The sequence below is a fragment of the Zosterops lateralis genome, assembly GCF_965231275.1.
Source record: "Zosterops lateralis genome assembly, chromosome: 16".
Classification (NCBI taxonomy): domain Eukaryota; kingdom Metazoa; phylum Chordata; class Aves; order Passeriformes; family Zosteropidae; genus Zosterops; species Zosterops lateralis.
In genome coordinates, this window is record NC_139776.1 from 542,257 (window position 1) to 684,293 (window position 142,037).

At 53.0% G+C, this 142,037-nt stretch overlaps 2 protein-coding genes across 2 annotated transcripts; both read right to left on the reverse strand.

Moving 5' to 3' along the window:
* Nucleotides 1-214: 214 nt before the first annotated feature.
* KCNB1 (potassium voltage-gated channel subfamily B member 1) lies at nucleotides 215-103,033 on the reverse strand (the record flags this gene model as incomplete). The annotated part of the gene is made up of 2 exons (XM_083873204.1): nucleotides 215-2,971; nucleotides 102,467-103,033. The coding sequence occupies 2 exons, from the start codon at nucleotides 103,031-103,033 to the stop codon at nucleotides 950-952; spliced, it is 2,589 nt and encodes an 862-aa protein (XP_083729330.1). The 3' UTR covers nucleotides 215-949.
* Nucleotides 103,034-120,493: 17,460 nt separating this feature from the next.
* Nucleotides 120,494-132,183, reverse strand: B4GALT5 (beta-1,4-galactosyltransferase 5). The gene is made up of 8 exons (XM_083873022.1): nucleotides 132,055-132,183; nucleotides 128,983-129,096; nucleotides 128,093-128,217; nucleotides 127,249-127,365; nucleotides 126,339-126,526; nucleotides 125,986-126,108; nucleotides 125,450-125,551; nucleotides 120,494-123,619 (listed from the first exon to the last, which is right to left on the reverse strand). Exons 1-8 carry the CDS (start codon nucleotides 132,170-132,172, stop codon nucleotides 123,472-123,474), a joined length of 1,035 nt encoding a protein of 344 aa, XP_083729148.1. The 5' UTR covers nucleotides 132,173-132,183; the 3' UTR covers nucleotides 120,494-123,471.
* Between the last annotated feature and the right edge of the window lie 9,854 nt (nucleotides 132,184-142,037).

The following is a 142,037-nucleotide window of genomic DNA, read 5'->3' on the forward strand; positions in this document are numbered from 1 at the left end:
CGGACATGGGCACCCACGGCCATCCCCGTGCGGACACGGGCACGGACAGCCCGGCAGTGCCGCACACGGGCACTCACTGCCATCCCCCGTGCGGGCACACCCGAGCCCCGCTCCCCGGCCAGCCCCGCTCCCCGGCCAGCCCCGCTCCCCGGCCCCGGGCAGCGCTCCGCCCGCGGCGCCTGGAGCTCCCCCCGCTCCTGCACGGCTCCTCCGGCCTTCCCCGCGGGGCTCCGGGCACAGGGTCAGTGCCAGCCTCGCTACGGCTTAGGGCATGTTTGGGATTGGGTACAAGTGGTGCAACTCACCCTGCTGATATTTCCAAAGAAAACATCAGGTCCTACAGGATTTCGGATTGTTAAACACACAAAGAGCATTTTAAGGATTGGTTTCTCTAGACCGTTATTTGTTTCGCTTGGATTTTCCAATAATGCAAGTGTTCCCTGTTACCTTTAAACACAATATCCATCAGAGAAAGCTGCAGATGGGGAACAGCTGCCCTGAAGCAGCGAGCACTGTGTTGTTTTTTTTTTTTTTTTTTGAAAGCTTTATACCAACCCCAGCAATTTATTCCAGAGTTCAAATCTGGCTGCCTCGGCATCCTTTATGGAACTAATGCAAATCGGATGTTAATGTTCCCAAAAGGAGCTCTAGCGTTCAGGGGCAATGGATGGATATTTGGTCACATTGGCTTCACTGGACAACATGAAAGGAGATCAATGTGTGATCATGATTTGCAATATTTTTTTTTTTTTTTTGGACTGATGTGGGCAATGTCTTTAGAGTTGTTTCAGAGAAGGACATTTTCACAAACCCACACTGGACCTCCCCCAGACTTTTAGAAACAGGTGGCTTGTTTCAGCCAAGTTCATGCCATGCAGAAGCTCTTTTGTTTGTGTTGACTGTGAGGATATTTCCTTTAAACTCTCAGTAAGTTCTCTCAGACCCCACCTCAGATGCTTTGATCGTGTGTGTTAGCATGTCCTCCGCTGCCTGGTAATACATGGACTTCTGGGGAAATGTGATTTTCTAGTCTGACAGTCTCCTGATTGCCCTGGCTTCTTCCAGTGATACCTTCCATAGAGTAAATGCAGTTCTGCCCTATCAGCTTAGGGGAGGTGGGTAAAGCAGCAGCTTCTAGATGGTTCTTCTCTGTTCTATAAACATGGTCCTTTTGCTTTAGATAGCCACTGTTTGCAACACTGTACTTGGGACTGACATTGCCAGGAGGGCTGGAGTCATACATGAGCTGACCCTCGTCGTCGGTGTCAGCATCGATGTATTTGTGTATACCAGCATCGTGGAAGTTGAAAGCTATGGCTGCCTGGGCCTCGGGTGACTTTGGGGGGGTTCTTGCACTCGCAGTGGTGTAGATGGAGGTTTCTGGGCTCATGAGAGACCTGTCAGAGAGCAAGGAAGTGTCTGTGGCAGCAGCAGCGGCTCCCCGGCTCTTGAGAGGGTCGGGGTATGTTCTCAGTACGTTTGATGCTGGTACTAACGTGCTGGTGTCCTCCTCCATGAAGTTGACTTTCAGAGACCTCAGCTTTAAAGGGTTACTGGCCTTGATGGAGCTTTTGGGGCTGTCAATGAAGAAAGCAGAGCGGTGGCCGCTTTCGGAGCCGGGGTTCACCTCCACGTACCTGGGGGTGCTGCTCTCGGGCCTGCCCTGCTCCTGGAGGAGGCTGATGCCCCCCTTGCAGGGCAGGGCAGTGAGGGGGCTGTGTGAGAACCTGCCCGTGTCGGGGAACTCGGCGGCGCAGCTGATGAAGCTGTCGATGCTGGACATGCTCCTCATGTCGACGATGCCGTCGGTGCGGGTGGCCAGCAGCGGCACCATGGGGCCGGGGAGGGTTTCCATCTCCAGCTCCTCCTTTTGCTTCCCAGCCTGGCTCGACTCCTTCGTGTTGAGGTTTGGCTGGGACTGAGTCTTTGCCATTTTGTTGTACATGTCCTCAAGCTGCTGGACGTTCAGGTGTTGGGGGCTTGAGGATGACCTGGCTTTCTCTGGGGACCCTTGCTCCTTCGTCTCAAAAGATTTACTAGAACTAGTTTCAGAGAGTGTCCTCTTGGTCCATTTCCATTTGCTTGGCGATAAATGATTGTCCTGAACTTTATCCTTTTTGGCTATGCTTTCTCCATTCTTTTCAACCACAATGTCCATGAGTTCTATGCTACGGGCAAAGGCATCCTTCATGTTCATGGAGACAATGCTGCCATTTCTTTTTGCTCTCTCAAGAGCTTCCCTGCGCTTAATGGCTTTCTCCTGCCTCTTCTGCTCTTTGTAAAACTCGGAGAAGTTATTGACAATAATTGGGATGGGAAGAGCTATCACCAGCACGCCGGCAATGCAGCACAGTCCTCCTACTATTTTACCCAAAAGAGTTTTGGGGTAAATGTCTCCGTAGCCTACCGTTGTCATGGTGATTGTTGCCCACCAGAAAGATGCCGGGATGCTCTTGAATTTTGTATCATCCTCATCCTTTTCTGCAAAAAACACCAAACTGGAGAAGATCATAATGCCCATAGCCAGAAACAGGATGAGTAACCCAAGCTCATTGTAACTCCTCCTCAGTGTAAACCCCAAGGACTGCAAACCCGTCGAGTGCCGGGCCAGTTTGAGAATCCGCAGTATCCTCATAATCCGAAATATCTGGACCACCCTTCGTACATTTTGGAACTGAAGTACACTTTTATTGGATTCTGTGAGGAAGATGGTGACATAGTAGGGTAAGATAGCCAGCAAATCGATGGCGTTGAGCGGGCCCTTGAAGAACTTCCATTTCTTGGGGGAGGAGAGGAAGCGCAGGAGGTATTCCATGGTGAACCAGGCGATGCACACCGCCTCCACGTGCGCCAGCTGAGGGTTGTCTGTGGTCTGCCCAAACTCATCCACGCCTTGGAGCTCAGGAAGCGTGTTAAGGGACAAGGCTATTGTAGATAGTACAATAAACATGATGGAAATGATTGCCAAAATCTGGAAAGGAAAGAGAGAACAGGGAGTTAATCTCAGGGTAACACACGGCGCTGTCTCTCGCTGCCGTTAACTCGGGGCTGGGTTTTCACCCACACGTGGCAAGACCCGTTTTGCTCAGCTCACACAAGTTGGATAACCAAACTCATCCTGAGCTGAGTTTGTTTTGGAAGCTGTTTCAGTTATGGCAGGTGCATAAAGGAGATAAAGCATCTACTTCAACTCCTGTGCTTTCATCTCATGCAGTGGAGGAACAGGTGAGAACAGCCAGGATGAGAACACAGGAGGGCTGTGCAGCACCTCACAGCAGGAGCTTTTGATTAACTACTAATTAGGTGCCCAACAAGGCTCATCTGGACAACAAGCTCTGAAATTTAAGCAAGAAGGAATGCAGTTGTGAATACACGATTGGATCAGAGCCATGTCCTCCATTTAATGAACACTTACTGCCGTAATTTGGGGTGCTGATGGCTAATTACAGAGACGTGTGTACAATTCCACTACACAAGCACACAAATAATACACTCCTGTTTAATGACTCATCTCTAATTCGATCCTTGATGGATGTGAAAAACATGAAAACTTCACCAAGCCTTCTAAGCCATTTTGAGATTCGAGTTTTCCAGAGGAGAGGGCAAACATCTGAGCAAACCAAACTGGACAACACTGAGAGAGCCAGGGCAGGGCAGGTCTGGTCGCTGGAGGCCTCACAGGTTTCAAACTCAAGAGAATAAAATGTAAGTCAAGTGTCTCATGGTGAAGTGTGGGGAAATTCATACATTAATTACTGCTCCTGGTGGCCTGTTCCAAAAGACCATCTCCTGGACACCAGGGGCTGCCCCTGAGAATTAGAAACCCTGATTTGGTTTCCTAGAAGGCTCTTTTGGTGGTTTTGCTGCCATTTCTTTGTTTACAACCCACCATTTCTGAAGGTGTTTGGGATGTTTGCAAGGGTAATTTCAATCAGTTTTGCCTGGCTTTATCTCTGCCCACTGCACACAGAAGGGCTGATTTGTAGGCTTAGATGTATGTACCTGCTGGGTTTTATCTCCTTCACTTTCAGTGTAAATATTAACACTCCATCTTTATTCAGTCAATGCCATCCAGCAGCAGTAATTGGTGTCAAACCTTCTGTTTCCTTTGATATACCTTCCTGCTTTGAAGATCAAGGCAATGCCAGATGAATATAAATAAATAAACTGGGAGATCTAAGGGTAAATTTTGATTTTGGTTAAGGAGATTTAGCCACAAAGCTAAGCAACAAACAGAGACAGACGTAATTTCTCCCACAAGTTGCAGAGAGATGTCACTTGTGCTCCCAAGATACAGATTTCCCCCCTTTACTCTTTGGGAATCTTCTTAGGCTAAGAAAAAAAACTTCTAAATGTGAGTTGATTGTCCTCAGTTATTCCAGGCACTTTTCAACTGGGAAGCACAAAAAGCTGAGATGGAGCATCTCCAGCAGGGTTTAGAAAATCCTTCTCCTTCTGTAAGAGCCACCTTGTCCTGGTAGCACCTCCCATCCCCTAAAAGCCACCCACGGAGCAGTTGTGCACAGAGAACTGGATCCAGCTGCTGCTGTCAGGCTTTAGCACTGCTCAGCTGCACAGGGCTCTGTCCCAAAGTATTTACAGTCTGGGATTTCAGATTATAGAAATCACCATCTGTCTCTCTAATAAGGTTTCCCATCTTGGCTGTGCTGAACCCCTTAGCTTGGCAGCTCTTGTATTTTCCACTGTCGGTAATGAGAGACAGAAAGCTGAAGGGAAGAGGTTTGCACTCCCAGGGAGGCCTCCAGGGATGCTCTGCAGCACAGGCAGCCTTTTCATCCCAGCCCTGGCCTTTCCTCCTCCCTTTACTCTTCCAGCTTTGCTTCTCTTTAACGAGAAAAGCCAAGGGGACCAGTCTGGGCTTGAGCAGAAACAATCCCTCTGCAGTGCAGGGGGCTCCAGCTCTCGGGAAACTGGAAATCTTCTTTCCAGTCCCTGTGTAAAAGCACCTGTGGTCCCTGCTCCAGAGCACTGACCCCAAACCTTCTGCAGCTGCTCAGGGCTGCATGAGATGGAAGGAGGAAATGGGAGAGGGGCTCTCCTGTGCACTGATCTCCATGGCTCCTTAGAGAGCATTAAACAGGGCCTTGTGCTCCTGAGAACTTTGGGGGGACAATCCCAGAGCTGAGGCTGAACAGGCTCAGGCTCAGGAAGGTCCCTGGAGCTCAGGCCTGGGCTGGCAGGAGGAACAGGGATGGGAAGGTTCAGCACCAGAGGCCTGTCAGGTTTTGTGAGTGCTGCTGGAGTGTCTGTGTTCCCACTAATGGGGCGAGCTGAACCCCTCCAGGTCTGGCTGCTGGCCCTGTCTGACATATCTGGGCTGGTTTGGGACCTCCAGCACCCCTGCAGGAGCACCCAGAGCTGCTGGCTTGGACGCCCACGTTTGGTCCCACAAAATGCATAACCACAACTGGAAAAGCTTGCAGCCTAAAATTGGGCAGCACAGGAAAAAGTCAGGAGTCACAAACAGCTAAAATGAGTGGCCTGAGGACACACTTGTGACACAGGCAGGTGCAGGAGTCCCTGCTCTGTGGAGCCACAGCTGTGATCAGTGTTCACTGTCCTCACCTTGGCTCCAGGTGAGCTGGGGACAGGAGGGAGGCAGAGCAGGCTGGGCTGGGCTGGGCAGCACCTCAGCACAGACACTCCTGCAGCTGCCCCTGGACTGACAGCTCTGGCTGGTTTGTCCCCACACAACTCCCAGACCATTTCCACTATCGGTTTGCATGAGAGCAGCTCTGCAGCCCCTTCCTCTTTGCTTCTCCATTTACTCTTGCATTTCACCTGTAGCCATACACAGATTGGGAAAATCCCCTCAGGTACTTGCAGAAGTTTCTGGAAGGACTCCTAATGCTGGCCCTGGCTCATGGTGCAAGTCTCAGTACGGGCAGGATTTCAGGAGAAAACATCTCCACTAAATCAGCTGCTTCCCAAAGGTTTTTGTGGAGAGAATCTCTGGATTGCTGCTGTGGCTCCTTTGTGGGAGCTCAATAACCCGAGGACAGGCAGGGCAGGGTTTTGGATGAATCCAAAGCAGTAGAACTGATCAGCATGACTGTACATACGTGCTGCTTGTTACACATGCAAATGAGGCCAGCGAGCTGATTTGGGGAGCAAGAGTAACCAGTTTGTGAAACTGCTGTTTCCTGAGGCAGGATGGATGTGCTGTGCTGGCAAATCTTTCATCCCCCCAAAATCCCCCCCAAGAACCAGGCAGCACCTCTCCCTGGCACCTTTCAGATAACCGCCTGCCCTGGGCCTGAGTCTGCTGGGGGAGAGTGGCTCCAGAGATTGTTTCCTCCTCTGTGATTCCTCCTCTGTCCTCACCCCAGGGGAAAGGGGCTCCTCCCTGCCCAGGGCTTTCCCATCTCTCTCTCTGCAGCAGCAGTTTTGTGCTCACCCCACAGGTGAGTTTTGAGGCAGCAGGGACTAACCCAGCAGTGGAGTTTGGTGACATTTATTGGTTGTTTTCTTTGCACGGCTAAAACCCCTGACAGAGATGAAGGCATAAGACAGGAGACTTCCAAGGCCATTAAAATTTATGAGAACTGGCTGTCCCAATCCCATAGATGACTCTAAAATCCCAGGGTAAGCATCCCAGATCTCTCTGCTGGTGGCAGCATGCCCTACACTTTTTCTGCCTTCATGCTGGGTAATGAGGCTGATATAGCAGGGAGAAGGGGTGGTGTGTGGGAGAGAGGAGGAGGGTGTTTGAATATAGATTCGATATTCTTGGAAATACGATGAGGAAATTGTTATGTAATCAAGAAGTTCAATAATGGTTTTGTCTAATGTGCTTTTTTAGCTCCATCAAGGCCTGCAGAATAAATCCGGCGTCAGGACCAGGTTTCATTCATATGCTCCATTTACTCAGGGATTTTTTTTGTCCTGCAGCCCCTCTGCTTTCCCAAGCTGCAGCACACTTTGAGTCAGACTGTCCAGCTCCATCCTGCCACGCCTGTGCCAGCCTCTGTCTGCCCAGGCTCTGGGAAACAGAGAGCAGAGTGTATTTTGAGAGATATCCCACGTGCTGCACAGTGCAGAAACAGATGGAGAGTTCCTTAATCTCCTCCCCACTTGGTTCTGCACAGGAATAACATCTCCTGCTCACAGCAGATATACAAGTCTGTGGTATTTATTGACAGGGGCTTGTTTTAGGAAACATCTCCTCACTAGAAAATGCCTGTTTGTGCACAAACTGGACGAGTTTGCAGAACAGTCACTCCTGATGTCAAGATTCTGACCACTGGGCTTGCAGGAGGTTTTTTCCAGGAAATGCTGAAGCCACAATGAAAGGCAACACTTGTTTCTGCAACCATGGAAGCTGAGGCTGAAGTGGGGATATGGCTGCAAGGGAAGGACAGAGAACCTTTAATCTGCTTTTTTCACGTGGAAGGATGTTAAGATGTAATGTAAGACCTTGAATCTCCAAACCCCTCAAGTCCTGCTGGTCCCTGTGGGTGTTAACCTCTGCTTAGGAGTTTCCCCTGACCTGGAATTTTACGTGTCACTTCTAGGCACTGTCCCCATGGGGTCCTTGGGACTCCTCTGCCCCAGAGCCCTGTGCTCTGGAGGGATCCTTGTACACAGAATTGTCCCCAAGGGATCCCTGGACCCCTCTGCCCCCGAGCTCTGTGCTCTGGAGGATCCTTGTACACGGAACTGTCCCCATGGGGTCTTTGAGATCCCTCTGCCCCTGAGCTCTGTGCTCTGGAGGATCCTTGCACACAGAATTGTCCCCACAGGGTCTTTGGGACTCCTCTGCCCCCGAGCTCTGTGCTCTGGAGGGATCCTTGTACACAGAATTGTCCCCATGGGGTCCTTGAGACCTCTCTGCCCCTGTGCTCTGCAGGGATCCTTGCACACAGAATTATCCCCATGGGGTCCCTGGACCCCTCTGCCCCAGAGCTCTGTAGGGGCCCTGCAGACACAGCTCACTCCCTGCATTCCCTGGGCACTGTGCACACACTCTGCAGGAAGCCAAACCCCTCCGCTGCTCTGCAAGCTCTGCTGCACACCACAACATCCATAAAAACAAAATCAAGATAAAGCTGCTCACATTTTGCTTTGGAAACATACGAGATCTTAATTTTGACATTTCCCTGGAAAAGCCAAGATTGAATAATGCTGAATTATTTGATTTCAATTACAGCTGTAATAAGTTTATCTGTTGAGAGGGTAAGTCTATTTGGTTTAAAAGAGGATACAATAGTTGTGCTGATCCTGTGTCAATGCTTTGTTTGCCCACAGGCACCCGGGGAGACACAACTGCTGCTGACTAAGGTAGAGTGGGCAGAAAGTCGCCTTCGGGCACAGCTGTAAACTCTTTAATACTCTTAAGAACATGTTTAGTTGTCAGAGAGCTATCAAACCCCATTAAATGATAAATGGTGTCAGCCTTCTTTCAGAGCAAAGCCCCGATGCAAATGGTGTGCTGGAGAAGGGAGTGATAGATGAATGAAAACACTGAAAAGGCAAACTTGAAAGGCACACGCTGCCTTTAGACATCAGTGCAGTGACAGTTCTCAGGAGAGGATGAGAGGGAAGCATGTCCTATTTCTGCCTCTGCTGGCATGGGGGAAACCAAAAGAGAAAACAAATGAATGGCACATGGAAACTGAAATTCCCCATTTCTCTGCCAGTCTTGCCTTGAGCCTGGGATGATGCAACCCCAGCAAGCAGCACATGGGGACATCCAGCCCCATGATGGGGACATCCAGCCCCATGGTGGAGACATCCAGCCCCCTGATGGGGACATCCAGCCCCTATGACTGGGGACATCCAGCCCCCCATGATGGGACATCCAGCCCCCCCTGATGGGACATCCAGCCCCCTGATGGGGACATCCAGCCCCCGCGATGGGGACATCCAGCCCCATGGTGGGGACATCCAGCCCCCTGATGGGGACATCCAGCCCCCTGATGGGACATCCAGCCCCATGGTGGGGACATCCAGCCCCATGATGGGACATCCAGCCCCATGATGGGACATCCAGCCCCCATGGTGGGGACATCCAGCCCCCTGTGCCTGGAGAGGCTGCCTGGGGTTGCTTTGATTTTTCAGCCTTTTGATTGTTTCTCATTTTACCGGAGCTTTCTCAGGCACTGTAAAATAAACAGACTGATGTTTGGTAAATGATGCACTCCTTTCCAGGGGAAGGACAAATCGATGCACTTCTGAGTTGACTACTGGGGTCAGAGAGGTGTTCCTCTGGTCCTCCAATCTTTGACCAATATTCAAAGACTATATAAGTCAAAATCCCCAAATAAACTTCCCTTCTTTTTCATCTCGCATCCTGACGGGTCAGTGTGGTTCTTTTTGTGTCCTGTTGCCACAGCCTGGAGCAGAGGCTGAACAGCCCCAGGGCCCTGGAGAGCCCCAGAGCCCTCCCTGCATGTCCCTGCAGACACAACTCGCTGCCACCCCCAGCCTGAGCCCTCCCTGCCCCTCCTGCCTGTCCTGCTCACACATCCCCACCCCGGGTGCTGTGCAGGGTGCTGCCCTCAGGGCACTGCAGAGTGGCACTGCACAGCCTGGCCTTTCCCTGGAGGGCAAACACAGCCAAAAAAAAATCTGCCTTCCACCTCAGCAGTGCTGAGAGCCCGGGAACAGCTCTGAGAGATGCCTGTGGGATTTTACCCTGCACCAGGGAGAGACAGGCTCGTGATCCACTCCCACCATGCAGGCAAGTCTGCTCAGCCTCAGACACTATTTACAGGGGATGCTGAGCTCCCAGTGTTGCTGTTTGCAGGAGTAGTTGTGGGAGGTGGGTTTTTTTTTTAATGGTTAAATTCAATCAGGAATGTGCCAAGATAGCATGAAATCAACTAAATGTAATTAAGCAAAAACTATTAGCTTGATTGCTAAACCAGTCTTCCTCTCATGAATATGCATGAGAATAATTGATATTAATTCTTCTCAAATCTGAGGCACATTAGTCCTGCATATTATAGTTTGAATTTTTTTTTTTTTTTAAGACTAAACCAGTTCCAGTGCTGCTTTCTCACCAAAAGGCACAACGAGTCCTGCTGCAGGGAAATTTACTGAGCCATTGATACCACCCTGAGCTGCTGCACGGAGAGGAAATTAGAACAGAGCTCAAGTGATGTGTGTCTGCAAAAAACAATGACCTGTTTAACATTTCTTCCAGAAATGTGTTAGGAAAAGTGGCAAATCCATTTACCAGCGTCAGCCACACTAATGGAGTTCTGAGGGGACAGGGAGGGCTGCAGGAGCAGGAAATCCCTGTGGAAAGGCAGGGACAAGATCCTCTCCTGTCTGGTGTCTCGATATCAGCATGGGCCTGTCAGCTGGGTGTGCGGTGTCCAGGTGTGCAGTGTCCAGGTGTGCAGCGTGCAGTGTCCAGGTGTGCAATGTCCAGGTGTGCAGCGTGCAGGTGCGCAGTGTGCAGGTGTGCAGTGTCCAAGTGTGTGCAGTGTCCAGGTGTGCAGATGTGCAATGTCCAGGTGTGCAGGTGTGCAGTGTCCAGGTGTGCAGGTGTGCAGTGTCCAAGTGTGCAGTGTCCAGGTGTGTGGTGTCCAGGTGTGCAATGTCCAGGTGTGCGGTGTCCAGGTGTGCAGTGTCCAGGTGTGCAGGTGTACAGGTGTGCAGTGTCCAGGTGTCCAGGTGTGCAGGTGTACAGGTGTGCAGTGTCCAGGTGTGCAGGTGTACAGGTGTGCAGTGTCCAGGTGTGCAGGTGTGCAGGTGTACAGGTGTGCAGTGTCCAGGTGTCCAGGTGTGCAGGTGTACAGGTGTGCAGTGTCCAGGTGTGCAGGTGTACAGGTGTGCAGTGTCCAGGTGTGCAGGTGTGCAGGTGTACAGGTGTGCAGTGTCCAGGTGTGCAGGTGTACAGGTGTGCAGTGTCCAGGTGTGCAGGTGTGCAGGTGTACAGGTGTGCAGTGTCCAGGTGTGCAATGTCCAGGTATGCGGTGTCCAGGTGTGCAGGTGTGCAGGTGTGCAGGTGTGCAGTGTCCAGGTGTGCAATGCCAGGTGTACAGGTGTCCCCAGTACCCTTTTAGCACCTTCCCAGCTTTTAATTCTGTCTTCTGCTAAAACCTTTTCCTTTCTTCTCACCCTCTGTGCCCTCCGCCGTGCCCCCAGCCCTGCCCCTGTCTGGCAGGCAGACCCTGTGTCAGACACAGCTCTGATGCAGGGACACCTCCACACAGGGTCCACCTGCCCGAGCCAGCCTTCCCAAGGCTTTTCCAGAGTCCACCTGCCCGAGCCAGGCTTTATCCAGAGCAGAGCACAGAACCCTCACTGACAGCTCTGGCACAAAGTGAATGAAGTGTTTTAATCTCAAGCACAGATGGTTCTTCCCTTTATGAGCACCAAACACTGGATTAGATGTCACACACTTAATAAATAGCAACAACTGTATACAAACTGTTTACAAAAGCAGCTGAAAACTAATCCTTGGCACCAAATCATTCACATGAGCCTGGGGCCACAGCAAGTGGCAAGCAGAGCCAGTGGACAGCAAATCTGTGTGAACATAAAGGAAAAGGCAGCTCTACATCAGCACTTCAATAGGAGAGTTTGATCTTGCCTCACTATGAGAGTTTTGATGCATCCCAGCTATAAATATAGAGGATGAAACAGAGCTGTGAAGATGTGAAGATGTGTACTTGGTTCTTTGTTGGACGCTTTTTCTTTTTTTTTTTTTCTTTTTTCTTTTTTTTCCTTTTTTTTTTTTTTTTTTTTTTTTTTTTTTTTTTTTTTTTTTTTTTCCTGTGCTTGTTTGTTTGTTGTTGTGTTGCTTTTGAGGTTTTTTTAACCTCAATTTGAGCTCAGTGGATGCTCCAACCCTTTGAAGTGTTGGCTGGCAGTCTGAGAACAATCAGTGCATGCTCGCTGACTTCTGGACATTGACAGGAGAACAAACCTGCCCAAAGCACCTGCCTGGACAGCCCTGGGCTCTCCCACAGCCTGGCCAGCCTGTCCTGCATCCCATCCCAGGCACCAGCCTCACCCAGAGCTGCCCCTCCTGTTCTCATATTGTAGAGGGAATTTACAGAAGGAAAAGGAGCAAATCCCCACTGGCCGTTTCCACAGGGAGCAGAGCTGGGGTTTGTTCTGTTTCCTGGAGGGGTTGGACTGTTTGATTTTTAGTGGTTGGCTTCCTGATGTTTTGGACTTTCCCCTAAGAAAAGTCACCTGAAACTGTTTGGAAAATGCAAAATGGAAAATGTTTGGTGTGCTGCCTTCTAGTGAAGGTTTATTGAAGAGAGGGGAGGGGAAGAGAAGGGTTTTCTGTAAGTGGCAGCTGGACAGTGCAGGTGGTGCATCCTATTTTAATCCAAATGGAGAATAGCAAAGAGCAGCATTGAAGATTAAGGGAAATTATACGCCTCACTGGGTTTTAGTGCATTTTTCAGTTACCTTTATTATTATTATTATTATTATTATTATTATTATTATTATTAAAGTTTGGGGTTTCTGTGTTAATACAGGATGGTGCCACCACTATGCACTGGATGGGAGAAATTAATCTTGTCATGAATGTACTTCTCTGAAGGGCTGAGCCTTCCTGAGCCCTTGATTTGAGCTGATTGGACTGGCTCATTGTCATAGCAGCAGATTTTGGAATAGCAAAGCTGAACCTTACTTGAACTTTTTTGGCTACATTAGCACTGCTTTTCTTTTTCACCCCCACCTCCATCCATGAATAATAATAATCCCCAGTACCCCTTTTTGAAAAACCCTACCAGCTATCCTAGTGACTATCTGCCAAACAAACACACACTGACATTAAGAGGAGCTCATTAACCAGCCTGAGTTTTGTTTGGCAAAGACAGAACTTGTCATTCCAGGGAGAAGTGCAGTTTTGATGTCGTGGGAAACTGGGGATGTTCTGTCAGGCTCAGGGTCCTGTTATCTCCCACATGGAGCACACTGTGAGTGCCACAGCTTTGGGGTTTGCAAAGCACACACAGCCTGTGGCCTGGGGCCAGGTCACTTGTGTCTGCTCTGAGATGTCACTGCAGTTCACCCCTGGCCTGGCCTGGCTGTTCCCCTCTCAGAGCAGGCTCTGCCTGGCCCATCCTGTGCTCCAGCTCACTGCAGGGGAGCAGAGGATGAGTGTGCTCTGGATGTGTCACTGCAGGCTCTGCTTGGCCGGCAGAAAAACCCATCTCACCCTGTTCCCCTGCACAGCCCCAGGGGGGACATGTCCAGGTGCTTGAGTGTGCAGGGCTGTGAGCACATCATCCCCTGGGGGCTGTGCCTGTGTGTGCAGGGCAGGGTGTGCAGGGCTGTGTGTGCAGGGCTGTGTCAGTGTGTGCAGGGCTGTGTCAGTGTGCTCAGGGCTCTGTCAATGTGTGCAGGGCAGTGTCAGTGTGTGCAGGGCTGTGCCACCATCCCCTGGGGGCTGTGCCTGTGTGTGCAGGGCAGTGTTGGTGTGTGCAGGGCAGTGTCAGTGTGCTCAGGGCTCTGCCATCATCCCCTATGGCCTGTGCCCGTGTGTGTGGGGCAGGGTGTGCAGGGCAGTGTGGGTGTGCTCAAGGCAGTGTCAGTGTGTGCCGGGCTGTGCCACCATCCCCTGCAGGCTGTGCCCGTGTGTGCAGGGCTGTGTGTGCAGGGCACTGTCGGTGTGCCCAGGGCTGGACCACCCTCCCCTTGGCTGCGGGCAGAGCAGGGCTGTGTGTGCAGGGCAGTGTTGGTGTGCTCAGGGCAGTGTGTGCTGGGCAGTGTGTGCAGGACAGTGTCAGTGTGTGCAGGGCTGTGCTCAGGGCTGTGTGTGCAGGGCTGTGCTCAGGGCAGTGTTGCTGTGCCCAGGGCTGTGCCCAGGGCTGTGCTCAGGGCAGTGTGTGCAGGGCTGTGCTCAGGGCAGTGTCGCTGTGCCCAGGGCTGTGCTCAGGGCTGTGTGTGCAGGGCTGTGTGCTCAGGACAGTGTCGGTGTGCTCAGGGCTGTGCTCAGGGCAGTGTTGCTGTGCCCAGGGCTGTGCCCAGGGCTGTGCTCAGGGCAGTGTGTGCAGGGCTGTGCTCAGGGCTGTGCCCAGGGCTGTGCCCAGGGCTGTGCTCAGGGCAGTGTCGCTGTGCCCAGGGCTGTGCTCAGGGCTGTGCTCAGGGCTGTGCCCAGGGCTGTGCTCAGGGCTGTGCCCAGGGCTGTGCTCAGGACAGTGTCGCTGTGCCCAGGGCTGTGCTCAGGGCAGTGTCGCTGTGCCCAGGGCTGTGCCCAGGGCTGTGCTCAGGGCTGTGCTCAGGGCTGTGCCCAGGGCAGAGCCGGGCAGAGCCGCCCGGGGAGCTCCTGCCCTGCGGGGCCAGGTCAGGCAGCCCCCGCCTCCTCCAGGCGCGGATCGAGCCCTGTCCCCCGTCAGGCCGCGTTATCCCCAAGAGCCCTGGCAGAGGCTCCAGCCCCGCTCTGCCATGGGACACGGTGGGGCCGCTGCAATGCCGATTGCACAGGGGAAACACCGCCAGCGGCTCCTGGTGCTCCACACACACAACGGGCACCGATTTCTGTGTTTGTGCTCGGCCCCAGCCCCAGTGCAGCCAGCCTGCAAAACCCCCACGGGAGCAGGATTTGCCCCGCTGTGGGCATCCAAACACGGCTTTTCCAGGCAGGCAGAGCCCGGCCCCGCTCACTGCCAGCCCCTGGGACAGTCACCTCCTGCCCCGGGCCACCTGCAGGGCCCGGCCAGGGGAAACTGCTCAGAGGGTTTGGAAATGAGACACAGGGTGAGGCTGGAACAGGGAGAAACCCACTGCTGAGGGGGGAAACAAACCCAGTCCCAACTGGGAGTCCTTTAAAGAAGGCAAAATAATAAGGGAAAAACGTGCAGCATGCCAGGGAAATGAGTTTATCAGAATTCCCAGGGGATGTGGGGATAAGGCTCCAAGGGCTGCAGCCTGCACAGATTGAATGAGCGTCCCCGGCAGCCCAGGGCTCTCTCCGGGTGTTCCATGGGATGAGCTGCCATTCCCAGGGCGGCCCAGAGCCGCTCATTTCGGATAATTGTTTCCCTTCGCTTCTTGGAAGGAAAAAAGGCTCCCGAGGGCCCCGGAGCCGTCCCTGTGTCCCGGTTAACCCCGGGCTGTGTCCTGTGTCCTGTGTCCATCCCTCCCCTGCAGCCCCTCCCGGGCACAGAGCGTGGCTGTTCCCATGGCCACTGTCCCCGGGGGGAGAGAGGAAGGGAAAAATGTGCTGTTTCTATTTCTGAACGTCCTGCCTTTCCCGCAGCCAGGCTGAAGGCTCTGACTTCTTTTCTCCCTCTCTCTTTCTCTTCCCCATTTCTCTGTCAATTGATTGCTCACTGCCAGAGGGCATTATTGGCTTCAAAAGCCTCATTTTCTACTTCCTGAGCTGCTCATCCTCCCCCGGCTCATTGCTGTTACTGCGGGTCAGACCCAAGCCCCAGAGTCTTTGGGCTGTTTGGGATTTGACCTTCAGAGCTTTTTTTTTGCTCACCCCATCCCATGAAACAACCCTTTGATCATTGTAGGCGCATACTTTAAAAAATAAAATAAATCCAGTGGGCAGAGATTATTTAATTCTATCAGTGGTGAGTGGGAATAAGCCTGGACCAAAACATTCCCAGGCAGGTTTGAAGAGCAGCCCTGCCTGGGGCACCCCCTGCTCTCTTGGCTCACACCAAAACTGCCTTCAGTCCTGTAACCAGCACCGACTGTGCTGGTCCAGCTTCTCCTGTGCTTAAATACAAACATTGCAAGATACAGTTGTGTGATTTACATGACAATTACAGCCTGTTCCTGCAGTGTTTCCACCTGGGAGGGAAATTCCTGAACTGTGACTTTCAGCAGTGGCCACTGAAAGAACAAGGAAAAAAGAAAAAAAAAAAAAAAAAAAAAAAAGAAAAAAAGAAAGAAAAAAAAAAAGGAATAATGAATAATCCTGGACTCCTGTGTTGTGCTGGCCAATCTCACCTGGGGTCTCCTCTTAGTGCCACCTGCTGCAAAACCTCCTCTGTCTGCACCAAAAAGTAATTCCCAAAGAAATGAGCTTGAAATTAGTGTGGGACCACACTCAATGGGTTTGGAGTGCATCTCACAGGGCTCTCCCTTTCTGCTCCAACACTTCTCCCTCCAGGTTTGGATGCTCAGCAGAATCCCCTTTGGGTCCTGTATCCCCATTCCAAACTTGCTGATTGCAGAAAACAACGGCAGCCAATTCCCTTTTATGTGAATTTGGTGGAAGATGTAAAAGAAATGGGAAATTTGGAGGGAGTTGGGCAGTTTCTCAAAGAAAAATCATTGTTATTGTTAAAAAAAAAAAATTCTTTTTGAAGAAAAAAGTAACAATCACCAAGTCTCTGTGTTTGTGCACCTGAAAGCTTCCACTAAAGAATTGCTTTTTATTTTATCACTTTTAATACCGTTTGGAAAGTTTGTGTGTTTTTATTCTGGGCAAAACCAGCTGCTCTGGCTGGTTGAAAGCAGGCTCTGGCAGAGGTTATTTTGGGGTGTTTAAGCCAGGCTCTTGCTTGTCACCATCTCAGCGTTCTTGGCTTTGTTACCGTTTCTCTGGTTTATTATTCTGAAGAAAATAACTCTGCCAGTGCTCTTTTCCTGGCGAGGAAGGGCTGAGCCAGGAGTGGCCAGACCCGGGGTGGGGATGGCTCAGTGCTGGGGTCTGTCCCTCCTTCCCTCCCTTCTGCGGGCAGGTGCAGATTTCCCTGTCCTGTCCCGGGATTTCCCTGTCCTGTCTCGGGATTTCCCTGTCCTGTCCCGGGATTTCCTTGCCCTGTCCTATCCCGGGATTTCCCTGTCCAGTCCTGTCCCGGGATTTCCCTGCCCTGTCCCGGGATTTCCCTGCCCTGTCCCGGGATTTCCCTGCCCTGTCCTGTCCTGGGATTTCCCTGTCCTGTCCCGGGATTTCCCTGTCCTGTCCCGGGATTTCCCTGCCCTGTCCCGGGATTTCCCTGCCCTGTCCTGGGCAGTCACCACAGTCACCAAACTCTGGGGCTGTCGGGGCACAGGAGCCCCCTTGGCCTCACCAAACTCCGGGGCTGTGCTGGGCACAGGAGCCTCCCTGGTTCACCAAACTCTGGGGCTGTCGGGGCACAGGAGCTGCTCTGGCCTCACCAGACTCTGGGGCTGTCCTGGGCACAGGAGCTGCTCTGGCCTCACCAAACTCTGGGGCTGTCCTGGGCACAGGAGGGAACAGCTCCAGAGCAGCCCGGTGTGTGTGTCTGCCTTGCCGGGGGAGGTTTCTGAGCTGCTTCTCTTCTCCCAGTTCAGGCTGCTCAGAAAAAATAAACACAGAAAGTGCTCTGCACAATGTTTCTTGACACGGAGCCACTGCTCTGCTGTGTTGCTCGTGACAGTGCCACCATAAAATATCTGTTCCTTGTGCTCTCTATTCCGATATTCCCAGCTTGAGGCTTAGAAGTCGACTTATTCCCCCCTCCCAGCCCTCTCCCACATCACCTCCTGTGGAGCCAGGAGGACAAAAACACTGAGCCTCGTTGCTAATGGCCTAAGCAAATGATTTGATCAGTGATGTAAAAGGAGTGACGAGCCTGTAGGATGGAAAAAATGCCAGCCAGACAGCAAGACTAATGGGGTAATGCGTAAATCCAGGCATTTTCTAGCAGATGGGACATGGCAGAGTTGACATGTATATTATTAAAAGGGACATTAAAGCACAGACAAAACAATAGCCTGGATTGGCCACAGCCCGATTTACGCAGTGGAAACATTTTTTCTTCTGAAGGCAAAGAAACATAGAAGGCTCTGCTTGGTAGTAAAGTCACAGGGTGCAATGGCTGGACCCAAACACAGCTGGGGCTGCAGCCCTGGGCTCAGGCTGCCCCATGAAACACTTCCCCGGGCTCTGCAAGGTAAACCAGCATCACTGTCCCTGCAAGGAGAGGGGGGACAGAGCCTGGGACAGATCAGGGACAGATGGGGGACAGATGGGGGGACAAATGGGGGGACAGCCCATGGGACAGCTCAGGGGGGCAACTGGGGGGACAGCTAAAAGGGACAGGTCAGAGGGACAGCTTAGGGGGACAGCCGAGAGGGACAGCTCAGTGGGATATCTTGGGGGGACAGCCCAGGGGTGAGCTCAGGGGACAACCCAGGGGGACAGCTGAGGGGTCAGCACAGGGCACAGCTCAGGATATCTTGGGGGGACAGCCCAGGGGACAGCCCATGGGACAGCCCAGGGGGACATTTTGGGGGGACAGCTAAGAGGGACAGCCCAGGGCACAGCTCAGGGGACAGCTCAGGGGGATATCTTGGGGGGACAGTTCAGAGGACAGCCCAGGGCACAGCTCGGTGTGGCCCAGGCACTGTGGCCCAGGCACTGTGGGCAGCAGCAGCCCCGGTTTGCAGGGCTGGGGAGCAGAGCTCAGGCACAGGAGCACAGCTCACTGCAGGGTGGCCAATGAGACAAGCCTGTATTTTTGCCTGCCTGCTTCCACTGGAGAACCCCTCGGAAATTCCTGGTGGTAAAACGCAGAAAACCGTAAAGCAAAAACCCTGAGTCATCTGTCTCAAACTGTCACAGCAGCTTCCCCTGTCAATCCACATGACCCACTCAATTCTCAGCCATTTCTCTCCATTTTGGGGGAGTTGTGAAAAATAACTACAACCATTCCAACTGATTGGTTATAACATATGCTCAAACTACAGCGATTTGGCCAAATTCTCCCAAGGCTGTGCCACATCTCAGGCTTTATATAATCCAGACAGGAGCAGCAGACACAACCAGGGCCCTTGGTCTGCCCCCAGTGCTGCTGTGCCCAGGGCAGCCAGGCCACAGCCCAGAGCTCTGCAGCAGCTCAGGCAGGGGAAAAAAAAATAATATAAAAAAAGAATGTAGCTACTAATGTCATTTTCCATTGAGATAGTGCATGAAATCAATCTATCATGCTAAATCTACCAGTCCCAAACTGTATACATAAGGTATATTAAGGGATTTGGGAAGATTAAGAGCAGCTCCTGCGTGTCTGTGTGTGCATGAGCAGCGATTGTTTTATCTGTGAATTACCTGCCTGGGCAGAAAAGGCAGAGATAAGGACAGCAGCCTCGTGGGGAGCAGCTCCAGTGGGGATGTTCGCTCAGAGCTGAGCTCTGCCTCTGCTGCTGGGGTGACGTGGGACCACCCGGAGCCAGGGGAGGCTGAGAGGAGCCTGTGGTCCCTGTGCCAGCCCTGCCTGGCTCCCTGCCCGGCCTGCCCTGATGTCCCAGCTAACCAAGGTGTCCCCACCTAACCAAGGTGTCCCCACTAACCAAGGTGTCCCCACCTAACCAAAGTGTCCCCACATCTCTGCCGACTGCCTCCTCCTCCAAAAAACCACTGATCACCTCCGTGTTAAAAAAAAAAAAAAACAGAGTTGGTAAAATACAGCGTTAAAAGGCCGTAGTGACCGGGGCCAGTGGGAAAAGCTCCTTGCTCAGAGCAGGAGGAGATCCCAATGTGTCCTTCCCAGGCAGAAACTCCTTATGGAGCCCTTGGGACAGAGCTCAGGGCTCGGTGCTGTTTAAACTCCCCCTGGTTTTTAAACTCCCGGGGGGTGCCCGGGGCTCAGTGGGCTCCAGCCACTGTCCGTGCTCTGGCCGGACCCGTTGCTGGGCTGTCCGGGGAGGGGACAGAGCCCTGCTGTCCCTGGCCCTGCTGTCCCCAGGACCTGCTGTCCCCGGACCTGCTGTTCCCCCAGGACCTGCTGTCCCCAGACCTGCTGTCCCCGGACCTGCTGTCCCTGGACCTGCTGTCCCCCCTGGCCCTGCTGTCCCCAGGACCTGCTGTCCCCAGACCTGCTGTCCCCCTGGCCCTGCTGTCCCCTGGCCCTGCTGTCCCCGGGATTGAGCAGGGCTGGAGCAGCAGAGCATCACCCCAGTTTTATTCCCGGATTATCCCAGGGAAATGCCCCAAGGAAAGCTGTTCCCGGGGCAGCAGGTCCTGCAGTGGCTGTGGGGCAGGGCTCACGGTGGGGCTGAGCTGTTCCCACCCGGGCTGGCCCCGCTAAGGGCAGGATCCCCTTCCCCAGCACCCCCAGCCTGCGTAACCGGGGCTGTAAAACAGATTTTCCTACGGGGTAAAGGCCCATTACGAGCCCTTCCTGGCTTAGGCGGCCGTATATAGCAGCAGTAATCCTATTATGCTTATCCTAAAGTGTCCTCCACCGAGCGGTGGAGTGAACTCTACAGAACAGCAGAAGGCTAATTGAGCCCCCGAGCCCGCTGTGAGCAGCTCAGCTCTGCCTCTGCCACTGCAGGGAATACAAACACCTGAGCCACACACGCCCCAAAGGCTGTTCCCTGTCTGCAGCAGCTGCTGCCAGTGAACGCAGCCGAGTTCTCTGCGGGAAGAGCTGTCCCAGTAATTCTGTGTGACAGAGAGCCCAAACCCAGCTCACACACCCACAGCATCCCTGTCCTCACACAGGGCTGTGCCGGGGCTGAGCCTGCTCACACACTCCTGTATTTCTGTATTTTTGTATTTTTGTATTTTTGCTGCACACACAGGGCTGTGCCAGGGCTGAGGCTGCTCACACACTCCTGTATCTTTGTATTTTTGTATTTTTGGGTTTTTTTAGTATTTTTGTATTTTTGCTGCACAGCTGTGAGATTAAACAAACCCAGGAGTGATGAGCGAGGCCCTGAGCCTGGCCTGTCTGGGGAGGCTGTGCAGAGAAGCAACATCACCCCTCTGTACAGGACACTGGGGTGACACCCTGGGGCCTGGACAGCTGCCTCAGGCTGGGCCACACAGTCAGGGCAGGTTGGAACGGCCTGGCTGCTTCATTCCAGCTGCACCAGGCTGGGTGACAACATCCACATCCCCCAAACAGCTTTGCACTCCTGACAGGCTTTGAATGCCTGCAGGAAAAGCAGAATATCAAGGAGCTTTCCTGGGCAGAAACCAAAGGGATGAGCAAGGGGAGAGCAGCTGCAGCTGGGAAGGGCTAAGTGGACAATTATCCTAAAATCTTATAATTGCTAACTAATGTCCTAAACCTTGCTTTAAACCCCCATCAGCCCTGCACAGGGCACAGTCCCCTGCTGTGGCACTCTGTGTGAGCCATGCCCAGGCCTGGACAGGACCAGCCCTGGCCCCAGGGTGTCACTGCACGTTTGCAGCACAGCAAGAGCTGCTGCCATCCCGCCCCCTGTGCCTGCCCAGCATGGCTTAACTGCTGACCACCCCTAAATATGGATTTCTGGGACTTTCTCAGAGCTTCCTTGAGCCTTTCCTAATGGAGGGCACGTCTGACGTTCAGCTCTAGAAATTAACATCTTCAAATGGTTGCTTTTTTGGTCTAACAGACTGAGACAGGCTAAATATTTGTGCTCTTGTCTTGCCTGGCTGGTAACCCAGATACTATTAGTGAAACACAACTGGGTCATGAGAATTAATATTAGCATCTGCGTTAGCTGCTTTATTTACAGCACTGTAGCTGTCAGGAGCTGTGGTGGCTTAGCGGGAACATGGTTTATTCATGCTGACACCAGCACTGGGAGAGCTGGATGGAGGCTGGCTGCCTCCCCAGGACCAGGCTGGGCCCGTGGCAAGCACAGACCCAGGCTGGGCGAGTGCCCTGGGAGGAGTCTGGGCAGTCCCAGCTCACATTTTGGGCCAGCAAAATCCCTGGGTGGCAGCACAGCCTGACCCCATCCACTGCTTTCCTGCACTGCCCAAAGCAGGGTGAGAGCTCCTGGGGGAGCACAGGGTGGAAGGACCCTTAGGTTAGTTATGGGTAAGTTATAAAAACTCTGATCAGCGTTTCAATATAATGAAGGAATTAATTAACTTCTCAGCTCGGTAATTATGGAAGATTCAGCCCCATGAAGGAGAAGCAGCAGCACATCCCACAGGTCCCTGTGGGGCTGGCAGTGGTCAGCAGGGTCAGCCAAGGCAGGGTCACTGAAATAACCAAGGCAGGGTCACTGAACTAATTAAAGCATCATCACTGAACTAACCATGGCAGGATCACTGAAATAACCAAGGCAGAATCACTAAAATAACCAAGGCTGGGTCACTGAAATAACCAAGGCAGAATCTCTGAAATAACCAAGGCAGGATCACTGAAATAACCAAAACAGGATCCCTGAACTAACCAAGGCAGAGTCACTGAACTAACCAAGGCAGGGTCACTGAACTAACCAAGGCAGGGTCACTGAACTAACCAAAGCATCCTCCCACACGGGCCACAGAAATCCTCACATTGCTCCTGTATTCCTGTCTCAGTAGTTGGATGGATAAATTCTCAAGCCATTCTATCCCGACAAAGGCAACATCTATTTTTTGGAGTGAGGAATCCGGTGGTCCCGGAGCCAGAGGTATTGTTCTCTTCTGGATTTGGATGCATCAGCTGCTGAGTTTCTTTTTTTCCTTCAGGACACACAATTAGCCATCTGGAAGCTCCATCAACACACCAAAACAGCAGCTATAATTGTGCTTATTGAATAAGTCTAAATCTGTCCCAGAGAAGGCAAAACTCTCTCTTAGCACGTGAACCCCTGGCAAGCCTGACCTGCTGCAGGCAGCAGTAACTGTGAGAAGAGAAACTGTGCCTGAAGCAGAACTTTGGGGTGAGAGTTGATCCCTCTGCTCCCAGCTTTGCTCAGTGGACCAGCCTGAGGACAAATATTCCCAAACTGCAAATTCCAGCAAAACAAACCCAGTGACTTTCTCAGAGTGTATTTTACATGGCAAGGTAATGCCAGCCCCTGGAATTCTGGTGGTCTGCTCAGGCTGAGGGTGAGCAGAGGAGAGTGGAGCAATAGGACCTTCCCCCAGCGCAGGACTTTGTCCCCACAGGGGCAGCACAGCAGGGTCTGCACTTGGCCTGGCAAACCCCAGTCCTGAGCACACCCTGCCTGTCCCAGCAGCTCCTCCTGCAAGCCCAGAGCCCAGAGATCCCGCTGTGCACACCCAGTGACAGACATCTGTCCTGGAGGTTCTGATCCCCTGTGGGAGTGGGAAACAAACAGCAATTTGCACACAATAAATGTGATTAACCTGGAGAATTCATTTCTGCCACCTCAACTCCCCAGAAACCCCAGACTTCCCCCAGTCCTGCTTACAGCAAACTGAATTTCCTTGAACCAGAAGGGCTCCCAGAGACCAAGGTGATGCCTCCCTGCATCCTCACCTCCTCCCACAAGCACTTGCAAATCCCACCTGAGGATGACACTGAATTCCTGCCAGCAGCAAAAGCTCCAGGAGCACAAAGTAAAAGTATTTGGAATGCCTGAAAATACTAACAAATGCAGCTCCTGGACCTGAGGAATGAGTTGGAGCTGTCTTGTGCTCTCTGCATTGCTGTTGTGGGGCCAAGAGGTCGGTCCAGGGGCTGCTCTCCTCATCCAGAGGTTCATGGGAAGGAAATGCAGAGAGAACAGACAATATATGGAGAACTGCTGGGAAAAAAAAAAAAAAAAAAAGTTGCTCTGACTGGTTATTTCTGACAGAGAGCTCTGAGCTTCTGCTGGCTTTAGTTTTGCTAACTCTTCTTTTTAATTTTGGCAAGGACGCCTGGAGCCCAGGAAAGGAATGCACTGTATATATAATTATAAATCAAAATATAATATAATACAATAAGTAAAATGAACACTGAAAAATACCACTCGCTAGCTGCGTATGACATCTACCTAATTGCTCCAGGCTGTGAGTCACCAGTGGAATTAAAGAGGTGCAGGGAGGCTCTGCAGGGCCAGCTCTGCACACGGGCTCTGCCTCCCCTGGTACCCAATTTGTGTTGGAGAGAAACCCAAACCCCCCTGGGCTCCCCCAGGGCCCTGAGCTCAGCCCTGTCCCACCTCAGAGCCCTGCAGAGCCCTCAGCACCAGCCTGCCCCTCCTGGGTTTACAGACAAAGAGTTAAATGCCTGAGAAATGGGATCACAGACCTGGGACCGGCCCGAGGCAGCAGAAGAGATCCCGGGCTGGGCAGAGCTGAACATCACCGTAAAAGGCAGGAGAGGGACACCTACACAGGGCAGCCCTTTCCCACAGGAAAACGGGGAGAAGGGGAGGTTATTGCCCTGCCCCGAGGGCTGGAGCAGGTTTGTGACTCAGGAGCCGGTCTGAGCTCTGATCCCTGATCTGCGGGGCTGGGGCAAAGCCTGGGGTGAGGGGAAGGGTCTGGGAGGGCTGGGTCAGGAAAGGGTCTGGCAGGGCTGCTGCAGGAAAGAGTCTGACAGGGCTCCAGGAAAGGGTCTGACAGTGCTGGTTTGGGAAAGGATCTCACAGTGCTGCTGCAGGAAAGGGTCTGACAGTGTTGGTTCGGGAAAGGGTCTGGCAGTGCTGTCCTAGTGCTGGGGATGGGGGCTGTGAGAAGCACAAAAAGCTGCTGCAATCGGTGTTTTTAAGTGTCCACTTTATCACAGAATATCCTGAGTTGGAAGATGCCCCACGAGGATCATTGAAGTGCAACAATCCCACCGCGTGTGGTCAGGGATTTGGAGAGTGGAAATGCAGGGTGAGAGGGACAGGGATGTAAATTCAACAGGTTCCTGCTGCTGACCTTAACGCCCTGAAGGAAAGATCAAACCTGCGTGAGGACAATGAGCAGGAGGATGGGTGTGAGGAGAAAACCTCACCCTGTGAGCACTAACACACCCCCCAAACACCTCTGCACACACAGACCTGCACCCTGACACCCAGGCCAAGCCACCAGCCACAGCAGGGCCTGTCCTGAGCCCCCTGTTCCTGTTCCTGCTGCTTCTGGACTCCCCCAAAACCAGCAGAAAATAACTTAGTGCTGCTCTCTGCAAAATATCAAGATCCCGTAACAATAAATCCTGATGATTTCACAGCAGCTTTAAGCCAGTTTCCATCCTGCTGTCAAAGCCACGAGCCCTTGGCTTCAAAGTGCTTTCTCCCCACTGGAATCCAGCCACCTCTGCACTGGGACACGCTGGGGTTTGAATCCTGTAACTGACAGCATCAATCCTGGTCCCGGGGGCTTCCCTGGGAGTGAGGAACTCACTGCAGCATCCCTCAGGTCTGTTCTCAGACAGTCAAACATCCCCAGCAAGATGTTAATCCCCGAGAAGTGAGCTGGGCTCTGGTCATCATTACCTAAATGGAGTGGATGGCAGAAGGCAGGTACCTGAAACCTCAATAAAAACCCCCAGCCAAAAGGTGTGAATATTTCATTCCTCTGCTGGAGCAGCAGCTACAGGCTGTGACAATGCTGATGGTTTGTTGGCCTGCAGCTCTGGCTGGCCAAAATCAGGTCAAAAAAAAAAAAAAAAAAAGTGCCTTTATTACACATTTTTCTTTACAGGATTCCAGAAAAGCTCTTGGTCTTTTTGAAACATCATCAACGACCTGAGAAGACCGGGAATATTTCCTTTGCAGGGTTGTAGCTCCTAATGCTTCTGCGTTTGTGATGTTTGGGATGGGGATGACAAGGACTGAAGGCCACAAATGGAGGCTCCCAACACCTTGTGTGTGGTTTCAGTGGAGCAGATTTGTTTACGGCAGATTTAGGGCACCGGGAGGTTTGAGCATTTTTTACCAGCTGTTCCTTGTGAGATTTTGGCAGCTCTCGGGATGTCATTGTCACTCCCAGCATATCAGGAATAAAGGAAAATCCCCCATCAGCTGTGCCTGGACAGGGCTGAGGGTCAGGGGCTCCGCTCGCTGAATGCACAATGCAAACCAGAAAGAAAAAACGCTTTTAAAATATTATTTTAGTCCTTTCAGAGCTTCTCACTAGAAGCTTTTGAGTTGCTGGGAGAAACAAGAAGGTATTAACTCAATACTGGAAATAGAGCCCCCCACCCTCAGGCTGAGCCCAGGCAGGGGCTGCCCAGGAGATCTCACAGCACACCTGGTCCGTGTGATGGCCCCTCACTGTGACTCTTTCTGAGCTTTTCATCCACATCTGGTTATTCCTCTGCAGGAAACGACCTGCTGTGCTTGGTGGCTGCCCCTTCACCTGGTGAGGGATGGATCTTTATGGATTTCACAAGACCTTCAAGATATACAGGCTGTAATTTGGGGCTGTAATTTGGGTGTGTCCCTTTCTTGCACATCAAATTAATTTCTGGAGGGGTTTTTTTTTTTTTTTTTTTTTTTTTTTTTTTTTTTTTTTTTTTTTTTTTTTTTTTTTTTGTGGTTTGTTAATCCATTTCCTTTCTTCACTGACAATGCTTCAAGTGACTGTGATACCTTTACCTGTGAGCTCCAACAACACAAAGCACATTTTGTCCTGGGACAAATGCAAGGAAACACTGCATGGAATGAACTCAGACTCTGCTGATGCCCGTGTTGATGCAGCACCTGCTCCTGACACTTTCAAACACGATTACAGGGCAAAGGGCCCCTTGCAGGGCCATCAGGGTAACCAGAGATTGAAGGGCTTTGCTGCTCACAGACCCAGCTTATCTCAGCCACACTTTGGGCTGATGAAACAATCAGTCCCACCACTTCACAGAACAAGCTTTTAAAACCCTGTCATGATTAAAGGTTAAAAAAAGCTGTCAACTCTCAGTTCTTCCCAAGGCAAAACAGAGCACAAATGAGAATAAATCACTGCCCCAACACAACCGTGTGATTTGCATTTAGACTGCTGAAGGGCTGGGCACAAACCCACACGGAGAGTGAGGATATCAGTGTGCAGGGACACTGCTGAGCCAGGAAAATGTGGGGCAGGAACCAAGAGACAAGGGCTGGGCACCACAGGGTGGGAATGATGGCAGGACCAGCCCCAGAGAGGAGGAGCTGCACTGCCTGTGAAAGCACAGACTGGAGTTAGGTAGTCTGGGTCCTTTTCCTAATTATGGCATTTTGGATTTGTTCTCTGACCTTGGGTAAATAATTTATTCTCCCTGTGCACAGTTTTTCTCATCTGTAAGAGAAGGTTAATAGCTACTGCTCAGAAAGGTTGGCTTTTCCTGGCTTAGGTGAATGTATGAGTCAGGGCAGACTTTGGCAGATGTGCTCAGAGATGCCACAGAGGCAAAAAGTGCAGATAATTACCGTTTCTTTTACCTGAGGCAGGTGTTCATCACAGATGTGGGCAGCACTGACCAGACCAGTTTCCTGCCATGGGAGCAGCATGAGTTGCCAGGCCAATACAATTACAGAATATTGTATTTTCTCTAGGTTTTCTCTGACCCAACTGCAAGGCACACTAGATGCACTTGGGATCCTGCAGGCTGGCTGGGGGTGATACAAAAACCCCTCACACAGACCAGTTTGGATGTGACCACGTTTCCAATCCCTTCCTACAGAAGTTGTTGTTCCTAGTGCACAGCACTCCTCCCTGCAGAGCCCTCCTGTCTGCTTTTGGTACCTAAAATGGGTTTTTGGGGTCCACAATCAAAACTTTTACTGCACTCCAGAGTAACATCAACAACAACTGTGAACATCACACTGTGGGATGTGGATTAATCACTCAACATTCAGTGACTTGATCAGCACAGCAGCTGATGGAGCTGAGAGCAGGTTCTGACCAGAGTATTGAATTTCTGTGAGTATCTGCACCAACACACCTGAATAGAGAATTTATCTACCAATAATTAGAGACCCTTTAAAGTCGAGCTAAAATGCTGATGGTCTGTGTAACTTTATTTTCACTTCTTGTTTCCAGTAATATTGGTAATGTACAGAGTCTCCCTCACGGTGAGTGCCCAGAGAACAAATTCACTGTGCTGCTCTCCCTGCTGTGTCTCAGTGGTGTGAAAATGCAGAGCCCAGCTCGTCCCCTGTGTCAGTGCTGGCCTGGACCCCTGGGAAGTCACTCCCTTCCATCTCACTGCACAGCAAAGAGAAAACCCAAGAGCAGCAAAGGGAAAACCCAAAAGCAGGAAAGAGAAAACCCAAAAGCATCAAAGAGAAAACCTGAGAGTAGAAAAGAGAAAATCCAAGAGCAGCAAAGAGAAAATCTGAGAGCAGCAAAGAGAAAACCTGAGAGCAGTAAAGGGAAAATCCAAGAGCAGCAAAGGGAAAATATGAGAGCAGCAAAGAGAAAATCCATGGGCAGTGATGCTGCACCAGCCCCTGTGTCACCCGAGGGACTTGTGGGGACACTGCACAGGGGCAGAGGGGGCACAGCTGGGTCTGGTCACCCTCCACGGTGTCACAGCCAGAGCTGCTCCTGTGGGTGTGGAACAACCCCCCTGTGCCCTCCAGGGAGCAGCCCCTGCACTGCTGAGGTGAATAATGAACCTGGGCTGCAGATGGTTTCCCCTGGTCACACAGCAGCAAAAAGCACCCATATAATTTCATGGAATTGCTTAGATTTCTGTATCTGCCATAAAAAAGAAGCTGTGTGAGCACATAAGGGAGTTCACATTTTAGGAGTTTCCTATTATAGATGTCACTCCCAATGGTTCACTCATCCAAGTGTGACTCGAGTAGCCCACATCATCAATATTAAATGTGACATTTACTATCAGGAGCAAAGTTTTGGGGCCGCTGCCAGCCCCACTCAGGGAGCTGTAAATATTTTGATCACGGAGCAGGAGCAGCTCAGCCCTCACCAGGAGCTGCTGGGGGTGTCCACAGAGCCCCAGCTCCTTTCCACACAAAAAGGAATATTTGGGCAACAATGTGATTTGCCAAAAATTTTATCTCTCAGCTGTGGCAGTAAGGAAACACCAAAGAAATATTGGCAAACAGCTGGGGGTTGTTTTCAGGGGTTGGTATTTTAAGGGGAAAACTTTTTGGAAGACTTTCAGCTTTTTGTGTTTTTATGAATGTGACCCTACAAACTACACATGATGAAGAAGTCTGCAAACTCTCATTACTAAGGAATGGAAAAGCACAATAAAAAAATGCAAATGCCAAACAGCTTCATTACTTCCATTATCATCTTTTATCTTTGTTTAATTGTACGTATCAATTTTTAATAAAGAAACTTCGCGTGCCTGTGAGTTAGATCTGACTGAGAGAGGCTCTCATTGATTGCAGGAACACAGCCAGGCTAAGGTGGGTCGTGCAGACTGAGAAACAAGGTGGAACATCTCAGTTATTGTGGCCTGCACGAGGAACAGAAACACTTGTTAAACTTCACCCGGTGTCATTTAATGTTATTAACCCTCCTGGACCAGAGGGATTTATCTGCTCCTCCAAATAATGACAAATGGTGCAGCAGGACAGAGATGAGCTGTTCCCTCCCGTGGTAATTGCTGCGCAGTGATACTAAAGGAGCAGTCACCAAAAACTTCCCCAGTTAATGATGTTTAATTCATTATTAAATGCAGCTCATTACTGTTGGAAATAAGGCCATTTAGCAGCCATCAGCTTTGCTAATATCGCTGGATGTCTTGCAGTGGTCAGACAGCAGGGGGGAAGGCAAGTTTTAAAAATGTATTTTCACTTCAGAATAAAAATGAAGACATTTTCTGCCAGTGTTTAGTAATGAAATAAAGCCTAATATCACCTGAATCTCTCGCTTCCGTGTGAAATCAGAGTAGTCAGTTTACTCCTGAAACTAACATCTCCTTTACATGAGATTTTAAAGGTGGATTTCAGTGGAAGAAAGTCTCTGTATCCAGCCCTTGCTGCCCTCCTGCTCCTCCCCTGCTGTGCCAGGGGCACAACATTTAAACCACAGCCTGGCCCTGAGCCTTTCCTCACTGAGCCCAGGGGCTTCCCCCAGCAGGGACAGGTGCTCCTGCTCCTGCAGGTGCTCCCAGCCCAGCTGCAGTCCCTGCTGGGGGGTCTCACATTGTCCCCCAGGGCAATCCCCACCCTGCAGGGTGTCACATTGTCCCCCAGGGCAATCCCCACTGCAGGGTGTCACATTGTCCCCCAGGGCAGTCCCCACCCTGCAGGGTGTCACATTGTCCCCCAGGGCAGTCCCCACCCTGCAGGGTGTCACATTGTCCCCCAGGGCAATCCCCACTGCAGGGTGTCACATTGTCCCCCAGGGCAGTCCCCACCCTGCAGGGTGTCACATTGTCCCCCAGGGCAATCCCCACTGCAGGGTCTCACGTTGTCCCCAGAGCAGTCCCCACTGCAGGGTGTCACATTGTCCCCCAGGGCAGTCCCCACCCTGCAGGGTGTCACATTGTCCCCCAGGGCAGTCCTCACCCTGCAGGGTGTCACATTGTCCCCCAGGGCAGTCCCCACCCTGCAGGGTCTCACATTGTCCCCCAGGGCAGTCCCCACCCTGCAGGGTGTCACATTGTCCCCCAGGGCAGTCCCCACCCTGCAGGGTGTCACATTGTCCCCCAGGACAGCCCCACTGCTCCCCAACCCTCCTGTGCTGCTCAGTGCCAGGGGGTCTGGGGACTGGAACAGATGGTGCTGCACTTCCAAAGCTCATTAGGGAAAGGTGTTGGGTGACTCATGTCTAATACCACACAAATATTTCTCCAAACCTTCGAGGACAATTCCCAAAGCCTTTCCCAAGCTTTTGATGTACAGACAATTGCCTGCATTGCCCAGGGCCAGAGCTGTGCCCCACCAGGGTGCAGGGCAGGGTGCTGGCAGGGCGGCCAAAACCCAAAATACCCATATACCAATATACCCATATATCCATATACCAATATACCCATATACCAAATACCAATACACCAGTATACCAATATACCAAAATACCCATATACCAATATACCCATATATCCATATACCATATACCAATATACCCATATATCCATATATCCATATACCATATACCAATGCATCAGTATACCCATATACCAATATACCAGTAAACCCATATACCCATATACCCATATATCCATATATCCATATACCAATATACCCATATACCACATACCAATACATCAGTATACCCATATACCAATATACCAAAATACCCATATACCAATATACCCATCTATCTATATACCATATACCAATATACCAATATACTCATATACCAATATATCAATACACCAATACACTCACACACCAATATACCCATATACCCATATACCAAAATAACACCCCCTAACATGAGGGGAGCAAAGCCATAAACTCTGTGACGGGGGTCTCTGTTGTCTCAAGGCCCTGGTCCACTCTAACACCACAAAATGCCACAGTTCATTGCTTAGAGAAGTGTCTGGGGTTGAGGGGGCAGGAGACATGAGCCCGTGGCCTGTGAGCTCTGTGGGCTGGGCAAACCAAAGCTCTCTCTGACAAACAGCTGTGCTGAGTGTGCTGCCTCCCTGCTCTCCCCCTGCTCTCTCTGGCCCGGGCTGGCTCTCAGCCCTCCCAGCTCCCGGTGCTGCAGCTGCCCAGGCACACACAGCACACACTGTGACATGTCAGAAATGCAGATAAAAACAACAAATCAACCATCAGCCAGAGCAGGGAGCAGAGAGTCGGGCTGGGATCAAATCAAACTGAATCAAATCAGGAGGGAGGTCCAGTGGTTTGCAATGCACAATTCCCCAGAGCATCACCCAGGGGCAGCAGGCAGGACCTGGATTGCTCTGAGCACTGGTTTGACCTGCTGGGATGGGGCACATCAGACTGCTCAGCTCAGTTTTCCACTCCAGACAACCAGAGTACTGCAAACTGAGGGAGCTGAGGTGCCAATTTCCTCCAAGAAGATATCTCAGCACTAATTCACATCTTTTGAGAAAAAAAAAAATGTACAGGGTAATGTCAGGTTATAAAACAGGCCCTTGACTTGCCCTGGTTTAATTAAGATAATGAGAAGTGTAGGATGATGAGCTATGGTTCCAGACAGCAGGAAAAAAGGATGAAGAGCAATTACATTTGGAACAGAGAAGAGTCTATGGAGCTAGAGCTGAGGAACAGGCTGTGACAAAGGGGATGTCTGCAGGAGATTTATTGGTACTGAAAATAGAGCAGGGCAGGGCTGGGTGACTGGAGGAGTTTGGTGGAGCAGAGCCTTCTGCACCTGCAAGGCAGGTACTGGTGCAGCCAGCAGGGTCTGATGGGCGGGGGAAAACAGAGCTGGCAGCTCTCACAGGAACCTCAGAGACACAGGCACGGGCCGGACTGGGCAGCACTGGCTGCTCCCAGAGCGTCCCCAGCCCCAGCGCTGCCCCCAAACCTTCCTCACCCCAGGACAGCACCGACTGCCCCCTCCCAGCCCTTCCTCAGCCCTAGGGCAGGATTGGCTACTCCCAGAGTTTCCCCAGCCCCAGGACAGCACTGACTGCTCCCAAATCTTCCCCACCCCAGGACAGCACTGGCTGCCCTCATCCCAAACCTTCTCCAGCCCCACGGCAGCACTGGCTGCTCCCAGAGCTTCCCCAGCCCCAGTGCTGCCCCCAAACCTTCCTCACCCCAGGACAGCACTGACTGCCCCATCCCAAACTTTCCCCAGCCCCAGGACAGCACTGGATGCTCCCAGAGTTTCCCCAGCCCCAGGACAGCCCTGGCTGACCCCTCCCAGCCCCTCCCAGCCCTCCCCACCCCAGGGCAGCCCTGCCGGGCAGGGAACCCTGCGCACACCGCGGTGTGTTGGGCACTCCCGCAGGCTCTGACAAACATCCTGAGCGTGTGTTTGAGTCTCACAGATTCCAGCGGGACTCGTGCGGACCCGAGCTGGAGCATCATCGCTCTGCTGAACTGAGCTCAGCCTCTCCCAGCACCCAGACAGACACAGGAACATTTCCTCCTTGGTGCACAACGCTGGGAAATCCTGCAGGAAGCTGGTCTGCCTGTGAGACACTGTCACCTCTGCCAGCTCTGGATCCAGCCCAGGAGAGGTTCAGCACTTTGTAGGTTAAATACAGTCTGTCCTCCCCTGAGCACAGCCCTGTGCCTTATTTCTGCCCCAGCCCAGAGCCCACCAGGACAGAGTTTGGGTGAAGGTGTGAGGGAACCCGCAGCTCTTTGCTGATGCTCCACTAACTGCAATAACTCTGCTGATGTAGTAACAGCACCCCCATCCCACAGCACTGGGTGCCTGAATTTACCATCCTGCAGCCAGCAGTGTCTGAATTTACCCCCCTGCAGCCAGCAGAGCCTGAATTCACCCCCCTGCAGCCAGCAGAGCCTGAATTTACCCCCCTGCAGCCAACAGTGCCTGAATTCACCCCCCTGCAGCCAGCAGCGTTTGCCTCTCCTGTGCCATCCCTGCCTGCAGAAAGAGACCCCTGAGCACAGACCTGTCTCTGCTCCACCTGGAGAACAGCAAAGTGCACTCCAGGAATTCGGGATCACAGGCTGCCCTGGGACAGAGGGAACCTGCACAGGGGTCTCTGTGTGTGTGCTGCACAATCCACCAGCACCACAACCCACCCAGAGCTCCACCAGAAGTGCTGCTGCAGAGTAATTAAGCTTATGAGTGAGCAAACTGGGTTCAACTGCAGTATTTAATAAAAGAGCAGCCAGAGAAATGACTGGGAACCACGGGCGTGAAGAGGGGAGTTTAGACAAGTGACAGCTGATCAATACTGGGGTAACACCAGACTGGTTATGTATCCCCTTAATAAATATACATTAATTTCTGATCTACGGTGTCAAACCCACTTGTCTGACACTGGGTTGTATTACATTTCTCTGCTGTTTTTATAGGTTGAGTCCCAAGAACCAGAATTTATTGACACTGCTTTATAAATCTTTAAAAGGGCAAGAGAGACTGACTTAATCAGAACGAATCGTTTCCCTTTTGTTTGGACTAGTTTAAAATCAGTTGCTTGTGACTTGATACAATTTAAGTGACTAATTATGACTTGATTTTCTCCCCTCCCTATCCCTTTGAATCATAATCAGCGTTTCCAGCTAATGAATTTACCATTCTCAGGGCACTATTAAGGAAAGGCTTGGTCTTCTCCACGAACAGTGTGATTTATGCGAGTTCCCCACCGACTTCAGGGAGCCGAGTGATTAATTCACAAATAATTTATCTGACAAATGTTGCTTCCCCTCTCCCCCTCCCCACCCGTGCAAACTGCCTGTGGGCGAATTAAAAATTTCTCAATTATCCATTATTCATTATCCTTGCGGGTTTTCCCCCAGTAAATAATTTTTTGCTGTAATTTTTGTGGGCACCCTCTGAGCTCTGGGGCAGGTTCTGAGGTGGCCTCGTTTCATCCCCAGCCAGGAGGGTTCCCACACCCCACCAGCACAGGGGGAACAGGAATGAGACTTTCTGACACACAAAATTACAGCTAATTCTGTACGATCCTCAATTATTTATCCATAGGCCCACTTTGAAGTATTTTAGGCAGGAGTTACATAAGAGGAGGGTATTGTTATTCCTCCCTGTGCCCTCCTTTTCCCGGGATGGTGCTGGGGGGATCTGCGGGAACGGCCCTGGGGACAGGCCTGGGGACATGGGGACAGCCCTGGGACAGCCCTGGGGACAGCCCTGGGGACAGCCCTGGGGACAGCCCTGGGGACAGCTCTGGGACAGCCCTGGGGACAACCCCAGGGACAGCCCTGGGACAGCTCTGGGGACATGGGGACAGCCCTGGGACAGCCCTGGGACAGCCCTGGGGACAGCCCTGGGGACAGCCCTGGGGACATGGGGACAGCCCTGGGACAGCCCTGGGGACAGCCCTGGGACAGCTCTGGGGACATGGGGACAGCCCTGGGACAGCCCTGGGACAGGTCTGGGGACAGACAGCCCTGGGGACATGGGGACAGCCCTGGGACAGCTCTGGGGACATGGGGACAGCTCTGGGGACATGGGGACAGCCCTGGGACAGCCCTGGGACAGCCCTGGGGACAGCCCTGGGGACATGGGGACAGCCCTGGGGACAGCCCTGGGGACAACCCCAGGGACAAACCCAGGGACAAACCCAGGTCAGGGCTGTGTCCCCAGGGCAGGGCTGTGCCCCAGGATAGGGCTGTGTCCTCAGGACAGGCTGTGTCCCCAGGGACATCCCCAGACAGGCTGTGTCCTCAGGACAGGCTGTGTCCCCAGGGACATCCCCAGGGCAGGGCTGTGTCCCCAGGGCAGGGCTGTGTCCCCAGGACAGGCTGTGTCCCCAGGGCAGGGCTGTGTCCCCAGGACAGGGCTGTGCCCCAGGGCAGGGCTGTGTCCCCAGGACAGGGCTGTGCCCCAGGGCAGGGCTGTGCCCCAGGACAGGGCTGTGTCCCCAGGACAGGCTGTGTCCCCAGGGACATCCCCAGGACAGGGCTGTGTCCCCAGGGACATCCCCAGGACAGGCTGTGTCCCCAGGGCAGGGCTGTGCCCCAGGGCAGGGCTGTGTCCCCAGGGACATCCTCAGGGCAGGGCTGTGTCCCCAGGACAGGGCTGTGCCCCAGGGCAGGGCTGTGTCCCCAGGACAGGGCTGTGTCCCCAGGGCAGGGCTGTGCCCCAGGGCAGGGCTGTGCCCCAGGACCGGGCTGTGTCCCCAGGACAGGCTGTGTCCCCAGGGACATCCCCAGGGCAGGGCTGTGTCCCCAGGACAGGGCTGTGTCCCCAGGACAGGCTGTGTCCCCAGGGACATCCCCAGGACAGGGCTGTGTCTCAGGGCAGGGCTGTGTCCCCTGGAATGTCCCAGCCCGGGCTGTGAGCTCAGGCGGTGCCGGGGCCGTGGGTGGGCTCCAGGCAGCCCCCAGGGCTGTGCCAGCTCCGGGCGGGTCCCGGGGGTCCCCAAAGTGGCATTTGTGCCACTGTCCCCGCTCCTGCCGGTGTCACCGGGCCTGGCAGCACCCGGGGCTGTGAAGGGAACTCCTGATTTGTCAGGAGATCAGATCCTCCTCTGACAGCAAATTCCAGGCACCCACTAATTCCACTCTTTATGGGGAAGGTTTTTCCCCCTTTTGGATCTAATATTCCATGTAAATGGAATTGATTTATGTCTGGAGAAGAAGCTCCTCAGTGAAGGAAAATAACCCAGGTCTGCAGAGGGAGGTTTGCCAGGAAACACGGGATGTTTCTCCTCCACCAAGGGGCTTCTCCTGCAGAAAACCCTTCACTGCAGAAATGCTCCAGGCTGACAGAGCTTCATCTAATTTAAATGAAATAACTCCCTCCCTCGCTTTCCCTCTGACCTCTGCTTCTGGCTGGTTGTCATGGAAAATGGACAGATTAAACCCAGAAAGAATTTGATGGGGAACTAAACCAAATTGAAATTGTAGCCCTGGAGCCCTGTTTCCCAGCCTGTTCCTGTGGTGGCCCTGCTGACAGATAATTGAGCAGTGACAGTGATTAGGCACAGGTTACACAGGGGGAAGGGAGGGCAGGTAAGTAAAGGCACACTCTGGTCCCTGCAAGGTCTGCTGTGCCCTGTGTGCAGCCCAGCACGTCCCACCTGTGTGCAAAGGGAATCTGGCAGGTCTGCCTGGATCTCCACACGCCCTCCTGCTGTCCCGCTCTGCTCCAGGGTAAGGGATGGACAGAGGGCAGGGACTGAGCCGTGCCAGGGCACAGGAGGTGGATCTGGAGGGCTGATGAACATGTGGAACTGGGAGTTTCCTGCTCCATTTTATGGCCCCTCTGACCCCCTTCTCCACTTAGCAACATCGGGGGGGAAAGCACAGCAGGTATCCATGATGCATAAATAACCTCGTTGCCATGGCAGCAGCAGTATCTGCAAGCACTATCAGGATTGAGAGCTTTTAGGTAAATGAGACCTGACACAGAATGGAACCCCCGGGTTCAGCAGGTGAAAAGGAAGTCAACTCATCTGCCACAGGGCAAAGGGCTGGAGAGAAAGTGGTTTGGTTTTTAAAGAGGTTTCTGAGCACAGCAGATATTCCATCGCCATGGAGTATTTGTAAAGAAAGCAGCGTGTGAGAGGCTGGGCTGTGGCACAGGCAGGGGTGTCACAGCAGTGACAGCCCATCATGTCACCCCTGGTGGCCCTGCTGGCCTGGGCTCACTGCTGTGTGTCCATCCTGCCCGGGGCTGCTGTGACACTGAGCACTCACCGAGGAGCTGCTGTCCCTGGAGGATTTTACACGATTCCCAAGGGCCCTGTTTGGTTTCTGTAAACCATCAATGGGCAGTGACACACTCACTGCAGGGAGAGCCAGACTGGGCATGGCCACGGTGGGGACAGGTTTGGTCCATGGCCACAGAGAGGGGCACAGTGGGTCATGTCAGGGCTCCAGTCCATCATCATCATCATCAGCAGCAGCAGCAGCATCACCATCATCATCATCACCATCATCTCCCAGTGCAACCAAAACCAGATGAGGCCCCTCAATTTTCCCCCTTTTTGCAGTGAGCTGCCTCCTGCTTTTCAAGAGCCCTTGGAAAAGAGAAGGAGAGTGCAAGGAGAAGATCTGCTCGCTGACACTGTGATGGGAGACCGGCCTTTGGCAGGGTATTCATCTTTGGGAGAGGAGGGAGATGCAGGGTGGGTAAATGCTGTGGCTCTGCTTTGTGCCTGTGCCTTACCAACCTCTGAGCCTCCAGAACCCAAGCCAGACCAGGGGAACACCGTGTTCCCTGTGCTGCACAGCCGGGCTGAATCCCCAGCTCTGGGCGCCCTCTTTGCCTTTTTAAACTCCAGAGTGACAACCTTGGATGAGGCATTTGCAGCCAGGGGAGGTCCTTTGCCGGCTCAGTGATCCATCAGCACCCAAACCCCTCCGGGTCGGGTTTCCCTGCCTGCCCTGTCTCCAAACACTAATTAGCTTAATGTCCCAGGTAATTACCCCAGGAGAGCTGATCTGCCATTCCACTCCAGCAGCCTGGTACCGACCAAACTGTGGAGAAATCTCTCTCATGGATAATACCCAAGGCAGCAAGGACAAGGCAGAGCAGCAGCTCCCTCTCACCTCCCATCACTGCCTCAGGGACCTTTTACCCAGAGCGTTTTGAATATGATCTGCAAGTTTCAGTAGAGCTGAGGGGGTTGGTTTGATCCCAAAAATGCATTGCTCAGTCTCAGGTGTGTTCCTCTGGGAAATGATGTGTGTGCTCAGGGGTCAGGGCTGTGCCTGCCCCGGGCTCCTGCTCTCCTCTCCTCTCCTCTCCTCTCCTCTCCTCTCCTCTCCTCTCCTCTCCTCTCCTCTCCTCTCCTCTCCTCTCCTCTCCTCTCCCAGGGCTGTTCCCATTCCCATCCTGTCCAGCCCCGCGCTGACCTGGGCCAGCTCCTGCTTCCAAGTTTATTTTTAAAAACTGTTTTGCTCTGCACGATTGCTGGTGCCAATGCAAATCTCTGCTGGTCCCCGATGGAGAGGAGAGGCCAAAGGTCGTTCCTGCTGCAGATGGACCCCAGGCCCTCCCTGCACTCCCTGCTGGGCCCAGCAGAGCCTTGGCCAGGGGTGCTGCACCCACGGGCTGAGCCCTGGCACTGACCCCTCCCCTGTGAACTCACCACTCCAAATTTTCCATGCAAAATGTCCCTCACTGGCTGCTGCTGCTGCTCTCTGAGGAACCACTCCAAAAGTGTTCTCTGTATATTCCCACTTTGGGAATTACTGGTGTAACTCGTCTGTATCTTCCCCAGGGAAAAAACAGAGGTTTATTTTCTGAAACATTTTTTTTCTCCTTACTGGAAAAAAGCTTCGCTACTGGAGTTTCAAAGATGAGGTGTAAATCTTTCTTTTAGATCATTAACTCTTCCTTGGCGCTTTTAATTTTTTCAGCTGTCTCCTAAAGAGGTGCAGGTGCTGGAGGAGGGGAGATGTGCAAGAGGGAGCCTCTGGAAGGAGTTTGTGGAGGGAACAGGAACAAACCTGTTTATGAGGCCCCGATGGCCTTTTTGGCCCCTTTTTTGAAAGGAAAGGGGATCCAGATGTAATGTCAGTCTGTGATTTGCAGCTTGCACCTTCTCATTTAATTTTAGCAGAAATCAGCAGGTATCTCACCCTCCCTGCACACCCTTTGTGAGCCAGCACGGTCTGGTGGTGCTGCAGCAGCTCCTGGGTGAGCTTTGGGGAGCACAGAGGGGACAGATTCAGCCCAGCTGCACCCAGACCCACACAGCCCATGGGGTGTCCTACACACCCCTTCTCCCTCCTGGAGGACGGACACAGACTCATGAACTACCGGGGAAAACATCCACATTCACCTGCTTGAGACAGAAATAAATGCACTGACTTAAATGGGAAACACCCAATGTGCTTTTCCCAACACAAACACCTCCTTGCACAGTGACCTTGTCACAGCCAGACCAGTGAGCACTGCTGGCCTTGTCCAGGTTTCTCAGCAAGTGTAAGAAGATTACAATATACATCTCATTTCTGTGCTGATAAGCAGCTTAGACAATATGACTGAGGGTCACTCCACACAACAGGCCTGTGGAATTATTATAATTTTCTGGTGGGCAGTGAAGGGAGCTGAAGGTTTCCAGCCTGCAGCCTCAGGGCTTTGCCATTCACCAACAGCTCCATGGGGCTTGTCAAGAGGCTGATTTTTCTGTTTCCCATAGGAAGTAAGGGTATTTTGACATTTAGTGCATGACAACATTTGTGACAATAAGAACAGATAAATAAGAACAGATAAATGAGAACGTTTTGAGAATACTGAAGAGGTTTGTTCCAATCATGACCTTAAGGAACACTGTATTACCTGTGTGACAGAAAATAGGATAAACCTTGGAAAGAAAAGTCATTCCAAAACCAAAGCTGAGTTGGACCATCTCAAGTTCATTGAACACAGTAATCCCCTTGCTGGGGCCAGGACGTGCCTGGGTTTGGGGACAGACCAGCACAGCACTGGGTTTGGATTTCCAGCACGTCCCCACTGGGAAGGGGACGGTGCCTTTGAGAGGAAGGGGAAAGGAGATCATGTCCTCCCAATGCTCTTATCTGAAACAAAGCCTTAATGAGGATTGGGATGAGCCTGGGCAGGAGGGAGGGTTACCTGGGATATGGTGAGGGGCTGGGGGGTGAGAGGGGGCTCAGCTGGCCCAGGGAGGTGCTGACAGACCATCCCCAGCCCTGAGGAGCACCAGGGCACAGTGCCATGCCAGGCTGCCCACACTGCCAGCTCTGCCCACACTGCCAGCTCTGCCCACTGCCCAGCCTTTGCAAAGGGCTGGAACACTGGCTGGGCTGATAACAACCTGTATGGCCTTGGGAAAGCAGAGCAAGGTGTCCCAAACCCCAAATGAAACGAGCCCAACCCCAAAGACAGGGATGGGATGCAGGAGGACTCCTCTGGCACCTTCTCTCCTCACCAGGACCCCCAGCTCCCACCACTGCTGTTGGCCAAATCCTCCAAACTGGTCAAACCAGTGTTTGAGCTCTTGTGGCCCTTCAGGTTTTGGGGCAAAAGGTGGAAACTCAGTCTTGTTTGACAAAAAGAAGTGCTCTCTCCATTCCCTGAAGGAAGTTAAACCAGAAGTGTGCAGGCTTTGTAATGTTTGATGTACTGTAAATAGAGGCCAAGAAATAAACCCAGGAGGTCTGGAAAACACCTCCATCAACAAAGTGTTTTCCTCACAGCCCCAGTGTGGGGGGTATGGAAATGTCCCCATGTGTGCACACACAGCCCTGAGCTCTGTCCCCAGGGCTCTGAAGGGACACCCCGGGCTGGGCTTTGTCCCCAGCACCCCCTGAGCTGTCCTGGGGCAGAGCACAGTCTCCATCCCTGTGCTCAGGGCTGACAGGGACTCCAGCCCCTCTGTGTGTCCATCCATCCTGGGGAAGCTGCTCTGCTGACTGCAGGAGGCCAAACACAGCAGGAAACATCAGTTGTGACAGAAGTTCCTCTCTGAGGGCCTGGAGAACTCTGAAGTGCCATTATTTCCTGCATTTAGAATGACTGGTAATCAAAAGCCTTGTTTGGGAAGCCCCATTTGTGCCTCGCACAACCCTGGGCTCTGATGTACACTAAAATCTCTCATTAATTATGCATAAAATGTACATCTTTGGCTTTTAGGGACAGAGGAAACAGTTTTGTCTTGGGAATAACGGAGAATTATTTTGGCCTGGAGTTAAGAACACACAGCCCAGTTTTTCGTTCATTTCATTGGGTTTTGGGTCCCTTTCTCAGTGCAGGCAGCGATTTGAAAGGGGCTGTTTCCTGCAGAAAATAAAGTGATTGTGTTCCCTGCACATTCTTCCAATGCACCATTTCCAGACCTGAGCGGGCAGAGCCCTGCTGGTTTCCCTGGCTCCAGGCACTGATCTCGGGTGACTCCAGGGATATGTCACTGCCCTGGGGTGTGCTCCACCCCTCCACATCCAAACCTCCACCTGGGAATCCTCCAGCACTCCCGGGCTCCTGCTCAGCAGTGTATGAACAGTGGGCTGGAAAAGGATGGCAAATCCCAGGAGTGACCCCCTTTGGGGTGGAGGAAACTCCCCAGGGGAGGCACAGCCAGGCTGGACCCCAGGGGGACCCCAGGGGGCACTGAGGGGTGGACAGGGGACATGGGGGGACATGGGGGGGACACAGGGGCATTGAGGGGCACACAGGAGAGCACAGGGGGACACTGGGGGACATGGAGGGGACACAGGGGGACACAGGGGGACACAGGGCCCTCTCAGCCACCAGTCTCCAACACAGCCTTTGCCTTTCCCCTGCCTGTACAGCCCAGAACAGGCTCTCAGGAGGTGGATGTATAAAATCCCACCAGCTGTTGCAGCCCAGGGCCTTCAGCACCATTGCTGGGCTGTCCCCTCATCCCCCAGCCCCATCTGGGCCATGCCCTGGGTTTTGGGGGGATGTGGCACAGAATTTCTCCCCTAAAACCGGCCCCGAGAAGGGCGGGGTGTGGCTACAGGACTCTGTGCCCTGCCAGCCCCCCCTGCTCATCGCCCCAGCCCCAGGAGCCCCCCAAGAGCTGCTGCCCCTCTCCAGATGATGCTTCCAAGGAAGAACAAACAATGCAGAGCTGCCATGATATATTTAACCATGAGTCATTCTCTTAAAAATTATCAGCTGTGAAAGGCTTTCACCACTCTGGGAATAATGCAACGATGTATTTCATGTGAATCAGTGCGGAGAGTATCCATGGCAACCTCAGCCTTGCAGTTTGCCAACACTTGGGGTAACCGGCCTGGGAGAGCTGCAGAAAATAAACCCGAATGTTGTGGGGCTTTAAAGGCAAAATCGGGCTTGTTTTGGATGACAAGTGGTTTGTCTGTGTGCTTGGCTTGGGCTGGCCTGGTTGGCACCTTGTGGGACCTCCTGGGGTGATGCCCCATCCCTGCAGCCCCCGAGGCTCTGTCCCTGCCCTGTCCCCCGTCCCAGCCAGAGTGAGGTGTGGGCTCAGCCCTGCCCTGCTCCTCCAGACCCCACAGAGCAGCTGAGATGCTCCTGCTGTGCTCAGAACCCAGGCTGTGCTCAGAACCCGGGCTGTGCTCAGAATCCAGGCTGTGCTCAGAACCCGGGCTGTGCTCAGAATCCAGGCTGTGCTCAGAACCCGGGCTGTGCTCAGAACCCGGGCTGTGCTCAGAACCCGGGCTGTGCTCAGAATCCAGGCTGTGCTCAGAACCCGGGCTGTGCTCAGAACCCGGGCTGTGCTCAGAACCCGGGCTGTGCTCAGAACCCGGGCTGTGCTCAGACTCCAGGCTCCAGCAGCAGCTCCAGAGCCCGGGCTATTTGGGAGAACCCAAATACCCTCTCGGAGGTTTCATCCACAGGATGTTTCCCCTGGTTCCCTGAGCTCCAGAAAGGTGCTCTGTGGACAGCTGCTGCCCCTGGTTCCCACAAAATGCCAGGGCAAGGCACAGACATGCCCTGTGTGAGTGAGAAGCTGCTCCGAGCATATCCTGCATTACTCAGGAGCTGAATTTTGAAAACTGTACACAAAGCATTGTGAGAAGCCTCAAAGGGAAAATCCATTCCAGCCTGGTCTCTGCTCTGGCACAGGTGTCAGACTCTCCCTGGTTCGGCAATGTGGATCCGATAGGAAATGAAAAAATGTGATTTTTCTCTATGGTAGCAGGATTTTCATGAAGTTGGTTAAACACAGCCCCTCCAGGAAGAGTTCCTTGTCTTGTCTGGCACTGGCTGGGTCAGTCTGGGCTCTGTGCCTGCCCCAAGGAAGGAAAAAGCAGAGAAAGGCAAGGGAATGGAAGGGCTGGTTTGGTGCAGATCCCTGGGCGCTCACAGGCTGCCCCTGGTGTGCAGCCTGTGAACTCAGACCAGGAATGCTCAGGAGGGGAGACCAACAGAGCTGGACCCTCCCTTGCAGTGCTCATCCCCCCGGAGCCCCAGCCTGGTGCTCTGCAGCCCTGGGAACACGTCAGCCCTGCTGAGCTCTGCCTGGACACCTAATGGGTTTTGTGCCTGGAGAGTGCAGCTGGAAAACCCAGCCTGAGGCAGCATAAAACATGATTTTCCCTTCAGTGCTGGGAGGTGAGTGACTCCAGCCCATCTTTATTTTCCCTGGAGCATTATGAAAGGCTAAACACTCCAAGAAAATGGCATCCATTCACAGCATGCCAAGGCCACTGGCGTGCTGATAAAAATTCTAATTGCAAGAGGGTAACTATCAATCTCTGTGACTCATGCTACAGAAGATGCTGAAATGGCACTCCTGCTCTCCTCTCTCACCATTCTGGTGCAGCAATTGTCTCCTTATGACAACATCCATAAAGCACATGCAGTTCCTGATAGGCTTTCTAATTTCACTGAACAAATTCTTTGTATTTCCCAATTAAAAAGGAGGAAAAACAAACAGGGAAAGGATGAAAACTGGTAGAGAGAAGAAAAGAGGGAGAAAGCTGGGTAAAGGAGGGTTAGGAAGAGAAACAGTTTGGTTTCTGCCAATCTAAGATTTTTCAGTGTTCTAAAAAATTGGAACCAGATATTTCTCCATTTCTCTATGTTTTATCTCTCCAAAACTTCCCCATCCCGTGTGGCAGCAGGTGAGCCTGGCTGCCCTGCCCAGCCCTGGCCTGGGACCTTCTCCTGCCCCCCGCAGTGGCCACAGGCCCCTGGTCTGCCAGCCCTGCTCAGGAGACCCAGTCCTGCCACGGGCTGAACTTCCAGGATGGCTGGACAGACCCCAAAAACAGCCAACCCACCTCAGGGAAGTGGATTTACGGAGGAATCCATTATCATATTAATCCCCTGACTAAGCCCCAGACAGCAGAGCTGTGTCTTGGCACAGCCCCAGAGCTCCTGAGCCCGTCCACTGCCAGCAGCTGCCTGGAGCAGACAGTGCAGCCTCGGGGAACAAACGTGAGCAAAATCTCATTTCTGCTGAACCCACCTGCATTGGGAACCAGCAGCTGAGGTTCTGACTGTCTCCTGGGGTGTGCTGGCACCGAGCAGGGCACGAGCTCTGCACAAATCCTGCCCAGTGCCTGCCCCAGGCAGCAGGACCTGCTGGGTGGCTCAGCCAGCTCCTTCTCCTGGGAAAAGAGGATTCTCCAGGCAGGGGGAGGCAGCAGGATGGGGATCAACCCCTCGGGCTCTCTCTGGCTGGGATTTTGCTGCCTGCTGTTGTGTTTTGATGCTGTAACAGCTGGACTGTGCTGTCCCTGCGGAGGGTGAGATGCTCAACCACAGTCCCAGTGAAGCCCAGAGCTCCGTGCTGGGGGTTGTGTCCCACCCCATTCCCCCTCGGGCAGGGCTGGAGCTGCTCTGGTGCAAATCCCGCTTGGATTTCTGTAGAACCCAGTGCAAAGACCTGATCCCTCCTCTGCACAGACCCTGCCTGGGTGCACAAACACACCCAGCTCCAAACTGAGGTGGGAAGAGATGGCAGAATGAGGCCTGAAGACTACAGCTTAATAATCATGAATTATCTGTGTCTTGGCACAGCCAAGTGGCTGTGGGGACAGGTCCCCAGTGCCAGGAGCCTCCTCCACGGGCAGTTCCCAACACTCCTGCTGCATCACAGACGTGAGTGATGTCCCCAGAGCACCACAGGGAGCCTGGCTGCCACTCGAGTGCGTGAAATAACAGGAGCTGGTGCTCTGAGAGGGACAGACCCATCCATCCTTCCCCCAGCCCCAAACAGCTCCTGCCCAGCTCCCAGCAGTGCCCAGACTGCTGGTGTGTGTCTGCAGAAGGGAGAGGATGTGAACATTCAGGTCCTCAGATGAACCTGGGGGATGTTTGTTTGGTTGGCGATGTGTCACACCAGGTGACTGCAATGTTTGATGTTGTGGCTTTGTACGAGGAGTTGCCAAAGCTCACGTTTGAGGGAGGGTGAGAACTATTTATATCCTCGTGTGCAGGTGTATTCTGCCTTTGGAACAGTGCAAACCCAACCACCCAGGGCACAAGGGAGCTACAGCTGCTCTGTCCATGCTCTCAGGGGCATTTGATGAAGTTTTACTGTAATTGAATTGCAGTGGCAGCGCCAGAGCCCAGATACTCTGTCTGTCAACATCCTCCCTTCAGACAGGACCATTCTGGCTGAAACTGTCCATGCAAGAAATCTCCTCCTCCTGAACAAGTGGTGATGGGGTGGGCTGGGCAGGACCCACAGTCAGGGCATGGGAAGGTTTGTGGGTTTTGTACCCAGAAAACCAGAATATCTGCCCAGAATCCCTTACTGTTGACCCTGTGTGGAGCTGCGCACACCTGGCTGTGCAGGGACAGCCACAGGCGCTGAGCAGGGACACTCACAGGGCTGTCTGTGCCCTCTCTGCCCACACTGACACAGCCTTGTCACTGCCTTTGGCTGCTGACTCCGCAAGTCTGACTGACAAAGAAATGTCTCACCCTCTCCATTCCATTTCTGCTTGGTTTGTGTCCATGTCTGCTCTACTGCAGCCAGGGCTGGGCTGTGCCTGCCAGCTGGGCTGGGCTCTGCTAATCACCACCAGAAACACCAAAATCCTCCAAATCATCAGGCTCTGCAAACCCTGCTGGCCCCCCAGCGCCCTGCAGACCCGCAGTGCCAGCCCTGTCCAAAGGGATGCATTTCCAGATCTGCCAGGAACCACCTCACAGACTCCTCTGAAGTAAAAACAAACCCTGGTGCACGAGGCAGGCCTGGACACAAACTCCTGTGGAGCAGTGAGACTTCCCTGTCCTCCCGTGCAGAGGCACTGCTGTCCTTCAGCTGGAGCTACAGAGGGGCACGACAGGAATAACATCAACAAATTCCTGCCATGACAGGACAATAACATCAACAAATTCCTACCATGACAGAATGAGCAGAGACTCCTTTCAGAGGGAAAGATGGATTCATCCATCCTGAGCCTTCTGAGCCTGCCATGAGCTTGGCCAGCAGGACTGATATCAGCCACAAAATAGGATCTGACTGGTTTTAAAGAGATTGTGGTGCAGGGCTGGGACCTGCAATGTTATTTTCAGGGCTATTTTCAGGGCTGTGTTCTCTTCATATTCAAACCACTGCTGGATCTGCAGCAGGCAGGCCCCAGAGGGGAGGTTAAAAATACTTTCCCTGAACACACAGCCCCAAACAGGGGGGACTGAGCTTCAGCCCGTCGAGATAAGCAAATCGAATATTCCTCTCTGATAACACTGTTTCCAAAAGGTGCGTTTTCCTCTGGAAGCTGCCACCCCATTCATATCTAATATCCAGGTCTCACCTTTCCTCACTTGTATTTTGCATCACCAAGTGGCATCACTGGTGGAGATAAACTGAGCAGTGATGACACCAGAGGGCAAACGACTTTATCAATGTTCTATTAATAAAAACTCCATTACTCTTTATTGCCTGCTGCCTCCCAGGTACCCTGAAACCTGGATTTCCACCATGGCTGAGAGCAGAGCCCTCATCTTCTCCCCTCTGGTCAAGCCCTGAGGACCCCCAGGCTCCCCTCAAAGAAGGTGTGATGTGATTTCACAGAAGAGCTCAGCAATGTGCTTTTACTGTGTTGCCACAGGGCTGCAAAATACAGTCATGGCTTAATTCCAAATGCTCACTTGTTTTTATCCCTCTGATTTATTTTTATTTTTATATTTTTTTTTTAATTATTTTTTTTTTTAATTTTTTATTTTTTTATTTTTTTAATTTATTTTTTAATTTTTATTTTTTATTTTTTCCTGGATTGCACATGCAGCAGCATGTGCTGGTGGGGTTTTAAAGATGGGTTTTGCAATCAATCTTTGTGTCAGTTTGTCCTGTGGACCAGCTGAGAGCCTGAGGATGCTCTGGGGGAAACCAGCCTGGGCATCCTCTCCCTGCTCCTCCCCACCACCAAAAGTCAAAACTCTCACAGTGTCTCTAAACCCTTCTGCTGCTGAAGGCCTGGCAGCTAAAGAACCATCCATCTCCTCAAAAACCAACCCGTGAAATGAACCGTTGTGATAAGTGCCAGGATAACACTGCCCCGTTTTGCAGGAATTCATGTTCTGAAATGAGCCGAGCTACAAACAAAGTGAGTAGAGAAGCAGAAAGAGACGTGAACACGAATTTCCATAGTTGGTATGACAACAGGGATGTTTTGTTCAGATAAGACTGAAAGGCCTCGAGGGGAGAACGAAAGGATATGTGCACTCAAAAAAAAAAAAAAAAAAAAAAAAAAAAAAAAAAAAAATTGCAAATCTGGAATGGCTTCCCCAAGACAGAGAAGAATTTATTAATAATTTCCTTCAGAGGGAAGATAAGGCTGGCACACAGGAGAATTAACCTGAGTTCTCCCCGAGCTGAAGCCAAGCAGTGAACAGACCCCCGGGTTACAGCAGAGCTGCAGCTGGGAGGGAGGGTTAGTTATTAGTTATTAACTGTTAATTGCAGGAACAGCTCCTCTGCCTGTCCTCACCAAGTTCAGTGTGTTTGGGAGAAAAAGAGCCACTTCAGCCCTTCTGGACCGTTCACACTCAGCCTCAAAACTCCCCCAAGGCTCAGCTTTGAGTGTCTCTGCCAGGCCCTCCAGGAACCCCCATTTTTGGGAAGCCCTGGAGGTTTTCTGTCCCTCACAGGAGGCACAGCCTGGGGAAACCCTGCAGCCAAGAGTGCTGCCCACCCTGGCACTGCAAGACAAAAATCTGTTTTTGTCCCTGGCAGTGAATTTTTTGTTCCAGAGCTCCTGAACAGGAACAAAGCTCCAGGACTTTTAGCTCCTCCAGAACTGTCCCTTCTCCAGAGTTCTCTGACAGTAACTGCTGCACAGGAGCCTCTCCAATAGTTTATCCCTCTCATTTGCCCGTGTTTCCTCGAGGAAACAAACCCAATGAATTTCTGCAGACAGAAAGGTGCTCCCAAAGGTGCTTCTGGTGGGGGAATGTTGGGAAAGATGGGACAGGAAGGATTTATGGATATGATTGTCTGGTAAGAAATACTGGAGATGTAAAAGCTGTGAGTGAAATAGAAATGAAGGGCAGCTCTGAGATGTGACCATGGCAGGCAGGAGGACGGGGATGAGCTGGAGATGGGTGGAGGGACAGAAAACAAAAGGACTCAGGAATGGAGCCTCTCCACCCTGCCAAAGGCATCAGGGAACAAGGGCATAAGAAAGGAGTCTATAGAGTTTAGAATATAAAATGACATGGTAATATAAAGTCTGTAGGGTTTGTATCTGGCGCCAGTTGGTCACTGTAAATTAGAATATTCAGCACAAAAGGAGATAGAATGGATTGGAACAAGCCCCTCATCCTCTTGTCCTCTCTTGCTCTCTGTTGCCTTCGCTCTCTTGACCTTTTCCCCCCACGCTCTTTCTGCCCTCTTTTCCCCCACTCTTGTGCTTGCTCTTTTCCCTTCTCTTTTCCCTGCTCTTACTCTCTTACCTCGTTTCTACCCCTCAGATCTACCCCATCTCTCTCCCCTCTTTTTCTCCTTTGGGGTTCCCTCCAGCCCAGGCTGGTGGCTGAAGGCAAAGCCCTTTTTACCCACCACCCTTGCAATAAAACCACGTGTGTCTAGAATATCTCAGCTCTGCAGAGTCCCCTCTCCCTGCCCTCCACGGGTGTTCCTACAGGGGAAAATGGACAAACTGCAGTGAGGAGTCTGAACACTTCCCACCCTGACACCCCCTGGTTTTATGCACAACAAGGAGCTTTTAATTCTCCAAACTTAACGGGCGTGACTGGTTTTGTCTCGAATTTAGCAACGTTAATCAGAAAAAAAATCTGTTTTGTGGAAACCTGTGATGGCGTGGAGAGTCATTTTTGTGTTTTCTTTGGAGCAGCAGAAAAGAGAGCACGGGATAATTGACTTTGATAATGGGGAATTGTTTCTGTTTGATGGATTATGATGTTTTCTGCTAAAACTACAAAGTCATAATCCACTTTAAAAAAAACTAAACAGCTTATGTCCCTTATTCTCTCACACATTCCCATTTCAGAGCTCGTGTTTTCATCTGCCTCAGAAGCCAAAATGACACAAATCGAAATGATCAAATCAAAGGGAAACATTTTTACCTCGACAGAACGAAACACCTTTGATGTTATTGAAACTAAACTGAAGAAAATCAAGGTGATTTGACATTTCCCATCAAAACCTGGTGCTGACACATTTCTGTGACACGTTTCTGATGTTCTGATGTTGAGGATCCAGGAGTCCCTGTGCCCCCACAGCAAAACCTCCCTGTCCCCACCTCCTGCTCCCTCCATCTGCATCATCTCACTTTTGTCTAAGCAAGAACTTACAAACTCTTGTTTAACAAAAAGTGTTATGCTTTGTAAAATCTTTAGAGATCTTAGAAATTTTTATGAGAGACCTAAGAAAGGAAACAAGAACTGGGTATTCCATCTGATATATTCAGAATCCAAGAAGTGTCTTAATAAAATTAGAGAACAGGATAATGCAGTTCAAAAATACCAAAAGCCTTTCAGTCCAGGCCTCCCCTGTCCAGGCCAGCCCAGGTGGAATTAAAAGAGGAATTAGCTGTAAAAGTCATCAGTATGTGATTTTATTCCAATATTTCTAGGTCTGCCCTTCAATATTCTAGGCAGGGGAAATCTCAAACCCCGATTTTTGTGTTTTGACTTCAGGGAACTCCTGTTTACAGAGCAGTGTCTGAATCAGGGGGAAGCAGAGCACTTTGTGCCTGACAGATTCACTGGGGCTTTTCCTGCAAACACTTCTCAGGGTAAACTCACAGCACAGGATAAACCCACAGGGCTGGTCACACAGCTGGAAACACACTCACAGAGTGAGCCTACAGACACAAAATACCCCTGGAGTTAATAATCTCTTCCCTGGGGTGTGATCCTGGTCTTTGAGACAGCCCTGGAAGGACCTGAAGAGGGATAAATCCTGGCTCCAAACCATTCCTGGGAGCTGAAATTCATTGCACAACCTGGGATGAGGTTTGGGGAGATTCTCTTTCCATTTCCCTGAGACCCAGAGGGAGTGACTGTGCTGCAGTCAACAGAAACAGGGCAGAGCAGAGAGATGTAAGAGTGAGGTCAGAGCCAGCCTTTAAACTGTTAAATAGCAAACCATGCTGGCTTCATTATTTCATTTAATGACACATGAACTATGGAGTGTGGGAGTAGAAAATTAATATCTGGAAAAGCCAAGACTCGGATGAAAACATTTTATCAGACAAAGATTCTTTCCCTTTCTTTGAAAAGGGCTAAAAAAAGAAGAGGGAAATATCCAGAATAATTAGCCCAAATAACACCATTTATCCTGAGCAGAAAAAAGACACTTGTTCTTCCTGGATCCCTGGAGTGGGATGAGAACATTTTATCCTGTGCAGCGTTGTGATTTCCCTTGTTTACTTGTTGCACAGTGTATGCTCCTCTTCCAACAGGCAGCAACCACTGCCAGTCCTCCAGCAGAGCCCAACCTCAGTGCTCAGCTCATATCCATCACTGCTCCAGAGCCCAAGTGCTGAAAATAATCCACTCACTCTTCCCTGGGCTGCCAAAGCAGCTGCTCCTGCTGCCCAGCATCCCCTTGCAGAGGCCACACACTGTTTCCCCCAGCCTTGGGTCTCCTCTCACACCCTGGTGGCAGCAGTGGAGCTGTAGAGAAATAAGGATTCTGAAGAGTTCCCTCCTTCCTGTTTTCTTACAGGGAAAGCAGGTAAAACCCCGTGGCAGCCCCAGCACGGTGTCTCAGGTGTGTGTCCTGCACATCCCTCTGCTGCTGGGGCTCCTGGCAGGACACATTTCCTCAGGACACACCCCAAGGGTCTCCTCTCACACGCTGGTGGCAGCAGTGGAGCTGCAGAGATGTGACCTTGAGGCTTTTATTGCTGCTGAGTTGTCTCTGTTGTCACAACTCCCACAGCCCCTCAATCGAATTTGTGCTCCAGCTGTGCTGGGAGCTGCACTACACACAATCCTTGGACCCAAACCAGGCTGTTTAGGTCTCTCTGGTGAGGAACCACCCCAGGAGCAGCTGCAGGGCCCAGGGCAGCTCTGAGGGCCAGCACAGCATCAGCCCTGCAGTCACTGCCCTCCCCAGTGCCCTTCTGCCACTGCTGGCTGTCACTGCATCCTTCAGACCGTGTTCCTGCCACTGCTGCTGCCTGTGCCAGTCCTCCCGGGGCTTGGAAACAGCCTCAGAGTGTTCTGCCAAGGATCCAGCTCCAGATCTGTCCTGCACATCACCAGCAGCAGCAGCAGCAGGGAGGGAGGGAGGGAAGCAGCCCTGGCCTGGTGCTTCCCCCAGGGCTCAGGTTGGGAATCTGCTCTGCAGCATCTTCAGTGCTTTTATTACCCACACGAACCACGGTGGAGACAAGCCTAAGCCACGCTGTGGTCCCCATGGAAACAGGTCCAAAGAGCTCTGGTTGACTATTAATCAAGGTATAAAAATGCCCTTTCTCTCCCAAAGGTGCTGAGGAAATGTGTCCTGCCAGGAGCCCCAGCAGCAGAGGGACGTGCAGGACACACACCTGGACACCGTGCTGGGGCTGCCACGGGCTTTTACCTGCTTCACCTGTGAGAAAACAGAAAGGAGGATGTCGCCCTGACTTTCTTGCTTTCAAGTGTTTGAACCTTTGCAGCAGCTTTCTCACGCTGCTTCATGTAAACAATATTGTATTCTTAGAATTTATCTGTGTGTTTTGCATTCTTGTTCTCTGAGAGAGAATTTGACTGATGGTCACAGTGACCAATGGGGTCAGGAGGTTGTGACCTCCTTGGGCCAATCTGGGCCCTCTGTACAAAGTGTATATAAGCTATTGGAGTCAGATAATAAAGAGCCTTCCATGTCTGACCTGCTGTACCTGCTGTCCCCTGGGAGGTTCCACACCACGTCACAACGTGTTGCCCCTCTAAGGGCAGGGGTAACAGGAGGAAATATTTTGGAATCCTTACCATGTTTCCAACCTTTTTATCCCACAGTGGAATTGTTTGGAGACATGAAGTCACACTCTGTGTCCTTGGTCCTGGTGCTGGAAGGGCAGTGGTGGCATTTTCAGGGATGGTGTTTGGGATGACAAAGTGTTTGCAAGCAGGGGTGAATCATTTCCCTAAGGACACCCTCACACTCGTATTCAGGAGGAGAAAATGTTCTGCCTTTGGCCTTGACAGTGTTTCAGCATCTCCCAGGTCCAGCCATGAGATGTGTCAGCCACACTCAGTGTGGGCCCTGCCCAGCTGATGGTCCCAGCACAGAATAAACCAACCCCAGCAGCAAAGTGAGGAGCCCTGGGGCACCTGTGGGACATCCCAACAGCACAGGCAGGAGGGGCCTTTGGAGAGCTCAGACCCCTTTTCCTTTGGAGCAGAGACTCTCACTAGGGAACTGCACTGGCAGGAATTGTGTGCCCCCTCCTCCACCATTGCCTCCTTCCCAGACTAAATCTGTACTTTGGAGTGATGGGAAATTTATGTCTATATCAGAAAATAAGAAAAAAAAATCATTTAAGCAGGATAATCTGAATTTCAGATCTCTATAATTTCAAAATATTTGTGTAATATAAAAAGGTTCGTTTTTAATATTAATTTTTGGCATAAATTAGCAGAAGTTTTATTGTAAAAGCTGTTTTGAATCACACATCAGAAAATAATTTCAAAGCTTCTCTAAAACCCCTGTTTTAAATGTGTTTCCAAGAAGGGAGCCCTGCAAACTGTCATTTCCTTCCATCAGCTTCAGCTTCAACAATCATCTTCCAACAAAAATATTTTGCCAGAAAGTTCCCAAACAGCATTTCTACAGCATCACATTGTCCCTGGAACTTAAAATAGGAGACTGAGGGTTATCAGTCCCAAAGTCTTTCCTGGTCATAAACAGTTTTTGTCTTAAAGGGAAAGCAGAGCCCTGAGCAGCCCCAGCAGCAGGGCTGGACCCCCCCTGGTCCTGGGGGGCTCTTGGTGCCACAGGGGGCTCTCCAGGGTGGGAACTGGCAGGGGCAGGGCCAGCACCAGTGGGGCAGAGCTGGGAGCCCTTGGCCATTTCCCCCCACCCAGAACTGGAGTCCTGGCAGAGCTGAGTGTCCCCTGCAGGTGTTCCCTGTGCCTGGAGCCCCAATTCCCTGAGCAGAGCTCTCCCTGCATCCCCCTGCTGAGAGCCTGTGGCCTCCCTCCAACCTGCTCCTCCAGAAATTACAGCCCAGACTTGCCTTCTGCACTGCCCCTGCTCCTTCTCCCTGAACACACGGGGTGCCCTGAGGGGTGGAAAGAGAAATAATAATTGCCCCCTCTGCCTCTTTCATGACGAGCCACAATCAGCTGTGCTGAACATCCACCAGCTGCCCCAGAAACAGCCCAGGGGAGCAGGTCTGCAGTGGGGAGATGGGCCCTGGGGTGATGGGACAGGGCAGGTTTGGTGCTCATCCCCACGGGGCAGGTTTAGTGTCCAGCCCCACAGGGCAGGTTTGGTGCCCAGATCCACAGGACAAGGCACAGGACAATGGGCACAGAAGCAGGACCAGGGACAGCCCCACGGGGCAGGTTTGGTGCTCATCCCCACAGGACAGGGCACAGGACAGGCACAGGACAATGGGCTCAGGACCAGGACCAGGGACAGCCCCACAGGACAGAACACAGGGCAGGGCACAGGACAGGGCACAGGAGCAGGACCAGGGGACAGCCCCACAGGACAGGCACAGGACAATGGGCTCAGGACCAGGACCAGGGACAGCCCCACAGGACAGGCACAGGACAAGGCACAAGACCAGGGACAGGAGCAGGGACAGCCCCAGGCACCCTGTGCCCCTCCCTGGGCTCTCCTGTCCCCATCCCCGGCAGCAGCAGCACAGGGCACTGAACTGCCTGGAAACCCAGTGGGATCTCATCGTTAGCCCAGCTCAGCTCCTTTGTGGCTCTTGGCTCCTCCTTATGAGCCCAAACGGTCCAAAATGACAAAGTCACTGATCACTGTCCCCTCCCAGGGGTTTCATGGGGTTTAAATGTCTAAAGCAAACAATACAAACAGAGCAGCAATCATGTACTGGAAGTTTCCTTTTCTGCCTCGCATTAAACAAAAGCCTTTTTTCTGTCTGTCTGTGTTGGGGGGTTGGGGGTGTCGGGGCTCTGACCCCTCGTCCCCCAGGCAGGTGGCACTGGGGGATGTCACCACGGTGTCACCGGGGGCTGCACACAGAACAGGGCTGGGACCTGATCCAAAATACCCTCCTCTCCAGGCCCCCCAGACACAGGAATGTCTTCACTGAGTCACTACACATCCCTTAAGCAATGACACTGAAAACAAGACCACGACAGATGAAAGTGAGAGTGAAAACCAGCCAATTTTAGAGTCACACGTTCCCTCACTCCAGTTCAAGGTGGCTGCTCAGAGGACACACACAGATCCTGTATTTATCCTCCAGGAAAACTCAGACTTGCTCTCTGACAAATGACTCTGTTCTGCACGGTTTCCAGGTAAAGTCTGAGTTAGAGGCATTTTTACAGGGAAAAGAAAAGGCCCATCATGCCCTGTGCCAGGGATGGACAGCTGGGTGTTCTCGTGAGCACCAGCCCAGGGTCAGAACAGGTCTGAGTTTTCTATTTCCAGCCAAAAGCTTTACAAAACAACCCTGTGCCAGCACCTCCCACAACCTGCTTTGCGTGGAGAGGGCAGCGACCTCCTGGCCAGCTGGAAAATGAAAATATCCAGGGTCCTTCTGACCTCTTTCATTTCTTGCAGGAGAAGAAAGGCTGGAAGAGGAGACAGAGCCCACAGTGACTGGGGGATGTTCAGGATGCCCTGTCACCCTCCCTCCAAAGGACTCCTGGGCTCAGCCAGGCTCCAGCTCTTCACAGCTGCTCCAGCACAAAGGGAAATACAGGAGCTGATCCTCAGCCGAAATAACCGGAGGTCAGGCAGGCAGATCCTGCTGGGTGTGTTTGAGTCTTTCAGAGAACGGTGAAGGTTTTCATGGAAAGAAAAGGTTGTGTTTGAGCTGCTGTCTCTGCTCAGAACTGAAGTGTCCTGGTGCCTCCTCACCATCCCCTGCTCTGCCACACTGGAGTCCACATGCCAAGAAAAAACAAAATATTTCCATGTTATTTCCTACTAATAGACACGGGCTGTTGGGCATTTGCAACAAGGAATTAGGGCCATTAGAGCCTTTCTAAACTGGACTTAAAATTTGTTTTATCCTTAGTGAAGCAGAAAGCCTCTGGCATCATCATGAGAACAAATCGCACAGGGGCTGGCTGTTTTCCACATCACTGCCTCATCCCCTGGGCATTAGCAATTTAGAGAATCCATGGGAAAACACACACATGGGACTGCTTTGGGCAAAAATCCCTGGCCTTGCAGAAGATACAGTGCTGAATGATGATCTCAACATAAAATTAATGGCCTGAGAATATTTTTTACTTTTCTTTGCCATAATGATGAATTTGCTGAACTAATAAAGGCAGTGGATAAATGGTTAATGTTCCCCTGCAGACGGTCACAGTTTATTACTATTATTACTACATTATTATCATTATGATTCAGAGACTGGCAGGGAGAGCCTGACCAGCAGTGCAGAATGTCTTGGAGGTGAATGTCACTTTTATCTCCTCCAGAACTGTCCCTTCTCCAGAGTTCTCTGACAGTGACTGCTGCACAGGAGCCTCTCCAATAATTCATCCCTCTCATTTGCCTGTGTTTCCTCAAGGAAACAAAAAAATTAATTTCTGCAGACAAATTCCTTTCTGAGCAGGCACAGCTGGCAAAATGTGCTGGTGCTTTTCAACCCTGGGCAGCTGGAAGGAAGAGCCTTTTGTGACCCGTCAGGATTTTAAATGGGAAGCAGAACTAAAATGTTTCAGAGCGGCAAAGTTTCCCCAAAACTTGACTCGTGTCTGAGCTGCCTCCCTGAGCACAGCTCAGCTGTCCTTCCCAAAATACAGCGTGTACTGAGCACTCTCTGCTGTGTCTGAGCAGCTCCACTGCTCTACTTTTCTCTTCAAAACCATGCATATTCTAGGGGAATTTAAATAGTCTGGTCTGGTCTGGCCTGGCAGGAAGGAAAGGCACAGAGGAACAGGCCAGTTCTCTGCTCATCTTCCTGCCTAATGCACGATTATGGCCCAACCTCCTGCTGAGTGAGGGGGAACCTTTCAGGTTAGGAAAAACCAGGGTCTGAGTGTCCCACCTGGGGGAAATGCTGCACAGAGAAACTTTTCTTTTGGATCCAGCCTTGATCCTGAGTCTCTCAGATCAGTGTTTGGCTGGCAGCATCTCCCTCCCTGCGTTGTCTTGTTCCTCCACCAGCTTTGCTTATTTAACTTTGAGCAAAGTGAGGCTAATTCAGCCAGGAGAGATGCACTGGGAAGCCCCTGGGTATTCCCAAGGGGTGATTTCCATTGCTGCCAACAGCCACGAGAGCACAAGGGAGCTGAGAACTGCCAAAAGCAGCAGAGCCCCAGGAGAGCCATGAGCTGCCAGTGATGGGATGGACCCGATCTCCTGATATACTGATATCCGGATGTCCAGATATTCTGATATCCTGATGTCCTGAAATCCTGATATCCTGATATTCTGATGTCCAGATATCCTGATATCCTGAGATCCTCATGTCCTGATATCCTGATGTCCTCCTGTCCTTATGTCCTGATATCCTGATGTCCTGATCTCCTGATATCCTGATATCCTCATGTCCTGATATCCTGATATCTTGATATCCTGGTCTCCTGATATCCTGATGTCCTCATGTCCTGATCTATGATGTCCTGATCTCCAACCAACACAGGAAGCACATCCCAGTAAATCCCCAGCTGGGGATCCTCACCCCAGCTCTCAGTGACAACACCGAGCACCAGCACTGAAACAAACCCCGAATTTCGCACAACCAAACCCAACCTCTTCTGCTCCCCAGCGGAAATGGATTTGTCACACATCAGTTCTCCAGCACTAATAAGCCATCTGAGCTCGAACTAATAAAGAGGTGAAAAACGTTCGTTTCCAACGTGCCTGTTTCCCAAAAAAATGCACCCAATTTATGCACATTTAATTACTGCAGTTGCAGAATAAAATAGCCTTTGCCTGTATGTTCCCAGTAATTGCACGTGGTCATTAGCATAGTCTATGCATTAAAGAACATCTTAATATTTAGTGGTAAAAATAGTGTCAGCTCTGTGGAGGGTAGAAATGAATGGCTCTGAAGTTCTCACAGTTTACTTCCAGCGAGGTTTTGCTCTGTAATTTTTAACCAATCAACATATTTTTGGTTGACAAATGTGAGCCGACATGGATGGTGTTGCCTTGTGAGGCTGAAAATAGACTCTGCAAATGTGTTTGGGGCTGCGGAGGTGGATCGTGCAGGGGAAGCAAACGGCGAGAGAGGAAAGATGGACACGTTTTGGTTCCTGAGGCTGGGCCTGAGTCTGCCTCATCTGTCTGTGCTCATCAATCAGCCCAGAAAGGAAAGATCCACAGAGTGCAGGATGGCACTGGGAGCAGGGAGAGCCACTGGGGGCGAGAGGGTTTCACATCCCTGCAGAGGACACAAACCCCACCCCACATGTCCTCCTGGGCCACACCATCAGGGAAAGGAGCATCAGGGCTCAGCTTCCAGTTCCTAATGGAGCCTGCAGGATTCTCCGAGTTGCATTGACTTAAAAAAAAAAAAATAATCTAGAGATGTGTAGGGTGAAATAGGATTTGACAGAAATGCTTTTTCCTTTCCACTCACATTCTGCATGTAGGAAAAACGCAGGAAGGGCATTGCTGAGGTCACACACACACAAAAACCAGGTTTCTGCAGCCTGGGTCAGCACAGTCCTTGCCCCCAGCCTGGCTTGGGGCGCTGGGTGTGCAGAGCCAGGGGCTGGGATGTCTCTGTGCCTGGAGAGGGTGAGGATGGAGAGCCCAAAGGAGCCCCAGATGCTCAGAAAATCTGGTGTTTAAAGCACCCACACCTCAAACCTTCTGCTCCTAAAACTTGACATCCAAGGCAGCCCCAATATTCACTGAACCCACACAGAAACTGAAATTTGATTGGGTTTTAGTTGGAAGAGAGTTTCATGATGCAAACCCAAATCTCTGTTAGTGCTCAATATTTTGTCATACTCCAACTTTTTATTTTTTTCCAAAGCAAAAGAGCCACTTCATTGACTCGCTCATTCATTTCAGGAAGAACAATATTTGAGAACTCCGAAAAATGTTCAAGAGCAACTTATATGAAGAGCTGTAACAGCTGGAGTGGAACCATCGCTTGTTCAAAACTAAAATTTGCTACAACTGTATGATTTCATGTCTGGCAAAATATAGTAAAATCATTGCATAATAAATTACTTACAACTGACCTATTTTTATTTAGAGCAAGCAGAGAAAAAAAAATATAATCTGCAAATGAGCTGGAGGAGGAGGAGGGGCCCAGAGAGTGTCTAGAGCAGCTCCAGGGAGGGAAACCCATTGAAGAAAAAACACAAGGAGAAGTCAGACTGTGTCTCAGGGATGGAGACAGCCTTCAGTCTCAGAAGGAAGAGGATGGGAACCCGAGGATCCAGTTGGACAGCACGTGCATGAAAACTGAGCAAAATCTGCACGGCTGCCTTCCCCAGAGCTTTGCTTTGGTGACATTTCAGGGGGTGGATCCAGCTCCTGGTCCAGGGAGGGAAAAGGGAATTTCATGGGGCTGCAGGACTGGGCACAAAGAGCTCCCAAAAGGGCCTGGGGGATTGGCAGGGCACAGGGGGAAGGAGGAGGGAGCTGTAAAAGCTCCCTTGGTGAAGGCAAGGCAGCTCAATGCCTTGTGCCAGTCTCCAGGTGCCAGAGAAGAGCTGGAGAGTGCCCAGGGCAGCCACCCTGGCCTGGAGCTGCTCCTCTTCCCCTGGAGCTGCTCCTCTCCCCCTGGAGCTGCCCCTCCCTGGCCTGGAGCTGCCCCTCCCTGGTCTGGAGCTGCTCCTCTCTCCCTGGAGCTGCCCCTCTCCCCCTGGAGCTGCTCCTCTCCCCCTGGAGCTGCTCCTCTCCCCCTGGAGCTGCCCCTCTCCCCCTGGAGCTGCTCCTCTCCCCCTGGAGCTGCTCCTCTCCCCCTGGAGCTGCTCCTCCCTGGCCTGGAGCTGCTCCTCTCCCCCTGGAGCTGCTCCTCTCTCCCTGGAGCTGCTCCTCTTCCCCTGGAGCTGCCCCTCTCCCCCTGGAGCTGCCCCTCTCCCCCTGGAGCTGCTCCTCTCCCCCTGGAGCTGCTCCTCTCTCCCTGGAGCTGCCCCTCCCTGGTCTGGAGCTGCTCCTCTCCCCCTGGAGCTGCCCCTCTCCCCCTGGAGCTGCTCCTCTCCCCCTGGAGCTGCCCCTCTCCCCCTGGAGCTGCTCCTCTCCCCCTGGAGCTGCCCCTCTCCCCCTGGAGCTGCTCCTCTCCCCCTGGAGCTGCTCCTCTTCCCCTGGAGCTGCTCCTCTCCCCCTGGAGCTGCCCCTCTCCCCCTGGAGCTGCTCCTCTCCCCCTGGAGCTGCTCCTCTCCCCCTGGAGCTGCTCCTCTCTCCCTGGAGCTGCCCCTCTCCCCCTGGAGCTGCCCCTCTCCCCCTGGAGCTGCCCCTCCCTGGCCTGGAGCTGCTCCTCTCCCCCTGGAGCTGCTCCTGTGCCAAAAGTGGGAGCTCACAGGGGGCTCAGCTTTGCAGAAAGCATCACCAGGAGAGCAGAGAGCTCGCACTGAGGTCCCAGCCCATCTGCACACAGCCACTGCAGAGCAATGTGGTTATTTTCCTGTGGTTTGATACGACAGTTATAAAGTGCCCACCTGATTTGCCACTGGAATCATGCAGAGAAACTGATCTGAAATGGGTTCTGCAGTTGTCTGCTGCTGACAGCCATGTGTGTTTTCAGGTTTTATGATGCTCACCAACACACACTGCTCTGTGCCCGGGACAGTGACACGGTGAATCACAGTCTCAGAGGAAGCAGCAATTTTCTGCCTTTCTCCCGTTACTCAAACTAATGCAGACACTAAACGGTGTCATAAACCTCATACAATATAATGTATTTATAATTCTGTCATACACCTCAAAATACCTGTTACATACCAGCACCCACCGCTGCCTTTTAGCTGGGCTTTTCCCAAAAATCAAAGGTGTAGCTTAATTCCATTAAAGCTGAGGCGAAATACCCAGTTTGGAGATTGGTGTCACACCCTTTGTACTTAGTGTGACACTGTGATAGGAATGGATATAATAGGAGAGGAGCAGAGGAAATATAGGAAATAGGAAATATAGGCTGATAGGAAATGCCCTTTTCAAACAGTGAAATTCTCCAAGTTAAATTTTATCCAAACACTGTCCATTGGGAAAAAAAAAAAAAAAAAAAAAAAAAAAAAAAAAAAAAAAAAAAAAAGTCTGTTTTATGGTTGCAGCTGGTCCCTGCCATGCCCTCAATTCTATTTATGAAGCCTTTTCAGAAAACCCTTTTCCCATTTAAGCAGCGTGGCACTGGATGTTTTCCTGACAGTGGAGAGGCACAAAGGAGGAAGGAGGGAGAGCAGGGGAGGCTTTTCCCTTTCCCCCCTGCCCTCCCCTGCCCTGGGGTCACACTGGCACAGCCACCACCAAACCCACACAGCAGAAGGAGGGACACGGTGTGAGCTGTTCTATGTGACAGAAGGTGACACGGGGTGTCACAAAAGCGCTGGATCACACAGGCAGCGAGAGGAAATAACAGGAGACACCTCCCAGCTGTCCTGACTGGGGTTTGCAGCCCTTTGAGCATTGCAGGGGCAGAAACTTCTCCTCTCAGGTCTGGCACAGAGCACGGATCCTTCTATTCATGGCAAACCCGCTCCGGAATTAGAATATTCTTCTCTGGAGCTTCTTTCTCCTCCCGTGTATTTATAGCCCCTTTCAATCCAGATAACGTGGCTGACAAAGCAGGATTGATTTGATTAGCATGTAAATAAAGCCTCATTGCTGCTCCTGGCTTGTCTGTCACCGTTGTGTTTTGATGGGATTTCTGTCTGCCTTTTCTATTTACATCTGCTTCTTAGAATCTCAGAACCATTTAGGGTGGAAAAGACTCCTAAGATCAAGTCTAATTATTAACCCAGCACTGTCAAGGCCACCACTAACCCGTGTCCCCAAGTGCCACATCTCCAGAGCTTTCAGATGTCCCCAGGGATGGGGACTGCACACTGCTCTGGGCTGGCTGTGGAGCCCCTGAGCCTGAGTTTGTCAGAGTCCAGGGCATCCCTCTGGAAGGTCACAGACCTCAGCAGAGAGGCCTGGGACCCCAAAAAGAGGGTCTGGGGCCTGCCCAGGGGGGTCTGGGGTCTGTGCAGGGGGTTTTGGGGTCTGCCCAGGGGGGTTTGGGGTCTGGGGTCTGCCCAGGGGGGTCTGGGGTCTGTGCAGGAGGGTCTGGGGGTAGGTGCACACTCACCCTCCAAGGATGGGCTCCCTGGAACCTGCAGTCAGCTCTTAGAGCAGGAAAAACTGATAAAAACTGATAAAAACTGAAGGGAAGAAATCACGTTTCTGAGGTTTGCCCAGAGCAGCACTGCAGAAAGGTTTTGTTAGAGCAACGCCACATCAGTTTGTTCCCAACGCTGGAGCAGCCAAGGGAATAAACACACTGAACCTTCACTGCTGCTCTGGAAACAGAGGAAAGAGAGGGAAATGCCTCCCCCTGCTCCCCCTGGCCCTGGGAACAGAGAACAGAGAGGGAAATGCCTCCACCTGCTCCCCCTGGCCCTGGGAACAGAGGACAGAGAGGGAAATGCCTCCCCCTGCTCCCCCTGGCCCTGGGAACAGTGAAGAGGGTTCATCTGATGTGAAGAAGAAAGAGAAGCATAAAAAAATAAATTTAACCAGTGTCTCTCCAAAATAAATCCAACAAATCTGGGCTTTCAGACGGAATATTATTCCTCAAAAACGACTCCTTTACAGTCCCTGGGGAAGGCCAGGGGAGGGCCCAGCACTGGGGCAGTCCTGGCCCTTCCGTGGGCTGGGAAAGCACTCAGTGGGTTGGGATGACATTTCTGGGGTCCCCCTGCCTGGGCTGGGATGACATTTCTGGGGTGAGCAGGTCCCAGAGGGCAGCAGGAGCCACACCAGGGCAGGGACGGGGGATGGAGGAGCCAGGCAAGCCCTGCCAGTCTGCAACTGGCTGAATAACCCCCCAGGTAACATTCTGAGAGGGATTTATTGTCATTAGCCCTGCAAAGAAACCACCCCAGCAGCAATCCCTCACTCTGTGCCCGTGCGGGCTGTGGAGATGAGCGGGATGTTAATTAGGGAGCGGAGGCAGAGCGCTGCCAGTGGGATTTGCTCCTGCCCAGGTGCAGGACCAGGAGCTGTGCCTTGGCCCCTCCGAGCAGCCCCAGCCCCGGCAGGACCCGGCACGGCGCCCCTGCAGCACCAGCCCTCGGAAACTCCGCATGTTGGCAAGTTTTATGATGAGATAAATCACAATACACCCGATGAATGTCCTGTGTGCGGCGGCGGGGCTGGGCTGCAGGCTGGCAGCCCGCGGGCTCGGGTTGTGTTATCCCGGGGAGGCACCAGCCAAAGGCTGCCTGATGTCATTCTCCCTCATTAGGAGGTTATTAGTGACTGCACTGGCGGTGCCGCCTCGGGAACGGCGTTTTCCACTCCCCTTTACAGGGGAAGGGAAAGGTTCGGCACCGGGAGGGTCCGGGCAGGGGAGGGTCCATCCCTGTCCTGCTCATGGGGGCCTGGAGCCGAGGGGACATCGCCATCGAGGGACACCAGGGGGACAGCAGGGGACATCAAGGGGACAGCAGGGGACACCAGGGGGACAGCAGGGGGACATCAGCGGGAATGTCCCGGGACGGGGCTGAGGTTGTGTCCAGCTGTGTCCTCCTGTCTCCCGCTATGTCCCTCTGTGTCTGTGCCCAGCTATGTGTCCCTGTGTCTCGCTGTGTCTCACCCCTCTCTGCCAGCACAGCCCCAGGACAGACCCGGGACATCCCCGGGACATCCCCGGCACAGCCCTGGGACAAACCCCGGGACAGTCCTGGGCAAAGCCCCGGGCACAGGCCTGGTACAATCTGGCACAGTCCTGGCACAGCTCTGGGACAGCCCAGGGACAGCCCCAGCAGAGCCCTGGGACAGTTCTGGCACAGCCCTGGGATAAACCCCGGCACAGCCCCGGGACAGCCCCAGGACAGCCCTGGCACAATCCCGGGATAGTTCTGGGACATCCCCGGTACAGCCCCGGCATAGCCCTGGCACAGTTCTGGCCCAGCCCGAGGACAGTTCTGGCACAGTCCTGGCCCAGCCCCGGCCCAGCCCCAGCACAGTCCTGGCACGGTTCTGGCACAGTTCTGACCCAGCCCCGGCACAGCCCAGGGATAGTTCTGCACAGCTCTGGGACAAACCCCGGGACATCCCTGGCCCAGCCCCGGTACAGCCCTGGCACGGTTCTGGCACAGTCCTGGCCCAGCTCCGGCACAGTCCTGGCACAGCCCTGGCACGGTTCTGGCACAGTTCTGACCCAGCCCCGGCACAGTCCTGGCACAGCCCTGGCACGGTTCTGGCACGGTTCTGACCCAACCCGAGGACAGTTCTGGCCCAGCCCGGCCCAGCGGCCGCAGCCGCCCCGGCAGAGCCGAGCTGGCAGAGCACCACAATCTCCAGCCGCAGGAAATCCGGGTTATTATGGGTTTGGATAATAAACCTCCTGCCCTCCGAGAGAAAAAGCTCCAAACCTTGAGATTTCCCGTGGAATGAAGTTAAAGGAAAGGTGACTGACTGAGCTCACTGTGCTTTAACCAGGTTGGTGTGCACGATATGAATATTAACTATAATAATGAAATTACAGTTAAATGCAATATCCGTACTTAACGTAAAATTAAACAAAACAAGACCATCGGTTCATTTGGGCTGTTCCAGTGGGGAATTCAGACTAAATTAACACAGCCCACAAAGCATCTCAATCTGAAGAGGTGACTGCAATGTTGTGGTTCTGTTGGCAGATTCCTTAACAAACCCAAAGTTTTTAGCTGAGTGATGTGGCTTCAAGGGTAACCCCCTTTTCCCTGGGGCACAATCCTGCCCTAATGAAACCCTGGACAAGGGCTGAGCATCTCCAAACCCCAGGGCTGTTCCCAGCTGGGGGAACCACTGTCCCTGCTCACGTTTTGCTCTCCTGCACATGAAAACAGGGACCAAAACACCGAATTAAAGCAGACTTTATCCAATTTCTGCTCAGGATAATTCCTGCTCTCTCCTCGGGGGACGGACACCTCTAATCGTGGCGGTGTTTTGAATCCCCCCTTCCCCAAGGCGCCTCCTCCCCGGGCAGCCGGGGGGACTGTGATGGGAGTGGAGGGACAGGAACCAGGACAGCCGCCCCCGGGGCAGGCCCGACTCTGCCTGGCTTGTAACTTATAGGCTATTTTTATCCCTTACAGAGAGAGAAATAATAATAATAATAATAAAATAATAATAATAAAAAGTGGTTGTTTTTTTTTTTTTTTTTTTTTTTTTTTTTTTTTTTTTTTTTTTTTTTTTTTTAAATAAGAAGTACTTCAGGGAAATAGAGGCTGCACTGAAACCTCCGGTGTTTTCTGAGCAGCTCATCCCCCGCACACACTCAGTCAGTGCCCCCGGCCCCTTCCCAGCCCCGCACCGCCCTGTGCCCCAGAGCCCTTTGCCATTTTTGGCAGTCGGGCCCAGAAATATGCGCAGACATAAATAATTCCTTTTTCGCGGCCGGTGCAGAGGACGCGGCTGTGGCTCAGGGCAGGCAGGGCAAACACTGAAACCCCCCGGGCCCCCCGAGCTGCCCTGCCTGCCCCGGGTGAGCAGAGGAGAGGAACCAGAGATCTGCCGGCAGCCCTGGGCAGATCCTGTTTTTAACGGGAATTATTACAGGGATGCTGGGGCAGGACGGCAGAGCCTGATCCAAAGGCACCAAGTGCAGAGAATCCCTGCCCTGGGGGGCTCCCAGCCCAGGACCCCTCCCCACTGCTGGGGACCCCTCCTCACAATTGGGGACCCCTCCCCATTGCTGGGGACCCCTCCCCACTGCTGTGTCCCCTCCCCACTGCTGGGACCCCTCCCCACTGCTGGGGACCCCTCCTCACTGCTGTGTCCCCTCCCCATTGCTGTGTCCCCTCCCCACTGCCGGGGACCCCTCCCCACTGCTGTGTCCCCTCCCCACTGCTGGTGTCCCCTCCCCACTGCTGGGACCCCTCTCCACTGCTGGTGACCCCTCCCCACTGCTGGGGACCCCTCCCCATTGCTGGGGTCCTGTCCCCATTGCTGGGCTCCCCTCCCCACTGCTGGGACCCCTCCCCACTGCTGTGTCCCCTCCCCACTGCTTGGGGACCCCTCCCCACTCCAGGCCCCCCCATCCCGGGAAATCCGGGATCCCCTTACAGGCCCCTGCAGCGGCACCAGCCCCGGGCTCACAGGGGGAACATCTCAACCTGAACATCTGAAGAGGGTCCCTAAAACAGGCCTGGGACCAAGTGACGAGCCCCATGTGGAGCAGTGACCCCCCCTGAGCTCCCTGTGCCCCCAGCAGAGCCCCCAGCCCTGACAGGGCCGCTCCACACCGCTGTTTACTGCAGCTCTCCAAAGGCCAGAAGACAAAAAACCAGCCCAGAAATACTTTCCCGGTGCCCTGAAAACAAAACACTGGAGAGTTTTGGCCCCGCGCGCTGACCCCTCGGTGGGTGGGGATTTGCGTGGACTCGGGCTGAGCTCTGCTCTTTGACATCAGCACAAGAACCCGCCTGCGTCTGCAAGTGCCCGGCTTATGCAATGCCCTGAGTGCATTCCCTCGCTGCTGCTCCAGAAATCCAGCCCTGCCCGGGGCCCGGGGCTGGGGCTGCTCCAGGGAATCGGGATGTGCTGGGGGAGCAGCCCGGGATGTGCTGGGATGTGCTGGGATGTACTGGGAGAGCAGCCCAGGATGTGCTGGGATGGGAGAGCTGGGATGTGCTGGGATGTGATGGGATGTGCTGGGATAGGAGAGCAGAGCTGGGATGTGCTGGGATGTGCTGGGAGAGCAGCCCGGGATGTGCTGGGATGTGCTGGGATGTGCTGGGATAGGAGAGCAGAGCTGGGATGTGCTGGGATGTGCTGGGATAGGAGAGCAGAGCTGGGATGTGCTGGGATGTGCTGGGATAGGAGAGCAGAGCTGGGATGTGCTGGGAGAGCAGCACTGGGATGTGCTGGGGGAGCAGTGCTGGGATGTGCTGGGAGAGCAGCACTGGGATGTGCTGGGGGAGCAGCGCTCCCTTTGCTCAGCCCCTCAGCCCTGGGGGTGCTGCCAGGGGGGAATCCTCAAAGGTTTCCCCGAGGATAAAGAAGTGTCCTTTTCTCCGTGGGAGGATTTTAGGAAGGTTTTTCCACGTCCCCCCCCGCAGCCCCTGAGAGCTGCTCCCCTGAGCTCCCCAGGAGCCGCTGCCGAGGGCCCTGTGAGCTGCAAGGAGGGAAAAACCTCACGCTCCTTCACTGCGGGTGAAAAAACATCTGCTGGAGGGCTCAATGTGATGGATAACGAGGGGAGGAAAGGGCTGCAGCACCAGCAGATCCGTTCAGTGCTCAGTGCTTCCCTTTCCCACTGTGACCTGCTGGCTCTGGGTGCCCTATGGCTCTGGGGTGACACCAGCACTGCCCTGGGGACAGCCCGGGGGGCTGCAGGGGAGGGATGCTCACAGCCCCCTCCACCCCCACACACCCCCAAACCCCTCTGGGGGTCCAGCCCGGCCTCTCTCCGGAGGGAGAAGCCACATCTGCACCCCCAGCCCTGGAAACTCCTCCAAAAAGCCCCGACAGAAGGAGGCCCGTTAATGCCCCCCCGGGCTCTGCACCTCCAAACGAGGGAGGTGTCTGCCTTTTCCTCCTCGTGCTTTTACAGTGTCTGCCTTTTCCTCCTCGTGCTTTTCGCGTGTCCCCAGCCGCAGCCTGTGGCTCCGGCAGTGGGAAGGAGCTGTCATGGAAACCTCCCAATGCCCTTTTCTGGCAGCGCTGCTGAGCACACAGGGCTGAGGAGCTTTCCCTCCCCGAGACACAGGATGGGAAATTACCCCTGTTATCATCTGTGGGATCTCCTGTGTCCCTGCAGGGAAAAGATAAACGGTCTGCAAACCTGTGGAGCCATTTCACTGCAAATGAGGTCGGGCACAAAAGCATCATAAGCCAGAAATTCAAAGAAATCCAGATATTCACCACTACATCTCAATCCTGTCCTGGGCTAATGAGTTTCCTTCAACGACATTTGCTGCCACAAAGGCATTTCCTGGTGCCATGAGACTTCCAATGGGAAAAAAATAAACATTTCCATTTCTTGGAGGTAGATCACGATTCCAATCACCTCTTGTCACCCTGTTTGATCAGGCCACGGCAGAGCACTGACAATAGGCCAGGAGTCCTCAGCTGGTGGGGCTGAGGGGCAAACAGAGCCAGGAGAGATGGAGAGAAGGTGCTAAGCTGTAGTGAAGGCACAGCCCTCAGAGCCTGAATCCTCCCCAGAGCTGCTGCCAGAGCCTCCAAGGGTTTGGTGAGCATCCCAAAACATGAAACAGAAACCCCACAGCCTGCCCAGACCCACTGAAATTCAGCTGCTGTTGATGCACATTGAAATCTCCTGGCCCAGAGATGTTATTTAAGAAAATCAGCAGATGCTTAAACTGCCCGAGGTCCTGCACTGAGCCACCATCAGTGCTCATCTCTGGGTGCCCAGGAGCCTTCCAGGGTCTGCCCGGGGTCAGGGACTGGGGTTGGCAGGGGGCTGTGCCCTCCTGGCTCCTCAGCTCCTGCCCTGGGCACACCAGAGCTCCCTGCAGATGTGGGAAGGGATTCAGGAAGGCAAACACCCAAACCTTCCCCCGAGCCCTGGAAGAGCCTCTCTCAGGGGTCCCTGCAGGGAGAGCCACCTCTCACACCGAGCACCCAACTCTACACCAAATTTCCCAGTGTTTGTTGTTTTGGTGAGTTCTGCTGAGACCTGAGGCAAGGCAGGATCTGTGTGAGTTCACTGAAACAAACCACCAAGGGAAATTCTGACTGATAAGCACCCAAAGGTAAATCTTGCAACCAGAGTCACCAGCCAGTTAAAGATTAATGAACAGAAGTGAAGGAGCAGAGCTTTGGGACTCCTCCAGAAGACCCCCAGCCCCCTGCAGGGCGTGCCCAGGCTGCAGGAACAGGGACACAGGTGGAAACAGCAGCTCCAAAGGTGCTGCACAAGACACCCAGCCCATGGCTTGGCTTTGGGCTCCTTCTGCTCAGTATTCAGGTCGTTTGACTCGCCCTGATGAGAGGAGGGAGGATTTCACAAGGCAGCCAGAAATTATTTCAACCAAACAATGCACGAGCCTTGCCAGAGCTGAGGGTACAAGGGAGAGGAGAGGAGAGGAGAGGAGAGGAGAGGAGAGGAGAGGAGAGGAGAGGAGAGGAGAGGAGAGGAGAGGAGAGGCCACTATTGATTTGTTTGAGGACAGGACATCATTCTGGATTTCAGCACTCAGCTGTGTGGCCTCTGACCCCTCAGCCTTCTCCCCACCAGCCCAGAGGGCTCCAGGCTGCTGCTCCAACTCCATTTCCCCCCTGGCCATCACAGGGAAGGGTCCTGCACCACCAGGGTACGCCCCTGCCATCCATCCCTTTGCTCCCTTGTTGTGCCTGGCTAATCTGTCTTTAATCACTTTAAATGAGCCGGCGTTCAAAGGAGGTGCCATTTATAGGCTCTAATTGCCGAGCTCCTACCAGTTCTGGTTGCTGCACAGCTCTTGTGCTGTCAGTCAGAGATGGTCCCCGGCTGCAAGAGAACAACACGGAATTTCACTAGGCAGGAAGAGAGACCCTGCACAGGATCGGCATCTAATTAGCAGGAAGGATCTAGAAATTGCTGATGTCTTTATCAAAACAAACATGTTGGACAGAGAATATCCAAGGCTTAGGGCCCAGCTTTGTCCCAGTGCTCGCTGGTACCTCATTTAACTGTCGTGAGTGTGCAAACACACCCGGCTACGAGGGTTTGTTCCCCATCCTGAACCCCAGGGCAGCAATGAGCACCTTCCTCCCACCCCCTGCAGCCTGCCCTGAACCCCAGAGCTCCCGGGGCCCTCGGAGCAGAGCAGGGTCACACATGTCCCACCTTTACCTGTCTGTCCTTCCCCACCGGGGCTGCAGAGAGCAGAGGGTGGAGCACAGGGCACTGCCCTCCCTCCCCAGCCCTAGGGCAGGTCAGGTCCCCAGGGCAGGACAGGGATGTCCCCAGGGCAGGACAGGGATGTCCCCAAGGCCAGGACAAGGATGTCCCCAGGACAGGGATGTCCCCAGGGCAGGACAGGGATGTCCCCAGGACAGGGATGTCCCCAGGGCAGGACAGGGATGTCCCCAGGACAGGGATGTCCCCAGGGCAGGACAGGGATGTCCCCAGGGCAGGACAGGGATGTCCCCAGGACAGGGGTGTCCCCAGGGCAGGACAGGGATGTCCCCAGGGCAGGACAGGGATGTCCCCAGGACAGGGATGTCCCCAGGACAGGACAGGGATGTCCCCAGGGCAGGACAGGCATGTCCCCAGGACAGGACAGGGATGTCCCCAGGGCCAGGACAGGCATGTCCCTGCCCTGCTGCAGGTCCCACAGGCTCCTGGCTGGCTCTGGCTCCTCACTCCCAGCTCAGACCCAGCCAAGCTGCTCCAGCCTGAGCAAAGGACACTCAGGATTCCCCTGTGGGCACCTGGAGATATCAGGAATTCAGGTGGAATTCAGGTGGACTTGCTTTTCGCCCTTTTTCCAACTGCCCAGCCTTGGTTCCATGGATGTCTCTGCAGCTCCAGCAGGGCCAGGCACTGTCACTGCTGGCTGGGAATGGTCCCAGTGCTCTCCAGCTCAGCAAAAAAGCCCCTCAGGAATAATTTTCCCTCAAAGACAGCTTGTTTGGAGATACTCTGACCTCTCCTCAAGGCCTCCATGGGCTGCCAGTAAAGAAAACTGCAATGGATTCCTGGCCTTGAGTGAGCTGGGCTCATTTCAGCCAGGATCTGGCTGCTCTTTGCCTGTTTTGCTTTGGTTTTGCAGGTGCTTTTCCAGCCCCTTCCCTTCCTGCTGGGGCTCCCCTGGTCAGCTCTGCCATGACCAAGGGCCCTGTCACTCCCCAGCCCCTGCTCAGACCCAGCTCTGCCTGCAAGGCTCCTCACAGCCTCCCTGGGAACCTTCCAGAGGCTCCTTTAACTCCTTTCTCTTTTTTATTTTATTTTATTTTATTTGAAGCCTACAGCTCTTTATTAGAATTTGCTCTAATCTTATTTTAATTCCTCCCGCAAAGTCTCTTGCCGCCTCAGATCTACTTTAATTCCTTTTGCAAGATCTCCACCTCTTGTTTTATGTCTCCATTTAAAGCCTTTTGGCCAGAGGTCGTGGGCTGTGAGCAGGGCTCGGGCCTTGGCTCCACCAGAGTCAGCAGCAATCCCAGCTCACAGCCTGTTCCTTTGAGAGCAGCCCCTGCTCCTGACAGCCAGATTTGTGCCTGTTTGATCTGGATCAAAGTTTGGGGCCCTGCTAAGATGACCCAATTAATAGGAAAAACTGACAAAACACTTAGGCATTTCTCTGATGAAACCCTACTGATTTATGCAGATTGAACAGCCCTGGTTCCCTGAAAAGGAGCAGGAGTGAGGTTTCCTTTCTCAGCTCCAGGCAGCATCAAACAGGACCCAGCCTCCAAACTGCTCGTTTTGAACCTCTCTGGGATAACCCCCCAGGAAGCCCCTCCTGATTTATCCCTGTCTCTGTTTCTCCATTCTTTATTCCCCTCGTGCCTGGATTGATGAAAATTCATCAAACAGCAGCCTGGAGGCCTTTCCCTCCAGCTGTGCCAGTGAGCAGACAGGAGGAAAGGGCAGAAAACCAAGGGGTCAGTCCTGCTGACCCTGCAGCTCCCCCCAGAGCAGCCTGGGGTGAGTCACTCCTTCCCTCTGAGTTACATCCTCCCCTTTCTAAAATCAGGGCATGACAAAGCCTTCAGGAGAATTTCGCTCTGGTTTGGACAGAAAGCGCAGAGTTTGTGGAGGAACAGCCTGGGTGTGTGCAGCCAGCTGTGCCAGGGCAGGCCCTGTCCCTGTCACATTGTGACTGTCCCCAGCTCCCTCTGGGCTCCTGGCAGCTCTCTCCGAATGCAGGATCTCCAAATAACACCCCAGGTTGCCCCAAATCCCCTGGAAGCAGCTGCAGGGGGAATTCAGCCATCCTGCAACTGCCTGGACTTGCAGAGGGGAAAGGGAGAAGGGAGAAGAGAGCTTGTTTTTCTGCTTGTCAGCTCTTGGAAGTGGAAGCAGCAGCATTAAGAATTGCACTGGCAGACAGAAAGACAAGTTTTCACTGGTGGTAAGACCTTAAAAGACAATTGTTTATTTAAACTAACTCAAGGTCGCAGAGATGTCCAGTTTGAGAGAAGTCTTTTTTTTTTTTTTTTTTTTTTTTTTTTTCCTCGAAATGGAGCATCTGAAGTTGCTCAAAGGATGAAGCAGGACGGTATGTGCGTGTGGGAGGGCGGGGGGGGCTGGGAGAGATGCTGATGGAGCCTGAAGAAAAGCAGGAGCTTTCTGTGAAAGAGCCCAGGCTGGGCAGCACAGAGAGGTCAGCCCTCCCACCCAGCAGGAGCAGAGCTCAGAGGCAGCTGCAGGATTTCACCATCTCGTCTTCCAGTTTTGGAAAAAAATAATAAAAAAATTCAATCTCTACCCTTTGAGCAGTGAGGATTGAAGTGCTGGGCTCTCCTGAACACCACAGTGTGTTTCCCCCAGAGGCTGGGGGTGAGCTGGGAGCACAGCACAGCCCTGGCAGTGTCCAGGCTGCCCTGGACTGGTCACTCTGTGAGCCCAGCCCCAGACAAGGACCCGTGTCCTGCAGGGTCCCTCCAGGAAAGGACTGGACACGTCCAGCCGGGCCATGGGCACAGTGCTGACCTTTGAGTGCTGCACAAAAGGAAACCCAGCCAGCCCCAGCTCATCCTGTTCACTCAGACCACAACTGGAACAAACTGCTGGTGCCCATTTCCATCTGGGACGTGCCTGCCCAGTGGATTCCTTGGGCTCCACTAAACTTTCACTGCCTGATGCTCTTTGGGAAGACACAAACCATCACCACACCTGCACATCTGGCACCTCCACGGCTGGAGGGGGGAATTTGGAGAATTCATGTGGCAGAAAAGAGGTTTGAGCCCTTTTTTTGGGGAAGAAACTGCCCAAAGTGCTGGACTTAGAGAGAGAGCCTGGAGAGAGCTTGGAAAGTCAGGTCTGGACTGTAAGCATTCCCCAAGTGAAGTCTCATTTTGTAATTGAAAAGAGAAAACTGTCAAAGCTCCTTGGATTTATGGCGACTGGAAACCACCTTCCAACTATTTGCTAAATTGGTTCTCTCCAAAATCAAAAGAAAGCTCTAAAGCTCTGTCTCTGCAGACGTTTTGCTGAAGAAGAAAAGCACAGTTCTTGGGATTTAAGTTATTTGTTTTCTCAGGGATTAGGTGATTTTTTTTTCCCCCAATACAACAGAAATTGACTGATGTCAGTACCACGGGAAATGGAAAATGTTTTATGAGCGTTAACTCAGTATTTTCCTAGGCTTTCCTTCATGGATTTATGTGCTGGGGACCGTGTGTTGAATGGACCCACGGCTTTGTCACTTCTTAGGGGCTTTGCAGATAAAACACCCTTTCGATTTGGCCCTTGAATGACACAAAGTGCAAAAGCCTTGGGAGCTGTGAGAGCCCAGCAGGAGATGCAGGGAGGAGATGGAGCTCTGGCACTGTCCCTGCAGGGACCCAAAATCCACCAAAATCCAAAATCTACCCCTGGAGACTCCTGCAGTTCCCACCTCACCCTCCCTGTTGTTCCCATGGGGAAGGAGCTGATCAATCCTCCAAGCACACCAGTCAAAGGCAGGAAAGACCCAATGACACATTCCCAGGCACTGGGATGGTGATGGGGAGTGATAATTAAAAATTATGGAGCAATGCAATGCCAGAGATATTGCATATGCTTTCAGGATAAAGCCCAACGGCTCCAAACTGGAAACTGTGCTGGTTTCTCTTGCCAGAAAACATTTGCAGTTTTGAACCCATCTTTTATCCTGACTGGTGAAATATCCACTGCAGGGGCTGTCCCTGCCAGGGAGATTTGGGGGGGTGAACACAGCCTGTGGGTCAGCAGCTTTTGGTGTCTATAAATACAAGTATGTACATGTACCTGCCCAATAAATATTTATATACAGCCTTTTGCTGCTACAGAATGAACCACCTGAGGACCACCCCCTGTCCAGGGCAGTCTGGAGACACTGGATCCTTCTACCTCCCAGCCTGGAATCCACAACTGGTTCATTTTGCAGCTCGAACAGCCCTGACCTCTCCCAGCCCTTGGTGCACTCCTGAGACTCATACTTTTCTCAGGATCACAGTCAGCCTGTGTTTTCCATCCTCGTGTGATTAATAAATTATGCTCTACAGATATTTAAGCAGCTCGTGTTTATTTTTCTGTCAATGGAAAGGGAATGTTTATTTGATCTGGGAGCACTATTTTCCATTGTCTGAGTTTAAACTTCAAAACAAAAAAACTTGAGATATCAGGTGATTTATGAGCCTCTGCTAAAAATAGCTGAGCCCATTCTCCTCAGTGGATCTCCCATTTTGCTCTCAGCAATATCCCAGCGATGGGGAAAGAGGAATGGAGGTCCCTGGCTGCTGGAAACACTCAGACCTGCCCTGCCCAGACCCTGCAAAGGTGGTGGGACCTCCACACACTCCAGCTCTGACTCCCCAAAAACACCAGCAGTTCTGTGTTCAGGTTATGGTAACTCACAGCTTTAGTCCTTGGATTCTTATTCTCTCAGCTGTGGCATCTAATGTGGGAATATCCCTTAATTTAATCTGAATCTTCACCTCTGGACAGCAACTCCTGAGCTTCACTCACTGTGTGGTTTCCTCCCTCCATGAACCTGCACGGTGCCCCAAGGAAAGAATGTTCAGCCCTGGGATCTCATGGCAGAGGGAGGAACAGGCACACAAGGCACTGCACTACAATTCCCATGAACCCCTGCTAAAATATTTCCAAATAATTTCAGTTTTTTTGGGAAAAAAAAAATAAAAATCCAAATGATCTACAGGGGCAAAACCCCCAAATGAACCCACTCCTGGGAACAACCCCAAAGCCATTGTTGAGCTGAAATGGAGTTTTCCGTTGGAAAAACAGCTTTGCTGGCCCTTTTCCCAGCACCTGCAGCTGTGACAGCCACGCCTGCAGGGCCCGGGGATGGAGGGGGAGGAGGGGGATGAGGATGAGGATGAGAGGGTGAGGAGGATGATGAGGATGATGAGAATGATGAAGATGATGAGGGTGATGAGGATGATGAGGATGATGAGGGTGATGAGGATGATGAGGGTGATGAGGGTGAGGAGGATGAGGAGGATGAGGAGGGGGATGAGGGTGAGGAGGATGATGAGGGTGATGAGGATGATGAGGATGATGAGGATGATGAAGATGATGAGGATGAGGAGGGTGATGAGGATGATGAGGATGATGAGGATGATGAAGATGATGAGGATGAGGAGGGTGATGAGGGTGATGAGGGTGATGAAGATGATGAGGATGATGAGGCTGATGAGGATGATGAGGATGAGGAGGATGATGAGGGTGAGGAGGATGATGAGGGTGAAGAGGATGATGAAGATGATGAGGATGAGGAGGATGAGGAGGATGAGGAGGATGATGAGGATGGTGAAGGTGATGAGGATGATGAGGATGAGGAGGGTGATGAGGATGATGAGGATGAGGAGGATGATGAGGATGATGAGGATGATGAAGGCGATGAGGATGATGATGATGATGAGGATGATGAAGGCGGTGAGCTCTGCGGGCCCGGGCGCGGCCCCCGGGCTGTGCGGGGCAGGTCCCGCTCCTCGCTGGGCTCCGGCAGCACCGCCAGGACCCCCGGCCTTCCTCCTCCTCCTCCTCCTCCTCCTCCTCCTCCCCCCGGGAGCCGAGTGCGAGGCAAACCCCGGCGCCGGGGCGGTGGGGAGTGTGTTCCCACCTCTATATAAAGTGATTTCCTGCCATGCCGGGCGCGGGGGCGGATGATGTTTTCTGTCAGGGATGACAGAGCCGGGTGAGCCAGAGGGAGCGGCGGCAGGAGGGACCAGCCGGGTGTGGGGCCTGGGGGGCATCCCTGGGACAGGGTCTGCTTCTGTCCTTGGGATATGGTCTGCTCCTGTACCCGGGACAGGGTCTGCTCCCATCCCTGGGTCAGGGTCTGCCTCATCCCTGGGACAGGGTCTGCTCCTGTACCTGGAGCAGACCTGTACCGGGGTCTGCTCCATCCCTGGGGACAGGGTCTGCTCCATCCCTGGGACAGGGTCTGCTCCATCCCTGGGACAGGGTCCGCTCCCATCCCTGGGACAGGGTCTGCTCCTGTACCTGGGACAGGCTCTGCTCCTGTACCTGGGGACAGGGTCTGTTCTTGTCCCTGGGATATGGTCTGCCTCATCCCTGGGACAGGATCTGCTCCCATCTCCTCAGAACAGGGTCTGCTCCCATCCCCTCCTGGCCTGGAGCATCCACAGCTCCATGAAATGGCCCAACTCCTGCTCTGGGCAGGGCTGGGCTCTGTTGGAGCTCCAGGGAAGGGCAGAACCTGCCTGGCACCCGCAGACCACTCCTCTGGATAAAGAGCAAAAGAAAATTGGTATCTACAGCATGAGGAAGGACTCCAAGGTTGCAGCCTGTGGGATAAATCATGAAAAGCAAACCAGCCAGTCAGAGCCAAAAGCTGGGAGGACAATCCTGGGCCATGCTGCACATCAGACTCAAATTCAACAGCTGAGTCCCCCCAAAAATCAATCCATTTGCTTGGCTGCCCATCAGGGGCCAACAGTTCCCCCCTGCAGGGATGTCCATCCATGGATAACCTGCCTCAGGGGGGGCAGTTAATGGCTCCCACTCTGCTCCCTCAAAACCCCCCAGCCCCATTTTCCTGCTCGATTTCACCACCTGTGCTGGGACAGGGTTTCCTTCCCACGGGGACGGGACAGGACCCGTTCCCACCCCCCTGTCTGTGCCATGGCAGGTCAGATCCTGCACGGGGAGGGTCAGGCCTGTCTGCATCATCCCCCCAGGAGCTCACCGGGGTGGGCAACCCAAGCTCTCGGGCTCTTTCAATCTCTAATTTCCGGAATACGTCAGAAAACTATAATTAAGGAGCCCTCCCCTTCTGGTGGAAGTCTGCTTGTGTCAACAGAGAGACTGGAGTATTTAGCAGACTCCTTTTTTCCACCCTGCTAATTTTAGGCCCTTATATAACATTTCTTTCAATACAACCCAGTTTCTGTAGCCCACTGAAGGAACGGCGCTTCTTGTTTGTCTTACACCAGCGCCCAAAATACTCCCCAGAGCCGGGGGGCTGGCTCTGTGCTCCCCACCACGCACCGGGCCAGCTCTGCCCACCACTCCACGGGGTTTAAACAGCTCTGTTTGTAGAGGGACACACACACAGGGAGCCAAAAGAGGGGCTGAGGTGGTGATGGTGCAGTATCGGCGACTGAAGGAGAAATGGGGAGACTGACCATGATCAGAATCCATATATAAAACCAGTTTTGAACTGCTTTTATATATATATATATATATATATAGATATATATATATAGTGTGTTTAAATTAAAGGTAGAATCTGGATCATGGCTACATAACTTGTTTAGTGGCTGGGGTTTGACACCTTGGCTAAAAGGTTTTCTTGGAATAAGAATGCATGCTATGGTTTCAGTAATAATTGTGTTAGTTACGATACCTTGCTTGATTCAGTCTGTGCAGAGGTTGGTTGATGAGGCTGTTAAAAGAGTGTTTTTGGTCAATACAGAAGGGGGAATTGTGGGGATTCACGAGAGTAAGACAGACTTAATCAGCATATCTAGTCTGGTGACTGGGATGGCCTGGAAAGAACAAACAGAACTCTGAGCTCATGAGAAGATGGGTTTAGAAACCTGCTTAAAGAAGAAGATTCAACCAACCACTACATGGATATGTTGAAAAACGTATGAGTTGTTTGTATGATCTTTTAACCTAATAGTTGTAGCAGAAATTATTAATTACTGAAATGGTGTATAGGTTGTCGGAAAACCTGAGTAAGATGGGATTCTGATCATGGTCAGTCTCCCCATCTCTCCTTCAATCACCGATAATGCAGCAGCAGTGGGGGGTGAATAAAATCCAGCCCTCCCTCCCTGTCCTGCACAGCCCCAGCTCCAGCAGCCCCTGGCAAAGGCCAGAAGGGAAAGGGTTGGGGAGGTGACACCTGCCAGGCTGGTCCCCAAATCTCCCGGTGAGCCCTGAGGCTCCACATGGGGATGGTTCAGCTTTCAGCCCTCGCTGCCAATTCCCTCGGCCCCTTCCTGCGCTGTCAGCTTTGATGGGAAGCAGTTCTTACCTTCCCAAGCCAAACCTCAAAGTTTGTGACGCTCCAGAGCGCATCAAAAATACATCAAAACAACTCAAACTCCCTTTGACGGGCCACATGAAGTTTGGGATTTGCATTTCAAAGCCCACAGCCAGGCACGGAAGGCAAAAGCAAACAAGGCAGCAGCAGACACCCAGACCTGTCAATTATCCCGCTGATCTTTCTGCACAGGCCTGGGAGAGCTGCAGAAATAAATAAATGCTTTAGGCCGAGCTCAGCCCTGCCCCGGCGCTGCTCTACACCCAGCATGGAGACAAGATTTAGCTTTTCTACATATTTTTCCATGTGAAAAGTCCGTTTATCAGTGTTATAAATGTGTATTATACAATCGGCTTTTCGCAAGGTGTGTGCTATATGATTAATAGCATAGTAAGGATATAGGATATAAGTTTATTTCTGCTGTTGGTAAAAGAAGATTTGGCACGGTGGTAGTAGTTGATGTAAGGATGTAAGGATGCTTAAACTGTCTGTTTGGTCGGGATAACATCCAGTGAACGTGTAAAGAAGACTCTGCTATTGATGTAATATGTTTAAATTGTCTGTTTAATCCAAATAACATCCAGTGAACACGTAAAGAAGACTCTGCTATTGATACACCAACTATCAGCATCCACCACCTGAAGAAAGCACGGACCAAAGCCCAAGCTGGAGGTGATAATGAAGACACAGCCACGAACCACCCATGCTCTAAAAAGGCGGACCCAAAGAGGGACCGTGCAAAGCAGTTCCTGAAATATAGAAACTGGTTTATGGAATTCATAAACTATTGTGATAAGGAGGGTATTTAAAAATGTCTCTGAGGTAGGAAAGTGTGGACTTGGCTGAGTCACCCGGCCCGGCCGTACTTGGCTTTTTTTATCTCCTAATTGTCTTAATTATTTTATTAAACATATTTCTTAAAATTTACCAAGAAGTGAACCTCGTTTTTCACATCAGCACCGCGCTGCGGGGCAGCCGGAGGACACTTGGGTGTAGCACAGCTGGCGGGTCAGGGGGGACCCAGCCGGGTAACTGGTTCAAAAGGAAGGAGTTGTCACTACTAGAGAGGGGAAAACAGGAGCTGGAGTTGCCTGGAAGCGCAGAGAGCGCCGGGGAGACGCCGCCGAGGCGCGATGTGTGAACGAGTGTCAGCACTGGGAGCCAAGGTGTGGTGGTTCCCTCCAGGAGCGGCTCTTCCCCCGCTGCGGGTGCGGATCCTGCAGCCCCTGGTGTCCCTGGTGTCCCTGGTGTCCCTGGTGTCCCTGGTGTCCCTCACTCAACCTGTGCAGACCCCACAGCTCTGCCCTTCCCTTCCCTCCCCACCCAGTCACACATCGGCGCCCACCAAGGACTCTGGTGAACCTCTGAATAAATAACCATCACCCGATTTCACTTCACAGTAATTAATCTAAGGGAGAACGCACTGATTTGCCAGTGCTGGGAGAATTTACCTTTTCCTCAGAAAGAGGTTTTGCCACGAGTGAGTCATGGTAGGCCAATAAAACCTGAACCTCTGGATCCATCTTACACCAGGCACTGGTTTTAGCAGCAGTATGGAAAAGGAATATTTTCTCTGCAGCACCCCTTCCCTCTCCAGGAGAGCAAAAGCTTTCTCTCCTTCCCAGCACCTCCTGGGAAGATTTGGCAAGAAGACAAAGGGTATCCCCAGTGTTTGTGGGTGACTCCTGCCTTTCCCTGCCCTTCTCTTCCCTCTCCGAGGCAGCAGCCAGGCCCTGGGGCAGGATGCTGTGCAGCACCTCACTAACACAGCAGGCTCCTGGCCCAGGGCTAGACCTCCCAAGCACTGCCCTAATATAAATAAATATGATTCATAAAGCCTAACTTCGGATCTGGCAAGTGATCCTCCGAACAAAGCTGGTGAGTCAGGCTCTGAAGAGGAGGGACCAGGCACAGCCTTCCTGATCCCGTTAGTCAGCACGGGGGGAGTCATCGCCACTGCTCTGACGTGTGAGCCCTGCACAGCTGATGTCAGCACTGCCAGAGGAGTGTTTGCATCACAGCCTGGAGCTGCTGGGCTGGAAATCTGGAAATCACACCCAGGAATGTGCTTTTCTCCTCCAGCTACCCCAGGCCTGGCACTGCTGTGCCAGACCCTGAGCTGGCAGCACAAACTGCTCCCACACGGGGCTGGGAGTGCCCACAGCTGGGACAGCTGAGCAAGGGAGAGGACAGAGGGGTCCCTGGTACTGCCCCTGACACCCCCAGGACAGGATTAGAGTAAATGACAAAGGGACAAGCCTGGCACAAACCCCTCTGCTGCAGGGGAGGGCTGGGCTGGGCTGGGCTGGGCTGGGATGGGATGGGCTGGACTGGATTGGGATGGGATGGGATGGGATGGGATAGGAAGGGATGGGATGGGGATGGGGATGGGAGGGGATAGGATGGGCTGGGCTGGGCTGGGATGGGATGGGATGGAGGGAAGGGAGGGGATGCAGGTGGGGGAGGATGGAGACAAAGGGTTTGTCCCCGGGCAGTCACAGTCACTCAGAGTTGGAGGGGACACAGACAGGGTCTCTCCCAGGGCAGTCACAGTCACTCAGGCATTGGGGACACAGACAGGGTTTGTCCCCGGGCAGTCACAGTCACTCAGAGTTGGAGGGGACACAGACAGGGTCTCTCCCAGGGCAGTTACAGTCACTCAGGCACTGGGGACACAGACAGGGTCTCTCCCAGGGCAGTCACAGTCACTCAGTGTCGGAGGGACAGCAGCCAGCTCTGGGCACAGCAAACAGCGCCAGGCCGAGCAGCCTCGCTCCCCACTGTGGCTCTGGCACTCAGGAAGGCTCCAGGGCCATCCCAGGGGCCGAGCCCCGTCCTGAGGAGCCCCCTCAGGGGTGATGGAGCCGGGACACCCCGGGGCGCTCCCGCTGTGCCGGAGCCGCCAGAGCCGCCGGGCTTTGTTTCTCTGCTGAGCTTCTTATTGTGACAAGTGAATCACCAGGAACGAGTCTAACAAAGATAGCGTGGTAAACTTAACAGAAAAATTATATCCCTCTGGATGTGTGCTGTATTTTGAGAATAAACTGAAGAACGAGGCATCCCTCGGTTTAATCCATCTCTGGGTTTGCCTGGGGTAAAACCACAAACCCTACAAACAGGAGTTGCTTTTCCATTTCCATTAACCTGACTTTGGGAAAGTTGAGACTGAGTCCTTGTTAACCAAAGAAACTTTCAGAAGTGCAGACCGACTGTGGGTTTTTGGTTCTCCTCTGCCTTTTTCAGATTGTTCTGTTGGCAAGGATGAAATGTCCCAGCTGAGGCCACCAAACCCAGCTGGTTCTGCCCCTATTACAGCCCTATTACCCTTTATCTGGTTCTGTCCCCCTCAGCAGCCCTATTACCCCTTACCCCTCATGTGGCTCTGCCCCTGTTACCAGCCCTACTACCCCTTATCTGGTTCTGTCCCTATTACCAGCCCTATCACCCCTCATCCAGTTCTGGTTCTGTCACCAGCCCTATTACCCCTCACCTGGTTCTGCCCCCATTACCAGCCCTATTACCCCTCACCTGGTCCTGCCCCCCTCAGCAGCCCATTTACCTGGCAGTAACCTGGGCACTTGGTTTGCAGATCCTGAACTTTCCAGTGAGGATGTTACGAGGTGGACCCCAAACTCTGACAGTGTTTCTGAGGGATGGAGCATTAAGGTTCTCCTCTGTCCAGCTCTGAGGGGAAATGTGGGCTCAGCAAGTCTGCTGACACCTTTTATGATGCTGCACATGCACAGGTCTGTGTCTTACAGAAAAAGCCTGCTGAAATCCAAATTGCACATGAGGAAGTCTGAGGTGCTGTGGGAACCTACAGACAGGTGTTCTGAACCCCAAACTCCAGACTGGCAAGGACACTGCTCAGCAAGGCTGTTCTATCCAAAATTGCACCATCTCTAACCAAACCTCCAGACACTACAGTGGCTGAAGTGAACCAAAACTGTGTCTGAGCTGTTTTCTAACAGATTCCCTGGGGTGGGCATTCCCTGGTCAGGGCACACAGGGAAACAAACCCACCCTCCCCTGGGGAACCAGGTTTACCCTCAACCTGAGCTGGGGTAGGAAAGCAAACCCTCCCTGCCCTCGGTTTGGGGTGGACATTGCCATGTTCTCCCCCTCCCACCCATGAGGAGCTGGGAAACCCAAGGCTCTGTATTCCATGGGCTCCTAATGGGAAAACAGCACATGGATGGGGAAAGGCTGAAAAAGGGATTGCAGGGGATCAGGACAGAAAAAAGGCCAATTTCCTGGGGAATATTTCTGATTTCAGGTGATGGCTGTACAGTTTGGGGGCTGTGGGTGGGTGTGTGGGGGATTCTGTATGGGATGTCCCAGATGTCCCTTACACTCCCCTGCACTGAGGGAGACAAATCCAACCCCAGGGCTGACTTCCAGCCTCACCGCACCTTCATCTTCCCCAGTTCATACTGACAAAGCTCAATATTTGTGCAGTGCAGTGCGAGGGGAGGAATATTGACCAGCACGTCCCTGGGGCACCCGGGAGAGGGAGAGCAGCTCCCACTGAGGGCCAGGCACGGCCACCCCCTGCCAGGGCAACCACTGTCACCCAGGAGGGGACAACCATCACAGGAAAGGCTTTAGCCCCGGGCATTTAATTCAGGTTCCATGTGGCTGCAGGGATAAAGGGCAGGCAGGACAAATCCCAGAGCACAGCAGCTGAAATGGAGTTAAAACACCACCACGCTCCCGGCACTGAAATACCTGGAAATGCGGCCAAGAAACCACGACTTTGGGGTGAGATCAAAGCATGAGCACATCTCAACGTGTTTCCTTGTTGTGGTGGTTTTTTTTGGGTTGTTTTTTTTTTTTTTTTTTTTTTTTTTTTTTTTTTTTCTTTCTTTTTTTTTTCCCAACTGTGATCAAATTTACAGGAGCAGGGCTGGGTTTTGGAGAGGCAGGGCAGGGCTGGGTTTTGGAGACGCAGGGCAGGGCTGGGTTTTAAAGGGGCAGAGCAGGGCTGGGTTTTGAAGGCAGAGCAGGGCTGGGTTTTGAAGGCAGAGCAGGGCTGGGTTTGGAGAGGCAGGGCAGGGCTGGGTTTTGAAGGCAGAGCAGGGCTGGGTTTTGAAGGCAGGGCAGGGCTGGGTTTTGAAGGCAGAGCAGGGCTGGGTTTTGGAGAGGCAGAGCAGGGCTGGGTTTTGGAGAGGCAGAGCAGGGCTGGGTTTTGGAGAGGCAGGGCAGAGATGGGTTTTGGAGAGGCAGAGCAGGGCTGGGTTTTGAAGGCAGAGCAGGGCTGGGTTTTGAAGGCAGAGCAGGGCTGGGTTTTGAAGGCAGAGCAGGGCTGGGTTTTGAAGGCAGAGCAGGGCTGAGTTTTGGAGAGGCAGAGCAGGGCTGGGTTTTGAAGGCGCAGAGCAGGGCTGGGTTTTGAAGGCAGAGCAGGGCTGGGTTTTGAAGGCGCAGAGCAGGGATGGGTTTTGAAGGCAGAGCAGGGCTGGGTTTTGAAGGCAGAGCAGGCTGCCCCTCCTGAGGACTCTCCCCTGCCCTGCAGGAGCCGCATTAGCTCTGCCTCCAGTGCCATGACTCATTCTTTCCACTCCCCATAATCCCTCTCAGTAGGGTACAGACTTAAAGAGTTTTCCTCCCGACTTCTGACTTTTCTATTTTGTTTTAATTTATGCACCTGCTTTGGAAGAGCCTTTGAAAAAAACCTGACAGCGGAGAGAAAAAAAAAAGGAGTCTGTTTTATCTGTCTGATGGACAGGCTGAAAAAACACCCCAGAGCAGTGAAACTCTGCATTCCCAGGAAAACAACATCTGCATCCACAGCTTTCCACAGGCTGTAACAAAAAAACTAAACCACCAGAAATCCTCTGTCAGAACAAGGGCAGAGCGTGAGTGAAAGAATAAGGAGTTCAACTGAGTCAGAAGCGTGTGGCTGACACAAGACAGAGCAAAAGTCCTTTTTAAAAACCCACAGCAATGAATTATGTACCAGGCCAGGCTGGAGGGCCCAGAGCCATGTCTGGCTTGCAGTGATAGCACAGCCACGCTGGGTCCCCCCCACTGCCCGAGCCAGGCACGGGGCAGAGGTTACTTCTGTAAAAGGATTTCTTTTTATGGCTTTTGGAAAGGTCAATAAATAAAATCTAGGGTTTGACATGCCAGCTATTTTAGGAAAAGTGACTTTTTTTTCCATTGTCCCTTGGTCTGGAGCATGGAGCACCACTGCTTCAAAGCACTCTGCAGCTGCAGCTTTGCACACAGTGCCAGACTATGCCACAGCACTGCAGCTCCCAGCCTGGAGGTACCGTGGGACCTTCCCCATCCCCAGAGCCAGTGTGGCTTGTGCCTCACAGCCCCTGCAGCCTGTCCTCAACACCCCAGTGCCCTGATCCTCCAGCCAGACCCAATTCCAGCCTCAGGCCCCGTGGCTGCCCTTCCCTGGCTGCAGCTCTCCGAGGCACAGAGCCTCACCCCATTCCCATCTCTATCCCAGCTCCATTCTCAGTTCCATCCCAGCTCCATCTTCACCTCCATCCCAGCTCCATCCCATCTCCATCCCATCTCCATCCCAGCTCTATCCCCATCTCCATACCAGCTCCATCCCATCTCCATCCCCATCTCCATCCCCAGCTCCATTCATTCCCATCTCCATCCCAGCCCCATCCCAGCTCCATCCCAGCTCTATCCCCATCTCCATCCCAGCTCCATCCCAGCTCCATCCCCATCTCCATTTCCATCTCCAGCCCCATCCCAGCCCCATCCCATCTCCATCCCAGCTCCATCCCAGCCCCATCCCAGCTCCATCCCAGCTCCATCCCCATCTCTCTGCTCTGCACGTTACTGCAGAGGGGAGAACACAAGCTGTATCTCCCCTGTGGCTGCTGTGAAGGCAGAGTTCATCCCAAAGGACAGATTTCACTGCTCACAGCCCACACTGAGGAGCTCCCAAAGTCCTGGTGTGTCCCCCTGGCTCTGTCCTCACTGCCCAGTGCCCCCCTCAAATAAAATCCTGCCCCGTAACCTTTTCTGCCTTTACCCAGAAGATAAAACTGTAATGAGGAAGATTTCCTCGAGTTACTGTTTATTCAGCATCATTTTACAGCCCTGTTGGCCTAAGGTGGGTATTTTTAGTGTCTCAGATTGCTTCTTCCATCCAGAGAAATAACAGTGAGTGCACAAAGTGCTGGAAAAACAAACAGTTTTACTGCTGGCTTTCTGGGAGCTTTTGGTAAATAGCTGCACCTGGTCCCAGGTGTACTTTGCTCTGAGGGGCTGGTAGTACCTGCCTGAGGTTGGTAATTAGGAACGTTGTGTTTTATTGGTGTTTGCATCTGGGGTTGTGTTTTGAGTGTATGAATGAATGGCGCCCCTAGAGAATATCATTATTCCCCCTGGAATACAAATGGAAGAAATAGATGAATAATAGAGACAGAGACTCTTAAAACAGCTCAGTTTATCCGATCCATTTCCAGAAAGTCACATTATCCAGCTCGGAGTACATCAATGATGCAGAATCGCCAAGGTGGTGAGCTATTTCAGGGTATTCCAAACCCAAGTAATAACATCCTGGTGCTCCTGTGATGGATTTATTGAGTGCTAATCCTCCTGCACACCCTTGTCCTGCAGTCGATGAGCAGCTCAGGAGCCTTGAGCATCCTGATGACTGCAAATCCCTCTGTGCCCCTGAGAGCCCCAGGAATGGTTTGTATTTACATGGGAGGATGAAATTTTAGGAGTATTCCTTTCCCTGGAACTTCCCAGAATGTCAATAATGGGAAGGGGCCAAGAGGGCAGTGGAAAGAGCTCTGGAAGTCTGCTGAGCTGCATTAAAGATGGATCTCAGAGGGAACATCCCCACGTTACCTTTGGCCTCCACTGCTGTTAGTGCTGCCAATAGAAGCACCTTGCTCCACACAAACCTCCCTGTATCGTTCAACAAGTCTAAAAGGAGCAAATTTAACAGTTTAAGCACTTTTATAGCCTTCCTCCAGCAGTGGGGGAAGCATTTGCTCAGAAATCTCAACCACAACCCTTTTCTTTTCTCTATATTTAGACCGGTTTGGTCGTTTTGAATGTAGTGTGTGTTGCTCACCTCAAACAACAAATAACCTGCCATTCCACCCACTCTCTGTGCACCTTTCCAGAGGCTGAGGAAGCCTTGGTGCCTGTGTGGGGCTGTGCAGTGACCCTGAACTGCTCTGGGAGTGTGGAGAGGAGCCCTGGGACCAGAGGGGAAGGAGGGAATTTGGTGCTGCAGAGTCAGGCTGAAGGCTCAGCTCAAACACTGCTGGCACTGTGGGGATGAAGATGTGGAGGCACCCTCAAGGCAGAGGTTCCCAGCACATGGAATGGTGTTCATGGCTACAACAACATGATCCATCCTCATCTGGTGTCCTTTCACTCTGGGACAGGGCCAAAGGGGACCCAGCTGCCAGCAGGGTTTGCTGGTGACAAACAACAGGGGCCCAGCTGCCAGCAGGGTTTGCTGGTGACACCTTTGTCTGTGTGACACCTCTGTGCCACTGCGCAGCCCCAGGCAGGGGCAGCACACACCCAGCTCTTCCATGGCACAGATCCCCTCCAGCAGAGCCCAGCACACCTTCAGTCAGCTTTGGGGGGATGTAGAGACCTCATCAAAGCTCTCACTGAGTGCAGCCCACGTGGACAGGCTTGGCTGAATTAATCAGACTGGAATAAATAATCAGCAGGGAAATTGTGCTCAAAGCTTTGGTGTGGGTATTTGCAGCTGGACAGAAGCACTGCCTCCCACAAATCCAGCACAGAGCAGAGCTGGGGGTCACTGCTCAGGGCCAGCAGAGGTGGCTTTTCCATCTGCCTTCATCTCAATGTAGGGAAAAAAACATTGCCTGAGTCTGTGACAGTCACTGCACAAAGTGCCACCTACCTGGAGGCTTCACACGGGCTGGGGAAGTGCTGCTCTCCCAAATTTGGCCATTCCCTCTCCCTCATTTCCACACGGCCTGCAGGGCTGTGGCTTCCCAGCCCAGCCTCCCCAGGACAGTCTCCCTCAGGAGACAGCAGACTCTTACAGTCTAACACACAGGCACGCAGAAGGACACTGTCCAGAAGGAAAACAGAGCCCAGGATGCACATTAATTACTGGTGGCACAAAGCCCAGGCAAGGTTGCTGCTCCACAGTCAGGCTATAAATCTGTCCAAATAGGATTCTGACCACATCTGCCTTGTTTACATTGCAGAGTTTTATGGCCATGTGGCTGTTCACCTGGAGAGGAGGAGTATATCCTCACACAGCCAGTTAAGGGCTGAGATTTATCACCTGGAGAGAAGGGCCTGGCTGTTCCCTGGCTGGGCAGCGCCCGTGGCTGCAGCTCTCCCGCACAGGGGCTGCCCCTGGGGCCCCCCAGCACCTGCTGTGAGCTCCTGGAGAAGTTCTGTGCCTTTGTTTTCCCCAGAAAAACTCCAGAGTGACAGAAAGCTTCAAGCCCCAGGCTCTGGAGCCAACCAAGCTCCTGCCAGAGCACCCCTCCCTCCATCCTGGGAAAAGCCTGGCCCAGAGATTGCTGCCAGAGGATTTCTGCCTTCAGAGGTGCACTTGGGGAGGATATTTCCCAGTGAGGTCAAAAATAATCTCTCACACTCTCCTGCAATGAGGGTGGCTCTGCAATGCCAGGAGGGAGAATCAAGAGTTGCTTCCAGCAGGGAGGGGAAAGGGCTTGAGCTGAATGTGCACAGGCAGACATTGCTGAATTAGAGAACAAACCAGGTTTCCTGCCCTGTGTCAGCCCTCTCTCACAGCTCCTGGGCCCAGCGCTGCCACAGCTACAGGCACAGAAAGCAGATGACAAGGAACTGTCCAAACAGACAAAAAACATAAAATAAAATTCGGATTGTTAAACATCTGTTCCACAGAAACAAATCTCCGTGGGCTTCTTGGATGTTGCAAATGTCACATTAACCTGAGGCACTTAAGAATTTTAACCAGAGGAGGAAAATGTCTCTATTTTAATTGAAAACTCATCAGCACACTCTCCTGGCCTCCTCAGTGAGATGAGTCCTTTAAATGACCACAACATGCTCCCTCTTGGCCTCATGTGAAGAAGCTGCTTAAGAGCTGTTGACCTTGAGGGGATCCCTCCAGCTCTGGGCCCTGTGTGTGCTGGAGTTCCCCACCCTCAGCAAGGGTTTCACTTGTCCTCCAGCTGGATCAGAGCCCTGAGTGTGCCCAGAGAGGGGACCAGCCCTGCCTGACACTCTGAACTTTGAAAAAGGGTGGGAAAAGGCATCTCCCATCCCTCGTAATTACATCAACACACAGCTAAAAAAAAAAAAAAAAAAAAAAAAAAAAAAAAAAAAAAAATCCTCATTCTGTGCTGTGTCCTAAAGGAAAAAACATTCGAAACAATCCATATTCATTGGAGTTTTTAATCCCTCACAAAGCAGAATTCGGCAGGCAGCTAATGAAGGAGACAATTATGCAGCACTTCACACAAAGAGCAAACCAGAACAGGTGCAAAGGCTGGAGCAGTGCCACACTCGCTCTGTTCCTTGGCACAGGGACTGGAGCTTCACTTCAATTCCATTCCCACATCCCAACAGTTTAAGGACTCGGTCTGAGAGGAAAAGAGGTGACATTCCAGATGAGCTGTTGACACCCAGGACACTAAATCAGACAGGAGACAGCTGGCCAAACTCAGCTTTGTTTGTGCTCCTTCTGAGGAGCGCAGGAGGAATGGAGCTGTGCAGGGCAGGGAAAACACAGGCTGTGTTTGCTTTGCCCCTCGAATTTGGGCTCTGATCTACAAGCACAGGGCAAGGGAAAGGTGCCCACAGGATTTATGTCCAACCAGACCAGGAGGGGAAAAGCAAAGAGGGATTTTCAACCTCTCAAAAGCAAAGAGAGATTTTTGCAGATGTTGATCAGGGGAGCAAGAGACTAAAGATCCCCTCTTGGAGCTGGTGCAGGAAACTCAGGGCAAAGCCATGGCCCAGATGTGAACAGGGGGTTCCAATGTACTTTTAGTGCAAAAGATAATTTTTGTGAGCAGGAAGAAGGAGCCTCCTGCCCGTGTTATGGTTTATTCCCCTGGCAAAGGTAAGGAAAAGCACTATTCCAACAGGTGGGTGATAACAGAGGGAACAAGTGATGGTAACACAGCAAAGACAGGAACTGCTTAAGGACCTGGTGGAAAAGGGAAAAAATGAATAAATTTAGGAAGAGACGGTTTCCCTCAGGATAATGAATTTCTAACAGGAAGGTTCTGATTTGCTGAACATTTCCACACACAAGTGCAAACTCACACAACAACTATCCTGGTTTACACACACGGGTTCAGTGATTGCTCTATGAACTTCCAGACACATTCAGGGATTCCAGCACCTGATTTGCACGTGAAATCAGCAAATTTGGGTACAACTTTCCTTCCCTTGCACACCCCCCTTAACGGGGCCAGGAAAGCATCAGTATCGCCGGGAATACCCCAGGGAAAAAAACAGGAATACTCTGGGGAAAAAGTCGGGAATACCCTGGGGAGAAACCGGGAATGCCCTGGGGAGAACCGGGAATTCCCTGGGGAAAATGTCGGGAATACCCCAGGGAAAAAGCCGGGAATGCCCTGGGAAGAACAGGGAATGCCCCAGGGAAAAAGCCAGAAATGCCCCAGGGAGCAACAGTGCCGGGAGTGTCCCAGGGAAAAGCCGGGAATGCCCTGGGGAAAAAGCTGGGAATACCCCGGGGAAAAGTCGGGAATGCCCTGGGGAACAGCCGGGAATACCCTAGGGAAAAATTCGGGAATGCCCTGGGGAAAAAGTCGGGAATGCCCCGGGGAGCAGCAGTGTCGGGAGTGTCCCAGGGAAAAGCCGGGAATGTCCCAGGGAAAAGCCGGGAATGCCCCGGGGAAAAGCCAGGAATATCCTGGGGAGAAACCGGGAATGCCCCGGGGAGAACAGGGAATGCCCCGGGGAAAAAGCTGGGAATGCCCCGGGGAAAAAGTCGGGAATACCCCGGGGAGAAACCGGGAATGCCCCAGGGAAAAGCCGGGAATGCCCCGGGGAACAGCCGGGAGTGCCCGGGGACCAGCCGTGCCCGGAGTGCCCCAGGGCTGCCCCGGGTCCGTTCCAGCTTCTCTGTAAAACTTATTTACTGCTGGTTTTGGGGCAGAGCACACGAGCTGTGAGTCAGGGCCCTGCTGCACTTTGTGCTGCATAAACACAGAACAAAAAAAGGCAGAACTTCCCACAAAGAGTTTATGGATTAAATTAATTACACCTATAACTCCTGCAAGTGGCACCGCCACGCTCGAGTTATCTGGGCCACGAGGCGAATTTTCCAGAAGACAGTGCAAAAACCAAGATGTATTTCACAGCCACTTTACAGAAGCCCTTAAGAGCATCTTTAAAAATAACTGTTAAGTCAAGTGGGTTTTGTTCGTGGCCATTCATTCATAGTCAGAAATTTCAGCAAAAGTCTTCTTGAGATTAATGAAATAAATATGGAATTGCACCTGTCCCAGTGTCCAGCAGAGAGGAAAGAGAACCCAAAGGCCCCTCTGGTGAGAGCTGAGGCCCTTGCCCAGTGTGATGAAAATCTGATATTTGAGCAGGAGCCCTGGCCAGGGCTGTGGATGTGAAATGAGACCATTCCCTGGGATTGGAGAGAGTCTAAAGTTACACCTATAGAATGGCATTGTGTGTAAACACAGACACGGAGAGCACAAACACCTCAATCAGCAGAAGGCACTCTGGTACCTGCTCTGGAATGCAGCACATCCTGTGTTTGGGGGAAGAATCTCCTGCTCAGGACAGGCCAGAGGGGTCCTGTCCTGCTGAGCCACAGGCAGAGAACAGCCAGGACACACAGGGACTGCTGGGACTGTCACAACCTTGGGGGGCATCAGGAATTCATGAGGCTCCTGGTCCCCAAACAGCCCCTTTGGTAACACCTGCTCTGGCCAAGGCAGGGCTTTGACCAGCAGGAATTAACTGTAATTCCTTATGGCACTTCATCTGCTTCAAATTTACTGTAAAGGGTCAAAATAACAGTCAGCAGGATCCAAAGTACCTGGAGTTACCAAACCCAGCACCTCATCCAAACAAACCAGCAGTAAATGCCACTCGTGACACTTGGCGTCTCCTCCATGAAGGGAAATTTGGGGTTGATGTATCTGAGAGCCCTCGTGGTACCACAGGGTGTCCAGCACTCCTGGAAACTGGGCCCAGCCATGTCGCCCTGAATTTTCTTGCCTGTGAAATTCTGTACCTTTGCAGCAGCTTTTCCCACGCTGCTTCACATAAACAATATTGTTTTCTTACAACTTATCTATGTGTTCACATATTTCTTCTCTAAAAAAAAAAAAAAAAAAAAAGTGATTGACAGTCAAGCCCACTAATAATGTTCATAAAGTAGTAACCCTTTTGGCCAATCTTTGACCTTCTGTACAAAATATATATAAAAATACAGCAAAACATTAAATTAAAATCTTTGCTGCTTAACCTGCGTGTCTTTTGTGTGTCCGACAGAACAACACAGCCACGTCCTCCCAACGCTGACACCACCCCTCTGAGGGCACCCCAAACCTGCCAGCCCCTTCCCAGGGCAGCCCCAGCCTGTGTGAGGCTGCTGGGAGCCCACAGTGACAGCAGCACCTCCCAGGGCACAGCTCCTCTCGGCTGGGCACTGCCAGGCCTGCAGACACCAACCCCACTCTGCCCCGGGGGAGATCAGGGCTGAGGAATAACTGTGTGGGCGCTGCCCTGAGTTTAGTTCAGCTCCCTGAACTAGGCCAGAGCTGTGAGCCACAGCTGCAAACTGAGGGGCGTTTGCTGGCAGGACATTGGTGCTCATTTATTTTTCCTCCCTGTTCTGCCCAAACAAAAGCTGCTCCTAAGGGATGGAGGTAATGAGACAGAGGAGCTCAAGAAATTCAGGACTGAGAGGAAAGAGCTCAGCTGAGCTTTGCAGGACTTCCTAAAGCTTTGTGAGCAGCAACATTGTGTGGGGACACACAAAAGCTGTGAGGTGCCCTGGGTGGGCAGCTGAGGGTTAGAGAGACCCTTTGTGGGGCACTGCAGGCACCCCTGGGCTGCCCCTTGCCCAGGGCAACAAACAGAGGCTCTCCTGGGGCAAAGGATCAGGAAATAATCCCATTGCTGGGGCTGCCTCAGAGGGAGCTGCTGCCTCCAGCTCTGCTGCTCTCAGCCAGGACACAGGGTCTGCTCCAGTCACAACTCCCCTCCTGCCAGCAGAGAAAATACTGCATTGGTCAATAAGAAAATCTCCTGTCTGCTGTGTCCAGCCTGTGTCCAACCCCGCTGAGCTCCAGAGGGGACGATGCACTGGCAGGAGAACTGCTGGATTCAAAAATTCCAGCCACAGAATGGTGGCATCAGCTCCAGCCTGCTCTGCCTTCCCACACCAGCTTTGCTCCAGCCTGAATCTGGGAGATTTTCCTATTTGCTGTGTCTCCTGCACTGTCATATTTCAGTGCAGATTGATAGCAATAGTTACTGCACCAGGCAGGCGTGAGGATTACTTAATTAATGTTTGTGAAGCACTTTTAGATCCTCACATGAAAAGCAGCTAAGGAACGCAACATATAATTATTATGTATTATTAATAAACTTCTGGCACATTGACAGGAGGGAAGACAACGCTGCTTTTTTTATTTTTATTTTTTTTTTTTAAATCCTTTTATTTTTCCAAAAAGATTCAACTTTTATGCTGCGAAGGACAGATTTACCAAAAAAAATTCACGAGTAAGTAAACAAGGAGTGAAAGCTCCTTATTCCACCAGAAGGGAGACAGCAAACGCTGCCTGAGGAAGTGAGTTCCACTCCTCGTTGATCCAGAAATCTCACAGATTTTTGAGAGTAGCCAGCGATGGAGCAGCACAGCCCTAGAGCAGGACAAGAGGGGTGCTGCAGACATTGCTGATGTGGAAACGCAGCAGCTGCAGGGAGCAGAGGGTTTGTTTAGTGTGTGGTCACTGTGGTTGACAAAAGCATGTCCTGCCGGAGCACTGGAGTGTGCAGGGCAGGGGATGGACCTTTGCAAACAAACACAAGAATCACGTCTGTGTGAACCAAGTTTTCCAGAGCTGACGAGCTGCCAGACACAAACCCCATCCCCAGAAATGTGCAGAAGGCCAATCCCAGCTGGATTCCTGGGCAGTCCCACAGAAGGGCTCAGCTCTCCTGTTCCAGCTGCGGCCTCAGCACTCCTGGCTGGGATCCAGGGAAAAGGGGGCCCAGGGATTTGGGGTGAGCTACAGCCCTGCCCCTTCCTCCACCACAGACCTGAGAAACCTCTGCAGCCTCTCCAAATAAACAAACCAGGACAATCACTCTGCCCTACTGAGCTGGGAGGACAAACACAGGACACACTCATGGCAGGACAGACAGCCAGGGATGGACAGACACCAAACCACTGCAGGGAGGGACAGGGAAAGAGCAGCCACAGTGGTACAAAAGGGTCCTGAGGGATCCAGGGGGCTGCTCCTGGTGCCTTGTGCACGTTTCCATTCCCTGGTTACGCTGCCATTGGATATTAATGAACCACCCAAGCAAAGCTCAGCTGGCACAAGGGAAAATTCCTGGCCATGGGAAGTTCATGGACAGTTCCTGCCCCTACAAAAGATTTTAAGCTGGAACAGACCTCTTTGCTCACACCTTCAATTTATTCTTTTGGCAAAATGAGGGTGTTTTTTAAGAGATACCCACAAGGAATCCCGAGTCTGAACATTTGGTAAGCATAATCAAGCTTTAGAAGCATTTTGCCTATCAGTACCAATGAGAGAGCACTTCTGGTGTTTATGCTGTTTATGTACTGCAAATGAGATTTACAGCTCCATTTTGTACAAAAATGAGCAAGAGCAAATGGACTTAAATAAAATAAAACAAAACTAATCTGTGCTTTTGGCTAGAGACTCTACCCGAATCCTGGTCCAAACAGCGTTGAGTGAGTTCAACTCATAATAACAGGAACTGATTATGAACAGCAGAAAAAAAAAAAAAAAAAAGAACTTTCAAATAAATTGCTCCTTCAATTTGCTTTGACTGTTCACCAGCTTTCCTTAGGGATGCAGGTTTTTTATCAGATTAGACAGATTCCTGATGGATGTCATCAATATTGGTTGAATACCAGCAAGTGCCTGGGTTTGGCTTTGCTGTTCATTTATCTTGCCCAAACACAGAACCAGGAGCCCGAGTGCTGAGCTAAGGCCACCTGCCCCCAGTGCAGAGCCAGCAGCTCAGAGAGGGCCACAAATCATCCTCAGCCCCTGGACCAATGGTCCACATCACTGGGCCAGAGGAACTGCAAACCTCAGCACAAACTCACAGGAGAGATTGTGAACAGAGAAAGGGGGAACACACCAAAAAATGCAAATCCACCTTCAGGGCCAGGCTGAAAGGAGCTCCCCAGATACCCAAACCTTAATAAAATAAATACCTCCCTTACAGAGGTTGAGGTTGGTAGAAAGGAATCCCCCATATGGACAGGCAGGTTTAATAAATGTTCATACATATCAATATACAGCGTAGCAGAAATGTATTATGATTTGATCATTTCACCACACGGGTAATTCTGTGTGTCAGTCTGACATCTGCACTCCTTTTCTGCTCAAAACACTTCAGCAGCATCCCCTCCCTGGAGCCAGAGCTGCACAAACCCCCCCCAGCACAGCCCTTCTGCTCGTAGACCCAGCAGAGGAAAACCTGCTGTTTTTCTGTAACTCTGGAAACATTTCCAGCACTTTCCCTGCAGGCTGGGCCCATCTCAGCAGGAATACCTGTGCCTCAACAATGAGTGGGCTGTTGTCTCCATCCCTCCCCTGGGATGAACTGCCTGGGGGCTGCCAGCCCCTTTCCCTCTGCCAGATCTCCTGGTGGGCAGTGCCAGGACCAGAGGCAGCTCCTCCAGCCCAGGAGAATGTCCTGGTGATGTGGAGAGGGAAAATCCAGAGTTCTCCCAGCCCAGCCCAGCCCAGCCCAGCCCAGCCTCCCTCGCTGACCTTGGCCAGTGCTCACCTCCTCACTTTAAGATGGGGATAATACACATATCACAGGTTTGTCCTGGCCTTGACTAATCCATCTTTTCAAAGCACTTTGAGAGCTTTGCTTGATGAGCACAGACATTATAATACTCATCTGCTCCCAATTCAGCCAATGCAGGGAGTGTTGCCCTCCACAGGAGCAGGATGGGGCTGATGGTGTTATTGAGGACCTAGAAAATAAATCTGCTTGGGACTCCAGTGCCTGGGGAGGGGCCACAGGCAGGCACCAAGTGCTCGCCTCAGCCCTCTGCCAGGCCAGCCCTGCAACAAAGGGATAATTTTTAAATTTCTCATTAAAAACCACAACAAGACCTCCCCACCCTGCAGGTAAACATGTCCAGCAGGTGCCAGGCTGTGCAGGAGACAGGAGAGGCCAAAAGAGAAGCCAGGACAGTGAGAGAGGGGAGAAAGCAGAGCTCAGGCTCAGGGGGAAGAGCCCAGCTCAGGGGGACGCTCACTCCAAGGTTTAAATTGCTGAATAACTGGGAATGCCAGGGGGCAAACACCCGGCTGCTGCCCCAGGGACTGGGCTGAGCTGAGGGCAGCCTGAGGATGGAGAGTGGCAAGGCTAAAGCAGCTTCCAAACCACACAGCTCTCACCACATCTGATCCCTGTCTGCCCCAACACAGATGTGGAGCCTCCTGAGAGAAGGTTCATGTTAAAGCCTTGCTCAAACACAGTGGCCCCATTGTGCTGCTGCTGCTGCTGCCAGAGCTCTCCAGAGAGTAAATCACAGTGACTGTGTTTATTGTAAGAACTAAGTGATCAGCTGTGAACTTTCTTTGACATAAATATTTTGCCATTAGCAATGACAAATAGCAACGCTCACGTTGTAAAAGCAACATTGGGTTATTCCTCTGCATGGGGCACTCACACCACGAGAAATCTGAAGGAAACTGTGGCTGGAGAAATGGGCAAAGGGAGGAATGTGACAGTGAGGATATTTATCCACTGTGTGAGGAGAGCTGAGAGAAGGATGGATTTTTCCAGAGGGCTCTGGAGTGTCTCTGCAGGGCAGCTCTGGGCACTGTGGGGTCTCTGCAGGGGCAGCTCTGGGCACTGTGGGGTCAGCACAGGGCAGCTCTGGGCACTGTGGGGTCAGCACAGGGCAGCTCTGGGCACTGTGGGGTCTCACAGGGCAGCTCTGGGCACTGTGGGGTCAGCACAGGGCAGCTCTGGGCACTGTGGGGTCTGCACAGGTCAGGGCAGCTCTGGGCACTGTGGGGTCTCACAGGGCAGCTCTGGGCACTGTGGGGTCAGCACAGGGCAGGGCTCCCCACAGGTGCTTCCCACAGGTGCTTCCCACAGGTACCCTCAAAGCTCCACCTGCACAAACTGTGCCCATCACACTCCCCCAGCACATCCTGGGCGCTGGGCACAGCCCTTTCCTTCTGAACCCCATCATTCCCAAACCTCTGAACAAAACAGGAATTTTCCATTGTTGCAAGATCTTCCACTATTTGACTGGTGATGTTGGCACCCCAAACCCTGTCTGCTCTCAGGCTGGACGGGATGGGGGAGCACTGAGCAGTGAGGGGAATTAATTTCTCAGAGATTTTTTTTTTTCCAAAGGTACAAATGAGAGCTGGGGCTTTAAAAATAGCATCGACTCTACTTCTATAGCACACGTCCTCCAGGGAATTCAGCCCAAGCATTGTCACCTCCCTCCAGAGCCTCTCATGGATGGGGATGCTCAGGCAGCACCACAAACTCACTCCAGGCTCTCCCAGCAGGAAGTTACAGAGAAGTTAAAACTCCAGGAGTGAGCCAACACACACATGTCCATGCAGACTGGACTGCATGGCAAGCGCATCAAAGGAAATACAAGGCCCAACAGTTAAGTTTCTTTTTATAGAATTCTCTGGAGGCCACAGAGTTGCAGGCTTGGATCAGACAGGGCTGGACCCAAACCATCTCCAGTCAGGAGTGCAGGGAACTGCCTGGATCCACGGGCTGAGCTCACAGCTCTGGGGAAAGGGGAGGATCCCATTGGAGAGCCCAGAACAGGCTCGTTGTCCCAGGTGGTCCATGCAGGAGGGATGAGGGATGCAGGATGCAAAGCCACGGGCCAGGAGGTGTCAGCAAGGCCCTTTAGAGCCAGGAAAGAACCTCAGGACACACCTGCCAAGCTGGCAGCCTCACCAGAGCCTGCCTGGGGGGTTTCTCCCCCACTGGGGGGGCTCTAATGGGGAGGAGTTGTGGGAACTGGCAGCAGTAACCCCCTGTGGGCAGGTCCAGTGCTGGGACACACACAGAGGACACTGTAGGGAACTAAACACAGGAATCATGGCTCCCCAGACAAAAGATTTGAGTCCACTGCAAGGACAAGACCCAGAAAGCAGCAGCAGCAGGATGAAAAGAGGCTGATCCAGAACAGAAATCACCCGTGTGCCCACAGGACAGGGCTGTGCCAGAAGCCCAGAGATAAGCTACAGACCAGAGTGGCAAATCCCTGAGCCCAAGGGAGAGGCTTTGGAATGAGCCTCTGCTTTTGAGGATCTCTGAAGATATGAGTTCATTTTGGATGAAGGGAAAAAGTCTCCTATATATAGCCAAAAAAAAAAAAAAAAAAAAAAAAAAAAAAAAAAAAAAAAGCCAAGGCAGTAGCTGCATCACACTAAAAAAAAAAAAAAAAAGTTACAGATGGAGGCAAAATATGGACAATCTGCCTTTAATAGCCCAAGTCAACACCTGCCCTGTGATGGGACCCTTGGAGACAGACAGGACAAGGCTGAGATGTGACCCCTGCGATTCGGGAGAGGGGTTTCCTCTGCCAAATGCTAAATTCAGGCAGGTTTCGAGATGAATGAAAACTGCACACCATAAGGGAGGGCCAGGAATAGAAAGCCCATGTGGGGGAAGAACGCTCTAGATGTAGCAAACGCATCTCCAAGAGGCTTTTATCATTCTTATTTTGTCACTACTATCAACAATAATAAGAAAAGAGCTTACAGAGCATCCTCCCCGGTGCCTGAGCAATGCATCCAGAGATTAGCAGCAGAGAGCAGTGGGCAGCAGAGAAAAGCTGTTCGAGAGGATGTAGAGGCATGCATAATGAGATTACCCAATTGGAGTTGCATGTTTTCAAGGATAAATGTGATATTACTGCACCGGCAAAGGCAGAGCAGGAGCAGGGGGAGAGATGAGAAATAGCCTGTCAGGAGGGAGGGAGCACTGCAGCTGAGCTCCCAACAGGACAGGGACAAGTGGGAAGTGGAGGCAGCGAGGAGGAGAGGAAGTGCACATCCTACTTGACATGCAGATATGCAGAGAAGCTTTTTTGCAAAGTGGGTGATGTCATCGTGTTTTTTTTCTCAGCCTTCAGGACAGCAGGGGAAAAATACATGGAAGCAGCACATGCAGAGGAGTCTGTAAGACGAGCAGACTTCCCTCCCCCCCCCACACCCCGTGCAACACTAATTGCTCAAATATTGATCGGGGAAATCATTTGTAAGGGCTAAAGGAGGAAAAGAAATACCTTCCTCTTAAGAAGAAAAAAGGGCAACGCTCTGGCAGAGCTGCTGGAAAGGTCCAGGTGATCAGAGAATTTCCAGAACCACAGACAACAACCTGAGATGTCGAGCTGGTCTCGTTTGTTATTTGTTTACACTGGAGAGCCTGAACAACCGCAGTGTTTTATTTTTCAGGATACCACATGGAGTCTAGTTGGAATTACAGCCAGGCTGGTTCTCCCAGGGGCCGGGCAGGTGAGACCCACAGATCCTCCCTGGCCTTGGCTGGGGGAAGCAGCAGCTTCAGAGGGGACTTTGGCAAGGCAGGGCTGGTGTCTGGGCTGGGGGGGACAGGAACCAGCTGCCCCAGCCCAGCCTTGGCAAGGGAAGGAGTAACTGGGATGAAAAACCCAAACCAGAATGCTGGAGCAGTGCTGACCACTGGCAGGGACACCACGCCCCGAGGAAAAGCAGCAGCTCTGTTTGGCTTCTGGAGGGCTGCTCCTCCTCCCTCCTGGCAAAAGGAAAACTGCCATGCAACAAAGTGAAAGAGCTGCTCCAGAAAAATATCTGCACCTCGTCAGCTCCTGGAGTAAACCATGACAGGAGTGAGCACCAGGGCTCTCTGTGGTTAAAAATGGATGTTGTGGGTACACCGAAGTACATGAAGAATACTATTTAAAAAAAAAACAAAACCAAGAATCAGCCACCAAACTATTAAGGCAGACTAGGAGAATGATAAAAATAAGCGTGAACATGCAAAAACAGAAGAGGAGAAAGCATCCACAAAGGCTGCAGTGAACGTTTCTCAGGGCTGTGCAGGCCAATAACCACAGGAAATGGGAGAACCAGATCCTTTAAGACAAATCCTAAGCTTAGAGGGAGATGAAGGCAGAGTTTTATTTAATAACTGCCTGATATTCTTGTTCTGCTGACAGAGGGCAAGTCCCTGGGGGGCTGCATTGGGCACACAGGGGTTTCCCTCTGGGCGGCACAGAGCAGCCCAGGCGAGGCACTGGGGCTGAACTGGAACCAGTTTGGGCACTGGTTGGGTGGCCCTGTGGGTCACTGTGGGGGCTGTGGGTCTGGCAGCTCCCAGAGGGACAGAGGGACAGAGGGACAGAGAGACAGAGAGACAGAGGGACAGAGAGACAGAGGGACAGAGGGACAGAGGGACAGAGAGACAGAGGGACAGAGAGACAGAGGGACAGAGGGACAGAGGGACAGAGAGACAGAGGGACAGAGGGACAGAGGGACAGAGGGACACAGGGACACAGGGACAGAGGGACAGAGAGACAGAGGGACAGAGGGACAGAGGGACACAGGGACACAGGGACACAGGGACACAGGGACAGAGGTTCAGGGGGATGGGGCAGCCCTGTCCCTCTGCCGCTGGGGGGTGACAGCAGCTCCAGCGCCTCCCCTGCAAACCTGGGGCCTCTCCAGGAGTGGGAACTGGGAAATCCAGGATGTTCTCTGCAGTCACACACAGGGCAAAGCCCCACACATCAATAACACCCTGCTTGCCATGGGGGGTTGGTTTGAAAGCCAGACAGAATATCAGAAGATATGGGTAAACCCCCAGTGGATAAGAAAGCAACAATAACTAAGGTCTGGTAGATTCTTCTCTTATTTGAATGCTGTTTTACCCCCTGGAGTATGCCACAGATTGTCCCATTTAAATAAATAATAAAAATAAAATCCATAAAAACCAAAACCAACCAAAAAAATAAAATTCCAATAATTTAAAAAAGGCAAACCCAAATCCCCAAAAAACCAAATAAATGGAACACAACTCTGTCTGTTTAACTGGTCCCGGTATAACCCTGGGGTGAGCTGGCATGGAGGGGTCGGGTGAGGTGCTGTGCAGAAAATATTAAAATTCAGTCAATGCTGAGAGTCAAAGGTTTGGTTTGCCTTGGGGCAGAACCTGCACCTGCAGCCACATTCTGGACTCCCAAAAGAGGACATGAAGGTATCTTGTATTTGTTGCATGGAGAACCCTTTGCACCGAGTGGCACAAGCCTGAGGAATAAAAACAAGCCAGAGCAGTTCAGATTTCCCCAGCAGTGGTTTGTGGAGCTTGCGTGACATCAAACCTCACAACAGTTTACTCTGTTCCCTTTCCATAGGAACAGTCTGAGCTCCCAGACCTGGCAAAGCAGAGAGTCTGGCTTCAGGAGAGGGGACAGAAGTTCCCAGAGGCCCTGCAGAAGGGCTGCACTGAGCAGGCAGCTGGCACAGCTGGCCAGGAGCTGTCAGCCCCAGATCACAGTCAGCACACACAGCTGGGCACAGCTGGCCAGGAGCTGTCAGCCCCAGATCACAGTCAGCACACACAGCTGGGCACAGCTGGCCAGGAGCTGTCAGCCCCAGATCACAGTCAGCACACACAGCTGGGCACAGCTGGCCAGGAGCTGTCAGCCCCAGATCACAGTCAGCACACACAGCTGGGCACAGCTGGCCAGGAGCTGTCAGCCCCAGATCACAGCACACACAGCTGGGCACAGCTGGGCAGGAGCTGGCCAGGAGCTGTCAGCCCCAGATCACAGTCAGCACACACAGCTGGGCACAGCTGGGCAGGAGCTGGCCAGGAGCTGTCAGCCCCAGATCACAGTCAGCACACACAGCTGGGCACAGCTGGGCACAGCTGGCCAGGAGCTGTCAGCCCCAGATCACAGTCAGCACACACAGCTGGGCACAGCTGGGCAGGAGCTGTCAGCCCCAGATCACAGTCAGCACACACAGCTGGGCACAGCTGGGCACAGCTGGAGAGGTCAGACTGCAGGTCAGCCTGCCAACTCCCTCTCCCCACGTCCTTCCTTCAGCAGCTGAGCAGTGAGTCCATCCTATTCAGCTGTTAATATCACCTTCCCTATTGAACTGTGGGGAAGGTGAGCAGAGCAAAGGGATCCCGTGGCAGGAGGGAAAGGCTCTCCACCTTGTCAGCAGGGAGCAAATCGGATCAAGGATGGGCTTAGCAGCCCTGCTGGCCCTGCCTGCTGAGCTAATTGTTCACCAGGCCTGTCTGCCCTGCTGACACATGGGATGAGTGGGAATCTGTGCTTGGGAACTGCTGGAAGATCTGAGATTTGAGCATCACTTCCATTGCAGCAACGAAGGCACGGAATGGCAGCTTTAAATGCTGAGGGTAATGATGCATTGCTATTCCCTCCCAATTAATCCAGAGCCTGCAAGGCCGGGTGCATTTACTCCGAGAATTTTCTCAGAAAATGAAGCCGGAGTATTTCATTTATAAATCACAAAAGGCACTTATTTGGCAAGAATGACCCTTGCTCATATACAATAAATCGTGAACATCAACAGGCTCTAATGGATTTTGAGTCGGTGCCACAGACAGCAAAGCCTGGGGCCTGTGTTTCAGGATTCCAGGACCGTGCCAAAGGAGCCTTATAAATTATTAATGTGCTCATCACGGTGTCATCTGTGCCACTGGAGAGACGGAGACACTCTGGGGCTCTGTTTGACATTAAAAAAAGTGATAATGGGTTCAGCGGGCAGACTGTGCCTCCCCTGCCCGTGCCGGGCTGAGCCACTCCACACCTCATAAAATCCCTTCCCCAAGTTTCAGACGTGCTCGTGGTTCATCATGTGCAGCATTTTGAGAAGAGAAAAAAATAAAAAAAAAAAAATAAAAAAAAAATAAAGAGGCAAAGAAGCCAGTTTTCACTGGTAGCCCACCCCAGGCAGGCTCCCTGAGGGATGGATCAAGGTCTGTGTTTGCAGATGTTTGTACAGAGGTGCATTAGAACAGCCAGGGCTGCTGGTGACTCCTCTGCCATACAGTGAGGACGTGAGGGTATAGAGAAAATTCAAGTTTTGGTCCCCACTGCTCAGTCTCTCATGCTTTTCAGTTATTCATCCCACAGTTTTCAACCTCTCCCCCTTCACTTTTGTCCCCATGGTTACTGAATCACTGTGCTCGCAGAGATTTTCCTCACTAAAGAAAATGTGACTAACATGAGGCAGCTAAATTATCAGAGCCAACTCTGACATTGGCTTCTCCCAAAATGGATCTTATCTTCAAAATGCCTCCAAGTAGATCTGTCCACTGGAAACAAAACTCCAGAGCGAGCAGCACTTCAGCTGTTGACAGAGACAGAGCTGCATCACCGGCACAGGGAAGACTTTTAAAAAGGCTGGGAGCAGGTGAAGGATGGAATTCAAACAGCAGCTTTGGCAGACACACAGCCCTGGGACTGCGTGATACAGATATGTAGGAGACGCATTTCACTACAAAGAAAATTTAAATGAAGCCCTGGAAAGGAAGGCATCATTTCCTCACCACACCTGGGTCTAACAGTTCAGGCAGAAGTGGCTTCTCTAGAGCCAGTCTGGTTCAGCAGCAGCAGCAAACACACACACACACACACACACGTTTTAGGCCCAAGGAAATCTCTGTTACAAACAGCACCAGGGCAGGGCAGTGGTAACAAGTGTGGAATATCCAGGCCCAGCAACAGCAGCCTGTGCACACTGAGCCACTGCCCAGAGGAGCTGCTCAACACCGAGCAGCCCCAGGGACGCCCAAACCCTTCCAAACTACCAAAAACCAACCGAAAACCATTGAAATTCAATTGTGTGTGAGAGGCTCTTCCTCTCCTCCACTCACAGCGCCCATCCAGCCACAAGTGCCCTAAAGGACCCCAAAGCAGGGACAGAGGCAGCACCTCAGGTTTTCAAACCACAACACACCCCAGCCACGAGCCAGCAGACAGCAGAGGTGAGGAACTCCTACCTTGGCCGCTACGGAGGAATTGGGCTTCTCCAGGAGGTCCCAGAGCTTTTTCCTTTTCTCAGCACAGCAAGTGTTATCGAATTCCTCCCCTTCCCTTTCCCTCAGGGTCTCCGCTTCCCTCTTCAGCTCCTCGTTCATCTGCTCCTTCTTCTGGTGGTAGCGGGCCTGGCAGCAGGACTCCAGGTAGATCTCGTCCACGCCCCAGTAGTCCAGCTCCTGGCTGAAGGACAGGGCGCACATCTCCTCCATCATGTGCAGCTTGCCCGTGCGGTAGAAGTTCAAGATCGAGGTGAAGGCCCCGGGGTGCCTGTCGAAGAAGTACTCGTTCTCCTCCAGGTTGTAGTCGTCGCAGATCTCCATCAGCGAGTCGTGCGTGTTGCAGTCCCGGAGCTTGCCCAGCCTGGTCCGCGGCAGCCTGTCCAGGGTCCGCCACAGCACCTCGTGGGCCAGGCCCCCCACGTTGAGCTTGACCCTGCGGGAGCAGGCCTTGCTCCTGACGATCTCGGCGGGGTCCGGAGGCAGAGAGGTAGTAGAGCGAGATCCATGTTTGTTCATCCCCAGAGGCATCGCGGGTCCCCGTGGGGCCGGGGGCGGCGGGGAGCGGCGCGGGGCAGGGCGGGGGGCCGGCTCTGCTCACCTCTCCTTGCCCTCCATGTCCCGGAGCTGCGAGAGAGGCGCGCCTGGGTCCCCGCCCGCCCCGCTAATCCACCGGGGGCGGAGGCGCTGTCCGCCCGCGGGTGCTGAACCGAGCCCGGCCCCGGCCCGGCCCGGCCACAGCCCTGCCCTGCCCCAGCCCTGCCGAGCCCCAGCCCGGCCACAGCTCCAGCTCGATCCCAGCCCTGCCCCAGACCGGCCCCGGCCCGGCCACAGCCCTGCCCTGCCCCAGCCCGGTCCTAGCCCGGCCCCATCTCTGCCCCAGCCCGGCTCCAGCCCAGTCCCAGCCCGACCCCAGCCCTGCCCCAGCCCGGCTCTAGTCCGGCCCCGGTCCTAGCCCTGCCCCAGCCCGGCTCCAGCTCCAGCTCGATCCCAGCCCAGCCCCAGCCCCAGCCCTGCCCCAGCTCAGTGCCAGCCCGGCCCTGGACCAGCCCCAGTCCTGCCCGGCCCCATCCCCAGACCCAGACCAGCCCTGCCCCTGCCCCAGCCCGGCTCCAGCTCCAGCTCGATCCCAGCCCGGCCCCAGCCCTGCCCCATCCCCAGCCCAGCCCGGCTCCAGCCCGTCCCCAGCCCCAGCCCCAGCCCCAGTCCCATCCCGGCTCTCCCCGCTCGGCCCGGCCGCTGTCCCCGAGCTCCCCCGGGCGGCTGCCGGGTCTCCCCCTCCCCGCGGGGCTGCGGGGGTCGGGCAGGGCCCGGGAGCCTCTCCGTGCGCGGCCCGGGCGAGGGGCTGCCCCGGGAACCGCCGGGCGATGCTCCCGGGGGCTCCGGGCCGGGGGTGCCCAGGGACCGGGTCCCATCGCCCGGACCCCCCGTGTCCCCAAACCCCCCGTGTCCCCACGGCCCCAGGGGGTCCCGGGGGTGCCCCAGCCCTGCCCGGCCCTGCCCCCGCCCCGCCCGGCCCTGCGGGCTGTGCCGAGGTGCCGGAGGCTTTCAGTAACTCCAGCCTTAGAGATTTCCCGGGGAAAGAGCCGGGCAGGGAAAGGGCGGATTTAGGGCCGCTCTAAGGAGCCTCTCGGGGCTGCCCCCCCCAAGCCCCCCAAAGCCCCCCAAAGCCCCCCAAAGCCCCCAGCGGCCTCGGCACCCCCGGGAAGCAGCGACAGGGGGCTGAGGAGACGCGCCGGGAGCCGGCGGCTCAGCCCCAGCACTGTTGCTGACACAAGATGGCCCGGAGAGAAACCGCCAGGAGCGGCTCCCCCGAGCCCAGCCCGGCCCGGGGCCCTCCCCGCACAGCCAGATCCCCCCCAGACCCAAAATCAAACCCCCCGCGGGCGGGGAGAGGCCCCGGCGCTCACCCAGCTCCTCCTGCGGGCTCCCGGCCGGGCGCTGCGGGGCCGAGCGCGGCTACATCCTGCGGGGGCACGTCGTGCGGGGGCACAGCCTGCGGGGGCACAGCCCGCGGGGGCACAGCTCGCATCCCCCCCGGGCTGGGGGCCGGGGCGGGGGAACCGCGGCGGCCCCGGCGGAGCCCCGGGGAGGGGAGAGAACCGGGCTGGATCCGCTCCTTCTCCGGAAAGGCCTTCCCCGGGCTGCGGCTCCTCGCTCAGCCCACGGCCGGTACCGGAGCCGCGGCTGCGCCTCCCCCGAGCCCTCCCCGGGGGCGGCCCCGGCACCGCCAGCAACAAGTGCGGGCGGCGGCTCCGCGGGCCCGGCGGGGCTGGCCTGGGAGGGCTCGGCCCGGGGCCGGGCAGCTCCACCGTGAGCTGGAGACCGGGATTGCAGAGCTGGGGGCCGGGATTGCAGGGCTGGAGACCGGGATTGCACCACCGGGGGCCGGGATTGCAGGGCTGGGGGCCGGGATTGCAGGGCTGGGGGCCGGGATTGCACCGCCGGGGGCCGGGATTGCAGGGCTGGGGGCCGGGATTGCAGGGCTGGGGGCCGGGATTGCAGGGCTGGGGGCCGGGATTGGAGAGCTGGGGGCCGGGATTGCAGGGCTGGGGGCCGGGATTGCAGGGCTGGGGGCCGGGATTGGAGAGCCGGGGGCCGGGATTGCAGAGCTGGAGACCGGGATTGCAGGGCTGGGGGCCGGGATTGGAGAGCTGGGGGCCGGGATTGCAGAGCTGGAGACCGGGATTGCAGGGCTGGGGGCCGGGATTGCAGAGCTGGGGGCCGGGATTGGAGCCCCGGTGGTCAGCAGTGCAGAGCTGGGGCCAGCAGGGCAGGGCCGGGGCCAGCAGGGCAGAGCCGGGGCCAGCGGGGTCCCGCTCCGCCGCCCCCTCCCTGCGGCTGCTCAGGGCACCGGAGGTGACAGCCCGGCCAGGGACAGTGACAACCCCACCAGGGACAGCCCCTGGAGTGACAGTGCCTGGCTAGGGACAGCCCGGCAGTGACAGTGACAGCCCGGCAGTGACAGTGACAGCCCAGCAGTGACAGCCCGGCAGTGACAGTGCCTGGGGCAGCCCTCCCAGCTGGCTCTGCCGGGGGTGATCCACGGGGCTCAGAGAGGATGTTCCCACCCCCAGGACATCTGTTCCTTGTCCCGCAGCAGCAGTTTGTCAGCGAGGGGCACTGCAGGCCTGGAGATGCAGAAATGGGAATCCTGCTCGCTCCCCTCCAAGGTTATCCCAACCCACTCTTGGTTTGGAAACGCGTTTCCATTGATATTTTTGTACTCTGAGCTTTGCAAACTTAATTTATGGTTTGTTATTTCCCCGGCCTGCGGAGCCAGCCAAATGTTTGGATGCAGTTTGTGCAAACCCCGTTTCCCTCCAGGTTTTGCAGCAGTTACTGAGGAGGAAACACCTCAAAGGCCAGGTCTGTCAGGGAAAACACACAGAGATGCTCTCCTGGGCCTGCATTCAGGGGCACAGACACACCTGGACTCCACCGCCAGCAGGAGCAGGTCTGTGAGGCAGAGTTTGTTGAGCTTCAACACGAGAGGGAACCAGGCTGGGCCTAAAGATGGAAATAAATATCCCTGTGCTGGTCTGCAGTGACTCCTCTGCCTGTGCCACGTCTTCCTGAACACCTGTGAGAGTCTGGCACCCTCCTGTCCCTCCTGTGAGGCAGAAGGGAAGGCTGGCTCACATCACTTCACTGCTGCCAGGAGAACAAAGGGCTGTGAGGAAAGGAAAGCTCCTGGCCCACCTCAAACCAGGGCTCAGCCCCATCCCAGGGTGGCACTGGGGCAGGGGTGTCCCACAGAGAGGGGACAGGCAGCTTTGGTGGCCCCCCCAAGTCTTGGCTGGTTCCCCATTGCTGAGTTTCACATCCTGAAATGAACTCCAAGATGTAACAATAACCCACATTGTTCTTGCAGCCCCGTGCTTGTCCCTGGGAGTGGGAAAGGCAATCAAGCACAATAAACTGCCTCAGTTGCAGAGTGTTTCCCATTATGTCCCTCTAAGGCTTCCCTCAGTTTCCAGGGGTTTTTCTTTCCAGACTGGAAACACTTTAGGTACAATGGAGATTTCTTTTATGGCCCAAAATTATTTCCCTTAAATGGGTAAAAAAAAAAAAAAAAAAATTGGGTTCCTTGGCAGAGATGCACAACAAGTGCTGAAAAGTGCAAAAAGAGCTGAGGTGGATGGTGCTGGTGCTACTGAGGGCCCTGGACAGAGTGAACACCAGGGGGAACACGGGAAACAGACAGCAAAATACCTTCCAAAAATGAACCATAAAGAAAGAGAAAAACTCGAGGTTTTCAGCTTGTCTAAACTTTTTTTTGATGTGTTTTGAAGTCCCAGGAGTGCCCCAGAGCCCCCCTGGTTCCAGCTGCCTGGAGCAGGGGCTGGCAGAGCTCACCCTGCTCACCTGCCAGGGGCTGCTGCCTCCTCATCCTCAGCCCCTCTGGCCTTGGGGAGGAGGGCAGGAAACCCTCCAGTGCATGTTGGTGATCAGAGAGGTTCTGGTTCGTGTTCCCACTGAGGTCACTCGGAGCCATCCCCCGGGGCTCCAGCCTTCTGCCTTTCTCGGGATGGTCAGTCTGTCTGTGCTCACTGACCACAGGACTGACCCCTGGCCCTCACTGACCACAGGACTGACCCCTGGCCCCTCACTGACCACAGGACTGACCCCTGGCCCCTCACTGGCCACAGGACTGACCCCTGGCCCTCACTGACCCCTGGCCCCTCACTGACCACAGGACTGACCCCTGGCCCCTCACTGGCCACAGGACTGACCCCTGGCCCTCACTGACCCCTGGCCCTCACTGGCCACAGGACTGACCCCTGGCCCCTCACTGACCACAGGACTGAGCCCTGGCCCCTCTTCCCGAGGATGGCTCCATCAGACCCACCTCTCCTCTTTTCTGGATGAGGATGGCTCTGGGGGGCACTGGGAGCTAAGGAAGCACCAGCCCATTCCCTGAGGTGTGCAAACATCACCTCCTGCCTGTGTCTGCCTTCTTCACATCGGGGTTGAGACCAAATGCAATTCCTTCAGGAAGGAAAAGCACACAGACCTTTCTGCTGGTTGAGGGGTGAAAAGCCCCCAGTGGGTCCATTTGTCCCTGTCACCCACCTGTTGGGAACTTGGAGAGGATCTGAGAAATTTTCTCCTACCCATCAACACTCTAGGAGACAACACCCCAAATTCCTGGGGCCCAGGTCCCTGTCCTTCCCTGGAGGGACTGATGGCAGCAGGACCTGCCCCATGGAGGGGCTGGGGGATGTTTCCTGCCCTTGGCTCTCACTGTTTGTGCAGAGGGAGAAGCAGGGTCTGTAATTGTTATCCCACATTTAGGGAGAAGCAGGGTCTGTAATCTGTTATCCCACATTTAGGGAGAAGCAGGGTCTGTAATCTGTTATCTAAGAAATCTCTATTCTCTGTGAACCCCCCTGGCCCCTGGCAGGTTTCTCTCCCTTCTCCCAGCCTTTGTGTTCTGCCATTCCAGTAACCCCAGTAACACCCAAGATCCCTCAGAATTGTCATCACAATAGAGATTTTTATTTTAAGAGAGTTGTCAGGCACCTAACAACTGTACAAAGATTCCTCAGGATTGTCATAACAGAGATTTTTATTTTAGAAGAGTTATCAGCTACCTGCCTTTAGTCTTTTTCCGTTCATTAAATATTAACGACATAATTAACAACAGCCAATGTAATGCAACATTTAAAAGGCCCTCGATTCGAGCTGTTAAGCCCCATTAAACCAGGAAATCCCAGCAAACTCCCAAAGTTGACAATAACCATCATGTTTGAGAAGGGAGCAGCCATTTCAGTATTTCACAGCCCTTCTCCCAAACACTTTCACGGCCTTTCAAGTTCAGTTATCCTGGATTTTTAACTGACCTCCCCTCTCCTGTTGCTCTGCAGAACGAGGCAGGACCCCAGTTCCAGCAGCCCCCGGCCCTGGGGGCTGTGAGAGGCTGCTGGGGGTGGATCCCAAAATCCCTGAGCTGATGGGATTTATATAAAAATATTTATATATTTATATTTATATATTTACATCACCCGGAGCAGGCACATCCCCTGGCCTCGGCTGGGGCTGGGGGTGTCTCCTGGCCCTCCCTGGCCCATCCATCCTGCCCTGGCTGCTCTTCAGCCTCTTTTTCCCTTTGCACACAAAGAGTGAAGGTGGGGAATTATTAAAAAACTCTGGATATTGATCTAATACCAATATCCAACTGTGACGGACAAAGACTCTCTAACAGTTTAAAGTTAGAAAATGTGTGTTTATTACGACCCCAGACAGGACATTTGGGGCTCCCAAATACACACCTCAATCCACAGATGGTCACAGGGGCTTTTATGTCCAGGAGTATTGAATACCCCAAACACAAATGCACATTCATAACTCTGGTACATCCCATTCCTCACTTTGTATGGTAATTAGCCCAAAAAGCCATCAAGTGTAATTTGTTCTTTGAAATGGGTTGGTGGTCTTTTTTATGGGGTAGGGTCTTAAAATGATGAAGTAAGATGGGTCTTCCTCCCTTGACTTTTTAACCTTTGACAGCTGAATCCTGTTTTTTCCAGGACTGTTTGATTTATGATTGTATTGTATTCATGGGGGTCTATTGATTATTCAGGATGCAAAAGCCTGGTTTGACAGCTTCCATGATTTATCAGTTCCTTCAATGATTTATCAGTTCCTTCAGTCTGGCTCCCACTTTCTTCAGGTGGTGGATGCTGATAGTTGGTGTATCAATAGCAGAGTCTTCTTTACGTGTTCACTGGATGTTATTTGGATTAAACAGACAATTTAAACATATTATATCAATAGCAGAGTCTTCTTTACATGCTCACTGGATGTTATCCCAACCAAACAGACAGTTTGAGCATCCTTTCATCAACTACTACCACCGTGCCAAATCTTCTTTTACCAACAGCAGAAATAAACTTATATCCTATATCCTTACTATGTTATTAATCATACAGCACACACCTTGCGAAAAGCCGATTGTATAATACACATTTATAACACACACAAAGTGTTATAAGGAGCAGCTGCTCCTGCATTTAAACAACCAACAGCCCCCAGAACTCCTGCATTTAATGGGAATTCAATGAAGATGCATTGTAAAAACTCAGACTCGACAGTGCGAACCACAGGTCTCACAGTGCCTGTTCCTCAGGCATTTGTCTTTGTGGATTTCAATTTAGCAAAACAAAAAAAAAAACGGGTTCGATTTTTGCAGGAAAAAAAAAAATTGACTAAAACTAGAGTTTCCCTGCGGAAAAAAAAGTTTAATTAGGACAGAACAGGCACAAACAAGCAGCACTGTCTGGGGAACCACCCAGGAGCTTCAGGGGTTTGCTTTACAAGTCCTTGCAGTGCAATCTGAAACCCAACCTCCCCATCGTTTGCTTCATCAGGGGAAACGCGATTCTCCAGCCCTAAAGTACATTTTAGGGGGGTGACTTTGTAGCTACAAACAAATCCTTTACCCTGCTGACAGCTCCCAGGTTTGAATTCGGTGTCCTGGATCCTGAAGGAGCCCCTCAAAGGGAGCAGGGGTTGTGTCAGCCTGAGCAGTGGAACAGGGATGGACCTTCCAGCAGGGCCCTGCAGGAGCTGTGGGTACCCACAGTCTCACCCGGGCCAGCCCCCGGTGCCCCCATGGCACTGAAATTAATTGCAAGTTCCAGCCTTTAGGTGTGGGGATTCACGAGAGTAAGACAGACTTAATCAGCATTTCTAGTCTGGTCACTGGGATGGCCTGGAAAGAACACACAGAACTCTGAGCTCATGAGAAGATGGGATTAGAAACCTGCTCAAGAGAAGAAGATTCAATCAACCCCCTACATGGATGTGTTGAAAAATGTACGAGTTGTTTGTATGATCTTTTAACCTAATTGTTGTAGTAGAAGTTATTAACCTTACTGAAATTGTGTGTAAGTGCTTGGAAAACCTGAGTAAAATGGGACTCTGATCATGGTCAGTCTCCCCGTCTCTCCTTCAATGGCCGATATTTAGGTCCTGACAGTTGTTTTCCCTTGAAACCTCTGCAGGATGAGCCCCCCAGTGCAGCCCCTGGGGGTGGGCAGCGCACTCAGAGCCCCCCAGGCAGAGCCCCAGAGCTGCAGCCCCACAGGGACAAAATGACATGAACAAAGGTGGAGTGGAGTGAAACTTTTACCAATTCATCACCCCAGTGCACTGCTCAGTTCATTGGTTGGGTTAAAAAGCCACAATTCTCAAGGAGCAGAAGAGGGCAGGATGACAGGGAGGTGATGGAAGGCAAGTCCTGGTTGTTTTACTCAATGTTCAATTGATATTGAACCCTCATCTCCGTTTTTGGGGCTGTGATATCCCAAAGTGGTGCCTTTCCTTCTTAAACCCCAAGATTTATGACCTGATGTCTTCCAAGTCTAGTTGAGAAGGGGTGAACAGGAGGAAAATGCGTGTGCAGGGATAAAGGAGTTGTGGGGGGAAGAGCTGCCTCCCGTTGCTGCACTCGGGACGTGCCCCAGTCCTCCTGTATTCAGTTACTTGTAACTTTGCCAAAGTTAAAAATGCCCAGGTTGGAATTTTCCACCGTTTGTTGGCCTCTAGAAGGGAGGAAAGGCCATTTCAGGGAAGTTTAGCTGCTTCCAATGACTCAACCAGGAGAAAATTACACGATATTAAGGGGGATAAGATGTTATTGGGGATGGTAAAGAATAAAGGATTCATCTGGCATTTGCAGGTTGCTCTTCTCTGTAGATTAACAAGGGAGAGGAATTAGGATTTTATGAGAAAACCTTAATTTTAGCATCTCGTACCAATCAGCAGCTTTGTTTTGCAATCCAAGCATCCCTTTTACAAACCAACAGAATGAAATTTCTTCAAACACTTCACCATAATGATACCACCACAGTGGAGCCAGGATTCTGGGAGATCTCCCACTATATTGCACCAATAAATAATTCCTGCAGTTTAGGGCTCCTCCTGATCCACGGTATAAAACCCATTTTTTTTTAATTAAATAGATAAACAAGAACTTCTAAAAGCATCTACACAATTTGCTGGGCGATAAACACCAGTGTGACAGATGGTTTTGCAGGGTAATCACACACCGGAGATACCAAAGGCACACGGGAATTCACCATGGGATGGACTTTCTGCCAGGAGGAGGGACTTGAGCTGGATTTGGGGCCATCCCTGGGATGGATTTGGGACCATCCCTGGACTGGATTTGGGACCACCCCTGGGCTGGGTTTGGGACCATATCTGGACTGGATTTGGGGCCATCCCTGGGCTGGATTTGGGGCCATCCTTGAGCTGGATTTGGGGCCATCCCTGCCAGCAGAGCTCCACTGTGCCCAGATGGATTTGGGGCCATCTCTGGACTGGATCTGGGACCATCCCTGGGCTGGATTTGGGACCATCCCTGGGCTGGATTTGGAGCCTTTCCTGGGCTGGGTTTGGGGCCATCCCTGGGCTGGGTTTAGGACCATCCCTGGGCTGGATTTGGGGCCATCCCTGGGCTGGATTTAGGACCATCCCTGGGCTGGATTTGGGACCATCCCTGCCAGCAGAGCTCCACTGTGCCCAGATGGATTTGGAGCCATCCCTGGGCTGGATTTGGGGCCATCCCTGGGCTGGGTTTAGGACCATCCCTGGGCTGGGTTTAGGACCATCCCTGGGCTGGGTGTAGGACCATCCCTGGGCTGGATTTAGGATCATCCCTGGGCTGGGTTTAGGACCATCCCTGGGCTGGGTTTAGGACCATCCCTGCCAGCAGAGCTCCACTGTGCCCGGGTGCATTCAGGACCCCCCCAGCCCACAGGCACAGCTGCTCCAGCAGTTAAACACTTCCCTCTCCTGCAGGGATCTGTTCTTTCAGCCCAACCTCCCCGAGGATTTTCCCTGGGCCACACCAGGATTTGGGCCCCACACACACCAAATCTGTGAATGGAACAGAACCCCAAAGCCACGGTCAGTTGTGTCCCCTGACCCCACACTCCACCACTGCCACAGAGGCGCCCCCATTTCCCACCTTTGGGGTCCCAGGGGTGGCAGGAGGAGGGGGCAGAGCCCCGTGCTGGCTCCGAGCTGCAGGAGGAAGGACAGAGCGGGGCGATGGGGTAAAACCGGTTCTATATTTAAGGGCTGCTCTGGGTTGTTATGGCAACAGGAATTCCAGCCACCACCGCGGGCTCCTGCGACGCCTCCCCGCCATCCTCTGCATCCTCTGCAGAGCCCAACTTCGCATCACGCAGCAGCTCCTGCCTCAGCCTGGGGCTGGAGGGGAGGGGGGAAATGTGCAACTCATCTTCTCACAGGGAGCTTTTCCTTCAGGAGCAGAGAGCAAATGACAACGGCTTTAAGTGCCTGTGGACACGGGCACCAAAATCAACACAGGCACCAAAACCCCACACAGGCACCAAACCCAACACAGGCACCAAAACCCAGACAGGCTCAGACTCCCTCAGCTTATGGGGCTCACAGGGATTTGGAGCCCCCAGCACAGCAAACCCAATTTCTGTGTCCCCAGAGAGCAGCCCCAGGGCTCTGACCTGTCCTGTGGGGTGACAATGTCCCTCCTCCCACAGGATACACCCGGGGCTCACAAACCCCAGCAGCCACCGTGGTGCCACTTCCCCGGGCTTGGCTTCTTTTGTCTGACTGGGGAAAGTCTGCATTTCATCCACACATCCATCTATGTACTTATATGGTCCTCATCTCCACCGTGCCCAAAATCTCAAGGGCTACCAGGACATTGTTTGCCTTTTTTTTTTTTTTTTTTTTTTTCAGCTATCAGGCTGGAATTCATAAACAGAAAAGCTGTGTGAGAGACACAGGCTGCCACAGCTTCGGCTCCAGCCCTGCAGCCAAGTTTGGGCACTGCTCATCAGGAGAGTCGGGCCCCAACTGGCCAGAGCCCAGAGGGCAGCAACAGGAGTGACCAGAGAGGTAGAAAACAGCCCGTGAGGAGAGGTGCAGGAAAATGGGTCAACTCATGGAGATGGCAGGCAGAGCAGAGGTGGGGTAGGAATTTTCCCTTCATAAAAGTCTTCTGTAGGAGGCAGCAATGGTTTGTGTTCCTGGTCTGCTGGGAAATGGGAAAAATACAGCAGGTGGGAGAATGAGGGTGAGTGTTGGGGAAAAGGGTGTGAAGTCCAAGGACAGCAGGGATGGAGACATCATTAAGGCTTTCAAGACAAAGATCCTCAAGCGCCTGTCAGGATGGTCTAGACGTATTGATCCTGGCTTGGTGCGGGAGGATGGATTAGGGAACATCCCCATCTCCCTCCCTGCCACGCTGGGGTGTCCTGTGGGAGCCTCAGGTGTGCACCAGTCACAGCCCCCTGGAGCAGCAGAGTCCTCCTGCCTGCAGTGACCAGGACTGGGATTTCAGAAGGTGCCTGAGGTTTTCAGTGTCCCCTGGTCCCACCACCTGTCACACACTCAGCAGCTCTCAGTGCCTTTCCATGGCCACCCCAGCCTGGGGGCTCAGTGTCCCAGCAGCCAGGGGCTCTCTGCTCCACTTCTTCTCCTTTAACAGCAAATCCTGTTATTAATCTGTTGACATTCCCCTCTCAGAAATGGCTGTGATGCATCAACACCTTCCTGCAGCCCCATCAATTCCTGGTTTCCAAAGGTGCTTCTGAACAGTCTTGCCTGTTCTGGGATTAACAGCAGAGTGACACCAAGGTGGCAGTGCCAATGGGGTGGCACTGGGCAGCAGGGCAGCTTCAATCCCAAATGATTTGAATGGAAAAAAAAAAAAAAAAAAAAAAAAAAGGAAATTGAAAAAAGAGAAAATGAAGAGTTGCTGATAACCAAAGCAGGCAGAGAGGAGCACCAGCCCAGAACCACTGCATCATCCAGCTACACCCACACATCAGCTCTGCAGCTTGTCCTCTGCCTCAGTCCCTTCTTCCCATTCACCTTGAGCTGCTGCCGTGGCTGAGGGAAACTTTAGGAGAAACAGGAGAAGGCAGAAGAACACAGGGCCTCCATTGCCCTAAAAATAAACACCCAAAAGGACTCAGAGTTATGCAGAGGTGAGGGGCTGGAGGGAGCAGAGCCCCCATAGGGCAGCACAGAATGAGGGACAGCACCCCAAATCCACGGGGGTGATTGATGGAAGCCCCATCCTGGTTCACACCTGGCACTGAGTCCTTCAGGGGCTGTGAAACAGCAAAGCCACAGCCACTGCAGGGCGAGGCTGGGAGGAAAAACAGACCATCAGCGGTGCACTGAGGTATCAGATGGACCAGCTCGGGTATTTTTGTTCTTGGTAATAAATAAATAAATAAAATTGTGATGATTAAGTGGAAGCAAAATAGCCCTGTTATTGATACAAGTGCCTTTGCAGTACATTAAACCCAAGTAATTTAAAGACCGGAGCGTTTTTTATGAATAATTAATCCTTTTTTTTTTGGTTAGCACGATGCCACTGCAGCTGCCGAAATCTTCGGAGAGGGGGTTACTTTTTAATTAAGATGTGGTCATTACAAATGCACGTGGGTCTTTAATCATTCATGCTGGAAACGAGCTGACTTGGTCATGCATCAGAAAGAATAAAGCAGCTCTCATCTCTCTCTAGATCACACCCAGCAAACCTCAGGCAGAGGGAGATCACATCTGCCTTGTGATGGGAATGTTCTCATCATCTGTCCTGTGATGGGAGTGTGTCCATCACATCTGCCCTGTGAAGGGAGTGTGTTTCTGTCACATCTGCCTGTGATGGGAGAGTTCTCATCACATCTGCCCTGTGATGGGAGTGTGTCCATCACATCTGCCCTGTGAAGGGAGTGTTTCTATCACATCTGCCCTGTGAAGGGAGTGTTTCTATCACATCTGCCCTGTGATGGGAGTGTGTCCATCACATCTGCCCTGTGATGGGAGTGTTTCTATCACATCTGCCCTGTGATGGGAGTGTGTCCATCACATCTGCCTGTGATGGGAGAGTTCTCATCACATCTGCCTGTGATGGGACTGTGTTTCTGTCACATCTGCCCTGTGATGGGAGAGTTCTCATCACATCTGCCTGTGATTGGAGTTTCCATCACATCTGCCTGTGATGGGACTGTGTTTCTGTCACATCTGCCCTGTGATGGGAGTGTGTTTTCCTCCTGGGCAGCACAAAGTCGTCTGGGAAGATGCATTTGCTGAGGTCAAACTGAGAAGGGACTGAAGTGCTGGGGAGCCAGTGCAAAGCAGAATCGAACCTGCCCCAGCCCCAGCCCCAGCCCCAGTCCCAGGGCAGGTTCTCCCCAGCAATTAGGGCTGTTATGGAGGTGGACAAGCAGAGATGATTTCAAAGGGTTTAATTGCTTTCTTGCTCATAACGCTGCAGGCAAACTGCTCTCTCCCTCCTTTCCCGGATCCCTGGCTCAGTGGAGAGTTCCAGCTGCTTTGTGGGGTCTGGACCTGGCCCAGGCAAGGACAGTGCCTTGGGAACTTCAGCCCTGAGCAGCAGATATCGTGATATTGTGGGTATTTCTTGTGATATTGTGGGTATCTCTTGTGATATTGTGGGTATCTCTCCTGCTCTGCTGCTCTGGCTTTTCAGCCAGAACTTCCCAGAGATGTTTCCCTCTCCCCTGCAGGGAAACAGCCAAACTCCAGGTGCTGAGATAAATCCTCACTGCGGTCAGTTTGGGGCAGCTTTGCCCAGGTTGTGGAGGCACAGCCGGGACACAGAGGGATCCCCGGGCAGGGACAGGACACCCAGAGCGGCTCCAGCCCGTCCCAGCAGTGCCATCTATTGCCACACGCGGGGCACGGAAAGAGCAGAGGGAAAAGGCAAATTCCCCTCTGGAATAGGGGAGACTTCCCTGTTAACCCGCACACTGCCCCACTTTTCTTAAAAAAAAAAAAAAAAAAAAAAAAAAAAAAAATTTGAAATATCTGTGTGTGTGTGTTGGACCACGGTGATCTCAAACATGGTGATGTCTGAGAGCAGAGTTCCCCACCAGAGCCTGGGGTTTGTAGGGATCATCTCCATCGAGTCCATCTCCACATCCAGCCCCAGCAGGATGAACCATTGTCCCTGAGCCGCTGGAGAGAAGGTGTCGCCACCGCATTTCTTGCTTTCAAGTGTTTGAACCTTTGGAGCAGCTTTCTCACGCTGCTTCATGTAAACAATATTGTATTCTTAGAATTTATCTGTGTGTTTTGCATTCTTGCTCTCTGAGAGAGAACTTGACTGATGGTCACAGTGACCAATGGGGTCAGGAGGTTGTGACCTCCCAATCTGGGCCCTCTGTACAAAATGTATATAAATAGAATTGGAGTCAGATAATAAAGAGCCTTCCATGTTTGACCTGCTGCTGCCTGCTGTCCCCTGTGAGGGTCCACACCACGTCACAACCTGCTGCCCCTCTAAGGGCAGGGGTGACAGAGCGGGTCCAGGGAGTGCTCACAGCCTGTCCTGCTGCAGCCTCAGCCTGGGGGCTCTGCAGGTGTCCTGGGTTTCAGTGTAGGATGTGCACACAGTATTTATCCCATCCCCATCCCCATGAGCTGTTGGAACCAGGTGGGGCAGTGTTTTCCCAGGCCCCTCCTTTGGGCTCTTCTGCTCATGGCCCATCAATGCCTTGCCCAGGACTCACAGGGAACTCCCTCCAGGAGCTCTCTCTGTTTAATGGGCCATCAAGGAGCCACTGCACGACTCCTCATCCCATTGGGAGATGCTCCCAATGCCCAGGGGGAGGAGCCAAGCATTCCCACCTGGAGAGAATCTGGGATTTGGGACAGGACAAGCAGCCCTGAGCCACTGGATTCCCAGAGGAGCAGAGCTCCCAGACCTTTCTGTGGGATCACTGCTTCAGGAAGAGCCCCTCACCTGGACTGCTCCCCCCACCCTGCTCAGGGTGTGTTCTGACTCTGTCAGTGCTCCTTTGTGTTATTGCATTGATTTTATTTTATTTTTACCTTTTTACCTTTCTTCTTATTGAATTATATCTCTGACTTGGAGCCTCTCACTCATTTTGCTTTTCAAACCACAAGAGCAGGTTTAGCTACACCTCAATTGAAACATCCATTCTCAAGGCATCTTAAAGAAAAATAAAACAAACCCCCCCAAACCCAGCAACAAAACAGCAGCCAAGTTTCAGGAGCCTCCCCCAGCACTGCCAAGGGTTTTTTGGGCAGTTCCAGTCTCCATCCTCCTCCCAAAGCAGCACCAGGAGCTGGCACAGGCAGCTGGGGATGTGCAGCCTCACACCCTGCCCCGGCAGGCCTTGGGGATGCCACTGAACAAAGAAACATTCCTCTTCAAACATTTCAGCAGCTTGTCTCTTCCCTCACGCGTCTTGCGATCCTTTGTCGTCTCAAATTGACTCTGGTTTATATTAACTAAAGCCCTCTCTCTTGTTCAGTGTCTGGTTTGGAGAACGCTGGCAATAAGGGTGAGTTCAGGGCAGATTTTTATCCACAGACTGTGAGGAGCACTGGGGTGAGTTTCCCAGAACACAAACCCAAGTTTACCAAATAAGAACATGGAAAACTCCGAGGGCTCATTCACACCATCCACCCCACAGACGGCGGGTCCTGGGGGCAGAGGGAACCCAACCACACAAACCACAGGGAGCATTGCAGGGCTCGTGGGGATTCCAGGAGGGAAAACATGGGCTGAAATGTCTCAGGAGGGGAGAGAACATGAAAGGGCTGCGGGATCAACCCTAAAAACTCACCACAGCCCGAACTGCCCCTGCTGGGACACAGGAGATGCTTCCAGCTGCTGCCACTGGCTGGCACAGGGTTTGGGAGCAGGGATGAATGGGTTAAATCCTCAAACACCTTGGTTTTCCAAGAGACACATTGTTCCCAGCAAACTTCCCACTGTGTAAAACCCCTCCAAAGAGAGAGGCGTGGGATGTGCAGAAACACCTGTCTCCTCTTCCAAATGCCTTCCCAGGCTGTCCCAGCTTCCATCCCATCCCAGCCTCCCCCTGTGCAGCCCAACACCTGCCTTGGGGGCCTAAACAGGCAGGGAAGGAAAATAGAGGAAGCTCAGAAATATTCAAGCTTTAAAAAAAACCCCCAAAAAGCAAAAACAAAAAACCCCCCAAAAAACCACAACAAACAAAAACAAAAACAATCAATCAAACAAAAAAAACACCCAAAAAATCCACCAAAAAACAACCTCCCTCCAAAACAACAACAACAAAAAACCACTTAAAAAACTCCACCTTTTTTTTCCTTTAAAACAAAGATATGACATTGTTTAAAAGAATAAAAAAATTATCGTGTTCATAAATAATAATAGAGAAGAGTACTAAACCAAAGAGTAAAATGAGCACAAACGTGAAACGTAATTTTTGAGTTTCAGGAGAGATTTGAGCTCTGTTCAGCTCAGAACTTTGACTGGTTTTGGTCAGGGGACAAGAAAATTCCCATCAGACCCAGAGCTGCTCTGTGGAGGGGCAGGGAGGAGGGGGATCTGAGGAGGGGGATCTGAGGAGGGGGATCTGAGGAGGGGCAGGGGGAAGGGGGATCTGAGGAGGGGGATCTGAGGAGGGGCAGGGGGAAGGGGGATCTGAGGAGGGGGATCTTTACCGGGCAGGGGAATTAAACAGCTGCAGAGCAGTTCCAATGGTTTCTCTTGGCAGAAGAAACAGCTGCAAGGGCAGGGACAGCTCACCCGGGGGTGTCCCAGGGGTGTCCCAGGGGTGTCCCAGGGGTGTCCCAGGGATGTCCCAGGGGTGTCCCAGGGGTGTCCCAGGGGTGTCCCAGGGGTGTCTGGGGACACCTCGGGGCCGGGCTCCATCCCAGGCCAGGAAGGAAAAGCCTCGGGCCGCTGTCCCCGGGCTCGGGGGTACTCGGCTTTCCCTGGCCACAGGGTACCGCTGAAAAACTGGGATTTCTCCCCTTCTGGTGAGGAATGGAGCCCGTCGTTCCCTGAGCCAGGGGAAATTCCGTGTTCTCCAGGAGAGGGCGGGAGGTGCCCAGTGCCGGTGGGGACACGCGGGGGAGCTCCGCAGGGGGGGACACGGGGACCAGGGGATACAGGGACATGGGGACACGGGGACATGGGGACACTGGGGACACAGAAATACAGGGACACGGGGACAGACACGCGTGGCAGCCCCACAGCCGGGCCGGGGCTGAGGCAGTTCCTCCCGGCGCCGCCAGAGATCGCTGTGGGAGCGCGTTCAGCCCAGCCCAGCCCAGCCCAGCCCAGCCCAGCCCAGCCCAGCCCAGCCCAGCCCAGCCCAGCCCAGCCCATCCCTGCCCTGCCCTGCCCAGAACTGCCAAATGCCCGGTTCGGGTCGCACAGAACCTCCTGCAGATCTCCTCCCGCGGCTTGTTGAGATAAGGGGCTGCTGAGATAAGGGGCTCGTGGCTGCGGGGTCCGGGGCTGCCCTTCTCCATCCCCCCGGGCCGGTTTGGGGCTGAGCTCCCTCTGCCCCGCTCCAGGGTCCGGCACTCCCCACTGTCCCCGGGGTGACATCCCTGTCACTGGGGTGACATCCCTGACACTGGGGTACGGGACCAGCCAGGTCCCCAGGGTGACATCCCTGTCACTGGGTACGGGACCCGTACCCCTGCAGGACCTCAGGAATCCCCAAACAGGTCAGGAACCCCCCATCCCTTTGTGCCCGGAGCCCCAGGGCCCCCCACCCTCCTCCTGCAGCCCCGGAGGCTCCAGCCCAGCGCCGCGGGTGGGAGGAAACTTCCCAGAAAACGGAGAGCTAAAAAAAGGCAAGGCTTGGAGCAACCCAGGACTGCCAGCTATTTATTCTAGCGTGCCTGCATGCTGCAGAGCAGGAGAAGGATATTTTAAAGCTGCTGCAAGGAAGCTTTTTGTCTGTCTGTCTGCCCGTCTGCCTGGGTTTGTTGATCAAAAATTCTGTTACCACCAGTCCCCAGCCCTGCACCACCTTCAGCCCAGGGTTTTCCTCACACCCCAAAGCATCTGACCCCTCCATCAGAATCACACTGAAACAGGTGCTTGGGAAAAAGGCCTGACATCAGGAAGAGTTTGGGGAGCATCCTCATCTCACACTCAATTAACTCCTGGCCAGTCCTCATGACCCTTTACTGACTCAAACCCTCCCAGGCACTTCCCCCTCTGGGCATACAAATCTCACCTCCTACTAAAAATGAACACCCCAGCCTCCTGTAAAAGGAAAAAAAAATTAAAAAAAAAGCAAAAGCACTGCAATCTGTTCTTGGATATGTATTTTTTACTGAAAAAATCATTCATAAATTAACAAATACAAAAATGTACAAACACATGGGTAAATAAATGTAATGACACAAAGGATTGCTTTGCTGAGAAGTTGTGTGTGTGTGTGTGTTGTAAAACACTAATCTTCAGTGCAAAAACGTCCCCCCCTGGTACCTCTTAAAAACATAACAGTAAGCTCAAAAGCCATGATGATGGAAAGCTGCTTGAGAGTTTAAAGCCACTTCTGGATGGTGGTGAGGGGCCTGAAGTGCTCGGCCGCTGCTCAGACGGTGCCTCCCCCCCGAGAGAAGCAGAGCTTTACGGAGAATTAACTGTCAATAAATAGTTTTGCAAACAAAACCCACATGGCTCATTTAAGGAACATAAATCAGCACCGCGCAGGAGCTGCCCCCCAGCAGGGCTGACGTGGAAAGGGGCGAAACGAGTGGCCTTGTCGAACTTCAGCTGCCAGAATATGTACAAGTTCTCCTCAACACAGGAATTTTTACACCATAACAGCACATGCGCTTGACGGTAATGTTTTTAACAGTTACATTTACTATACAGTATTTGACATAGCTGATAAAGATTAACAGTGCACATTTTTTATTTTATTTATTTTTTTTTTCAGATAACCCACATTTAGAAAAAAAAAAAAAAAAAAAAAAAAAAGGGGAAAAAATAAACTCGACGCGGTTTAGAAGGGAGGATGGGGATGGTGCTGGGGATGGACCCTTCTGTGCCAACCTGAGCAGAGGTAACAGCTTTTGATCTACACCAGGTGCCCATGGGTGCCAGGGACATGGAAGGCTGAGGATCCCAACTAAGGCAGTTGAACACCTACTCACACACACATGCATGATTCCGGGGAGGTGAACTCGGACTGGTTGAAATACATTCCTCGTTTGAAGCACCATTAAACAAAGACAGGTTTTCTAGCAAGGTCTGAAGATGGAAGAAAAGAAGGGCACGGGGCAAGGCGGGTTCAGCACCCGGAAAAGGGTCCACGTGAATTACAGATCAAGACTCCGAAGCAAAAAGTCTTTATTGCTGTATGCGCCAGGGAAAGCAAATCCTCACCTCTGCCTATAAATAAACCAGGCTGAATCCCCTCGGGAAAGCGAGTTTTAAAGCACGTGTAAGTTCAGAGACTTTTAAAACTTTAGTTACAAACTCATCAGCGCTTTTCAAGGGCAGGCTCGCTGTCCTCTCATGCCGGCCGATAAGATCTACACAGAACTTGTGTTTCCTAAAGCTAACTTTTTTTTTCTGGATACAGGTTAGGAATGCCCTGGGCAGTCACACCCACCACAGATGCGTATGGGGATCATCCGTCCACGGAACTGAGGAAACAATGTAAACCATGACAAGTTAAGGAAACCGAAGGCAAACAATGCGATGAAAGAAGAGTTAAAGTCCTTCGGAGGTCACGTACCCGCCCTCGTTGTGTGGAAATACAAACTGAAACCAACACCCCGTGTATTTGCTTCTATGTCAGAGAGGTCCAGTGAAAGTGGTGGTGTCAGTGCTGTGCAAGGGCTGGACTGTGCCCGTGGGCCCAAAGTCCAGCCTGCCCACGGCGGCTGTGAAGAGAAGAGGGATGACATTGGATGGCTGGATGGGCTGTCAGACCAAGCTCTGGCTCCCAGTCCTCATATTTTCATGTGTCCTTCATGTCTCTGGCTGAGTTGTGACCCCTGTCCCACCTGTCCCACCATGCCAGTGCTGCCAGGGGACACTCAGGGCAGTGCCTGGCCCCGACAGCACCTCTGTGCTGCTGGATTTACTGATAAATGCAAACTGAACCAGCCTCCCAAACCGTTCCAGAGCAAGGGCAAGCGCTGCTGTCTGGGGAGGGCTCATGTGGGAACAGCGGCTCCATCCCGGCCGCGCTCATCCTGCCCTCAGTGGGACACAGAGCAACAGCCATGGGACTGTATTCCATATGGCTTTTGGATTCATTTGCACTTCATGTTGCAAAAGTGACAGAAAAGGGAGGTTTTTTTTAATAAATATTCCCATTTCCTCGCCCTCCCTGGAACAAGCCAGCCCTGCTGTTTCTGGAATGAGCGATGACCCAACTCTATTCCTCACCCACTGCACTGGGAGGTTCTGGGCGCTGTCCCACAACCATTTCTGCGTGTGCCCAGCTGGAATCACGCCAGCAGTCCCACTGGCTGAAAAAGGGAACACCTTGCACAAGTACAGCGATGCTCACACAAGCGTTGACAGAACTCAGGACTAAAATGAGTGACTGTATGTAAACCTCTCGCTTGGACTCGAGCCTTAGGAGGGAGAAAAAAAAAAATAAAAAGGGGCAAATTTACACAGCATTATTTACACTTACACTTCTTTAAGAAGCGATTCTGTTGTATAGACTTCAAGCAAGGTCATTTAAAAAAACCGCACAGACGTAGAGGAACGGCGTCAGAAGTCGTTTTGATCTCCCAGCAGGGCAGTTGCCATCCCAACTGCTCCCCACGGAGCCGGAGCCCCTCAGCTGAGCCACTTCCCAGAGGGGAAAGCACGTCCGAGGAGAGTCCAGTGCCAGAAATTGAGGGAGGAGGAATGTGGAGACGAGAGCAGCAGGTCAAACTGTTGTCCTGAAACCCAGAAAAGCAAGTGGCAGAAAAAAAAAATAAAAAAAAATAAAAAATGAAGAGACTGCTGAGCTCGCTGCCCGGGCCTCGGGCTGGATTGGTACAGCTAGGGCAAGTTGTGCGTGCACTTTCAGCCTCACTCTCCAAAATACTGTGATCCTTCATTAGACAAAGTGTTGCTTGTCCTCAATAACCCTTGGAAAAGAAAGTCTAGCGTGGTGCTTTCGTGGTGAAGGGCAGAGCAAAGTTATTTTCTCCTCTTAATATTCGGTCACCAGAGCCAGCTCCGGTGTCAGGTTAACAGTGATGTTCTTATACAAGGCGTCATATGTGACGTTTGGAAAGTAGTTCAAGTTATTGAGGCCGTCCAGGGCTTGCCTTTCTTTTGACTTCCTCAGCAAGGCGTACCTGTGCAAGAGAACAGAGGCCAGAGTCAGCTCCACCTGTCTCCCAGCACCTGCAAACTCCACCACAACACCTTTCCAAGAGCCAGGCCCAGGAGCAGCTACAAAACAATGAACTTATGAGACCTTAATAAAGGCAACCTTCACCTTTAAATCACCTGCGTTAGTAAATATCAGAAAATTCCAGAAAAACCCATCAATGGATAAGGGGCAAAATGGTCACTGCGCCACCAGTGAGCATTCAGCTGCCAAAACAACCTGTGGCACCTGCAGGTCCCATTCCTGGGGGGGCTGAGCTTGGGGGTCCTGCCCAGCCCACCATCCACACCACCCCAGAGAGACACAGCTGAGGGGTGATGTGGTCCTTGCAGCTTTTATGGAGCCAGACAGGAACAAGAGCAGAACCAAATGGCTTCAGGCTGAGGGATGGGGGCGAGGAAGCAAAACTATCAGAAGGGTGGTATGGGGAAGGAAACTGCAGCTGGTGCACAGGAACAGCCTCAGGCACGTTTAGAGGCAGCGTGAGGAAATAGAAAGAGGAGGGTTGGGAGGGGAAAATAGGCAGAAACATCTCCACAGGACAGTGACTCCCCAGCACAGTGCTGGGGGCCTGGAGGCAGCAGGGACAGTGGGAGCTGGGCTAAGACCTGGGGACAGAGAAGGGACCAGGGGAGGATTGTGCCATGAGCAGGGGAAGGTGCTGGGTGAGAACAAAGAGGGAAGTAAAGGAACCAGAGCTCAGTCCCATGCCTTTGTCAGCCTGCCACACTTCAAGGGTTTTTAACATCCTTTTTTAAACCAAAAGCAACTTCTCTTTTTCGAGAGTGAAGTAAGAGAAACATCTCTGACATTCTGTCCAACAGAGATATGAAAAGTAGGTCTAAAGATGGAAACTTGAATGGAAACACCCCCAAAAATGAGTTTCCTGCAAAAAAAAGACCAGCAGATAGCTCAGATTTCTGCAGCAGCCTAAAGCCCCCCTGCAGAGCAGAGCTTGCACTGCTTGTCCTGCAGCTGCTCAGCTTCAAGTGTTAATTCCTGAAGCTGTTTGGGAAAGATGCATTTCTCTGGTTTTCTGTTGCACGGTTTTCAGAAGAGTCAAATTCCAGTGTGGTTTTCAGGCAAAAGCAATCAGTCAGCCCTTGTGCTCTCTGAAACAGCCCTGGCTCTGGGACAAAGGGGTTGGAGCCCTCCTGGAGAGCTCCAGGGAGAATTTGTCTTCTTGAGAAAAACACTCATGCAGTTCTTGTCCTCCTTTGGTCCAGGGGACAGTCCCCACTGCTGATGGATGTCTGCAGCCTCCCGAGAGAGCAAACCCTGAGCTCAGGGGCTCTGTGCACCCAGCCCAGCCTGGGGCCAAGAAGCAGGAGCAGGAATGGAGAGGGTGTTGCAGCTGGAGTTTGTGGGTGTTGCCAGGGACACCTGATGCTTCAGCAGCCACTGCAGGGCAGCCCCTGCTCTGTGGTTCTGCAGCCTGGGCAGTGCCTCCCTCAGTGCTGAGCCGAGGCTCTTCTACAAACACGGAACCTCTCAGACACCTGGCAATAGCCACCCCTGCACACTCCTCTGGAGATGAAGGACAGGCCTTCAGCCTGCCCTGCTGACAGTCCCCTCCTCTGGACGGCAGCACAAAGCAAGGACCCCTCGCTGCAGGGATGTGGGGTACAGAATGCAGGGACAGAGGAATCCTGGCAGTGCTCTGCCTCCATCCCCCTGCAGTTAGTTTCCTTCAAGAGTTCAGGCTGTCACTGCCCTCAAACAGCTGCAGGGAGCCTCCTACATGGTACAGGACTCTTTATGAAAGGCTTTAGGAGTCTTTAAAAAATTTACTTGCCTTCCTAGGAACTGCACTTCTCCCCGATGATGGTGGGGGATTGATTTGTATTTCCCTGTGTCTCCCTCTGGTCGAGTGACCGAGTAGCCTGCGAACTGTACTCTGCATCAGAAAGGGGAGAAATAAAATAAAATAAACAGAAAAATAATCACCCGTTGTGTTTGCTGTGCTGGCAGTGCTTGCAGGGCTGCACTCAGAGCTCCCAGGGCCGTGGCTTGGCCTCCCCACCCACAGAGAGGCCACAAAAACCTCCCGCTGCAGCCTGGGCTCGGGGCACATCCCACAGCACTCAGCACCTCGGAGCCCTGCTCAGCTGTGGGGGATGCTGAGCACAGGGCCAGCAGCTCCCACCAGCCCCTCTCTGCTCCCCAGGCCCTGCCTGTGCAGGGAGCAGCCCCTGTCCCCAGGGCCAGCACAGCCAGGGTGGCTCAGCCCAGCCCAGGGCAGGCACAGCCAGCCCAGCGCCCCTGGCCGAGGTGACAACTGTCACCAGGCTCAGCTCACAGAGCCCCCCCCGGGGCCCAGGGAGCCCTTACCTGTTCCAGAGGTCATCATCCTCGCCACCCCAGCCCCAGAAGGCGTTGGGGAACCCATTGATCTTCTGGAACTGCTCGACAGTCAGGCCACTCACTCCCCCGAAGAACTCGTTGTACGGGAGCCTGAGCAAGGAGAGAAGGGTCAGGGCAGAGCCCACTGCCTCTCCCACCTGCCCTGGCAAAGCCCAAGCCCTGGGGATGCTCTCTGCCATCCCCCTCTCACGCTCCCCTTGCACAAAGCCTGAGAAAAAAAAGCAAAATTCATTCTCTCCCCTAAAAATTAATTAATTAACTCTAACACTGGCTCCTTATCTATAACCACAGCAGTTACAGGGAGGAAGAGCAGTGCTTACAGGTACATGTACTTGTCCAGCTTGGCTGCAAAGTGCCTGGGCATCTGTCCACACCCGTAGTAGTTCCTGTCGTTCTCTGGGATGTGGTCCACGTCGTGGAAGATGAGGCAGTCCCAGTCCAAGTCCTTCATTGCTTCCCGAAAGCCAACGTTGAAGAGCATGGCACGGTTGAAGGGTTGGTTTCCAGCCTGGCGGGGAGAAAGTTCCTTCTCAAGAGGAGCCCCTGCAGCTCCTGCTCTGTGTGTGTGTGTTCTCAGCCCTGCCCAAAAACTGCAGAGGGCAACCAGCTCCCACACCAGCACCAGGAAAGAAGTGATGCCTTGGAGCAGAACAACACTGAAATATTCAATTCACAGTACAGGAGCAGAAATAAAGATGCCAAATACTTAGACACTTGAAAAAAAACCCCAATTTTGATCAATGTTTTTAAGCTAGAGCCAAATATGGAGGCACATTTACTGGGTGGGTGAAGCCAAAGAGCTGAAGTGAGAGGTCCGTGGACACATCAAATGACAGTTCATGTTCTTTGTGAAATGCCTGACTCTGGTCAGGCCATTCCTGTGCCATGGGGATGCTGCTGGAGCTACTGCAGGGGTAAACAAAAGAACTGCAGCATTGTCTGAACAGCAAATACCTGATCCAAAGCTTTTTTTAAAAAATAACTCCTACAAAACAGAATTTAAAAAATGAAACAACACCACAAATCCCCGAATTTCTATTTTTCGTATAAAAAAGAAATTTTTTATTTCGTTGCCAGTAATTCCCAGGCACACCTCTTTATCTGTGCCACTTTTAGACAGAACAGGATAACTCACATTGCAACCTGAGCCCTGCAGCTGGCACAGCAGCGAGATGTGATCTGGGACAGTCCCTGGGGCGGGGCAGAGCTGTGTCCCACCTGTTCACTCACCTGTTCCACCACGTAGAAGGCGAACTGTAAACGCTGGCGCTGCAGCATGGGGATGAGGTGTCTGAAGAGGACGGGGAGGTGCTCGTATCGATTGCGGAATGGGATCAGGATGGCCACCTGATGGGCAGAGGACGTGGCTCTTAGTGAAGCAGCACTAAAAGAGGTGTCTTAGCTCTCCCATGCAGAGCAGCACTAAACCCTCCCAACTCCCAAAACATTTCATTTTTTGAGGAATTGTTGCTTTGGAAAAATTCAGTATCACCTTGAGTGCATGGGAGAGTTGCAGTGCCCCCTTGTCATCTCTGCCCAGCACTGGGGACACTAAAACAGCCCTTGAGTTCACAGTTTCTTCCCTGGGCACTGCATTCCTACACTTCAGAGCTCCTCATGTCATTGCACACCAGGGATGCTCCCATGAACATTTCCTGCTGCTCACCCAGGTCTCCTGTGCCCCTGTGCTGAGCAGGGCACGGGGCTGCCCCAATCCCCCATTCCCTCCATGCTGAGCAGGGCATGGGGCTGCCCCAATCCCCCATTCCCCCTGTGCTGAGCAGGGCATGGGGCTGTCCCCAATCCCCCATTCCCTCCATGCTGAGCAGGGCATGGGGCTGCCCCAATCCCCCAATCCCCTGTGCTGAGCAGGACATGGGGCTGCCCCGTTCCTCCATTCCCTTCATGCTGAGCAGGGCCCAGGGCTGCCCCAATCCCCCAATCCCCTGTGCTGAGCAGGGCATGGGGCTGCCCCAATTCCCCATTCCCCTGTGCTGAGCAGGGCCCAGGGCTGCCCCATTCCCCCATTCCCCCTGTGCTGAGCAGGGCCCAGGGCTGCCCCAGTCCCTGTTACCTTCCAGCGAGGCAGGCAGTCACTCGGCTTCCAGTGCCCTCCCAGCTTGATGGAAGGGTCTTTAGAGAAGAACTGGTGGATCTCCTCCATGGTGATCTCGCTCATATTTACATCAATGGGGCCCTCTGCAGAGTGGGAGAGGCAGTGGGGTGAGGAGCTGCTGTGGTCCTGGGGCAGCACTCTGCTGCAGCCCTGTCCTCCATCCCCAGCACTCAACTGCTTTTCTCCAGCACCAGCAGAAACAATTAGGAAATGCTGCTGATGTAACAGCCCAGTCTCCTCAGCCTTTGTGGCTGCAGCTCTCCATGAGAGCCCCACACCAGCCAGGGCACCCCTCTACTCCTCCCCAAGTGTTTCCAGCAGACTAAACCCCCACCTCAGCAGAGAGCATTCCCTCCCTTTGGAAACCTCTGCCCTGGAAACCCCAATTTTCCCCCTGAGCTTTGGTGGAAGCATTTCTCCCACTCTAGCTGCCCTGGAGGGGTCCAGCCCACCTCCCCCAGCAGCCCTGGCACAGCTCAGGGCTGGGACTGGCAGCTCTGCCCAGGCACGAGGGAGCCACCCCGCCGTCCCTGCCCCTGGAAAAGGGCTGGCAGAGTCTTTTCACCGGCTCCCAGCACACAATCCCTCTTTTGTTTGTGTTTGCCAAGCGATGGGCTCCTGCTTCAGCAGGGAGACATGCCTCCGACACAGCAGGGATTAATTCCTGAGGGTGGGTAAACAATGATCTCCCAGGAGGGAGCTGGGCTCTAACAGCACTCCCATTCATCCCCAGGTGCCTGGCAGGGAAAGGTGCAGTGCTGGGGAGACTGGGAATGATGCCACTGTGAGCCCTCCAGAGCCCTGGGGAGCAGGAGAGGGGCACAGGGGGGCAGCAGGATGCCACTCACTCATAGAAGGGAGCCTCTCAGGACAGGTATTGTTGGGGAAGTAGGTAAAGTCTTCAGGAAGAAACGTTGTGGCTTGCAGAAAGGTGTCGTTGTGGCTCAGATCAAGAGGATAATCTGGGGAACGAAAGAAAAAAAACAAAACAAAAAGAGAAGTTTTCACCTGAGCTATAGGTCTGTTACTTCCAGCCACTTCCCCAGGCCACTGAGAGCAGACTCCAAAGCCAGCCACAGCTGAGGATGTCCCCAAAGGCACAGCTGAGGATGTCCCCAGTGGAAGGTGCTTTGGCCTTGCAGCCCAGCTGGGTGCTCATCCCCATCCTGGGACAGGTGGCTGCAGGAGCCCAGCAGCCTTAGCACCCCAGCAAATAAACCTTTGCCTTTTCTGGCCAAAGGAGGAATTTTGAGCATTTGCCTTTAGGTATCACAAAGGAGCACGTGGCTCTGGAAAGGAAAAGGTACCAATGCCTTGTCCCTGAAGGAGCCTGGCACAGCAAGAGGGGATGTGCTCCTCCAGCAGGTCCTTTCCCGACAGCAGAGAGAGAGAGAAATCCCCAGGCAGGTCTCAGTGCCAGCTCGGGCTGCCAGTGCAGTGTCCTACACGGGGCAATCCTGCCTGGAACCCTCCCCACAGGATCAATAAAAACGATCCCATTACACACAGACTTCTCTCTGCTTTGTGAGGTGCAGGAGCAGAGGAGCCCCCCCTGTGCTCCAGCAGGGCTCAGCCCCTCTGCAGCCTCCCCACACCCCAAACCTCCAGCCTGTCACACCTGGAGGGGTTTTAAGGAGGTTTTCCACTGGAAGGAGTTATTTGCTGTGTTATAACATCATGTCAGTAACTTTGTTTATTTGCTCAAGTAAACAGTATCCAAACCATCTCAAGACTCAAGATGGGCTGTACACAGAACCTAAGGGCTTTTCAAGTGGGATAGATGGATTATTTTGGTTGCTTGATACGGTTCCAAATTTCCATAAGCGATTTTCCCCTGTAAACTCCCATCACCAGAGCACACCCACAAAACTCAGCCCAGGTCACAGCCCACAGCGGAGCTCCACTGCTCTGCTCTGCACCAAGGGCTGCCTTTTCTCGCTGGGTTTCCTCTCCCAGCCTGACTGCCCACAGCAGTGGGGACAACGCACCCCCCAGGCAGTGACACACACCCAGACCCCCAAATTCAGTCAGGGAGGGAAGGTTCTGACCCCAGGGTTAATGCAGCCCTTGTGGCCACAGCGCCAAGTGCCTTCCAGACGTCACCACCGCCCCTCCTGCGTCTGCTGTGACCTGCCTGCCAGGGAAGGTCACCCAAGGACGGTGCCCAGTGCTGGGATGTGCTAAAACTGTCCCTCCCCATGGCTGGAGCTGCTGGGGAGAGACGGGTGTCCTCACGTGCCTGTGCAGCTGGGACTGGGGTGAGCTTCAAGCAAAGCCCAATAGTGCAGCAGCAATGTTATCACTGGTGTCACTGGTGCTGTGGGCACACAGGTTTTTGGATCACTTGGAGCCCCCCAGGCCTGAGCCTCAGCAGGATGAAGGCTCTCACCACCACAAGCAGCAGCAATGGAGCATCTGACCCTCCTCCCCTCAGGGGATCAGCCACTTCCTCACCCTGTTTTACTTGATGTTTCCAGTCTTAAAAATAGCGCAGGGTGGCTGTCCTGGCAGACTTGGTGCAGCACAGGAGGTGACCCGGGGCGTTCATCTCCTGCCTAAGTCGATAATTCCCCTCCCGTGCCCATCCCCAGCCAGGGCACAGCTGAACTGGTGGTGCTCCTCAGCAGCCTGGGCAGCGAGGACAGGGCTCGTATTTGTGCTAATGAGGAAATGATCTGGCCTTGTAAAGCCCTGTCAGCCCCTGCTGCTGAGCCCTGGTGGGTGAGGAGCTGAGCTGAGCTCCCCACACCAGCCTGATGGCAATAGCACTGATGTGAGGCTGGGGGGACGTGCCAGCAGAGAGGGGACAGGCTGGGTGTCCCCAGCCCCCAGCAGGGAGGGGACAGCCTGGGTGTCCCCAGCAGGGAAGGGACAGCCTGGGTGTCCCCAGCAGGGAAGGGACAGCCTGAGTGTCCCCAGCAGGGAAGGGATGGCCTGGGGGTCCCCAGCCCCTAGCAGGGAGGGGGACAGCCTGGGGGTCCCCAGCAGGACAAGGACAGCCCCTCACACACAGCCAGGAGCAGTTCTGCACCACACTGACACCATAAGCCATAACCCCACACATCCACAGGTGTGTGGACGATGAAGGGGCTGGCAGGGGGAGCCTCGCTGCCCTCCCTGCACCCTGCCCAAAGTTCAGTATATGATTTGTGGCAGATCTCCAGCCAAGTCATCTCGGTTCACTCCTGCACGGGAAGAGTGACGCTGAGAGCACAGGCTCCTCCACGTGCCCCGGGCTCTGCGCAGGCGCTCCCCTGCCAAGGGAGTTTTTAAATATGAAACCTGATCCTCGCACTGAATTTGAAAGTGTTTACTCTCAGAGTGGTTGAAGCTACGAGTTGAATTCCTGGAAAGCAAAGAGGTTTTTCAGCTCAAATCCCATCATTTCAGACCTTTCGAGATTTTCGCCCCTTAGACAAGTTAGAAGCATTTGAACTTTTTACATATACAAATAAATAAACATAATTTTCAGATTTTGACAGCACTTACATATATAGGGCAATGTGTCTATATATATATTTATATATATTTTCTATATATAAAAATAAAATTATATATTTTTATATATTTTTATATATAATTATATCTATTTATACATTTACATATATTTTTATATTTTTATAATATATATTTATATATATTTATATTATATATAAAATAATTTTTATATTTATATAAAAAATAAATTTATATTTTATATATTTATATATAATTATATCTATTTATATAATTGTATATTTATATATTTATATTATATATATTTATATAAATTATATATATATTTATATATAAAAATAAAAACAGAAAACAATTAATCAAACCTTCCACCCTGCATCGCCCAGTACAAATTAATCCCTCCGACTTAATTTTCAACAGAAAAATGGACCCTTTAATGAAAATGCTAATTATTCAGGAGATACCTGAGTCGTTGACACTGCTGTTCCTCTTGGCATAGGCACTGCGGACCACCTGCTCGTACACCTGAGCTCCTATAGTTCGCATGTTCTCACGGATCATGATGCCTTGGGCTTGCATCATGAAGAGGTAGGTGTTCACTGCAAGGCAGGAAGAAAAAGGAATATTTTTCCATGAGCATCAGCTTTTGCAGGGAAAAGAAATCAGGGTCTTTTGGGAGCGTTCCTGAAGATTTGGGCTCCCCCATGAGAAGGATCTCGGGGCTGCCGTGGGAAGGGCAGGAATGGGGCAGTGGAGGTGCTGGTTGGCAAGGGGGATGTACCCAGCCAAACCTGGCTGTGAGACAGCACTGCAGCTTCACCAACAGCACACTTCGCTGCTTAATGAGGGAGGTTTAATTAGGAAATGTCATTACAACAGGAAACCCAGCTGTGTGCCTGGGGAAGGGCAGCCCTTCCAGGCTGCAGCACTGAGGGCTGGCATTGCCTGGCTGAGGCACCCCAAAAATCATCCCCAGCCCAGGCTCTGAGCCCCCCAGCATGTCACACCCCAGGGCAGGCAGCAGCACAAGCCCTGGGTCCCTGGGGCAGACCCCCAGCCACGTTTCTTCCCTTCTTGTCTCCTGCTGACCCTGTGCCCTGGCACAGCTCGGGCTGAGCCTGATTAGGTTTCAGTTCAAGCTGACACCCAGCTGGCAGGTCCCAAGGCAAACAGCAGCCAGCACAGCCCTGTGTCACCAGCAGCTGCCATGGGACAGCAGGACAGCCACCCACAGGGACAGCAGGACAGTCACCCTGCACAGCACAGCCCCCATCACTGTGCCAGCCACATCTCCCTCGGTGTAGTTTTAGGCTTAATAATGAAGTGGAAAATAAATAAAGCCTTGACATGAAGATACGGAGAAGGGGCAATCTAGAAGGCCTATTCTGCAGCAGTAATTAAAAAACCAGGTCAAAAGACACTCCAGGAGGGATAAAGAGGGCACCGGGCCAAGGAAACAACAGGGACCCTGCTCAGAGGAGGGCAGCAGCTGATGCAATGTCACCAGGAAACATCCACAGCAGGCAGGTCATTGCCACAGCAGGCACATCACAGCCTGGAAACAGCAGCTACCAGGGCCAGGAGGGCACAGCCGTGGCTGGGGTCACTGGGAGCACAGGCTGGACACTGCACTGCCATGCAGAGTGGGGGTCCCCACCCCGGGGTACACACACCCTGCACCCCACGGGCTGCCTGCTGCCCCCTCTGCACCCACACAGCTCCAAAAGGCCCAGACACATTTCCCAACCCCAGCTGTATTTTGCTTTCACACAGTAAAGTAAATATTTGAAAGGTGGATGGAGCCCCACGTCATGCCCAGCCTGTCTCTGAGCCATGGGAAATCAATGGATTTTTTTAGAAAGAAAGGGGTTAACTGCATTAAGTGCTTGGCAACTAAATGTCTTGAAATGCAATTTTAAATGCATTTCCAGCCCTTCCCTTCCCATACACTCCAGGCCAGTGATGGCACCTTAAGCCAGCAGTAACAGCAGCAGGAGCTGGCTCTGACAAAGCTGTACCCAAACCCTCTTGGCTCAGCCACCTGTTCTGGGGCCTGTTCTGGGGCCAGAGTGACCAGAGGTCAGCTGGTGACAGCTACAGCTTAAATGGGAGCTCTGGTGCAAAAGCTGTGCAAAAGTTTCTCAGCAAGGCACCCCTGGTTGCAATGATAGGGAGAGGTATCAGGTGCTGCTCCTCCTCAAAGACAGGGAATCTGCTCTAACAGATCCCCAGGGATAAGGCTCAAGGAAAAACTGGCATTTTGATACAGCACCACAGGCCAGAATCAGAAGCAGCTGAAATTCCCTGTGCAAAGCCTTACACTCAAGCCCCAAAACCTTCATAATTTCACAGCTGTCAGCTCAGAGCTCAGCACCAAACAGCATCACGTCCCAGCCCCAGCATCCCTCCCCAGCACAGCCCCAGCTCTGCCAGGCAGCTGCCCAGCAGGATTTATGAAAATGAGAGTTCCTGCAGTTGTCAGAGATGTGTTTTCGGGGTTAGCAGTGAACGATGCAGTTGGGCTGTAGGGCAGGATGCACAGGGCAAACCCAGCCCTACCTGCCCCTGCAGGTCTCCCAGATGAACACAAGCTTTTCCTTCAGCTTATCAATCAGCCCAGTCACAGCTCTGCCTCGGGTGTGACGTGGAAAGGGTTGGTGCTTGGGGCACCGGATCCCCGGGCCATGTCCTGCCTTGGGGACAGCACCCAGGGACAGCCAGACCCCGGCCATGTCCTGCCCCAAGGACAACAAGACCCTGGGGACAGCCATCCCCCAGGCCATGTCCTGCCTTGGGGACAGCCAGCCCCTAGGGACAGCCAGCCCCCAGGCCATGTCCTGCCTTGGGGACAGCCAGCCCCCAGGGACAGCCAGCCCCCAGGCCATTGCTGTCACAGGCTGTGCCAGGAGGCAGCACAGGCAGGCCCCACCACGGTAACAGCATCCCCCAGGGCCAGGCAGGCAGGGCAGGGCACGGACTGTGGGCACCACAGCCCCACCACATCCCCACCACAGGGACAGCCCAGCAGCCCTCCCAAACACACCGAGCCTGCTCCAGAGCCAGGCACAGCTTCTCTCTCCTCTGCAGGAGGAACTGGGGCTGGAGCCGCCCAGCCGGGCTGGTTACCGAGCCCAGGCTGGCGCTGAGGAAAGGACAGCGAGTCTGCACCTCCCAGCCCACACCGAGCTGAAAAACAACCCGCTGGTGCTGATCGAGTGCTTTCTACTCCATTGTGCTTTTCTGACTTGCTGGGTGAAGCAGATCCAGGTTTGGTGAAGCATGAAAGAACAGCAGAGACAAATGAGCATCCAGCGGCCGGGCGATTGGAGGAACAGGAGGTTTGTGGAGGAAGAGGGAGGTTTGTCGGGCGCAGTGAAAGCGCCGTTTGTTCCCCTCGGCGGCGGCGGCCGGAGCCGGGCCCGCCACAGGCACATGACGGGCCGGGCAGCTCGGGGGACCCTGAGGGGACTGAGGGGACTGTCACAGCCACCGCCGGCCCAGGGGAGCGGCACCAACAACGCCGCCTTTGTGTCCCGCCTGCTCACACATTAACCCCTTTCAGCGGATGGGTAAGGAGGTACCTGGCCGAGGATGGGGGGCTGTCAACACCGAAAACAAACAATATCGACAGCCCCTCACCAGCATCAGGGAGCAGAGCCCGGGGAGCAGAGCCCGGGGAGAAGAGCCCGGGGAGAAGAGCCCCCCGAGCAGAGCCCCCGGCCCTACCCCCAAAACAACCCGCCTGCACGAGATAAGCTTCACAAACGCCCTGTTTATCCACAACACGCAATTCATTCAGGTCAGAAAAATCGGATTTAAAACATGTTCCTGCAAACATTTCACTGCCCGTGTGCACAGGGCTCAGATCAGCTCCAGGGGCTGGCCTGGCCAGGGCTGGGGCTGCACCGACGTTTGGGAATCGGCTACACCGAGCTCAAATCTCACTCCTCCTCCACTTACTGCCCTTTGGATGAGCAAATTAACCACGTTTTACATTTATTAAGCCTGACCTGGCTGGCCCTGCAGCCGCTGCAGCCGGAGGCGTTTCCAGAGATGCGGATCAGATCACCCCGAGCATCCCCCGCCCTCAGACATCACCCCGAGCATCCCCTGCCTCAGACATCACCCCGAGCATCCCCTGCCTCGGACATCACCCCGAGCATCCCCTGCCTCAGACACACCCCGAGCATCCCCTGCCTCAGACATCACCCCGAGCATCCCCTGCTGCAGACACCACCTCGAGCATCCCCTGCTGCAGACACAGCCCGGGCTGGGCTTGGCCTGGACCGCGGCTCAGGCACAAAGCAATTCTCCCTGTTGTGATATATTGCTAATCTCATCATGCAGGATGATCTCGAAAATTACATCGGCCTTCTGCCTTCCTTCCCTTTGAGCATGCGGCACTGGAGAGCACAGGCAGGGGATGATAACAGCCCAGGCCCTGCCCTGGGAGAGAGGACTCGTCCCTTTTCCTGTCAAATCCCAGCAAACCCTCGCTCCTCACCCCGAAAACCGGCAAAATTTAAAAATCCGTTTCCCCAAATAACTGCCTGAAGATTATTCTTGTTGGTTCATTAAAGGACAAGTCAACCCTGCCATCATTTAAATATGACAGCTTGTCACCAGCTGGGACAGAGGCACCAGGCTGCACCCTTGGGTGCTGCACCCAAACCTCTCTGCTCACAACAAAACTGCTCACTCAAGCCAGGAGTGGGTGCAACAACTTCAGCCAAGCCAGGGAAGTAAAGCCCAATCACACAAATGAGCACTGAAGTCTTCCTGTAATAATTTCTCTGTTCGTATTTTTGGAGCACTTCTAATCAAGAAACAGCTGACTCTCCCATGGAAAATCAGTTTCATTGTGAGGATACATACTAGAAGAGGCAACAGGGTGATTTGCAGCCTGGGGGCTGATTTGGAGGAGGGCTGGCTGTGATCTGTGCCAGCCTCTGACACAGGACAGGGACAGACCTGACACGTCTCCCTCCTGACCCTGACAACCCCAATTCCCCGTGAAAAGGCCCTTCCTGCAGCATCCACTGCAGGGGGACAGGGGACCCCGAGCTGGGAGAGACAGGCCCTGGGGGCAGGAAGAGGGGCCATGGGGCTCACAGCAGCCCCACATGCCTGCAGCAGTATCAGCATCCAGCACGGCAAACAGGCTTTCCTGAGGAAGGAGCCACTCTTCCTCTGCTTTGAGATTTAGGGCTTTCTGTCACATTCAGCATTTTTCCCCATTCATCAGCCCACTCGTGCTGCAGCAGCACACACAGAGGGGCTGTTTGAGCTCATCACTGTCTCAGTGCCACGTGCAGCCTTGTCCTGCCAGCCCCATCCCAACCAGCACAGCCACAGACCGAGGCACCACCAGAGAAATCCTGATGAACACTCTACCAGGTGTTTGGAGTGGGCACAAGGTGCCTGGCAGAGCTTGTGGGACACCTCCCATGGGAGCTGCAGCAGTGACTGGGAAGAGGTGAGGGTGCTGCAGGGTGCAGGGTGGGTGCCCAGGGCACCCAGGCAGGGCTGGGAGCTGCAGCAGTGACTGGGGAGGAGTGAGGGTGCTGCAGGCTGCAGGGTGGGTGCTCAGGGCCCCTCCCAGCCCTGCCTGCTGCAGACACTTCCCCCAGAGACAGCCAAACCAGCAGTCCTGTCTGTGCTAAGCCTCCTGCTAAGCTCTCCCCGCAGATCCCCAGCATCAATCCAGCTCCATTAGCATTAGCAAAATAAAGGGGTTTAATCAAACTAAGCCTCTAAGGCACTGATAGACAGCAACGATAGTCTTAACTCATAAATAACCCAAGGAGGAAAAGCAGCAGCATCCCAGTGTTAATACACCACGAGACCTCTGTCTCTATTAGCTTTCCAGTGGCACTGCATTCCCCAGACACGCTGAGTGCCAGAACAATTAAATAAGAGGTTCCTATTAGTTTTAGAGAATTTAATATTAATGCCATCGCCGTTACTTAGCCCTTTGCCTCTAAACAGCGCAGGAAGGAATAATTTGATACATTAAATGGTCTAAGAATTAACAGTGCAGCAGCAGCAGCACCGAGCTGGTAATTACAAGCCACTTGTCCCCAAAATTGGCAAGTTGGCACTTTGCACGTGCACACAACAAGGAGGAAGATGGGAGGCTGAAGTGACACTCGGCCAAAACCTGAATATGGGGAATTTATATCTGAACTGCCTGACAGAGAAACAACCCTGGGGAAGCCTCAGCAAGGGGAGGAAAACCTGTATCATTCCAAGAGACCCTAAATTTTTCATGTACACATTTAAGGTGTCAAGTTCCACTTGCAGCCCCACAGCTGCCTGCACTGAGGTGTTTGTGCCACTCATTCTGAAAAGCACTGAACTCCCTTTAGGACACCCAGCCAGAGGAGCACAACGTGCTCTGCCCTCATGGCAGAGCTCAGAAGGCCAAGGGAACTCATAAAACACCCAGAGCACCAAAGCCCCCGTGGAAGGAGCTGTGCAGCCCAAGAGCAGGCAGGGCTGAGATGGGATGGAGCAGTGCCAACATCCAGCTCTGTGCAGGTGGGAAAGGCAGGAGCACACAGTTTACCTGGGCACTGGGGCACTGGTGCCAAGGGTGGCTGTAAAATCACACTGAGGGTGCTGCAAACCCCAGGAGCAATTCCTGCTGCAGCTCCTCTCCCTGAGGAAGGGCACAGTGACACACACAGGCTGCAGCACAGAGCAGGACGAGCATTTGCCCGAGTTAAACATTACCCTTCCTCGAGAGAGTCAGGCTCTCCTGCTCTAATTGCCGCTCAGGAGAAGGGATTGCACACGGCTGCGTGTCCTGTTTGTTTTCCTTCCCTCCGTGCCCATCTCCAGCCGCTCTGCTCTCCCCCAGCAGGAGCAGCAGCACAAATGCTGCCCAGCAGGGGCAGAGCAGCTGCTGGCAGCACATTCCTGTGCGGGCAGAGCACAATTCCAATGCCAGGAAGAGCACAATTCCCAGCACAATTCCCAGCACATTAGCAGTGCTGGCAGAGCACCATTCCCAGCAGAATTCCTGGGCCGGCAGAGCATCATTCCCAGCACAATTCCAGTGCCAGGAAGAGCACAATTCCCTGCACAATTCCAGTGCCAGCAGAGCACCATTCCCAGCATAATAACAGTGCTGGCAGAGCACCATTCCCAGCACAATTCCAGTGCCAGGAAGAGCACAATTCCCAGCACAATTCCAGTGCCAGCAGAGCATCATTCCCAGCACAATAACAGTGCTGGCAGAGCACCATTCCCAGCACAATTCCCATGCTGGGCAGAGCACCATTCCCAGCACAATTCCCTGCACCATTCCCTGCACAGTTCCCGGGCCAGGCACGGCACAAACGCTCAGAAAATGAGCAATCAAAGGCTCTCCAGCAGGCGCTGACACCGACACCGAGCCGACCTCCCGGCTGCTGCTACCACAGCAAACATTTACAGCTCCAAACACTCACAGCTCAGCGTTTGTTCCCCTCGGTTCATTAGGAGACAAAGGGGTGGGAATTCCTGCATCCTGGACACTGTCTGAAGGCGTCAGGAATGCCAGAGCCTGAGCCCAGAGCTCGCGTGGGATCAGGATCAACAAACACAGGGAGAGATTTCATTAAGGAAAATAATAAATAAGAATTAAGTGGGCAAGCCTGGGAGAGCAAAACCAGGCAGATCCTCCCCAGTGGTGTCCTTGAAGAGGGAGGGCAGGGAAGGACATGGGCAGCTCGGGATAACTCATCCCCTGGGCTGTGGGAACTGGAACAGCTGAGGAGACAAAGGAAATCCTCGAGTGCAGCAGGCAGGGCCTGCCACCAGCCTGGGCATCCTGCTCCACCAGCAGCCATGGGATGTGCAGGAGAACGGGGAGAGGGGGAGTGGTGCTGCCCAGGAAATGCAGCCAGTGAGGGGTTTCACCAGTGCTGGAAGAAATCCAGAATACAGTCAGGCCACAGCAGAGAACAGGAGACAGGTGAGATTTGGATTTAAAATTTCCATATACATCAAACACCTGGTAAATGGATTTTGAAGCCATTGATTTGTTAGTCTTCCAAATTAGGAGAGTATGCCCATTGGAGAGTGCCCATTGGAAATTGTTAAAAAACAGCTTAAGAGTAATGGATCGACTGACTCAGCTCACACACCACAAACTGCACTGTCTGGAGTCTGAACAGCCTGACTTGGATGGAGAAAAACAGAACAGGTTCTGCTGTTTTGGCTATTCCCCCCAAAAAAACCACCAAAGACCTGATTTTTCAGGCATGTTTTACAAGTTCAGCGTGGCTGAACAAAAAGGGTTATCACATGTACAGCCTCATGTCTGCTGCAAGGGAGCTGCTCCAAGGGCGGGTCCCAGAGGCTGTTCCAGGTCAGTGCTTTGCCTGTCACACCAGGCTGGCCAGTCCCCCAGGAGCCACCCCATCACACCGGGCTGGCCAGTCCCCCAGGAGCCACCCCATCACACCGGGCTGGCCAGTCCCCCAGGAGCCACCCTATCACACTGGGCTGGGCTGTCCCTGTAGGATCCATCCCATCACACCGGGCTGGGCTGTCCCTGTGAGGATCCATCCCATCACACCAGGTATGAGGATCCATCCCATCACACCAGGCTGGGCTGTTCCTGTGAGGATCCATCCCATCACACCAGGTATGAGGATCCATCCCATCACACCAGTCCCTGAGGATCCATCCCATCATACCAGTCCCTGTGGAGCAATCCCATCCCATCACACCAGTCCCTGAGGATCCATCCCATTACACCAGGCAGGGCTGTGGGGATCCATCCCATCACACCAGTCCCTAAGGATCCATCCCATCACAGCAGTCCCTAAGGAGCAATCCCATCCCACTGCACCAGGTGCGTGGATCCATCCCATCACACCAAGGTTGTGATGATCCATCCCATCACACCAAGCTGGGCTGTGAGGATCCATCCCATCCCACCAGTCCCTGAGGATCCATCCCATCACACCAGGCTGGGCTGTGAGGATCCATCCCATCCCACCACACTGGACTGTGATGATCCATCCCATCACACCAGTCCCTGAGGATCCATCCCACCACACCAGGCTCTGTGAGGATCCACTCCATCACACCGTGCTGGCTCACAGTGTGCAGGACAGTGGTCACTCCTCACTCCACACAGCCAGACCCCTGGCACATCTCCCACTGCCATTTATGGCCAGAGCATGGCCCAGCATTTGCTATTCACATCATCTCAAAATAAAACAGCACAGGGGAGCCCTGCTCCCAGCCCAGCCCGCTCACCATGTGTGTCCAGGGCACCTGTGGGGATGAATGGCAGAGGCCAGGCAGGATTGTCACCCTGTGGAGAGCTGGCCTGTGCCCAGCCTGTCCCTGCTGTCACCTCTGCAGGGCAGGTGGGGACACCCTGGCAGCCCCAGGGAGGGGCAGAGCACCACGCCCTGCCTGGGCTCACCCTGGGCACCACCAGGACTGCCCTGCTCCTGCAGGAGCTTCTGCCTGACCTGAACCTGCTGTCCCCACTCTCACAGGGGATAAAAGCCCAGAGACAGCCCCAGCCCTGCCCTGCCACAGCCAGCACCTGCCAGTGGGAACTCAGCACCCCGAGCTGCCTCAGCCCTGACAGTACCAAGGCTGCTGTGCAGCAAACACGATTTGCACCACGGAGACATCTCTCTGTACGATACCCCAAGACTGTCCCTGCTGTGGTTTCTCTTCTGTACCTTGCCAGGTGCTGGGACAGCAGCCACACCAGCAGCCAGGGAAGGAGCACAGCCCCACCTCCACACTGTCCATCTCCCTGCCTGGCCAGCCCTTCCAGCTCCTAAAAAATTCCCCAAGCTGGAATTCCTCCATCACGTGGGACGATTGCTGTCCGAGATTCTCAAAGGCAGCAGCTCGGAGCTCCTGCCAAGGGAACTCTCACCATGCAGTGCCATTTAAGACCCACAGCAGCTTGGCCTGCACAGTCAGATTACAGAGTTGTTCTTGTCTGCAATAATTAAAGGCAAGGCTGTGAATGGCCTCTCCAGCTGCTGTGTTTTATTAGAAGCAAAAACCTATCAGAGAGAGAGAGTGCAACTTTGAACTTCCAACACACACACACATCATTACCAATGGGATTTTGTAAGAATCTGATGTCCCAAGACATTTATTAGCTTCGTTGTGAGCTATGCAATCTTGGAATACACAACCTTTTTATACGATTTTCTTCCGCCTGACGAGCAAACTGGTAACACAGCCACTGTAAATAAATTAACCGATTCCATTATCAGCGCAGGGAATGACTTCACTGGGGAAAAAAAAAAAAATCAGCCCTCTATCTATGAACTCATTTAACACCTAACAGAGTGTCCATCAAATCCCAGCCTGTGTGACACCTCCCTGTGTGTGTCAGCAGAACAGCAAATCTGAGTCTGTTTGGGATGCCATAAACAGAGGAAAAGAAAAATCCCTTTTTTCCATCACTCTACAG

Bases quoted from the DNA above. Each gene is read 5' to 3' on its own strand.
- B4GALT5 (XM_083873022.1), bottom strand. From the start codon at position 132,172: ATGATGCAAGCCCAAGGCATCATGATCCGTGAGAACATGCGAACTATA. The intron at 127,366-128,092 runs GTAACAGGGACT...TCTGCCCATCAG, and splicing joins ACTGCCTGCCTCGCTGGAAG to GTGGCCATCCTGATCCCATT. The intron at 126,527-127,248 runs GTGAGTGAACAG...TCTCCCCGCCAG, and splicing joins CCTTCTACGTGGTGGAACAG to GCTGGAAACCAACCCTTCAA.